This window comes from Patiria miniata, unplaced genomic scaffold, assembly GCF_015706575.1.
Source record: "Patiria miniata isolate m_02_andy unplaced genomic scaffold, ASM1570657v1 HiC_scaffold_16, whole genome shotgun sequence".
NCBI lineage: Eukaryota > Metazoa > Echinodermata > Asteroidea > Valvatida > Asterinidae > Patiria > Patiria miniata.
Window position 1 is genome coordinate 3,850,961 of NW_024037054.1, and position 105,462 is coordinate 3,956,422.

General features: G+C 41.6%; 6 protein-coding genes and 1 long non-coding RNA gene across 10 annotated transcripts; 5 read left to right on the forward strand and 2 right to left on the reverse strand.

Moving 5' to 3' along the window:
* Positions 1-1,054: 1,054 nt before the first annotated feature.
* LOC119722697 (YEATS domain-containing protein 2-like) lies at positions 1,055-18,672 on the reverse strand. The gene is made up of 16 exons (XM_038192949.1): positions 18,544-18,672; positions 18,025-18,132; positions 15,629-15,726; positions 14,686-14,787; positions 13,334-13,645; positions 12,766-12,884; positions 11,700-11,861; positions 10,333-10,444; positions 9,380-9,424; positions 6,302-9,206; positions 5,586-5,804; positions 4,908-5,027; positions 3,769-4,007; positions 2,641-2,715; positions 2,185-2,258; positions 1,055-1,567 (listed from the first exon to the last, which is right to left on the reverse strand). Exons 1-16 carry the CDS (start codon positions 18,560-18,562, stop codon positions 1,435-1,437), a joined length of 4,842 nt encoding a protein of 1,613 aa, XP_038048877.1. The 5' UTR covers positions 18,563-18,672; the 3' UTR covers positions 1,055-1,434.
* Positions 18,673-18,722: 50 nt separating this feature from the next.
* Positions 18,723-25,364, forward strand: LOC119722698. Of its 2 annotated transcripts, none has more exons than XR_005270472.1 (3): positions 18,723-18,763; positions 22,514-22,639; positions 23,500-25,364. It is a non-coding gene; the product is annotated as an uncharacterized LOC119722698 (long non-coding RNA). The 2 variants fall into 2 exon arrangements; XR_005270471.1 differs by lacking the exon at positions 18,723-18,763 and adding an exon at positions 18,818-18,896.
* Positions 25,365-27,332: 1,968 nt separating this feature from the next.
* LOC119722699 (uncharacterized PE-PGRS family protein PE_PGRS54-like) lies at positions 27,333-48,734 on the forward strand. 3 transcript variants are annotated; one of them, XM_038192953.1, is made up of 10 exons: positions 27,333-27,636; positions 30,028-30,287; positions 38,795-38,960; positions 40,225-40,325; positions 42,247-42,365; positions 42,926-43,068; positions 43,289-43,533; positions 45,449-45,508; positions 46,352-46,616; positions 46,968-48,734. In XM_038192953.1, exons 2-10 carry the CDS (start codon positions 30,123-30,125, stop codon positions 48,524-48,526), a joined length of 2,823 nt encoding a protein of 940 aa, XP_038048881.1. In that variant the 5' UTR covers positions 27,333-27,636; positions 30,028-30,122; the 3' UTR covers positions 48,527-48,734. The 3 variants fall into 3 exon arrangements, with proteins under 3 accessions (XP_038048881.1, XP_038048880.1, XP_038048879.1); XM_038192952.1 differs by lacking the exon at positions 27,333-27,636 and adding an exon at positions 27,759-28,272 and having other exon boundaries at positions 46,355-46,616; XM_038192951.1 differs by lacking the exon at positions 27,333-27,636 and adding an exon at positions 27,761-28,272.
* A 2,805-nt stretch (positions 48,735-51,539) lies between these two features.
* Positions 51,540-54,394, reverse strand: LOC119722701 (pre-miRNA 5'-monophosphate methyltransferase-like). Its single transcript, XM_038192955.1, has 2 exons — positions 53,998-54,394; positions 51,540-52,931 (listed from the first exon to the last, which is right to left on the reverse strand). The coding sequence occupies exons 1-2, from the start codon at positions 54,178-54,180 to the stop codon at positions 52,254-52,256; spliced, it is 861 nt and encodes a 286-aa protein (XP_038048883.1). The 5' UTR covers positions 54,181-54,394; the 3' UTR covers positions 51,540-52,253.
* A 100-nt stretch (positions 54,395-54,494) lies between these two features.
* Positions 54,495-87,170, forward strand: LOC119722700 (TPR and ankyrin repeat-containing protein 1-like). Its single transcript, XM_038192954.1, has 9 exons — positions 54,495-54,765; positions 57,696-57,955; positions 59,587-59,752; positions 62,325-62,425; positions 63,335-63,453; positions 81,973-82,115; positions 83,360-83,712; positions 84,694-84,849; positions 86,984-87,170. The coding sequence occupies exons 1-9, from the start codon at positions 54,660-54,662 to the stop codon at positions 87,116-87,118; spliced, it is 1,539 nt and encodes a 512-aa protein (XP_038048882.1). The 5' UTR covers positions 54,495-54,659; the 3' UTR covers positions 87,119-87,170.
* Positions 87,171-89,351: 2,181 nt separating this feature from the next.
* On the forward strand, positions 89,352-91,135 carry LOC119723194 (kappa-type opioid receptor-like). Its single transcript, XM_038193754.1, has one exon. The coding sequence runs from the start codon at positions 89,783-89,785 to the stop codon at positions 91,133-91,135; it is 1,353 nt and encodes a 450-aa protein (XP_038049682.1). The 5' UTR covers positions 89,352-89,782.
* A 12,336-nt stretch (positions 91,136-103,471) lies between these two features.
* Positions 103,472-104,824, forward strand: LOC119723195 (lysophosphatidic acid receptor 6-like). The gene has a single exon (XM_038193756.1). It carries the CDS (start codon positions 103,472-103,474, stop codon positions 104,822-104,824), a length of 1,353 nt encoding a protein of 450 aa, XP_038049684.1.
* The last annotated feature ends 638 nt before the right edge of the window (positions 104,825-105,462 follow it).

Genomic DNA, 105,462 nt, shown 5'->3' on the forward strand with positions numbered 1-105,462 from the left:
TAAACGCCCCAATAATGTGGCCCCTATCTAAGCACCTTGCCAGCCTTCTGTTCCCAAAGTCGACCTGTTTAATAGTGCAACCAGTGATCCAATCCCTCGCCACGTGTCTCTGCCCCCTTTTCTCTTCCAGTGTTCTGTGGAACAGTAGATGACATCGTGTGGCCTATTCATACAAGAGTCACTGTGAGGACATCGTACATGTACCTGTTCAATTTGTGTTCATGCAAATATGGGGCACAGTCAGCACAACTTATAACCCATGAACCTAAACGTGATCCCATGGCAGCAGTGGATTTTTTCCATCATCGTTCACCTAGCATTCCTTGCTAGGAATCCTCCTCAAACCTCTATGCAAGCATACATAATGTGCAAAGTTGTCCTTTCAGTCAAAATCAATCAAGTGACTGTTTTCATAAAGAGCTCCCTTCCTACATAAAGCAGGATTGACTGGCTGTGACTGTTTATGTAACTTAGTACAGCTGTACTTTGACTGTAGGTGATTGATAAGCCAGCTGTGCCTACCACTTGTCTGCTTTTGTCTGTTGACTGAATTTGACTAGTCACAGTGCTTGCATGACATTTGATCTGACTGCTGGTGAGACTAGCCTGTGTAAAAGGCATGGCAGGGAAGAGGATTTATTTTTGACTGTCAGCGACTGTTCAGACAGCAGGATGGTTAATAGTAATAATCCAAAACACTTTAAGTTAACCAACAGAACCTGTTTTGCATCGTAAAAAAAAGGGAAAAAGCGCCATGTACAGTAATGGTGGCTGAATAATCCTACTGCTTTACATCCAAATCATGTAATACCAAGTACATGTGTTGGAATTTATAGGGTCATAAGGGGTAAGGGCTAGCCTGACAATGTTCTGAAAAAACAAAGGCATGATTACCTAGAATAAAACCAAACTAGCCTAGCTTCATTTTCTTACATGCCAAATCTGACAATTATTCGCAAAGAGAATTTTACAGGTACACTGTAATTCTATGCAGTTTATTGTCTTGCACAAAACTGACACAATTGGAACTTGGAGTATTTATGTACATGTACATTCTAGATTGATATTGAAAAACAATTGTCAATTGAGCCAATTGTGAAGAATTAAAAAAGTGAATAATTCTATATTCATCTACTAAAGAACATTACAGTGATTGTGTGATTGGTTCAAACTCTTGGCCTTCGAATTCACTCATTTTTCTTGTCAAAAAGTTTCTCAAAGTTCTACAGGGTGACCCCAAAAAAGACGTGCAAGTAGACATCTTTAAATTTCTCAAAAAGTATCCAAGTTGATGGAGTATATTGTTTGTACTCTTGTGTATAACCACAGCGAAAATTTGATGAAAATCCATTCATGGTATCCTTTCAGATAACCTTTGGAGGTTACTAGACCATAATGAGCAGAAAAAATATTAAGCATTTGTTCGTAGCCTATCTAGGTTGAAGCTTCCTGGTTTTCCTCCGTTGGCATGGCAAGGACCCCCAGGTGTTTGTTGCTAAGGAAGTCACATGACTCGGTACTTTCAATGGCCTGTAGAACGTGGGTTGGAAGAATCTCCTTTGGAAGGCTGGATCCAAAATGTTAAATACGAAAAAAAAAAAAAGTTCTTAATTAATAACAGTTCCATGTGTGGCCATTAGCCCCACACATTTCACATGTTGGACAAAATGGTACAGTGTGTGTGCTTACTTTACATGCACCCCGAGGACAGACAGACGAAGGGAGAACAACAGATTCTTTGCTGTCTTTGAACGTTCATCTTTTAATGAAAATAGTCCTTGATCGTGAATTTGTGTGCTTAGTCTACGGGAGCGTGTGATATTAAAGGGACAAAGGGAAAGACAATGCCTTGTCCCCGAGAGTTATGTAAAGTTTGACTGTGTGGTTCAGTAGTGTGTGACATGTAGAAGTGGGCCCGTGGTGGACATTTTATCGAGCTATGGTTACACAGTCACGCCCATCATGTTTGGTCAAAACTCCACGAGGCACCGCTTAACAAATCTGTCTACCCTGGAACCACCATCAACCTGAACATTCTGCACCCAGTTTTGTCAAAGCACACCTTGATAATCGATGTGTGTATGGAATGTTTCGCGATATAAAAACCATTGAGAACATTATATTTTAAATGGACTTGGCAATTTATGGAGCTAAACTGCAATGGCACATTGGATGTACCTGTACCTGTTATCTGTGCGTTTGTTGTAGGCTTTGGCCAAGGATTTTCGGAGGAGGGTGCTTAAGAATTGTGAAACGGCCTGGAACAAAAGAGGACAGAAATTGTAAAAAAGGCAAAAGAGGTAAAAGGTAGAAGACATTTAAAATAAAAATGATTCGATTCACAAGAATAAATGGTGCTCTCAATACAGCCAGTTTTTTCAGGACTGGGTTACCCATGCATGGTGCAGAATGGGCATGAAAAACTTTCATCTGAATGTGCAAGTGTTCTTCGTGATTCTCGCTTTCTTTTTCAGTGCAAGTGTTCTTCGTGATTCTCGCTTTATTTTTCAGCGAGTCTTGGAAAGCCAAGCTGACAAAATTCCTCCGTTGAAAATAGTTCCTTCTTAATGTACATGTAAGTGAATGAATAACCAAAACAAACTCAACTCCCCCCTAAAAAAAACAAAAAACTTGACTTACAGAAAACATGACCTCTTCTGCGACAGGCGCAAAAGTGTCGGAAGCAAGTTGAGTTGGCTTGAAGCAGACCCCAATCTGGAGGATTAAGGACACAAGAAAGAAAATGTATTTGCAAGTTTGCTTGTTCATTTCAGGTGGTGAAACCAGTGATTTTTCAAAAGCATTTATGGCACTTCAACCACAGAAGCCTGCAGAAAACTCTGCACAGGTGACAAGGACAGACATTTTCAGAGGTGTTAGGAAAACACTAAATCAAACATTCTCTGGAAAAAAAACCCTACCAAATAAGGCTGGCAACTAAATAAACGGAGATTTCCAAGGTCAACCTGTCACAAGATTACTTTCACAATTCAATCAAAAGGTAAACTTATGCCTTTTAAAAACAAACATTGTGATGTAAATCACAAGCCAATTTATCCCAAGTAACGGGGTGAAATATATAAAGGTATGCCTTTATCACAGTTCATTTGAATAGACTAAGGCCACCCTCGGGTCGACCTTGCGACGACACAAAACAGTCGGCGACTGGCTTTTCTGAATCAAGGTGCGCCAGAGCTACGACTGTCGGGAACAAATCAGTTGCCAATTTTGTTTGGTGACTGAGGGTAACTGCGACGATATTAAGATGATCGGCATCAGTCTGCGGTAAAAAATCAACAGTCGCAAGAGAAGAATTACATTTCAACTTATGCGCCGCGACGGAACATGTTCCCAACAAGTGGGGATCAATCGCAGCCAACCTGTGCGCAAATGGATCATCTTATTTCATTGTGTAGCCAATCAGCGCATGGCAATAATAGCCAAAGGACCAGATATGGCCATGTAAGATCGTTTGATTGTTATCAACACGCGCAACGCCATTTTCAATACGTCACATGATCACGGCGGTGCCGGGGAATCGTCGTTGGTGACATGAACATGGTTGCAATTATTTTTGTGTCGTGATGCCACTTGTTCCATGATAATCACACGATTTCTCAGTTTTGTGACCTGAGTATTACATTTCTGCATGATGTCGAGGGTTCCGTCATGGCGCCAGAAAATCGCAGGTCGACCTGAGGCCGCCCTTAGAGTTGACTTGGGACATGATGACTTGCAACAATTTAGGATTTGTTTTGTCCCAAATACCTCTTGTGAGACTTCCTGTATCATCTTAGCCCCATTGCTGTATGGCAGGTAACACCGTATCCCGTCTTGGGCTTCTGGCATCTCTCTCTTGATTCGCATGCGATTTCCCAGGTTCCACATCCCGATGATGTCAATCTCAGAGTCGCTGTCGGAGGAAACCCGGTCGATGCCGATCTGTTGGGTCTGCAGATTCCTGGTCAACTCGTCGGGAGTCGTGTAGGTTATTGGTTTCAACAGTCCTGAAAAAGAATTTTTCTAGTTGTAACTTTCAACCAATTACCTTTAATCCTGTATTTGTTTCCTGATAAAATTGACAAATTCCAAAGGAAGCGTAGTAGGGCCGCAGGCCAAGAAAAAAATATCCTAATTAGTATCTCGCTGCCGCAACTTACTATCTCACTGCACCACAGGTCAGGGAACAAGACCGTTCTGCAATAATAGCAGTTGAAAATTGCTTTACAGCTGCTGTAACAATAGCCTTTAGTCAAGTCCCACGCGCCTACCCGGACACGTTACGCACCCCGGATGCTGACACGTAAAAAGACTAGCACGAGCGGCAAAGCTGTGAGGGCCTTTATCATCTTGTGGAGAACGCTCATGTTAATCCTTACATTTGTCTACTGATTTGGTAGACATGCATTATGCATTACCCGTTGTGAATTGACTAATGAAAATGCAGAATTACTAACGTAAATCAGCCGTCATCTGGCGCCAGACAGCATGCCCGCCATGGCGCGCGTGCTGTTGCTGGTAACCGCAAACCACCATTAGATGATTGGTTTATATTGCTCGATTTATATTATGAGATTAAATCAATAAGTGATTAGTTCCATGAGATAGTAAAGGCCCTCGTGGCTTCGTCGCTCGTGCTAGTCTTTTTACGTGCCAGCATCAGGGATGCGTTATGTGTCCGGATGGTCCAGTATAGGAGCGGGGGACTTGACTAAAGGCTACCGTAATGATAGCCAGTGCACATTTTGAAATCTCCTACTTGAACCCCTTGCTCAACTTTCTTTAGACAACTAACCCCTTTGAAGTGCATGTGCAACTTTTTTTGTGCTATTTGTTTGCACAGGTTGACGGTTTTAACCGTCCCTGCTTGTGACACCATACCTCCCTTTGGTTTTGTGTTTTTGTACCTGCAGATGACAGCCAGTCATTGCTACAGTCGTGCCCAGCAGTTGTCGGTTGAATCCTCCGTCCCTTCTTGCTCAGGTCACCACAGACGTTACACCAGGATTCTCCATTGTCACTGGTATCTACGTAAAGGAATTGGCAATACTTTATTTCCTATAAAGTCGAACATTAGGCCCCCAAAACCGAGCTCCTACCCTACATAAAGCAGGATGGACCGGCTGTGACTGTTTATGCAACTTGATACACCTATGCTTTGGCTGAAGGTGATCGATAAGACAGCTTTGCCTTCTTCTTGCCTGGTTTTGTCTGTTGACTGAATTTGACTAGTCACAGTGGTTGCTTGCCTGGAGACTTGCCTGTGTAAAAGGCATGGCAGGGGAAGCGGATCAATTTTTTTCAGGCATGCAACTTTTCCTCGGATCAGCTGATTTCCTCTTTTTTCACTTCCAATATATGCCATTGAAAATAGAAAAACACTGTACAAAGTCTTGGAAAGATTTGAATTTCCTCTTTTTTTTGTGACTTTCCAGTTGCATGCCTGTTTTTTGTCTGTGACTGTTCAAACAGCAGGAAGGTGCAACATCACCACAAATCAATCACGAGTAAAAAAAAATCACCAATGGTCAATGCAGGGGCCACTTTGGACAAACAACTCATCTTTCTTTACACCCACATCCTACCTGGTTCTGGTGGGGTATAGCCCCGCTGTCGGCACCACACCATCACCTCCTTTGCAGTCCAAATTCTTTCAAAGCGTAACTTTTCCGATTTGACCTGGGCCTCTGTTGCGATCCGTCGGACCGAGACGGAACGGTGCCACTCAGCTGCACGCCGTTTGGCCCTGGACCAGGAATGATAATGCTGCAGGGATGTCGCAGCAAAGGGATGCTCACTCTGAACTGAGGTTCATTTAAAAACCAGAACGAAAAAAATAAAGAAAAAGCTGTTTAAATCAATAACTATTTAAATCAGTAGATTATAAGGTGACCCGATATAAGGAGTCATTTTCAAACCAGCTTCACATGCAATACTTAAGTTTACTTCATAATAGTTAAATAAATGAAAAGCTGCAAATTTATCAACAAAGATTGATAAAATTGTCTTCAATTAAAATAATCATTAAAAAAAAACACCGAGACTTAAAACGTGAGACAAAAAACAACAAATAAGAGTTCATTAACCCCCCCCCCCCTAAAGAAAAGATCATTCTCAGGGGTTTAAAAATTACAGAATCACAGTTATAGACTTATCCAAGTTCTGTAAAAGGAAGATAGAAAATAGTCCCTATAATAAACAGCAAAAAGCAACTGCCGGGGGCCAAAGCTGCCAGGAAGGTCAATACAGCCAAGTGCACTTTATCTATCATTTACTTTCTCTATGCCAATATATCCCTTACCCCTGTCCTTGTTGATCAAAGGCGTTTTCTTTACTACAGCTGCAATCAACTCCTCCATTGTCTGTAGTCCATACACACAAACTGGGCCCTCCAAGCAGCTCATTGTCAGCTCACGCATCATGACAGACACCTCAGACTCCGCCTCTTTTTCTTCAACCTCCATTTTGATCTGAACGTCACTCACGGTGGTGGCAGAAGTGGGATTCACAGGGGTGCGCTGAATTGTAGAAGATGGCGGGTAGTCCTGAGGGCTGGTGACTGGCTCCTGCTTGATGACGATTCTTGATGGATGCTGTACCAAAACAGTCTGAGGAGCCTTAGTTTTTACCTGTTGCATTGAGTGAACCAACTGAGTATCAGCAGCAGTTGCAGATGCACTTGCTCCTGAGGTAGGCTCTGTGGTAGTGACAGTCTTTGATGTAGCTTCTCTCATTAGGTCTTTGATGACCACTGGTTTTTGGCTGCTAGCCTCAGTTGATGCAGTTTGATTTTTAATGTGGTCTTCAGCTCCAGAACTGCTGCTTAACACGTTTTCTCTTTCACTTCCTCGACTAGGGATGGTCTCTTGTATCCCTGCTTCAGATGTGGCAGATGCTGATCTGTGTGCTGCCAAGCCTACAGCATCTGGTCCTTTGCCTTCACCTGAAACTTGTCCTGTCACAACAGCTTTTGATTCAGCACCTGCTGTGCTTACAGAAGTTGCAGCAATTGGCCTTGATGGGATCACACTTGTTGCAGGACCAGACAGTCGGACCTGAAGTTGACCAGGGGTAACAACCTTTGATCCTTGACCCTGAATAATGAACTTGGAGGCCTGACCCCCAGGGACTATTGGTTGTCGGATTGCCGTCACTGTCTGCAGAGATTTTCCTGGGACCTTTGGGACAGAGGACTGGGCGTGTAGGACCAGGGTTTGTCCCTGTTGGAGAGATTTTGGCACTGGATTCTGAATGATGTTGACAGAACTACCAGGCTTCAGAGACAGTGGTCCTTGCTGTGGAATTGGGACTGCACCAGGAGGGAGCTGAGCTGCAAGGGTTATCTTCTGCTGTAGGGCTAAACCTCCCTGGACAAGAGGTAGTCTTGTAAGGGTCTGCCCTGAGCTGATCTTCCCACCTGAAGGTGTACGCTGGACAAAAACAACCCCACCGGCTGCAGTTTTTGCTAGTTGACCCTTCTGTTCTGGAAGGATGGAGATTCCTGTTGCCTGAGAAGGACCCTGGATCCCTGAAACCTTGGCCACTGTTGTGCCAGTGGTCCTTTGGATCTGTATAACTCCTCCTGATGGAATCCCTGATATTTTGGGACCAGTCCCCTTCCCGGGAGCGGTGACTGCTTTCGACACAGCTGATGTGGTCTGAGATTTTGGCTGGCTAGAAGCTGTTGTCGACCGAACTGGGGATGGCACTTGTTGAATCTGGACAATACTACCAGGGGGGAGAGGAGGCACAATGGACCCTGCTGGTAGAATCAATACATTGCTGGGTGATAAGAATGGGGACTTGGAGGAAGCAGTGGCTACTTTAGAAGGGCCTGCTTTCCCCGGAGGGCTAGATGCTTTTCCTACACCAGGTTTCCCACCCGCCATGGCCTGTTGACTAGAGGCCTGCTGGAACACCTGCTGCGGGATGAGGATGACCTTCCCTTGCAGGTTTGGATCTGTGGACTTTGCTGTGATGTAGTATTGGGTTCCTGGAGGTGGAGTTGGTATACCTGAGGCAGTGGCTGGGGGCGAGTGCTTTGGGGATTCACCTGGCTTGGTCGCAACAACTGTGATACTTCCAGAGGAGGGGATTCTCTTGACGGCTGGAATGCTAGCACCAGTCGTTGACAAAGAGGTGCTCATGACTGGCTTGTTCAGCTGAGAGCTTGTTGGCTGGACTGCTATCCCTCCAGTCTGAGAACTTGCTCCCATGACACTGCCATCAACCACCTGGGAAGGTTTCTGGAGGGCAGTTGTGACCAAGACACCTTGTACACTCTGAACTCTGGAGGGTGCCGTGGTCTGAAGAACGGTAGTGCCTTTGATATGGGCCTCCTGCACTAGAGGTACTATTGTTTGGGCCATCGCTGCCACGCTAGTTGTTGCCTCTGTCTTGGACTGGGTTATGTCTTGTGTTGGAGAGGTGACCTCCTGAACAACCTTCCCTTCTTGTATGCGGACATCCAGGGTACCCTTTCCCGTAAAAGCAGCATCAGCAACATTGATGACACCAGGCTGGGTTGGAGAGACATTGGCTGACGAAGTCTGGCTTTGAGAAGGGGAGCCAACGATTGAACCACTTCTGTCATCTGTTGGAGTGATGACTTTGGTTGGGGATGAGGAGGGCCCTGGCACCTGCTGGGATAAACCAGCCAGTGAGGATGGAGCTATCACTGCACTCTTGGTTATGGGACCAAGGGGTGGCATGACACGTACAAATTGGCCACCCTGCCGTTGCTGCATGGCAATCTGGCCAGCAGAAGCAGTGCCAACGGGAGGCCCTTGCGACGAAGGCTGGATACCTGACGGGCCAATAATACCACTGAATGACTGACCCTGCTCAGCAGTCACTCTCACTTCCGAGGATGTCTGATCCGTTTGCAGTTCCACTTTCTGACTACTGTCATCCTTAAGTGCAGCGACTCTGGTGGGGCTTGCCTCAGCAGACTCGGATCTCTTAATGGCTGGCACGGGACCCATTCCAGGTTCTTCCGGGAGCCTGTCAATCGTTGAAATTCTACCGACAGATTCTTTGATTCTTGGAGAAGCACTCCTCCACCTTGCCTCATCCCAGGACGTTCCTGGACTCCCCGGCTTGATGCCCTCTTGATAGTTGACCTTTGTGATGGTCGGGGTCATAGGTCGAGACAAGGGCTGACCAAGCTCATCAAACAGGTAACGATCCAGCTCAACATCAACAATCTGAATATAAAAAGTTAACAAGGCTTAGTTGAAAAGTGGGCAATTCAAATCAATAATGTTCGTTTCACATTTTGTTCAGCTTCTCCAAAATTTTCACAAATAATGCACCACAGAAGAATCAACTTTCATGAGAAATAAAACACATAAGAAAAGAAGTTGACCAATATGTGTACCGTCTCAGCTCCAAGTGTCTGTAGTCCTGTGTATGTTCTATCCAGCTGTGAAACAAACAAGAAGCAGAGGCAGTGTGAGAAATATTCACTAATCAAAAAGTCCCCTTACACAGACCTATCACCCAACCACAATTAGATGCCATTTCCAACGTGGTACCTCACTCTCATGAAAGTCCCATGCATTTTGAAATTTTGGCAATCCCCAATGTCAAAGAAAGTTTTCAAGTTTTGCAAAGTTAATGATGTCATGTCTATAAGTAGTTGCCATGGTTAAAGGGCAACAGGAGGTCAAAAGTCTTAAACAGTGGCAAGACATTGTAGATTGATTTAGAATTCGTAGGACATAATTTTGTTTTTGGAGTATGTTTTTCAAGAGATCAGCACCCGGTGTCATGAAACATGAGTTACAATGTGTAACACGTCCCAACTTGCAACGTGTCCTATGATCCATTTCACAAAACTTACTGTATTGAACGCGATGTTAGTTCCGTGGCAATGGCCTAAAACATGTCGCAAGTTACGTTGTGTTTAGTGGTCATTGCAAAATAAGAAACATCTTTTTCTTTAATAGCCACTTGTATGCCATAACAATTACATGAACGAGACCATAATACTGAGACAACGTGTGTGAAGTTGTAAATGGAAAATGCATTGAAGGAAATATGAATTAGCCTAAGATATTTCAAACTAGCTATGCAGTCCACCACGAGCTTGTTTGCCTTTAAAACTGCATCATACGTCCGCCATGTTATATTCACGTTTTAAAAAACAGCCAGCAAAAAAAATTGCGCAGTCATTCGGCAAGTGTCAAAGCTTTGCATGTGGGAAACAAATTGTGTACAAGACTTTATAGTTCCACTTAATTGACTCAACATTGAAAACATTGTCTGCCGTTTGAATTCAAGAGGGCATGTATCTTACACTGACAGGGTTTCAACTCTCAACTACGATACCTTGAGAGGGTGAATGATGTCCACTTTCTTGTTCCTGGGGTCTAGGAAATGAAGCTGGATGCGGATGGGGAATTCCCCCCAGCCTCGGCGAGTCAGATGAAAAGGAGGCTCCCTGACAAGATAGCAAGAACTTTGTCAATGCCAAAGCCTGCTTAAATCATGTTAAAAGTTATGGGCACAGTTTGTGCCCAGTACTTTAATACTGTAATATAGCTTAAGCAAAAGATCTTGTACTTGTGGTCGGCATAATATCCATAATACCAAAGTCTTATATAGCGCACGTATCTACCAACAATTAGGTACTCAAGGCGCTAGAAATTATGTCTATTATTTAGAGACAGGTAAATGAAGTACATGAGAAATATAAAAACCATTATGTAGCACCTTAATAATGGTATACAAGGCGCTGCGGCGCATTAAGCAGCCACTGCCTGAAACACCGGGCAAACCCCTTCTCTTAGCGATAAGTGTTACTGGGTTCTTTAACGTGCATTACACAACACACGGGACCTACGGCTTTACGTCCCATCCGAAGGACGAAGCAATAATGGTATTAAGTGCCTTGCCCAGGAGCACAAGCACCATGTTCCCACGGTCAGGATTCGAACCCATGTACCACAGTACTAGAGTCGAACACCGTAACCATTGGACCACAGCACATCCATCGACTGCAAGTCCGAGTAAAAACAGACTGGGGACTTTATCTATTATCATACATGTATGTGCGGACAGGTAACGCCCCAAAAGCTTCGGAAATTATATTGGGTGATAAGCCCCTTCCCAAAGCTGCCCGCCCTTTTGTACAGGGTGAGTAAAATAAAACGAAACCCAAACTTTGGGACCATTGTTTTGGTGCAGTTCTGCATGTAGCACTTCCAAAATCTAGGATATGAAAGCCCAATTCATAAGTTCTGTCCACAGATCACAAAAAAGTGTGCGTTCTTTCAGCAAAACGAAAACAATTCACACATGTCCTTATGTGATTTGTTTTTGTTTGCTGAAAGAACGCACACTTTTTTCGTGATCCATGGACAGAACTTTAAAACGGCAGTTGTGTTTAAAACTCTATAACTTGGAAAGTACATGAGTGATTTGAATGAATCTTGTACTAAAAGAAAGCTTATGAATTGGGCTTTCATATCCTAGATTTTGAAAGTGCTACATGCAGAGCTTCACTAAAACAATTGTCCCGACATTTGGGTTTCGTTTTTTTTTACTCACTCTGTATAATCGCCCAAGTCTCAAGTATGCTGATATTTAAATGAGTTGACCTAACATCGAAGGTCATAATGGGCAGCAATTTACTAGTCCTTCTCAGACTCTATATCTGATTGAAAGTTACTGGGAGAACAAAAACCGGTACTCACTTGACCTCGACCAGGTCATTGGGTCTGTAGCTTGGGTGCAGGAAGAACCAGATGCGTTTGACGAAATGGTCAATTCTGGGCTCTTCTGGCGGCCCCCTGACGTAGACCATCCATTTGTGGGTAGATGGGTCGCTGTCCTCACGATTCTCGGGCGGGATGTATCTGTGACGAAAAGCAACACCATCTATAATATCTTGTACGAGTAAAGGAACGTCTGAAAAGTCGGAACGTTCCCATTCCGTATGCAAAGTTCCTTTGGAAACACTGAGTGTTCCCATCGGGAACGTGCTGTGTTCCCAGCATGTTTCCAACTGGAACAGGCCATTCCCATTCCGTATGCAAAGTTCCCATTCCTTATGCAAAGTTCCTTTGGAAACACTGAGTGTTCCCATCGGGAACGCGCCATGTTCCCGTTTGAATTCCGTATGCAAAGTTCCCATTCCTTATGCAAAGTTCTTTTGGAAACACTGAGTGTTCCCATCGGGAACGTGCCGTGTTCCCAGCATGTTCCCAACTGGAACAGGCCATTCCCATTCCGTATGCAAAGTTCCCATTCCGTATGCAAAGTTCCTTTGGAAACACTGTGTGTTCCCATCGGGAATGCGCCGTGTTCCCAGCATGTTCCCAACTGGAACAGGCCATTCCCAAGTAAGCGTGTACGCCCATACACCAACGTTTCCACGAGGCGTCCCCAGGCTGTTTTTCAGTGGGAACAACGCATGTTTCCAATTGGAACAGGCAATGTTCCCCGGTGTTCCACGGGGGAACGTTCCAAGCATTTTAACTTTTCGGACGTTCCCTAAACGTGATTTCCTGAACGTCAAAAACATTGCCAAGGGTTATATATCCACTACAGAATGAAAGTGTACCATCTTTGATCTTCATGAGGATCAATGCAAGGGGTGTTCCAACACCACACTTTCGCAATTGACATTCTGTATTATGACATTGAGGTCATGATAGAGATAGATTGATCCAGATTGTAAGTTCATAGGAGAATGTGAAATTAAACAGGCCGTAACTCGTGGTTCACTTTGCAGAAAGATTTTGTGTGTGTGCGACTTACTTTGAGACGTTTCCCACAATGATTCTCTTCTTGACGTGGAATCTGGACCCATCGCCCGGTTCCACTTGAGGAATTAGAGGCTTGGGGGTCAGGAGAGCGGGGCCAACACCAAATGTATCCTATCAAGAAAATAACCTTGACTCAGTTATTGCTTTCTAGGAGATAAAGGAGGCAAGCATGTCACTCAAAATATTAGGGCACGGCAAGGCCAGTATAGCTGAGCCTATATTTGGATCCAAATGCAGTCGATATCCACATGCAACAACCCAGAAGCTTTGGTATGTAGTTTCCACATGTCATGGGTCAATGCTTAAACTTATTTCCAGTTTTTTTTAAAAACAAACTGTGTACTGGTGACTGGTAGAAAGATGATAATAGCGGTCACAATACAGACGTGACGTTTTCATCACATTCATTGAAATTCACTGCAAAAAGTTAAAATCAGATTTTGCGGGGAAAATATCGTTAGAAAACAATTGGACCTTTGCAAGAAAGTTTGAAAAAGTCAGATTTCCGGTTAAAATGTTACAAATTTCATCTCTGTTCAAGGGTCAAATCATTGACTTACTGGTCCAGTGTGGCGTGGTCCTTTGGCCCCGCCCACTCCAAGGTCAGGCTCCTCCTCCACTTCGGCTAACTCCACCCTGCTCAGCTGCTCCGATTCTGGTGATGACCGCTCGCTCTGCTGACTGGACCACGGTCCACTGCTCGGGGTACCAGGAGTCTCTGCCATTGCCGGGGGGATCGGGGTGCCGTTTTGGGCGACATTTTCCGCCGAGGCTGGATCTGGTGTCTCGGACGGTGACTGAGTTTTCAGATTGCTTGCGAGAGCTTGTTGGATGGCCGGATGGTTCAAATTGGTTTTGATGGATCGGGTTTTCTGCATAGAGAAAAGAACGCAAATACACTATTCATAAGATGGAATTTGCGTTGGGGTCGTGGAAATCAGTGGTAGTATGTGTCCTTCACCGACGTACAACTTGTATACTCCGTGTGTTACCTCCCGAGTGAAAGTTGGGAAAAAACTCACTCGGGTGGGACTCGAACCCACAACCTCCTGCTATCTAGTGAAGAAGTCTTACCACTCGACCACAAGCTTGCGGGTGGTTGACTATTCTGAATCTGATATACATTAAGAAGCGTGTACCACAATTAAACTATACATAAGATGGAATTCACGTCGGGGTGATGTAAATCAATATTAGGTTTTGCCCTAAAAAAATACAGTTCAGGAAAAGTACTGGTACCAAGGTGTTGGCTTATGCTACTACCGCCATATGTAATACAGGGGAAAGTTATCCGAGGGACCAGTAACTCATTAAGCCCTTGAACATACTTTGCCCTTACCGTCCCAAATCCTCCAAAGTCCCCTTTTCAAAATCGAGAATTTCCAAGGATTGAGATAAACAGCTTAAAATCTTTCCGCAGTGCTCATGAACAATAGTTACACATTCAAAATATTCAATATTAGAGAGTTCTGAGAGCCATGGAATTGGGAATCAACAACATATGGCAGGTACTTCTGGCCTGGACTTGGGGCTTCCAATTCTGCGCATTTTGGATGCAATTGGATCCATTAGTGGCACTATTTGGCCTTGTTGTGGAGGGATTCTTTTTTTAAAATGGCTACTTTTCCAGATTGGGATATATCATTCGTTTTGAAGTGGTTGTCTTTGGCTGAGAATTTCTCCAAAAGTCATTGGTTATTGGTCAACCAACCAAAAATTGAAAGGGAATAAATTGATTTTTGATGTTAATCATCCTTTCTCTGTGCAGCCTGAACAGCTGTGAGAGTATTTTTAGTATTTTTAAAAGAATTTTGAAGTATGGGGATTCATCACTGGTGTCTATGGGAATTAATCTACTGAGTTGCACCCTTAGGGTTAACGAAGGCTAAAGGTTAAAGGTCACACTGCTCACCTCCCCTTTGGCGTTTGTCTGGCCAAGTCCAATGTTTCCGTAGTAGTTTGCCACGACGCATGCTCGCAGCTTGTCCAACATGGCTCTTACTTGGTGAATTCTCTGAAAAGGGAGAATATTGCAATGATATGAAAGAGTTGTAGTCAAGATCCAAACAAATATAGTTCTGCTCTGATTACTTAGATTAGGGTAGGGGCCATCAGAATAGGGTAGAGACCGTAAGCTTGATTTCTTTTTTTTTAACCTAATTACGCTTTTCAACAATAATTTTGTCAGCTACTTTTTGGACAGCCGCAAATAATCTACGGGGTACTTTACCTTTTTAAAGGGAATGTACAATATTTGCTTTTGCTGCAATTTTCAGAAATAAATGGATTTGGAGGATTAGTATGTTACATAAAATATTGTTAAACTGACTCGTTTCATGTTTTGGGCTTGTAGATGCTGGAAAAACCAAGAAAACCTATCATGTTCTTGTAGTCTGGTTCCCTGACCCCACTTCAGATGAAACGAAGCAATTAATACACTTTGGGGAATTGTAAAGTCAGAGAATCAGTTTAGCAGGTTTGTACCCCTTCACAGGTGTGTGATCAATTGCAAAGAAAAGTCAGAATAACTAAATACGAAAAATTATGAACAGTTTTTGAAAAACAAGCCAGTTTTCTCCAACGCTGATTGGCCGACCAGCGTTGGAAAAATACAGTTTTTCTTGAAAATGTCAGCCCACCAGGAGCCACGATTTTTAAACATGCATTTAGACCGTCAGTCCCTAACAATTCAGTAAGGTATTTTGTGATAATTAGATCATTTTGTTTTCTGATGTTTGCAAACGTTGTATTTTCCCTTTAACAATGATCACCAGTGAATGAAACGCATTTGTTAAAAGCACCACTGTGGTCCATGGGTATTTTGAGCCCCGCGGTAAATAAAAAAGGATTCCTACCTCATCAATATGTTCAACTTCCTTCTCTTTGTGCCGCATCTCAATGGCAAACTGACGCTTGATGATGCCTTCGATTTTCTTGACAGTGAGGTCCTTGGCTGAAAGCAAAAAAAGAAATGACTCCTTCTGTGACAATCACATTCCCAGAAGTCTAATAGCCTGATACTTTGACCCTAACCTTCCCAAATCCTCCAAAATCCTCTTTGCAAATGGAGGATTTTGCAGGATTGAGGGTATACAGGGTGAGTAAAAAATAAAATTCCCCTTTGGATAATTCCTCGTCTCCCACCAAAACGGGGAAAGGTTACCAGTTTTTCTCTTTAAATAACGTTCCATCTGCGTGTTGACCACAGTCAGAAACAAATTTCACTGATATTCATTCATGCATGCAAAGGATAAGCCTACTGGCCTTTTTTTGTGACTCACCCTGTATGGCAAAAATGTTAAACTAGTTTGGAGGATTCACTGTGTCACGGTCTTTGGCCAGACCTCATGTTGTTTATGCTCAGCCGTGCATAAATTTGGGCCTAAGTTATACTTGAAATCCCCTGCACTGCTCCAGGATGTCACTGTCCATGCCTCAACATACTGACAGTAATTGCTGGAGGATTTTGCAGGATTGAGGCAGTGGTCACCCCTCCAAGGACCACTTTCAAGAAATAACTGAGGATTTGGAAGATTGAGGCTGAAAGCGATTTCTACATGGATGCATTTGGAGGATTTTGCAGGATTGAGGTTGCATCCTAGCAAAAATGCCTAGGGAGTTAGAGTTAAAACTCCGTCGCAATTACAAAGTTAATAATGTCCAACATGATGGTACAAGAGTCCTACGAGCAAATAGCGTTGAATTCACACCAAATTGTTCAGCACTGAGATATCATTTTGGGTCATTAACTTTAAAAGAAAATTGTTGAGAGTGAAATCCCTTAAGGAGAGAGGTGGAGGGAGTGATTCTTTGTTTGCGGGGGGCATTTTAAGATGGAAATTTTTTTGGAGCCACCATCAAGCATTCTTCAATATTCCATGGGCCGAGGAGTTCAAAACCAATACATGTAAAACTCAGGAACTTGTATCGAAGAAATGCACGATTGGACATCTGATTAATTGCTTATTTTACTCTGATTAGTTGCTCATTTTACTTGCAGCAAGTATCTGTTATCTGCAGTCCAGCCCTCCCTAAAAGTTTGTGAACATGATAATATAAAATGAAAGACAAACAACTTTGGTGCAGAAACTGCGAAGTGCCTACTTTTTTCCATGTCAACAAAAAAATTTCACTTGCGAGTACCTTCTTCTACTCGTGCCAGGACGAGTTCTCGAGTAGAACGAGTAGCACAAACTACTCACAAGTGCTCAGGTTACTCGTCCAGTGGTAATGGTGATCATAATTACACAATTCTGTTACTAGTAGAGCTAAAAACTCTAGCTGTTACTCGCGAGTACCTACTTCTTCTCCTGCCAGGACAATTACTCGAGTAGAACGAGTAGCACAAACTACTCACGATTACTCACTAGTACTCGGGTTATTCTCCGCAGTAATGGTGATCATACTTACAGAATTCTGTTACTAGTAGAGCAAAAACTCCAGCTGTTACTTGCGAATACTTTCTGCTACTCGCGCCAGGACAAGTCCTCGAGTAGAACAAGTAGCACAAACTACTCACAAGTACTTGAGTTACTCGCTCATCGGTAATGATGATCATAATTACAGAATTCTGTTACTAGCAGAGCTAAAAACTATAGCTGTATGGTGGTGTTCCCTAACGTGGCGCACTTCAACGTTTACCCGACTTTCCTCATGTAGTGTTTCAAAACCTCTTTGTTGACAAACCTCAAATTCATGCAGTGAAATACTGGTACTTTTACCTTATTAATGCTTGCTTTTTAACTTATATGAAAAATGTCGGTATCGTGAAATTTAATCCGAAATTCAAAAACGGTGGCGTCCGGAAATTGGGCACAAATTGGTGGAGTGTTCCCTAACGTGGCACACTTGAATAAATCTCGGAAAATTACAAATTAACATTTAATAATTTCTGTAAAGTTGATAAATTCTGATAAATCATTATTATCTCTACTTGCATACCCAGCCAGAAGTTTGTCAGAAAATTATTTTCTTCTTTTTCGGGGCATTTTCAAAGTGTTCACGTTGCACTTCGAAAATCGAAAAATCACGCCAAAATAAATTTTTCTTCTAACTTTGTTTACGGGTATATAGATGAACTCGCGATTTATGAACGGGAGTGTTTAGAACTTGATGAAATTTCCCTTTCTGTGAGATTTCAGTTAAAGTTTTTGCTCTAGCTGGGCGCTACAGGCGAAAAATCAAAGTGCGCCACGTTAGGGGCCGCGTCACGTTAGGGTACATCAACAATATAGCAAATATGTCTTTGTACCATCTTTCTCGAACAGGCGCTGTCTTTTGCTGGCTGTCATGACAGAAACAGTCTCGTAGTCTGGATCCTGGTCACGGATTGGTTCACCTTTGCGTTTTGTAGCCATATCTGGAATAGAAACGAACAGAGAATTTAATTCTGCATTCTTCAATTTCAAACCAAACAGAACAATGAAATCAGAATAAAGGTCAGGAAAGGATGGGATCAGGGGTCAATCATATTACAATTATTAGTCTCAGGCGAATCAAGCAATCGAGGAACTTGCAAAAAATATTAAACAAAAATCCCCCCCCCCCCCCCCCCCCAAAAAAACACTTTGCCTATTGATGCAAGGGGGGCTCATAATATAAACTTCACAATCGCCCCCTTATTGAAACCATGCAGGCGTCTCCATATGACCGTACACAAAAAAAATTGTCCGTAAACTGGCTACCTACATGATGCATGACCTAACTGATCTGATCAGCAAAATCCCAAAACCTACAAAATTATGGGGAAAAGTAATAATGCACAATTTACTACACAATTCTTTCTGCATTGAAACGTAGCTGCAGCACTTCAGTTCATTAAATTAAAGGATATTTACTCGTATTCGTAAGGCTTTTTATTAAAGCCCGCTTCAATGCAATGCCGACGATGGTGTAAAACAAAAACTGGGATACCGTGAAATCGTTAGCGCGCCCTCTGTAGTTTTGCATATGCCGCATAGCATTAGCTTGAAGTTGAAGGTGAAGAGCAGGTGAACTTGGTTACGATACGAAGTAGCCCAGTAGCAGTCAGCCTGAGTCTCAGGAACCTTGAAGAGGAGTACTAGTACTACTACTAGGTTGTACTTCTGGTTTCTGGGTGACTTCTTTCGTTTTTGGAAAAGGGTAATTTTGCGGTTTCTTTTACCGCCTGGCCACAGTGATTTTTGCCTGATGAGCTGACGGGGTGCACTATCTACGTCAACTCGCCCCCTGGCCGACTCGCCCCTTACCGACTCGCCCCTTACCGACTCGCCCCTTACTGACTCCCCTCCTGACCGACTCGTCCCCTGACCGACCCGCCCCTTACCGACTCGCCCCCTGGCCGACTCCCTTCCTTGCCGTTGTTATGTCCTAGCCGACTCGCCCCCTGACCGACTCGCCCCCTGGAAAATTAAGCACCTTACAAGGACATCCTGAAAAAAATAATAATAACGACAATGGAGGGAACACATTGCCCGGTCGCAGCGTGAATCCCAATGGAGCCAAATTATTCAAAAGCCACTTTTGAAGGATTCCCAGTACAAATGCAAGAAACTATAGATCCTTTTATGAAGAATTTGTGATGGAAACACATTAGCACAGCTTTACCGATATTCGCGGAGTGCCCGTCCGTGGGGCCTATGCGCGCTGCGCCGGTCCATGGTGAGCTGCCTGCGCGTGGCAGGTACCCGCGTTCACCGTTCGTCAATGAAATTACTCTGGGTCCTCGGTTTCATTAAAAAGTATTTTAAGACTTGAGAATGTATATTCTTAAAATAAAAAAAGTTTGTTGTTTGGTTTAGTGGTGTTCTTATCAAACGTACCGTACCGAAGTGTTTTGAAAATGTTATAGGAGAAGCTCATCGATCAGTGGAACTTTCAGAATCAACTCAGATAACGGAGCTGATTTGAACGTGATTTGCTGACCCTCTTCTCTTGCTGAAAGGGATTGTCTTATTTTCATGTGTGACCTTTTTATTATTTATTATTGGTTATCATGCATGGTTATTATTACCATTTATTATGAATTTCACGACGCGATCCTGGCGGGCATGCACGTGTTCCCCTCCTCTGTCTTTTTTTTTCACGATGTCCTTGTAAGGTGCATAATTTTCCAGGGGGCGAGTCGGCCAGGGGGCGAGTCGGTCAGGGGGCGAGTCAGCTAGGAGGCGAGTCGGCCAGGGGGCGAGCCGGTCAGGGGGCGAGTCGGTAAGGGGCGAGTCGGTAAGGGGCGAGTCGGTCAGGGGGCGAGTCGGTCAGGGGGGCGAGTTGACCTGCAATCCTACTGGGCTGGGGCGCTAGATAAGAATTAACCCCTTTGACATTTGGGATGTGGTCTGTTGTAATAGCACGACAGACCACATCCCAAATGTCAAACAAAGGAGTTCTAGCGCCCCAGTTAGTGGGTCTAGTACTTGAGCATGCCATGGAGCTAGAAACACATGGCTTGATTAACTTAACCTCAGCTCCAACATTGTCCAAATGCTCAATATAAATACGTGTACAGTAGCTGGAGTTACCCAGCCCTAAATTTTACGAAGTGGCTATCGTTACGGCAGTTGTTGTTTAGCGCCCTCTACGATACTTTTTTGATACGCACGCAGGTATATAATTATTTGTTTCCCCACGTTTTAGCGAGCAGTGCGACAGCTCAGTCGATAGAGGGTAAGATTTTGCACCGCGAGGTTGTGGGTTCGAATCTCAGTTTTGCACTCGAATTTTTTTCCTTTTCTAACCTGAGGCTTTGGAGGATTTTTTTTTAAAAGTGAAATAAAGTCCGAATTTCATAACGTTCAAATTCACTTTTTTCCTTCTAATTTTATATTTTCTTCTCATGTTTTTATAAAAGTTGCAGTCTACCGTAACGATAGAAAATGGGAAATGCGTTACGGCTGCCGTAACAATAGCCACTGCGAAATTTTATCATTGGGTTGTCATGTAGGACAACCCAATGATTAAATTTAGGGCTGGGTAACTCCAGCTACATGTGCAGTCATTTTCCTAGTTCCGGATTTTTCCTAGATCCGGATCGCTTCAAATAAAAACCAACTTCTTTTGGGTTAGTTTCCAATAAAAAAAATTCTGACGAAGTGCATTTTGAAAAGGAAAATGTAAGCTTCTTGATACTCAAAGATCTTTTCGATAAAATCTTTAGAAGAGGAATTTTGGCCAGATTTCCGACTCGCAGTTTGACATGTTTTGATGGTTTGTAGAAAATCGCGGGAGCTGAAATCGACAATCAATTTTCTCCTCGGAACATCACTTGCACCGTGTGATTTCAAACATTTTGTTCATACATGTACACTTCATAAACTCTTCCATCGAATGTTTGTTGAATAAAAGAGTCTCAATTTTTTGTCGTGCCGTTGCGCTGCAGACAGAAGTTTCAAAATCATTTACGTTTTTCTCTTTTTAAAATTTGCCCGAATTCTCTTGAATGAACTATTTTTGGTAAATTAAATATTACTTTATCAGAAATGTGCTTGATTTTTTTTTTTTCTGGCTGAAAAGGTGATTTTCTCGCGTGATTTTTTTTTCGCGCGAAGCATTGTTTGATCGATTTGGAACTGATTGAACCGATCCGGAACTAGGAAAAAAGACTTCGTTACATTTGACGTCGTAAAGTTGGAAAGATTTCCATCTATACGAAGTTCACTCAACACCCTGTGTACAAACCCTATGAGATTGGACTGAAAAATTCTAAGTGTTTTCTAAGAAAATGCTTGTATTTTCTCACTGCTCAAATTGACTTTGATGACATGAAATTGCTATCTGGGGGCTTGTTAGTCAATACAGAGGAAAATTAGTGAACTTCGCATATGGTAATCTTGCCGTAAAGTTAAATCTAAAGGAGCTTAAGTTTGGACAATTATTGTGTACCGGTAGTTTCTCCATCACTCAATGTAAACTTTTGAATCAATGTCATTTGAATTCGTGGAGTAGTTGAGCTGAAAGCTGCCTGAATGATGTTTGCTATCCGGAACTAGGAAAACGACTGTAATTTTACACATGCGCCGAATATAGAAATAAATAAATAAATAATAATTGCATAAATATGTACGAGATGAAGGCATGGAGGCACTTTCAGAATGACTAATAGTAATACTGTGCCTCCCCCCCCCCCCCCACAGTCTGAATAAGGGAGGTTTTAATCACTCTGTTTAAGACTGCTTAGAGTCTGGGTGCTGATAATTACCCGAGCCGGAGGCAAGGGTAATTATCAGCACCCAGACTCTAAGCAGTCTTAAACAGAGTGATTAATACCGACCGAGCACATTTATTCCCATTCATAAATACCTTTTCGGTAAAAAAAATCAAGGAATTCGTTCAAAAAATCCCGATTTTGATCAACAAGTTCACTCCAGCTTTTTGAAACATCCCTCTAGCAAAATAATGGAGTGTTCAGCTGGCGAGTAAGATGTAAACAACCCTTTTATGGAGATTGACGTAGCACGTTCTGCACGATGTCGCGCAGAACGCACCTGGGGCGTTGCGTTTTGAATTTAGAACTATACAATTCTGACTCACTTGTAGTGTTGCACATGCCTACGTGAGGATTGTGAACGTTCAACCAATGAAACGGTAAGAGGCACTGGATTTTTAGGAGTCCGCATTTTATGTGACACTGGAAAAGTGTTTAAGACCAGCTAGCCATGTCTTTATCATCCGTTTAAGACCGGCCACGTGACGGGCTCTTGACCAATAGGAATGGCTAAACTGTCTGAGGTATTTATGAATTATGATTATAAATTTTATTATAGTTGACCAGATTGAGGGCAGTTGCGCCTTGAGTTGAGCACACAGGCAGCAAAATCTGGAAGAATTGAGATGGGTATCAACTTCAACGTGAGACAGTGGGGTAAAGGGACAAAGATAATGGTCAGTTGGTAAGTATAAAGCCATAGATCCGTATATTGTCATCACAACCATTTTCCATGTGCATGTACTTTCTTTTCATCAGTACTAGCATTAGTCCCTTTCGCAATATCCTCATCTTCAGCAATGTTATCGTCATGGTCAATTTTCTTCATTGTCAGGCATCATCGTTGTTGCCATTGTATCCTCATCTTCACGAGTTCCCCTAGTGTGTCATTTTTCCAGGTTACACCAACAATAGTTGGCACAGGCGCCAATCGATAGGGGGTGGGGGACATGTGGTAAGGGGAAAAAGAAATTTCCAAAAATGTGTCCAGTGACACATTTTTGGAAATTTCTCTTTATAGTTGGTTTGTAATTGGGCGCATTGGATAATGGGTGCAAGCGTTGAATCGATGCACACAATAAATGGTTCCACCTCTATGTTCCGACACCCCTATATTCCGACTGCACATATTCCTATTCCTAACCCTAACCCTAACCGGGAGTAACACAATCTAGGTTGTCGGAACATAGGGGTGTCGGAACATAGAGCAGTCACCCAATAAATAAGTATACCTTTAGACTTCAAATAAAAGTGATTTTTTGGGTCCACTTGAGATTTCCACTGTCCGGCCGCCATATTTGTCCTGTGAGTGAACAACGCATACGTGTGACTCATTTCCAACATTGACTCTGCTCCACGAGCAGGGTCTGTGGTGGCTGACCCGGGTGAGACCCGAGAATGATGTCTGAGCTAATCGAACGGCACGGGCCTGACTCGTGTCGACCTGGTTGAGCTAAACGAACGAACCCATTATATGTAGGTAGAGTTCGTTCTTGTTACTAGAAATCTTGAGTAAAACTTTTTTCCTCATTGTCCAAAACACAGGGCTGGTATTCTGTTCCTGGGTGTGTCGTCCTTCATTCTGACCAAACGCCAAGTGGACAGAAATCGCTACGACATCATGAAGAGCAAACAGAGGATGCTGAACGCCAATCTGTCAGTTGAGGACTCGGAGAACGTCAGATATAAATAGAACAACATCCCCCCTGCAGTGTTATTTTTGACTCTATGAATGCTGCCTTCCATGGATATTCAAACTCTATGGATATTCAATGCTGCGGCCAGCCTTCATGCACATGTGCATCGTGGAATGAGGATATAGTTCTGCGTCACCAGAGCAAAAATGCGTCATTCTTGGTGTGTTTTCCCATAAAAAGGACCCCAGCTCCACCGATTCACCAAATTGACAGTGATCATTCATTCGTTACATACATGTACATGTGCAATCCTTGTTCTTTGAGTATATATGGAACCATCTAATATGCCAGTACCCCCCGCCCTGCAAACAGGGCGCTGGGAAGGGCTGATGAGCTTCACAGAATCTTGTGAAGGAAGTGAGGATGGCATTCTGGGTAACTTATCATGACCTATATAAAGACATCTGGCTGCATCTTTTTAAGACCGCAGTTAGCCAACGTGCGCAAATGCTATCTGGAAACTTTCTCGTAGAAATGCATTTATTCCATACCGGATGTGATTTCATTTTGCATTGCGGACCATGTGGACAAATTTGAGTGTCACATAAAATGCAATTTGACCCATCGTAAAGTCAAAATGGAGCCTGAGCAAGTGGCGGGAATTGAAAATTTGCAAAACAGATAAGTTTTACAGTTTATCCTACATTATTATGTTTTTTCAACGAAAAAAAAGAAGCATTTATGAGTAGGGACTGGGTCTTAACGGCCTTTAAAACCTGACAGGGTCGTTGGCCTTGATGGTTTGCAGGTGACAGGTCACGCAAAGTCTATCCAATCAGAGCGTAAATTCATCAGCCCTTCCCAGCATACTTTTCCAGAGCGGGGGTTACGAGCGAAATAGAAAATTGGATGTAACCTCATTCAGCAAAGACTTCAATTTGAAAGACTTGGAGGCTACTGATTCATTAATCAGAGGATAACATGTGGCTTATCACCTGTGTAGTAATGTACATGCAGTAGCCATAGGGTATTTTTTTTAAGTTAAAGATTAATGGAGGATGTGGCGAAGCAAGGGTTAAAATGAGTTGATCATTTTGTTGGCACCCTAAAAATTGAAAATGGTGACGGCTTGATTTCACAATCTAGGGAGTGTGTGGGATTAAAAAAGAAAAGAAAAAGGAGGCTAGATTTTCTGTTTGTTTTACATCAGCTTGCATCTCCATCCACTGTGTAGTTGTCTGAAGGATTATTTTGATGTTGTCGTTGATTGTTGAAGTTGTCTCTTAACCCTTACCTTCCCAAATCCTATTGCAAAATGTAGGATTTTACAAGATTGAGGCTAAATGGCAAAAGTGTGTGGCTGATTTTGGAGGATGCACTGTGTTAAGGTCTTGGGCCAGACCTCGTCTTTGTGCTCGGCCGTGCATGAATTGTATAGGCCTACATTGTACTTGAAATCCTCCGCACTGCTCCAGGATGTCACTGGCTCTGCCTCGACATATTGACGGTGATTGCTGAAGGATTGTGCAGGATTGAGGCAATGGTCACCCCTCCAAGGACCACATTCAAGAAACAACGGATGAATTTGGAGGATTGAAGCTGTGTGCAATTTTTACATGGAGGCAGTTGGAGGATTTTGCAGGATTGAGGTTGCAGCCTAGCAAAAATATCTTGGGAGTTAGGTTTAAAGATTCCTTTTTCGCTGACATCAGTGCTAGCAATAAAATCATGAACTAATAAGGGAATAAATGTGTGCTCCGGAGGTTTTTATCACTCGTTTAATACCGCTTAGAGTCTGGGTGCTGATAATTACCTGAGCCGGAGGCGAGGGTAATTATCAGCACCCAGACTCTAAGCGGTATTAAACAGAGTGATAAATACCGACCGAGCACATATTTATTCCCATTCATAAATACCTTATCCGTAAAAAAATATCAAATAATTCGTTCAAAAAATCCCGATTTTGTTCAACAAGTTCACTTCATGATTTTTGAAACATCCCTCTAGCAAAATAATGGAGTGTTCAGCTGGCGAGTAAGATGTAAACAACCCTCTTATGGAGATTGACGCGCGCGTAACATGTTCTGCGCGATGTCACGCAGAACGCACCTGGGGCGTTGCGTTTTGAATTTAGAACTATAAAATTCTGACTCGCTTGTAGTGTTGCGCATGCCTACGTGAGGATTGTGAACGTTCAACCAATGAAACGGTAAGAGGCACTGGATTTTTAGGAGTCCACATTTTATTGTGACACTGGAAAAGTGTTTAAGACCAGCTAGCCATGTCTTTATCAGCTAGCCATGTCTTTATCATCCGTTTAAGACCGGCCACGTGACGGGCTCTCGACCAATAGGAATAGCTAAACTGTCTGAGGTATTTATGAATAAGAGAATAAATGTGTGCTCCAGAGGTTTTTATCACTCTGTTTAAGACCACTTAGAGTCTGGGTGCTGATAATTACCCGAGCCGGAGGCGAGGGTAATTATCAGCACCCAGACTCTAAGTGGTCTTAAACAGAGTGATAAATACCGACGGAGCACATATTTATTCCCATTCATAACTTCCCCTTTTCGGTAAAAAAAATCATATTATTCGTTCAAAACATCCCGATTTTGTTCAACAAATTCACTTTATGCTTTTTGAAACATCCCTCTTGCAAAATAATGGAATGTTCAGCTGGCGAGTAAGATGTAAACAACCCTTTTATGGAGATTGACGCGCGCGTATCATGTTCTGCGCGATGTCGCGCAGAACGCACCTGGCTCGTTGCGTTTTGAATTTAGAACTATAAAATTCTGACTCCCTGGTAGTGTTGCGCATGCCTACGTGAGGATTGTGAAAGTTCAACCAATGAAACGATAAGAGGCACTGGATTTTTAGGAGTCCACATTTTATTGTGACACTGGAAAAGTGTTTAAGACCAGCTAGCCATGTCTTTATCATCCGTTTAAGACCGGCCACGTGACGGGCTCTCGACCGATAGGAATGCGTAAACTGTCTTAGGTATTTATGAATGATCGGTAAAAACAAAAATTCTCTTCTATGAGTTGATAGGTGTGTAACATGAAGGCATGTACGTTTGACACAGCAGCAAACTGCAATACTTGCACATAAAAGCTATTGAGTAAGATGAACTTGTTTTTAGTTAAAAATTTGCCTCACTTTATTTTTCAATTCACACAAAATCTGGTTTAAACAAAGCTTGAGACTTCTGTTCAGAGTATAATTTTATTTACAAGTAAAAAGTGTACATAAAGATTTACATGTAAATGGAATTATGTGTTTGTTGATTTTCAATGTTAGTGGTATGTGTCTTAATGTACAATTATATGCGAGTTGAGCTTACTGCGAATTCCCAAAACATAATAATAATGGAGGTATTTAAGGCCAACAAAAAAAAGTCTCCGGTTTCTGGTATGGAGCTTGCCCAAAAAGTGGTGCGGCGACGCGGCTTTTTTTTTTTTTTACCTGATTTTTTTGCTTCAAATCATTGAAATGTCGGCTGATGACTGCAAATGGTGCCCGACTAAACTTGGTGCAAATAGATGGGAGTCCAGAGAGGCCACATAAAGCTTATTCTCGACCATAATCCAATCTAAAAACACGTTAAAATTGTGCAGCAGCAAGATTCCATTAAAACCAGTGAGTTTGGCGGTTTTGAGACATCATCTTTCATTGAAAAAAAAACTTTTTCATTTTGCCGACGCGCATGGCTACGGCGACGCATGCGCATACCAGAAACCAGAGACTTTTTTTTTTGGCCTAAACATGAGATTATTTTCCTGCTCTGTTGGTTTATATGCAATTGCCTCTCATTTGGGAGAAAAATATTAAAACTGTTTTCTTAAATCCATCAACCCTAACTCCCTAGTGTCTTTTAAAGTACTGGACCACGTCCGCCAAAATACATCACTGACCCTGCTTCACATAATGCTTCAGGACCAAATCCGCTGAAATCCACCACAAGACCACCACTTCTATAGGAATTTTGATGGACTTCGTATTCATGGCTTACCTACCAAAATGCGGTGATGAATTCGGGAAGGTTAGGGTGAAGTCCTTCATTTTAAGGTTGAATATATGAAATTGTTGAAACAAGATTGTGGGTGGATCAGGATGGAGTCTCCTGAACCTCCAGTGAAAATTGCATTTGTTTGTGCCTTTTCTTCCTACACAGTAATTTAATGCAAGGCATTTTTACAGGACCTATCATTATTGCATGTTCGCCTAACACATTTATGGACTTCTCACAATTGGCGTCTTTTATTGGGTTTGAACGCATAACGAAAATCTTTGACTGGAGACAAAGACGGAGCCGGAACGAAGCGGAGGTTTTGTAAACGCCTAAAAAGGCCCTCTAGTTAGCTCTGCGCATGCGATGCACGTGTCCCGCGTGCCGATTGATGACATCGTCGGGGGAAAACCCGTGCCTGATTGTGAAATCAATTCGCCAGTGAGTTTGTGATTGTGAAGAGTGCTACAGAATCGGCTGTGCTGACTTAAGCTTAAATTCACATTTCGAAAATATTGCCTGACACTGACAGAAACAGAAGAGACCAGTAAAACTGAAGCAAGATGGACGCTCGCGATGACGAGTGGCATCGAACACGGCGACGTGCTCGTGCCATGCATCATCCGATGGCGACTGAGCGCGACTTTCATGACTTCGCTAGGATGCCTGGTACGTGTAGTGTAGCGTGCGTTATTTCACTCACTTCCTTTCCTACTTAAATCCTAGCCCCATAAATGTAGCCAATTTACTGGACTACCTCTGTAAATAAAGGCCACACTTTCATCATGTACAAAAACATTGTCAAATTTTGATTTACGTTCACATTTAGGCTTAGTTTGTAGTTTATTTTTGCTTCAGAAGCATACTCACCCTCTTAAATTTTTGTGAAATTTCCAGATTCGTTTGCACACGTTTGCGAATCAAAATTTCAACATGAAATTTCACGAAAACTAGACATCTGAAAAAGGGCAAAACTTGGGTAAACTGGGGTAAAAACACCCATGGGGTAAAAACCGGGCGATCGTGAAGTGAAGGGCCCGGTTCCTATAAGCATGGGCGTCGCCAGGATTTTTTCTAGAGGGGGGCAACAATTTTTTTTGCCAAAAAATGCTTGTATTTCTCAACACATTCTCGATTTATCAGTTGGAGAGGGGGGCAGGGACATTCCCCCTAACTCATTAAATGTACACCACTTTGTCTTCGCGCCTCTTTTTCTTTTTGTTGTTGTTGTTGTTGTTGCTTTTCCGGGGGGGGGGGGGGGGGGGGGGGAGGGGGCAAGTGCCCCCCCCTTGCCCCCCCCCCCTCGCGACGCCCATGCCTATAAGGGAACAAAATCCACTTTAAAAATTATTAGACCTACCTAACTAGTTGGCGACATTCTCAATAAACAGGTATGTCATAGATAGAGGGCAGGGGTTTTGATTTTTTTTAGGGAAATTTGGGGGTAAAATGACGATGACAGCGCGGCGACAACACTCGACCCGAAAATAACGGCGCGCTAAATCGCAAGGCACATTAGGTGAGGGGGGGGGGGGAGGGGGGAGGGGGGGGGGGCTCATGCCATATTTTCAAATCATTCACACTATATTAACTAATGCACCCTTGTCACGGCTATTTCTTCTTTAGGGGCAGACCGTTCGCATGTCAACAAAATCCTTCTTTTTGCTAATGCAATTTTTTTTTTACGGAAATTATTTTGGGGGGGCTAGACAAAATTTTTGGGGGGCTACAGCCCCCCCCCTAGCCCCCCGTAGAACCGCGCCTGGACCCAACCAGGCATGACTCTAGTCATGCTTTTTTGTATGAGTTAACTGTATTAGCTATTATTAGAGTCCTACCACAATGTTTTGGTTTAAGTGGTGCCACCACAATGTAACGTTGACCAGAAGAGACAGAAGAAATCACAGAAGCAGTTCTCAGGTTCTCGAGGCTCTACTTAGGCCTACTACTTTATCACACTTAACCCTTTCATTGGCAAGAGTTGGTTTGCTGCGAAACAGATTGCATAATTTTGGTGTTCAAAAATTAAATGCCAGTGTTTCAGCAATGCTTTTGTTAGCTGCTTGAAGACTAGAGGCGGTTCTTTTGGTCGTGTTTCATTCGACAATGAAGTATTGCTCATGGTTTTCAAATGTTACGTCTTTTATGACTGGCAATTTCCTCTTTCTTGTTTTTTTTTGGTGTAGAAGTTTTAACACATTTGATATTCTGTCTATTGTCTAATGAAGAAATCTGTGTCGTTGTTACAGAGATGTGCGTATCTTAGTAGTTCTTCTTTGATAAAGCCTTCGGTTATCAGCTGTAGGCTAGAGACATTCATGTACCTTGTTTGGCCTTGGCGGAGGTTTGCCCTATCTGAGTGCTGTCTATCTTTGTTTGATATTCTATAAAATTGATTCTCCTTTCTCTCTTTTGGATTAACAGGTGGCATTTGGTGGTACGTGGAGGAACTGAAGCAACAGGGGAATGACATCGTCCACCACAAACCGAGAGAGGCCGTCGGTCTGTACACCAAAGCCATGGAGATTGATGAGAATCCAGAGCATCCGTTTGATCTACTGACGCCGCGAGAGAAGGCGATGTTGCGCAGCAATCGCTGCACGGCGCTGATGAAACTCCAACAGCTTGGCCCGGCCTTTGAAGATGCAATAGAGTGCATTAAAATCGACCCCTCATTCCAAAAGGTGAGGTCGTGGAGTTCACATGTTTGAGTGCGTATCATATTCAAATCTTTCAGTTAAGAAGGCCTAGAAGGTGACCTGATCCGAGCAAAATCTTTCTTTGCTTTTGAAATACAAGGCCTATAAGTTTATGATTATGTACAGATAAACGTTAATCAGTTATTCATAAATACCTTACCCATTTCCTTTGGTCAAGAGCCCGTCATGTGGCCAGTCTTAAATGGACGATAAAGACATGGCTGGCTGGTCTTAAACACTTTTCCAGTGTCACATCAAATTTGGAATCCTATGAAACTTGTGCCTAAATTTTACCATTTTATTGGTTGAATGTTCACAATCCTCAATCCCCACGTATGCGCAATACTACCAGTGATTCAGTATTAAGTCCTAAATTCACAACGCACTCACCACAGCTGCATCTGCGCGTCATCATGCAGTACGCGCAACATGCGTGCCAATCTCCCTAAAAGGAGTTGTTATACGTCTTACTCTCCATCTGGACACTCCTTTCAAAAAAGAGAAAGTAAAATTGTTGAACAAAATGATACTGGTTGGAGTCTGGAATGATAGGGGTATGGAGTCTGGATTGGTGATAATTACCATTCCAGACTCCAACCAGTCTGAAACATAGTGTTTAAGTACTCCCCAAGCACATAGTTATTTCCACCGAGATCAACCGGTTAGAGCGGTCATTTTTGGACAGCTGTCGAGCTACTCGTGGATCCTCATCCCGAGCCGGAAGACGGCAACACTACGTACCAGAGACACCAGGCTCCTTTTCCCAGGATGATAGCAGCAGGCGACGGAAACCACGAAGCTCGCAGAAGAAACTGGTGCAGGATCTTCGTGCACAGTGGCGGGCAGCGTGCAGCGAGTCTGACAGTGATGAGCACCGTTCTGGCTATCCCCAATCTCCAGCCCACCCAACTGAGGCATTCAGCGGTTGCAAACCTCGTCATGCGGGCAGGCACACGGCATTGCATACTGAAACCACTACTAGTGGATACAGTGCTGCAAATGCGGTAGGCCAGCACGCAAACGTGGAACGCACTGCAGCAGTACCGCAGGTAAAGGCTCGGGAGTACGACGGGTCGTCATGTATCGAGGACTACCTGGTGCACTTCGAACGAGTCAGCAAGATCAACTGCTGGAATCAAGAGCAGAGGGCAGACTATCTGATGGTTGCAATGAAAGGCCCAGCGCTGGAAGTTGCATGTTCCTTGCCCAAGGAGTCTCGATCCTCCTTCGACGAGTTAGTCAAGGCCCTTGATTGGCGATTTGGGACTGAAAAGCATCGCATTCGCCACCGCGCTGAACTGACTTCACGGAGAAGGCGTGCAGGGGAGACTGTTGCCGAGTTGGGCCAAGCCATCAGAAACTTGGTCCGCCGAGCCTACCCCGACAGCAGCTCAAAGTTTATGGAGGACTTTGAAATTGAACAGTTTAAGAACGCCCTGGACGACATCGACCTCAAACGGGCACTATTCCAAGGGAAGCCATCTACGCTTGACGAAGCTGTGGAGATTGTTGCAGAGGCTGAAGCATGGTTCAAGACGGAGAAAGCTGGACGATCAAGGGCAGTGATACCCGACGCCAACGCGGTGAAATCTGAGGAGCCTGCGCAGACTGATGAGGTGACAACAATGGTGCGTGAACTGTTGGAAAAACAGCGCCGTGGCCAAGGAACAAAGAAGGCCGACGACTGGAAGCCAGGATGCTGGAAGTGCGGTAGCCTGGACCTTTTCCGGGCCCAATGTCCCCTCCTAAATGACGACCAGCATCCATTAAACCAGGTAAGGCTGGTCTTGGGGGCCAAAAGCCCAGCCGTAGATGTCCAGAGGCCTAGTGTACCTAAAGTGCAGGAAGTCCCGCCCCCGGTGCAGGCAGCCCTGCCGCCGGCGCAGGCGCCGCCGCCGGCAGCTCCTCCGCCGGAGCGGGTAGCCCCGCCGCCGGCGCAGGCAGCCCCACCTCCGGTGATGAAAGTCCCACCACCGCCCGGTGTTGCAATACGACCGACATCCTCTCGTGAACAGGGACTCTATGTCAGAGGGGAGATTATGGACATGGCTGTGAGTTTCCTGATTGACACGGGTGCAACGGAGAGTTTCATCTCTACCCGGTTGTTTCAAAGGACAGACCCCAAGGTGAGGCCCACACTCATGCATGCAGATCGCAGATTTTGGCAGGCTGATGGAAGTGAACTGCGCATCGCTGGGCGAGTGAAACTGCCTATGGAGATAGGGGGGGAGTCAGATCCTACACTGCGTTTGGGTGGCAGACGTGAGTGACGATGCCATCCTGGGACTGGACTTCTTGCGGGAAAACAAATGCCAGCTAATCTGGGAGGAGGAGTGTCTCACCGTCGGTAACTATAGGGTCCCTCATCAGAAGTATCCACAGATGCCTGCAATCTGTCGGGTACGGATTACTGAGAATGTCGCTGTGCCCCCTTCTTCTGAAATGCTACTGGAGTGCCAAGTTGTCAGCGGTGGAGGCGAGCTGCCGACATTGGGTGTGCTGCAGAATAGAGAGACGGTTGTCGAGAATCGCGAGGTTCTCGTGGCCAGTGCCCTTGTGCATACCCAGGACAACCGTGTACCAGTGAGACTCTTAAACCTATCGCCTGAAGCACTCATGCTCAGAAAGGGGACTGCTGCCGCCATCCTGGGGCCAGTGGATAGTGTTGCAGTACTGGAACACAAAGAACAGGAAAAACAAGAGACAAGGGAGAGTGAAGAGCTGGGAGTACCTGAACACCTGTCTTCACTGTTTGAGTCCAGCTGCGGAGGGTTAACGGTTGATGAGCGAGCTAGACTTGCAGCCTTACTGAGACGGTTCAGTGACGTGTTCTCTACTGGGGATGGAGACATTGGCCGAACTAACCTGACCCAGCACCGCATCGAGACCGGGACAGCACCACCCATTCGACAACGACCGAGGAGAGTACCCTTAACCCAATGGGAGGTGGCGGACAAGGAAATAGCAAAAATGCTCTCGCAGGGTGTCATTGAGCCATCGGAGAGTCCATGGAGTTCACCGCTTGTCCTGGTGAGGAAGAAGGACGGGTCTGTCCGAGTGTGTATTGATTACCGAAGGCTGAACGAGGTTACAGTGAAGGACGCACACCCACTCCCGCGCATAGAGGACAACCTTGACTCACTGGCAGGGTCCCAATTCTTCTCGACCCTGGACCTTGCTTCTGGGTACTGGCAGGTAAAGGTAGCTGAGGAAGATAGGCCATAGACTGCATTTAGTACGGGGAGAGGCGGGCTTTACCAGTTTATTACCATGCCTTTCGGGTTGTGCAACGCGCCCTCCACTTTCGAGCGCTTGATGGAGCGTGCCCTCGCGGGATTGCAATGGCAAGTGGCTGTTTTGTACCTCGATGACGTCATCGTATTTGGACGGTCGTTTGATGAACAGGAACAAAGAATTTGCCTAGTTTTGCAGAGGCTTCATGCGGCCAACCTGAAGTTGAAACCCAAAAAGTGCAGGCTTCTTCAGAGGCAGGTGGAGTTCCTCGGTCATGTGGTATCACCTGTGGGGTTGCTACTGACCCTAAAAAGGTTCGTGCTGTGCGGGACTGGCCTCAGCCGGCCATTGTTGCTGATGTCCGAAGCTTCCTTTGACTGGTTTCCTACTACAGGCGGTTTATTGAGGGCTTCGCTCAGATTGCTCGACCCTTGCACCAAATCACCGAGAAGGGTAGGCCATTCCGGTGGACGGCGGAATGCCAGGAAGCGTTTGAAGCGCTGAAGCATCGCCTCCTGTCGTCTCCTATACTGGCCTGTCCAATCCCAGGAAAGGAGTTCATCCTCAACACTGATGCCAGCGGGTTAGCAATTGGTGCTGTGCTGTCACAGGTGCAGGAGGATGGGGAACGTGTCCTTGCCTACGGAAGCAGAGCTTTGACCAAGCAGGAAAGGAACTATTGCGTGACAAGAAAGGAACTCCTGGCCATTGTGCACTTTGTGAAGAAGTACCATCATTATCTCTATGGGACTCGCTTCAGGATTCGTACAGATCACCGGCCCCTGAAATGGATGTTTGGTGTTCGAGATCCCCAGGGACAGCTTGCCAGATGGCTGCAGAAGCTCAGCATCTATGACTTTGCCATTGAGCATCGGTCTGGTAGACGCCACGGAAACGCTGATGCATTGTCCAGGAAATGCTTCCCTAACTGTGACCACATATCGAAGGAGGAAATCAGCCCTGGCACCATGGTGAACATTGAAGACTTGCGGCAGCCCCAAATGAAACATGTAGGATGCAGCGTGGTGCAGGCAATTGCCCGGCCGGTACAGGATGCCCCACCATTGGAGCAGGCAACTGGGCCCATGGGTCTAGTAGCCTCTCCACAGGTGGAAACAGCCCAACCCCCGGAGACAGTAGCCTCACTGCCCAAACCAACACTGAAGGCAGTACATCACCCAGGGGAAGATGCAGAGCCAGGGGGTTCCAGATCACTTCCAAATGCCAACGCCACAGAGCTAAGTCATGAGCAGCTGACCAGGTCACAGCAATGCGATGATGACTTGAAGGAAGTGCTGCAGTGGGTGGCGCATGGTCGACGGCCATCCTGGGAGAGTGTAGCACCCTTGAGCAAAGAAATCAAATTCTGGTGGGCTTGCTTTGAACAGTTGGTGGTGGAGCAGGAAGCCCTGTGTATCCGGTGGGAGCCAAGTCGACCGACTGATAAGCCCCGACTGAGAATTTTGGTACCCCGGGAACGGCAACCTGCCATACTGAGGCAGTATCATGACGAAAAAACCGGAGGACATTTCGGTGTTGCAAAAACCTTTGCTAAACTGTGTAGAAGCAACTTCTACTGGTCTTCTATGCGTCAGTCCGCTCGTCGCTGGGTCCAGCGGTGCCAACAGTGTCAGAGACGGAAACCACCAGCTAGGGCCAAGAGAGCAGAGATGAAGCACTACCATGTGGGCGCACCTATGGAAAGAATAGCGGTTGACGTCATGGGTCCCCTCCCTCCCACTGACAGAGGTAACCAGTACATCATTGTGGTGGGAGACTATTTCACCAAGTGGACCGAATGTTATGCAATCCCAGATCACACTGCCAAGACCGTCGCAACCAAACTCGTGGACGAGTTCGTCGCCCGGTTCGGTGTTCCCCTGGAAGTCCACTCTGACCAAGGAAGGGAGTTTGAGTCTGAGGTCTTCACAAGAATGTGCTCAATCCTCGGCCTCAGAAAGACCCGCACCACTCTGTATCACCCCAGGTCCGACGGAATGATCGAGCGGTTCAACCGGACGATTGAAGCCATGCTAACCCTGTGGGTGAACAAATCCCAAACTGACTGGGACGAGCATTTAGCCCTCCTTGCCATGGCATACCGGTTGGCAGAGCATGACACTACAAAGGAGACGCCAAACGCAATGATGTTGGGCCGCGAGGTGAGGATGCCGGTTGACCCACTGTTGGCTGCCACCCCAGAGGAGGCGCGTATCAACCCATGTGAGTACGCCCAAAATCTTCAAAAGAAGTTGAAGTTGGCCCACGAGGTTGCCAGGAAGGCTAGCAGTACACAAATGAGGGCCCAGAAGAAGCATTATGACAGGAACGCAGTGCAGGTGGTCTACAACAGGAGAGATGTGGTGTGGCTCCATTGCAAGGCAAGGAAGAAGGGAGTTTGCCCGAAGCTGAGCCTGAGCTGGACTGGTCCCTTTGTCGTACTGGAAAGACTGTCTGATGTGGTGTACAGGATTCGGAAAACCCCTCGCTCTAGCCCGCTGGTGGTTCACGCAGACAGGTTGAAAATTTGCAAAGGAGTTAGTGCAGAGGACTGTGGATTCAAGGAGTTTGAGCTGGTATTGTCTTCAGGCCAACCAAGCAGCCCCGTCGCCGGCGCGAACGGCTCCCCCGCCGGAGCGGGTAGCCCAGTTCCCTGCGCGGGTAGCCCCGCCACCGGCACGGGCAGCCCCGCCGCCGGAGCGGGCGGCCCCGCCGCCGGAGCGGGCAATCAACAGCATACAACGGCTTGCTCAGAACCAAAGACAAGCACACCACGAACACGCCGGGGCAGAGCAGTTCGCAAGCCCCCGCGATACTTGCAGCAAGTCTACCCTTATCCTAACACTAGCGAGCCTGCAGAGGGCGCTAACGACCATCGCCATACGCATAGCGAGCTGGGACAGGAACAGACAGTGATGGAGGAATGTACAACGTACAACTGCAGAGAGTGCGGACAACAGTATGCATCGTCTTACAATAGACGCAGGCACGAGAAGGCGGCGCATGAAGGGCGGTCTTTTCGTTGTGGACAATGCCCCCAGACCTACCGGCGGGCCGACTACCTGGCTCGACATGCCAGATCCCATGAGGCAGCAACCGGTGGAGGGATGGCGGGCGAGGGAGCAGCTGTTGGGGGCGTTGCCGCGCCGGCCCCGGTGAGGAGAATTTCTCCGATGAATCACTCGTCCGAGGCAAGGCTGTATCTTCAAGGGTGATGGTACCAGGCAGACCGGGTGGAGACAGCAGGCTTGAGTAGGTGCTCACCACCAAGAGAGTTACAGCGTGCAGAGGTGAAGACTTCGGAAGCCGCCGCCCAGACAGAGCCGGTGCTGATGACGGAGGAGTTCTCAACTTCCACCAGGGAGACAAAGACGGAACCAGACGGCACCCAGGTATACAGAGAAACTGAGGCCGTTGGATTCCGGGAACCGGGGGACATCTGGTGGCGGACATGGCACCGTGACGGCCTGGGAGAGGGACCATGGTAGATGGCCCACGTAGAAACGTCAAGCTGAAATGGACTTACTGTGGGTAGTCTCCGATGATTGTTGTGTATTTGCTTGAATTAGGAACCAAATTGCGGCCTAAATCAACATTAACCAACATTCTCGCGGACACCCTAGCTAAGCTAATGGACACTAATTTAGACAAACTTGCGAACAGTGATTTGTAGATTTTTGTAATTCGATTTCGTCTCTTCTGATCATGCTCATCTAACATTATTTGAATAATTTGTTTTGAAAAAAAAATTATTAACAAAGAAAAAAAACAAAAACAAAAAACCCCCGTATTTTACCCCCTATTCAGGAGAATAGGCCATTTTTGGGAGGGGGCAGTGTAGCGGACAGTTTGTTTTCCGTAGTTACCAGTAGTAGACGGCGCTACCGCCGCCGGCCGAGTGCCTCCGGCGGCGCGCACCTGGCCTGGTTTTGGGTCTGGGCCGGCGCGCGCTCCGGAAATAGGTTGTTGTAAATAGATCTCTTCAATTGGGTTCTTTTGTTTGGGTACGCGGGAAGGGTTTGGATAAGTTCCAGGGCTGGGTTAAGTTGTTACAAATGTATACTTTTTCAGACAGTATGTATGCTGAGAATGTTCAGTTGTGTTTTTGGAAGCATTGCGGCAGGTAGCCGGTCTTTAGAGAATTAAAACGAAACAAGTTGAGTTTTGCTTCAAGCCTTGAGTCAATTGCGTCCCCTTTTGGCATTTTGCTAAATTGGGGGACAAGAACCCAACTAGGTCTACGCTACAATATATTTATACCTTTTCGGTCAAAAATCAAAATGTTTCGAAACCAAAAGTCAAAACAAGTCAACTTGCCTTGGGTAATTATCACCATTCCAGACTCCAACCAGTCTTAAACATAGTGTTTAAACAATCCCAAGCACACATTTATTCCCTTGTTTAATAATATATCATATTTTATGGTTTGACAGACTTTCATTAAATAGTGTTCACCACAAGAGGTCTTGGGGGAGTGGGCTGTCCCGCAAAACAATTAAAGTTTTGCCGCCCCTGCTGAATATTTTGATCCCCTGCTATTTCTTGCATCACCCACTTCACATTTCAGCTAACAACGAAGAAACATACACGACTTTATAGATTCCTGATCACTGAAATTGTGAAAAAACTTTAACATACCAGTAGAAGCATGGTTAATATCTACATGTATATAACAACCTGTCCCTTCTTCCTTAATTGTGATTTGAGATAGGCACTTTGTGAAATTGACTGGAGTACAGTGTAGATGAATTTGTGACGACATTTGATTATCATAAGTGTACTTTGCTTTAAAGTGCACTTGATGCAAGGTACATGTACTGGTACTTCATAAATCTACCGCTCATGAACCAATGAAGGGTCCTTGACAGCAGAGGCGGACCCAGGATTTGGCTGGGGGGGGGGGGGGAAGCTTACACGTTTTTTTTGGGGGGGGGGGGGAGGGGGGTTGACGTTGTTGGTGCCACTTACACCCCTATTATACTACTCGAAAATAGGCTACATACATATCACCAGGGTCAAATCGTGGGATTAAAAAACAAAAATTACAACCTCTTGGGGGGGGGGGGGGGCTGCTCAAGCCCCACGAGCCCCCTCCCATGTAGCAGCCATCCTAGAGGGCAGTGCTTTGGTTTTGATGGGATATGCAGAGTGAGCCTTTTGTACATTTTTTGTACTTGGAATTAAAATATCAACAGATCTGATGCCCTCTTAGATGGCTGGTATGCATAAGGTCTGTTGCACTTGCTCCTTATTATCAGGGTTACTGGCGTGCTGCTACTGTCATGAAGCAGATGGGCAAGGAGGATGAAGCACTGGAGGCCCTCATCGACGGCTATCCCAAGATTCTAGGTGACGGCAAGGAGGCTGATGACTTCCGCTCCAACTTTGTCTATGAGATCACAATTCTGACTGTTCAACTGTGGGGTGAGTTTTTGCTCTGGTAGCGCCACAGATCCTAATATTGACTTACACATTTTTAACTGAAACTTTTTGTGCAATCCAATGATTTACATGGCTTTGGAACGCACGTTGCACATTTACATTAAGGATAGTAGTGGCAAGATTTGTTTTATGGGCAATTCCAGGCAAAAGTGGACGTACATCGTTCCGTTACTGACCTCAGTATTCATGATTTGTTAATGAACAGAAGTTTTTCACAATACGAAAGCAGAAATAAAGGTCTTAACTTCTTTTTAATTTACTAATTACAAATAATAATGAAGTGAGGTCAATATTCGGAAGGATGCATGTGAACTTTTGCATGGAATTGCCCATACATGTAGTTTCTAAGATTCTCTTATATGTTAATTTTGATATTTGGCTTTTGACCTTTGTTCTTTGTATATATGTGTACTTGTACTTATTTTATGCGACCTTAATTGTGATTTGACCTGAAATAGTGATTTGCATATGAAGCGTGCTATCTTAAGGGCTTGACCATGCTTGGGCTCCATAAGACAAGCATGCTGACAGGGAGCCCAGGGGTACGATGGCAGTACCTGGCAAATTCGAGTTATCTTGCCTGGATCTTCTGGCTTATCTTAGATAGTCTTGTGTAGGTTGTGTTAAAGCTATAGTCCATCATTTGTAATCAGTGCATTTTGTTCGTTTGAAGCAACAAAAGTGTTCAAAATCTGATGAAGGATACTGAGCAACTAACCTGATCAAGTTTCAGCTAAGCTTCAGCTGTACATTCCGAGAAAAGCAGCATTCTAAGATCTCAATTTCAAATCAAAAGTTACTGAATCATGTTTTGAATTGTTTTGAATTGCAGCTATACGCGGCGTCGCGCACTGATCCGACGAATTATAACAACCGCGCGCGTGTGCATCGTTCCAATACTTGTGCGCGCTGCGCTGAATAACAAAACGAACTACTAATTTTAATTTTCCTACGGTGCTTCTTAAGAATCACCGTTGGAAATGCCTTCTTTCGTTGATTACTTCAAACTGACAGCTTCCCAGAAAGAATAATTTCACAGGGAGTTTAGTTCCCTTACTATCTTTCAACCAAGTTTGTTTTTCAACAGTAATTACGCCAGTTACTTTTCGGATGGCTGCAAATGATGGACTATAGCTTGAATTGAAACTTATACAAATGTAGTTTGTTTGATAAGGTTAACTTCCAAGTTCCACACACCTGCAGTAGCCTGTTGCAACTGTTTTTTGTTGTTGTTTTTTTCGTGCAGATAAGTGGCAGAAATCACAGTTCCTCTTCAGACTTCTGGACGTCTCTACATCCGTGTGGACTGAAGTTGTGCAACGCCTGGCCAGGAACAAAGAGTATCAGGTATAAAACAACCCTTCATTCAAGTTCTGTTCCAGTGTTAGGAGGGCAAGGTGTCAGCAATTGCTATCAACCTTTCTGCAAGTGAAGGAGTACTCACAATGTACGTCTTAGTAGCGGGATATCCAAAAGCAGGCAGGCAGAAGACAAATGTGAGGCGTTGTGGCAAATTGAGACAGAACTGGGGAGAGGTCAAAATGAGGGATTGGGGGTATTAGGAAGAGAACAAATTCTCCTTACAATACTCTTTGTTGCAATTTAATCAGACATTTCATTGACAAGTTGTGGCTGTTGTTTACAGTTTGCATTTATCGACATGTCATAAAAATAAAATATACTGAGAAAAAGGGCCCTAAAGTGTCAAATTTTGAAGTCGTTAAAATGAAGATGCCAATTTTTTTTCCTTCAAAAAACTTCCATGATTTTTATACTTTTTCTTTAAAAAATGTGTAGTAGATGTATCAAAGATTACATATATTAATAAATCCAAAAATCAAAATCACCCTCACTCATTTTTTTGTGCATATTTTTCTCCGCTATGGCCCCTGCCCAGTTCTGTCTCATTTTGCCAGAACGCCTCACAAAAATATCAGAAAGTTGTGGGTAGGGGAAAATGAACCCCTCCCCCACTTTTGGTACCAATGTGGGTGTCAGTCTTTGAAAAACAAGTCCTGCATTGGTGTGTTTCATAATCATGAGATAAGCTGACCCTAAAAACTGACCCTAAGACCACAGTTCAGAGGAGTTCCGCCACGTTGCTGAGGAGTGCATTTTAACTTTAGCAAAATCGATCCGTCATAAGATGCATCTTAGCGTTTTGTGACATCGGCCCAAGAACGGGTTCTAAAAAAGTCTAAAAAGTCTTCATATATATCCCCTCTCGACAAACAGGTGGATTGTGCTTGCAGTCCCTGCCTGATTCCAAGGTCCCTGGAGTATTCTCAATCCAGAGATGATACTTTTCCAGTTTCAATCGGAAATCTGAGTTTTTCAAATTAACTTCCAAAACTCCAATTTTTCTGACGATTTTTAGCCACAAAGTCCGATACATTGTATTTAAAATTAAATTTCAAATTTTTTATGAAAACGGCACTGTGACATCTGTATTGCGAGGGCAATTTTAATCATTCTGTACTGCCAGTCGTCAGTGCACACATTGCATGGTAAACGCAAACCAAAATTTGGAGTAGTTTACAGCTGGTAATAAGCATTAACATATGACATGATTGAATACATACAGAGAGCTTTAAGGTTGTGCACGTGGAGGTCAACTGCAATAAAATCCACATGCTGCGTGGTTATTTCGTACATTTCAGATTTAGTTGTTTAAAACGCAATGCTTTAAAAATCACAATGATGATCTTAAAGATGGGAAAGAGAGCATAAGTTATACATTTCACGGGCAGTTGTTGGAAGGAAAAGACGATAATTAATGCCCAATTTTTCAACGTAATAGTCGGTTGAATCATGAAAATGATTGAGTGGTGCCATGAATGGTGAACTTAACTTAAGTAAGAAGTGAACATCTTTGTTGATGAGTCCGTTGCTCTATAACCGTGATTCCGGCTTTTTAATTTTATGAAAACACTGAACATTTTTCTCATCGTAACACTTTGTTTGGATCTAAAATAAAACAGGTGACAGTGTCCGGAAATTGGGCATGAAGTGTATTGTACATGAAACTGCAGCGCGGCCTAGATTTCGGACAAGGATTTTTGTTCAGCCTATTTTCCGATTTTTTTTCCCCCTTAGGCCAGTTTCATCTCTGCCTCTAAAACTTAAACTTTATTTTCCCCCTAGGTTTATTCAAGCACTTGATCTGCAGTGCTCGTACACTTTAAAAGAATCCTTGGTTTTTATATCCAGAAAGAAATAAAATAAAAAATGAACTAAACCAAATGCCTCCATTCTCCCTTTTTAACAGGGTCTTCATCTGGTGTTCCTCCGCGGTGGTACTCAGTCGGGCAAGACATTTGAGATTGGGCAAGGCGGTGCAGCCAAAGGCTGTGACACATCTGGTATTGACCTCCGACCCTTAGTCCGGTAAGTTCCTATTTAGGCCGCAAAATATGAAACTGACTTTTGTAAGTGGTGCAGTTTAGATCTTGAAATGAGATTTGGTGGTCAATAATTAAATTTTCCAACAAGCGATATATCCATTTGAAAAAGTGAAAGATTTTCACAGTTATCAAACTCTAAACAGGATTCGCCCTGAACTTTTTTTTTTACTAGCCAGCTGGACTAGTGAGCCAGACTTTTATGTAGACCACGAGCATTTTCACTAGTCGGCAATAGAATTTTTCAATTTTTGCACCAGAATGTCATAAACATGTTATTTACAATAATTTATACTCGCCAGGCAGGCTACTTTGAATGGTTTTGACTAGTCTGCTGCTGTTTTTACTCGCTATTGGTAAGTAGACTACCGCTAAGGTCGAACCCTGCTTTAAAGAATAAAAACGGTGTTATAAAGCTGTTTCTAAACCTTCATATTTTTTTTTGGCAGCCAGGAGAGAATGAGATTTTCTGAAGGAAAGAAATGGCGTATATCACGTTTTGAAAATAAACTCTTCACACATTCACACAGTTCAGTTCTTTTGCAGTGACCTGTCCAGCAGGGAATACGACAGTTGGAGCATGCAGTTGGTAGTGGAGCTGCTCAAACATGGCTCCAAGGTGGTAGGGCTTAGCCAGAAGGAAGGGGACACCCCCTTGCACTGTGCTGTGGAGAATGCCCTGAGAACTGGTACGTACACGTACGAGGTCTGTTAAAGCACTACTCAAAATAAAAACCGTCATTGAGCTTGTTTTTGAAAAGATAATCGATCAGCTAAAAACTAAAACCATCTTTATCTTAGTAATGATCTCGAGAGCAATTCCATGGTCACTCATGTTGTGCCCTTACAACATTAGGTTATATCTCACATGTTAGACTGTTGCAAAATCTCTACTGGATTTTTCCTCAGGATGGGTGGGCCTGTTGGAGTACCTCTTCATTCACCTTTACACAACGAGCGGAGGGAGGAACCAGCCGGACATATCTGGGGATTCGGTCTTCCACCTGGTTGCCAAGAAATCTGGCCCAGCTGCCCACACCAAATTAGTCGTGGACGTCCTCCAGAAGTACGGGGTCCTGGCTTGGGACCAACATGTTAAAGTGCAGCAGAAGCAGCAGCAGCAACAACAACAGTTCCAGCAACAGTCAAGGAATGTAAGAAGTGCTGGGACAAATATTTGAATTAGGATTGATGATTTTTTAGTTTGTGTGCCTCCAGTAACTCATGAGTCAGTGTTTTTGCCTTAACCCTAAAGGGGCCGGGGGGGGGGGGGGTGATAGCCTCTAAAAAAATTTTTTTCGCGACCCGAGCTGTTATGACTTTTTAGCCTCGAGCTTTGCGCATCTTTTGGTACCAAAAACATAAAAATCAGACCACGGGTTGGCTCGAATTTTCGCATATACGTCGTGTACACAGAGCAGAATTGCCATTCGTACATACAGTGACATATGAATAATTAATTAGCCATAATTCCAAAACCCTTTGACCTATAGTCATGAAATTTCTTGGGTATGTTTAGGAAGAGTTGCTCTATGCATGTGGCGAGTTTCAAAATTTTTCGTCACTCGATGGCCGAGATCTTAGGGGGGGCGGAATCCCCCCCCCCCCGGCTGAGAGATGGTCAAAATAACCCGGCCCCTTTAGGGTTAAACCACCCAGCCTAGTTTTAATGGTAGGGTAGATCATTTGTCATTTGTACATTCGTTTTCGTTTGAAGCAACAAAAGTGCTTAAAGTCTAAAGATGGGTACTTAACAACTAATCTGATGAAGTTTTAGCTCAGTGAATGCTGTACTTTCAAAGAAAACAATATTCTAGAATATTGTTTTTTCCTCAGAATATACAGCATTCACAGAGCTAAACTTCATCAGCTTAGTTGTTAAGCTCCCTTCTTTAGATTTTGAACATTTTTGTTGCTTCAAACGAAACAAAATGCACAAATGACAAATAATATACTCAACCTTAAAAAAGATTGCCTTTTTTTGTCTTCCTGGAGATGGCTCTAGACTGATGACTTCATTGTCAGTCTTTAAAAACTTTTTTTACACAAAGAGGTTTATCCAAGTATTTAGTTCTGATAATCGTATGATAAATCACAGGTACATCATGAGTCTGGTCACAAGCAAATCACAAATCAATTCACAAGACATGCGCCACCAACGTTGGAATCTATCTCATTTGAGTTTGCGTTGCGATGCACGCAGAGGTACAGCGTGATTATCGATCAACGGTCCACCACACACACTGACATGTGATCACGACGCATTAGCCCATTAACGACGAATTAAACAACTGCTGAGTAAAGATGAGACCTATGATGATCCTTTAAAGGAATAAAAACGACATGTTATAAAGATCATTTTTACAAAAAAGATCATTTTGTGCAGGAATAGGGGCGTCCATGAAGGTGCTACTACACGGTAAGTGCATTCGAGGACGTGGTCATGTGTAGGATTCACTGCGTGATAGAACAAAGCGAACACAGATTATTTTCTGGAAGTTGTCTTTAGATACTGGACTAATACACTAATGTTTGGTCTAGAAAAAAGCCAGAATAATGTCTGTAGAAACCAGAGAGTGTTAAATTTGTGACTTTAAAAGGGATATTTCTTGTATTGATATTTAGCACACTCGGTTTTTGTTAAGAATGGAAGAGGCACACAGACCACCATACGCATTCGGCTCTCACCCCCATTCGTCCACCCCTGGTGTGACAACTCACAAGGGCTATGGGCTCTATGCGCCAACAAGTGAGGGCGCTTTCTGACCATTTTCGAGAGCCCAGTGGACAGGACACACTGTATGCCTGTACTGGTTTGTGTGCATATGGCGTAAGGTACCCACGACTGATCTGATTTTCTGAATGTGCACAAAGCCATAGCTAATCTTCGCTTGAGTGTCATGTGTCGATGGCGGCCTGTTAGAATGTCATTCCAATGCCCTCCCGAACTCTCCATTTATAGGAGGTACTTTGCACAGAATCCATACTGTAAGATTCTGTTTATTGTGAGAGTAACATATTAGCCAACAACTAAGCACTTACCCTGATTGAAATCTTCTTTTCTTTCAGCCAAGGCCAAGTGACTCGACTCCGTTCTTTGATCACTCCCAACTATTTGTAGGCCCTCAGGTAAGCATTGCATTTTTTTCCATAGCAAGGAAACTGTTCCACATGGGAACAGACAAACTCTCACAGGAATATCAGGAAAAGTTTTTTGGCGAGAAATAAAAAAAAGAATCTTCAGCTGGACAAAGATTCAATATGACGACCTCAATAAGTAGCCGTTAATGTCTACGTGGAAGTGCATTTTGTTTTTGTCGTGGTTCGACACAGTTGTTTGTGCAACCTCAGCCTAATTATATTTAGTGGGAGACTTTATGGGCACATGCAATGATCATACATCCATTAATTAAAGTCTAACTGTAGTCAAATAATATACATGTAGGTCTTCAGTTTTCATTGTTTGATCTTGGTCTCTGTGTTGGTCTTTAGGATTTCAAGGTGTTGGACTTTGAAGTAAAATTTGTAGCCTTGGAAGTACAAATCTTTGTCCATCTTCATGACTTAGGGTTAGATAATTAATACTGTTGCGAGATTTGTAGAATGACAAGAGAGTGGTCCGATAGTTTTCTTCAGCCCAAAGTTTTCCTTTAATGACTTTTCAATCACACTTTTGATTGTTCAAATTTTTTTTTTTTAGTTTTGTTGGCTATTTAAATTTTTGTTGGTTGGTTTTTCACATGTTGATTTTCCTAATAAAATCCTGGCCAACATAATGTCATAATATTTTTCTACCGTGAGGGAAAATGTACACATCCATTTTACATGCAATCATAAAGTAACTGACTACTGATGGCTGGCCAAAAATGGTTAATACTGTTGAGAATACCACGTCCTTACAGTGCTTGTTGTTGGTTGCACACAACTGAAGTTTCAAGTACCTTTCCAGATTATCAGTCATGACATTTTCAGCAGGAAAAGTGCCGGCAGGAGGAAGAGCAGAGAAAACAGGAGGAGCAGAGAAAACGGGAGGAGGTCCAGCGACAAGCCGAAGCCTACGTGATGAAACTGGAGGAGGAGCAGCGCCAGATGGAAGCAGAGGAGGAACACTGGAGGCACGAAGAGAAGATACAAAAGGAGAAAGAACGACAGGAGCGACTACGCTTACAGCGGGAAGAGAAGAAGAGGAAAGAAAACCTGAAGAGGAAGGAAAGGAGAAGGATGCAGAAAAAAAAGGGTGAGGCAGTATTATTATTATAGTGAAACCAAAAGTTCCTCAAAAGTGCCCTAGGCACTGTAGCTCGCCTGTTGATTTTCCCCAAAATAGTGGCCAGCAATCACAACATCGTAATTTTGTTCCACTGTACGGTACATGTACACATCCATACAATCATAGTAACTGATTACTGGCCAAAAATGGTAAATACTGCTGAGAATGCCGGATCTTTACAGTGCTTGTTGTTGGTTGCCGACAGCTAAAGCTTCAGGTACCTTACCAGATCGTCAGTCATGACATTGTTTTCCAGTAACTAATTAATGTCAGTAACTAATTAATCTTAGTGGCCCCAATTTCCCCCCATCCCCCTAGAAACCGACATGGCAACAGGAAGAGATGATGAAGTAAAAGCAGATGGAGGAGCAGCAGTGGCAGGAACAGCAATTGTTGGAACAACAGAGGGAAGAGCGGTGAAAACAGGAACAGCGCCGGAAGGAGGAAGAGCAGAAATAACAGGAGGAAGAGAGGAAACGGCAAGAGGACAGAAAATGGGAGGAGCAAAGAAAGGGGGAAGAGCAGAGAAAACGGGAGGAGCAAAGAACGGGGGAGGAGCAGAGAAAATGGGAGGAGCAGAGGCAAAGGGAGGAGCAAAGAAAACAGGTGGAGCAGAGAAAACGGGAGGAGTAGAGGAAATTGGAGGAGCAAAGGAAACGAGAGGAGCAGAGAAAACAGGAGGGGCAGAGGACACAGGAGGAGCAAAGAAAGGGGGAGGGGCAGAGAAGGGGGAGGGAGCAAAGGAAACAGGAGGAGCAGAGAAAACGGGAGGAGCAGAGGCAAGGGGAGGAGCAGGGAAAACAGTGGGAGCAGAGAAAGTGGGAGGAGCAGAGAAAACTGGAGAAGCAAAGAAAACGGGAGGAGCAGGGAAAATGAGAGAAGCAGAGAAAAAGGGACAAGCAGAGAAAATGGGAGGAACAGAGAAAACAGGAGGAGTAGAGGAAACAGGAGAAGCAGAGAAAAAGAGAAAAGCAGAGACAAAGGGAGGAGCAGAGAAAACGATAAGAGCAAAGAAAGTGGGAGGAGCAGAGAAGGGGGAGGGAGCAAAGGAAATAGGAGGAGCAGAGAAAACGGGAGGAGCAGAGGCAAAGGGAGGAGCAGGGAAAACAGGAGGAGCAGAGAAACAGGGAGGAGCAGAGAAAACTGGAGGAGCAAAGGAAACGGGAGGAGCAGGGAAAATGAAAGGAGCAGAGAAAAAGGGACAAGCAGAGAAAACGGGAGGAGCAGAGAAAACAGGAGGAGTAGAGGAAACAGGAGAGGCAGAGAAAAAGAGAAGAGCAGAGACAAAGGGAGGAACAAAGGACACAGGAGGAGTAAAGAAAGGGGGAGGAGCAGAGAAGGGGGGAGGAGCAAAGGAAACAGGAGGAGCAGAGAAAACGGGAAGAGCAAAGAAAGGGGGAGGAGCAGAGAAGGGGGAGGGAGCAAAGGAAACAGGAGGAGGGGAGAAAACGGGAGGAGCAGAGGCAAAGGGAGGAGCAGGGAAAACAGGAGGAGCAGAGAAAAAGGGAGGAGCAGAGAAAACTGGAGGAGCAAAGAAGGGGGGAGGAGCAGAGAAAATGGGAGGAGCAAAGGAAACGGGAGGAGCAGGGAAAACAGGAGGAGCAGAGAAAAAGGGAGGAGCAGAGAAGGGAGAAGGAGCAAAGGAAACAGAAGGAGCAAAGGAAACAGGAGGAGCAAAGGAAACAGGAGGAGCAGAGGAAGTGGGAGGAGGAGAGGCAAAGGAAGGAGCAGAGGAAATGGGAGGAGGTCCAGCGACAAGCCAAAGCCTAAGTGATGAAACTGGAGGACCAGCGCCAGACGGAAGCAGGAGAGTGGGCGAGGAGGCGGCTGCAGCAACTGGCCAGGGCCGAACTGAAGAAGAACGAGGAGGATCATAGCAGCAATGGCGGCGCCAGACTCACAAATTGAGGGGGGGGGGGGGCAAATGCCCCCCCCCCCCCTTCGACTGCGTTTTCAGCGGGAAGAGAAAAAGAGGAAGGAAAAGAGAGAGATTCAGAAAAAAAGGGTGAGAGACGGTATTATTATTATAGTGAAACCAAGCATTCCTCAAAAGCGCCCAAGGAAACCTGTAGAGAGTAGACAATAAGAAGAAATTACAGTTTTAGGGGTGGGAGGAAAACCCCAGAAGATTCTGGGGAAAACCCCCGGAATCAGGCAGGGACTTAAAAACCAATCCACATGTTGGCCCGGGCGGGATTCCAACCCGGGCACAGCGGTGGAAGGTGAGGAAAGTACGTCTACGTCAACCTTGACTATTCATCAATCACCATCAAGTGCAGATCCAGGATTTTTTTAGACGGGGGCACATCGTTGGGGCATTTGCTATGAGAACCAGTGCAAGCGCGGAGTGCGAAGCCCTTTTGCTGTGGATTATTTTAATGTATGTATAGGTGCTGTTTCTTTTTTCAGTACTTTTTTCGGTGTTTGTCTAATGTTTGTCTTTATTTGCTGGTCCAGGTTTATTTCCATATATTTTAATGTGTTTTCATGTACCCCCGCATTTTACTGTTTACATGTACTACTTTTTTTTGTACTGTAATTTCTGGGCACCTCTGGAAAACAGTGTTCCACGGAGAGGTTCCCCAGGGTAAATAAATAAGAAATAAATAAGAAGTAAATAAGAAATAAATAAATAAAATATATATGAGTATTATCAACTTGTTTTCAGTTAAAACTGACATCACTTATATTTTCAATTCTCATAAAGTCTGTTAACGTAGGATTATTTATGATTGTATTTACAAGTAAAATGCGTATATAATAATTCACTGATTAAGTTAAGTAATTCTTTGTTGAATATTTTTGTGTGTTGGTAGGCGTCTTTTGTTTTTATAAGGCTATAAACTTCAGTTTTACAGCAATACAACGTACGTTGCGACACGTCAGACGGACAGACGATTTCCGTGGCAGAAAATGTTGATTTATTCGGTTCAGTACCCGGAACGAATTAGAATAAACGTACTTTAGCATTGATATGTAAATGAGACATGGTACAGTGGTTCAGGGTGGGTCATTTGAATAGGGAGTGGCACATGCAAATAAGAGCCTGCTCATGTTTAGGACACTGAACAGATTGGGGTTTGATGCCAATGAGCTGAGAATTGTATACTCTGGCTATGTTAGACCCACCCTCGAATATGCAGACACTATTTGGCATTCTAGTATTACTATGGAATTAGAGGCAATCCAAAAATGTAGAATCGTACTGGGTGATAGGTCTGAGAATTATAAAGATGACTCGTAATCAGGATTCCCTATCTGACAGGAGATTGCAGCATAGCTATTAATTTGCTAAAGGGCTCAAAATCAATTTCCACACTAGCCTTCAGTCAAGTCCCACGCGCCTATACCCGGACCATCTGGACACGTAACGTACCCTGGATGCTGGCACGTAAAAAGACAAGCACGAGCGGCAAAGCCGCGAGGGCCTTTACTATCTCGTGGAACTATAATAACTTATTCATTTATTCACGTAATTAAATCAAGCAATATAAACCAATCATCTAACGGTGGTCTGCGGTTACCAGCAACAGCACGCGCGCCATGGCTGTCTGGCACCAGACGACGGCTGCATGATATACGTTAGTAATTCTGCATTTTTATTGGTCAATTCACAACGGGTAATGCATTATGCATGTCTACCAAATCGGTAGACAAATGTAAAGAAAAACATAAGCGTTCTCCACGAGATGGTAAAGGCCCTCGCGGCTACGCCGCTCGTGCTAGTCTTTTTACGTGTCAGCATCCGGGGTGCATCACGTGTCCGGATAAACGTGTGGGACTTGACTAAAGGCTATTTCCACACTAGCATCCTTGTTCCCCCAACACGGTTAGAGTCATGACAGATGTCCAAGGTAAAAAAATAAAATTAAAAAAAAAGTTTAAAAAAAACCCAGTTCCCTCTTTTATCGATGTTTTAAATAATTATGTTATCTCCCACTTATCCAAATGTATCCACAACTATTTTTACTTCTTCAGTGTGTGTATTAAGGCGTTCATCGTTCTTATTGTTTTTGTCTTAAATGTTTTAATATCCACTGTTTTATTTCATATATTCGTATTTTTATTTACTACCAATGTTAATTGTAGTTTCTTTGTTTGCATATGTACCACACTTTTAATTTGGCCTCATGGCCATAATTAGTCTGGATATAAATGATTATATAACCGACATACAGATCCTTGTCATTTGATTGGTGGAACTCACATCACGTGATATTCGTTATTGCTCCCATTCATGCCGAGCCTCAAAAAGTACTATCCGCCCATGGGGAATGGGAAATACTATTCAACAGTTGGGGTCACGACGCGCCATTTGTGTGCAAATGCATGCAGCTGGTGTGCGCGTTTAGCATTGCGCGTAGCGCGTATTGTTCCAAAGAGCCAGCGATACAGCGTTGAGTTCAAACATTTTCGTGAAGGGGTGGTTTGGAAGAGAGAAATGCATTTTCTTCTAGTTTTGTATTGGAAAAAAATTGTTCAAATATATCAAATGACAAGGATCTATATGTCAGTTATATAAATCAAATATTGAGTGGCTTTAAATTGTGAAATGGGAGGAATATTATTGCTCGGTAAAATCTGGACTTTTCCAGTTCACTCGGCTTCGCCTCGTGAAATGGAAAAGTCCAGATTTTACCTTGCGATAATATTCCTCCCATTCCACGTGTTTGAAGCTAGACCACTTCATGCTTGCGAGCAGCAACGACAACCCACAATTTTAACACCAGTATATTTGTCAAGTTTTGTTATTAAATTGCTACCCTAGCCTGAAGGATTTGTCTTGCATAGCTCAGGTGTACGTTTCCACTTTTCCAAAAAATGGTTTTTGTGTTTTTTTGTATCTTGCAGTCATTACAGCAATGGGATTAAACAAAACATGAAACGTTGTACGAAGATTCAACAGCTATAACAACTGTGAAGGAGAGTGATATCTCATGGTTTAATACTCTGTATAACAAAATGCTTATAATGAATCTAATAATCTGAATAGCGAATTGTTTTAAATAGGACCATTGGAAAGGCTCTTATGCCTAAACGATACTTCTGTAATGTATGCTTACATCAAGTCTGTAAGGTTGAAAATATTGAACGATTGTAAATAAAACACTGGGCCATCATGCCCAGTTGCTGCTGTACACAGAAATACCAAAATCAAGTTGATTTGTTTGTTTATTGTGTATAATGCTGTTGAAATGATAAGGGGTTTGAGTTTGAGTTTGAGCTTTACTGCAAATTTTCCAGCTTGATTAATATTTCCCTGCTCATTTGATTTAGTTGCGAAAACCTGTCTTGCTTTGGATGGAACAAAAAGTGTTTTTTTAACCACTGAATCCGACATTTTTAGGTGAACCTTACACGTTTAAATACGAGATTGTCTTTGAATCTTCAGTGTTTATTGCATTATTACAATATTTTTTCAGCGCATTTTTCTATAAGCGACCAAAGTTAAATGTTCTCCTGAAGTCTTCACGGACTTCTCAGTTTATAAAATAATAAAAATAAAACCATGAGGGAAACCGACTTAGTGTATTATAATAATTTAAAGGTTTAAAAAAAAATATAAAGGATATCAATAAGACCATTCAGTGTGGTTACAAGATGCTAGGAATCTGTGTCACTCGTGTTCCTGAACAAGAGTAATTTTCTCTCCCAGTGTGTCTCCCCTAGGGTCCTGACTAATTCCATCTGACAGGCAGACGTCAGGTAGTCTCGGATGTTTTCGTCGACATTCTCTCGCATAGTGAGCTCTGTGAATCGCCACGAATTCTCGATACCGACTTTCCGCACCCGACGCAGGGCCGACTTGTAACACTTCCAGGGCTGGGGCTCCACGAGTAGGTACCTGGACAAGCGTGCGGCCTCCGTCAGGAATTTGCGCAGTCCGGCATCGCCGTGTTGAAGGTGGATCCACATGGTGATGGAGAAGCAGCACACCAGGTCAAATCTGTCGATCGTCTCCGAGTCTCTTGATGACAAGAATTCCGTCAGGTTGGATTGTCTCGAGGCATCGCACATGAAGTCCACTGTGCGATAGGCAATGTTTTTGGGGAAAGAATTGGACTCGTGTGCACGGAAGATGAGTGTTTCGTCAATGTCGCATCCCAGAACATTGACTGATACACTGAGCGAATCTCTTGAAAGATGAGACATTTCAGCAGTGTTTGAAATGTCATCATTAGCTTCATCAGTTGATGCTGCATGTGTGAGACTGTCCTCTGTTTCTTCTGCTTGACTGAGATTTGGCTTAGTCAGGTGCAGGTATAATGCCTCGGTCAGATTCTGTAAAACCACATAAATGTTATTAGAATATTATTGGACTTTTGTTTAATACGTACTCGACACAAGTTAGTAATATCTTAGTGATATGGCAAGTTAATATTTATATGGTGTTGGCCTAGTACAGGTACGTGCATGATGAGGGCGCTACACGATCTGCCAGCTTAAGAACGGAATAACTTTGGACTGGATCATGGCTAATTAAAAACTTTGCTATTTTGCTATTTAACAAATGACATTAGGCCCTATATGAAATTCATAAAAAAGTTACTCATAAAAGAATGCTCTCGTGAGGTTGCAGAGGTCATTTTAAAAGCATTAATAACTGAAAACGTTATCGTAACTGAAACGAAACCAGTATTATTGGAATTTCTATTGTGTTCCAACCCATCAAAAGTTTTTCGTTCGGCAAGTTCGACAACAACATTACAATGGACAACTAACAGTGTTGGCCTGCTGCACTGACATGGGCGTCGCCAGGATTTATTCGGGGGGGGGGAGCAAAGCATATTTTCTGCCCAAAATTCCTTAAGTTTTTCAACATATTCTCAATTTGTCATTTTTCCGAGAATGGGCAGGGGAACGTCTGCCCTAACCCCCCCCCCCCCCCCCAATCAAGTTAACGGTAATCCTTACTTTTAGGACACCTCTATTTTTTACGAGTTCTGTTCAAAACTGACTTTTGCAGATGTCCGTCCAGTACCAAAGTGACTTTTGCAGGCTAAAGCAGTCTTTAGAAGTCAAGAAGGTGTCATTGCCAATTGTTCAGATGTGCCAAGAAGTATCAGAATGTCAATTTTGAGTGTCATTTAGTCAACTGTTTTGGTGAGTCTTTCCCTTCCTATATAGGAACGGGGTCCTAAAAGTAAGGATTACCAAGTTAACAGCAATATGGCTTCACACCCCCCCCAGAAATGGGGGGGGGGGGGGGGGGGGGAGGGAAAGAAAGGAGGGGAGCGCTCCCCCCCCCCCCCCGCGACGCCCATGTGCACTAGTCTAGTATCTGCGGCGCGGATTGCCAGACAACACTGTCAATCAACAATGACAATGTGACAACCAAATAATTTACCCCTGCATTGCATCCAACATCCAGTACTGCAACGTTCCTCTTTCTCCCTACATTACTTATGACTCTCAAAAGGTCATCTGGTAGGAACCGTATTCGCTTCTCTGGTGGATTAAAGGAATAGTAATTGATGAAATTTCCGAATGGAGCCGCGCCAGGATGAAAAGTGCCCACGGGCGCAGCCATTTTAATTTTTTAGACTGGATATCTGCCACAACAAATGGGGTATTCGAATGTTTTTTGCTTTATCTCCGAACTTCGGCGTCAGCTGTAGCTAGCTCCATATTTTTTATATCCCTGACTTGAAAGATTTCAGTTGAGCATTTCACAATTTTCTGATATGGAGACACCAGATTATTTCACAACAGGCCAACGGTTGGCGTCTTTTATTGGGGTTTAACGCATAACGATTCTTATAAATCTTTGACTGGAGACAAAGACTAAGCCGGAACGAAACAGGCGTTTCGTAAACTAAAAATGATCTGCACGTGTCACATGCACATCCGTACCGTGCAGATTTGATCGTGTAGGGGAAAACCCGCGTGTGAAATTAATTCGCTAATTAATTTAAAGCTGTCGATTCGGCGGTGCTGACTGCAGTAGCTCAAATTCCTAAGATGTTGCCTGGCAGAAATAGAAGAAGAGGCCAGTAAAACTGAAGCAAGATGGACACTCGCGATGACGAGTGGCATCGAACACGGCGACGTGCTCGTGCCATGCATCATCCGATGGCGACAGAACGCGACTTTCATGACTTTGCTAGGATGCCCGGTACGTGTAGCGTTATTTTACTCGCTTCCTTCAGTTTCCCAAAAATATTATTCTGCCTTGAACTTATTTAGTCATGCATTGGTACCGTGACCTTAGTAAAACTTTATCTGGAAGTCATGTGACATATTTTTTTATTGAAGTGGAGGCCGGTGACGGGCGGGAAGTCATAAAAAGATGGTGTCCGGAAATTGGGCACAAATTTGTGCCGAAACTTTATTTAATATTTTAAGTCCTTCAGTCCTTGCATCACAATAGGCTCTTGATTTTGTTTTTTGCTCATATTGAACCTGTGTTTACTTTCAAGATGTCAGCCTGGCTTTCAGAAATTGAAAACTAATGAAATTTTTTAAATCAGATGATAAGTGGAGGGATATGGAGTAATTGCAGAATACCCCACCTGTTTGTTTGTGGTATGCCTAATCCCACGTAAAGCACTGTCTTCCCAACCAATTCCAACAAACCCTGGTGTTGGAGTTTTGCTGGTTGGGGATCGTTAGGGTTAAAAGGCGCGATTGTTGTCTTTAACAAGGTGAAATATCTCCAATTTTTCATCCGTTGTAAAAAATTCAAAAGGTTTTCAATTTCTGAAAGCCAGCCTGAAGTCACTTTATGTTTATGGAATCTTTAACCCTAACTCCCTAGGGGGTGTGTAAAATTATATTGAAATTGGAGGATTCAGGACTGTTAGGAAATGGTACACAATACATGAAGACACCATGTTGAATATCAACATGTTGAATATCAATAAGGCAGGGTTTTGTTTTATGAGGGAAATTATGGGGTAAACTTTCACAGGCAGAGAATGGTCTGAACTGCTGCTGTAAACTAGCACGACTCTAACCGCTAAAACAGGTAAGAAAGTTGCAGCAAAATATATAATTCAAAATTACAACCTAAATAAACTCTTGCCTTTGCCTCCGTCCATAGCCAGTTTCAAACACTTTTTTTTATAAACCCCAACGTACCTGGATCCATCAAAATCCATCCCCCTGTTTCGGGGGATTTTGGCGGATTCAGGATACCTCCATATTGCACAAAATGGGGGATTTTGATGGATTCAGGATTGTAAGCCAGAACTGCAGGATTTTGATGGATTCAGGATACCTCCATATTGAGCTGTTGGGGGACTTTGGTGGATTCAGGATCTCAACAGATTAACTCTTTGGCTATGTTTGTGGTCAAGTAAATACTGCTTGTAGCCCTGCCAGGTCTGTCACATGCTGTACAAAAATGTATGTACTGGGTGGTTGGGAGCTTGTGACTGCGGCTTATTAGGCCTCAGCATATACAATGGATTATGTACATAACCCATCCAGACAAAGCAATGCTGGGGTCGGACAATGGCTCATTGAAATAGCCCTTCCAGACATTAATGCAAACATCATAGTATACATAATTACCCACAGCTCAAGTTGAAAGGAGAAACAACCCACATCGTATCCACCAGCAGTTGAACCATGCATTGGTGTATTTTGATGGATCCTATGCAACAACACACATCACAATCTTCATGCAAGCGTGGTATCCTGAATCCGTCAAAATCCACCAGAAATTTAGGTGATCAATGGATTTTGAAGACTCTATGGAAAAACATGCAGTAATTTGTTTTATGCCACCATGGTATCCTGAATCCGCCAGAATCCATCGAGACTTTTGCTGGTGGACTTTGGCGGATTCAGGACGCCTCCAGTATCTACACTGGGGGATTCTGATGGACTCAGGATACCAGCATTTTTTGCGGGATTCAGGATTTCGGCGGATTCAGGATACTTTCTAGTAAAAGAGCCCCAGGAGTTAGAGTTAATACCAGCCGAGCACAAATTGGGTCAAAAAGTCCAAACAAATCAAAATAATATAAAATCCAATGATTTTGTTAAACAATTTTACTGCACGTTTTGTGAAACACCACTCTAGCTATGTTTATGGTATGTACCTAGCACGAGTAGTACTGAGAATCTCCTTATGGAGCTTGCATGCCTGTGGGAGGCAGTTGGAGGATTTGCAGGATTGAGATTGCATCCTAGCAAAAATGCCTAGGGAGTAAGGGTCAAAGGAAAAGTAAAATGTCTGAAAAATACATTCAAGTGACACTACTTTCCTTTAGACCCCTCTCACACCAATACGTGAAGCCATTTCGTGGCCACTTCGAGGTGTCAGTGGGCGCAAAAGTTTAAAAATCTAAGTAACCACAAAATGGAATCAGATCTCACGGGTTGCCACGAACTAACCACAAATTAAGGACGTGTCGATTCCTTCCGTGGGCCGATTCTCATGGATGCTCCACGGATTACCCTAAAAGTTTTTGGATATGTTGAAAAACTGAAATGTGTGCACTTCAGAAATTAATTGCCGAATTGAAAACGTGTTCAATACGGCTTATTTGAAGTACTCACGTAGTGTTCTCGAGGTTGGGCTGAAGTTACATCGGATTTTACGGGATTGATTGTTGGCCTGTTTTACGGCCATTTTCATTACGTGGTACTCGATAGTACTATGAAGTGTCCACGAGTTGGCCACGAAGTGTTCCCGGACTACACGTAGTGCTCTCAAGCTGGCGCCAAATTCATCACGGGACGGGATGCAATCGGGATGGCCGCGAGATGTCTCCGGCATGCAGTCCGTGAATTCCAGGAAACGGATACGAGCACCGGTTGGTCCTGCGGTGTTTCCGAGGTGGCCACGGATTATTCACGAAGTAAAAATGGGTACCACAAAATAAAAACGTGCTGGCCTCAAAAAAAAAACGACCAAAAAACGGAGACCTCAGATACTGTTGAAGAAATTGCATTTTCGAAGTGACCTCGCACTGGTCTTGGATTGGTGTGGGAAAAATGCACAGCTTAAGCCATATTTTACCTTTTTATTTCTTTCCGTTCTTTTTTTGTTTGGTATTCTAAAGCGTTTCTCCCTTCCCTGATTTGGATTAACAGGTGGCATCTGGTGGTACGTGGAAGAACTGAAGCAACAGGGTAATGACATCATCCACCACAATCCGAGAGAGGCCGTCGGTCTGTACACCAAAGCCATGGAGATTGATGAGAATCCAGAGCATCCGTTTGATCTACTGACGCCGCGAGAGAAGGCGATGTTGCGCAGCAATCGCTGCACAGCGCTGATGAAACTCCAACAGCTTGGCCCGGCCTTTGAAGATGCAATAGAGTGCATTAGAATCGACCCAACATTCCAAAAGGTGAGGCCATGGAATATACATGTCGATGTGCATATTCGAATTTTCAAATTTAGAGGGCCTGCCAATTTGATCCAAGCACAATTTTTCATTTTTGAAAGGCCGGGCCAATGTTTATAATTATAATCATGTATAAAGGTTATTACAGTAGGTAAGCAGTTCTAATAACTAATATTGCATGGCTTTGAGGGGGATACAAGAAATATTGCATGAGCTATAACAATGTTGCATGAGTCGAAATATGTATTGTTATAACGAGCGCAATATATTCTTGCATCCCCGAAAAAAAGCCATCCATTATTATTGTTTCTATTAGGCTGACTTGATCCACAAGAAATACATTTCTGGACCGTTTTATTTCTTAAATTTCTTCGAATTAGTCTTTGCTTACCGAAGTAAATTTTGCGTCGCTCGAAGCTGCTATTGTAGTTGTTGACAACAACAGCCTGCTGTGCACTTCGTCCGCATGCAGGTGCGACAGTACCACGCACTACACTCTGTTGACCAGAGGTGGCAGCAAGTCATTTTTTGCAAGTCCAAGTCAAGTCACAAGTCATTGTTTGCAAGTCCAAGTCAAGTCACAAGTCATTAGGGCCAGTCACAAGTCAAGTCACAAGTCATTAAGTCCAGTCACAAGTCAAGTCACAAGTCATTTGGTCTAAACACAAGTCAAGTCACAAGTATCTTTGTCCAAGAACACGTCAAGTTGCACATTATTTTGTCCAGCTGTAATAAGCTAAAAGAACCTAACGTCAACTTACGAGTTATTTTGAACATGCCTCCTTAATTCCCCTTTTTCAATGTGTTGCTATTACTATTCTTGTAGTTTATTACATATCTGTCGGATATTAGCCCTTTGTAATAAATTTACTTTACATTGTAGAAATAAATGTTGAGATGACATGAAAAAAAGACTTCACTCACTCGATTACATGTAGTATACTAACACTTTATTGTTCAATTTTCATGTATACTAAACGCCTACCAATGGGTTATGCTATCCGGTATTTTACATGCAATTGACAAAGGCCTGCTTTCTTTTCATGAAAGGTTCCTTTCAAAGTTTGTTCAACCATTACATTACGCAAGAGACTTGGTCATTGAAAACTGTGTAGTTTGTTGTGACAGTCGTATTGAAAACTTTTGAAACTAGTGGGAACTATTCATTTCACTGGATTTAGCGTCTGACTTGGGTTTGTAACAAGTCATTTTTTGCAATCCCAAGTCAAGTCACAAATCATTGTTTGCAAGTCCAAGTCAAGTCACAAGTCAAAGCTGGTATTTACAAGTCAAGTCACAAGTCACAAAAATAGCGACTCGAGTCCGACTCGAGTCCAAGTCACATGACTCGAGTCAGCAACTCTGCTGTTGACTGGTTGACAACTGTCAATTTCTACACTCTAGGTTGTGCTAGATAAAGTTTCTTCTGTTACAGAAGAAAGTTTATTTAGTTTCGATCAATGCGCATGCGCCTTTATTTTGCATATGAAGTGAGACATTCCCATACCTCAAGGTAACCTTTGTTTAATTTGCATTCTTCCCTTATAAGTGCTCAGACGCAAGGTACTTGTATGTCATAAATCCACTACTCATGAACCAAAGGTCAATTGGTTGGACTTGCTCCTCATTATCAGGGTTACTGGCGTGCTGCCACTGTCATGAAGCAGATGGGCAAGGAGGATGAAGCTTTGGAGGCCCTCATCGACGGCTATCCCAAGATTCTAGGTGACAACAAGGAGGCTGTTGACTTCCGCTTCAACTTTGTCTATGAGATCACATTTCTGACTGTTCAACTGTGGGGTGAGTTTTTGCTCTGGTTGCGCCACAGATCTCTATTCGTGAATTGTCATGAATTTCTTAACTGGAAGTTTTTATGTGCAATGATTTACATGTAGGCTTTCAAATGTAAATGTACATTGCACATTTAAAGGTAAGGCACAACATTTGCTTTTGCTGTCATTTTCAGAAATGGACGGATTTGGGGGTTAGCATTGTATACCACATTAGCATTCCAGTGAGCATTTTAAAGTTTTGCATTCATCTAGACAGCCCTGTGGTTGCGAAGGGCGATTTCTAAAGGTTATGTAACACTTTATTTTGAATGAAACTACATGTACACACACATGTTTACGTTGGCGGGCAAAATCTTGGAAAATTAATTTCTTCCGTTTTGAAGACCGTATCTGCATGCAACTTTCAGGGTTTATTTCCCTTATAATGATCCAAGTGTGTGCTAAAAATCGTTGTGACATGTTCTTTACTTTTCGTTGAAATTGGAAAAATAGGCCTGTCTACGTGCATATTTGAAAGCTGTAACGCTGGTGTTAGCAATGTCTTTTAATCTTTTTAAGCCTCACAAATATTAATAAGGTTCCTACCCATTATGGTGTGCAGTAAAAATTTGCATAAAAGCCTCCTTCACAAGTTATTAATTGATAAATATCAGCCTTTTTGCCGGCTTCCATTGGTCGATACCGAGACCCACGCCAAGTCACTCCTGGTGACGTTAATGAATATGCAAATATACCCGTCATTATTGTGCTGTGCCAGGCGAAAATTGGTCAACCGTAGCGCCTATGGTGCTATGAAAACCATGCAAGTGGGTTGGGTCGAAAAACTACTTGTCAAGATTTTCCTTAGAGATATTTTGAGCTGTTACACAAGCATTAACACCAACAGATTAAGCTGAAATGCGGAATATACTTAGATGATATAAGTGTTCAACTATTCGTGAAATAACAACTTTCGTAAATTCCTAGAAATTGATATAAATACATAGATTTGGGGACATTTTCGAACGATTTCTTCCAGACTTGAAGGTCTGCTTTACCAGTAACCAGTATTGAGGTTTAGGCATGGATGACGGCGATTTTTTCACTGACATGAAGTTTAGAATTACTCTTTCCGTTATAATGTAACATTTCAATCATACTGAGCATATTTTTTGAGAAATACAATGTTCAAATGGCCATGTTTTGGGGGGTTCACGAATTTCACTGCTGTGTTACAGCGTCTAAGTAAGTAATCAGATTAGCATTACTTGACAACCAGCCAAGCTTCACCCGCGCAACCATATATGGCTGTAGATACCAGGAAAACCCCCCCCAAGAAAACAGGCTGTTCTCGTGATCTGGTTCCCTGACCTGACACTTCAGATGAAACAGAACAATTTATAGACATCTGGGAATTGTCAGGCAAGGCAACTAGACTAGCCAGCTTGCCCCGTCCTGTTCACAGATATGTTATCGATTGCAAACAAAATGGGGACTAACTAAATTTGGTCCATTTGGGGCAGTATTTTTTCCCAATGATGGTTGGTAAAATTGATACAAAATTCCACTTTTCTTGCAAATGACAACATATTCCCAGGGTGCAACACTTTCACAGGGTGCTTGAGGCTATTATTTACCTACTTTCAAATAAGGTATTTTCCAATAACTTGGCAGTTTGGTCATCCAGGGGTCATTTGAGGTCGTCGTATAAAAATGCACAAAATTTGAATTATCTTATGCACACAAAACATAGGGATAGACCACGGAAAAAAGCGACACACGCGATTTGCAGATGACTTGTTTTTGTCTATTGCATTCATAAATGGCACAAAGTCTGTTGAACAGATTCAGTCAAAGGATGACCTTGGAAGCTCTATACGGAAATTGTTATAATTTGCATGACTAGGGCTGTGTTGTTTGAGTTTCAGTTGGGAAACCGACCTAACAATTTACTTTCGAGAACGGTTTTATAATCCTTCCTAAGCGGATTACGTTGACGGTGCTCGTTGACGTTAGGATTAATTTTTCCGTGGTCTTGATTCATTAACCGTGAGCAGGACTGTAACCTGATGAAGTTTTAGCACTGTGAATGCTGTATTTTCTGAGAAAACAATATTCTAGGATCTTGATTTCAATTCGAAAAGTTGCCGAGTCGTGTTTTGAATTGCGGCCAAAATCAGCATCGGGGCCACGTTCTCATGCAGCCGATTGCAGCTACGTGATGTAATGCACTGAACCGATGAACAATAGCAAACGGGCACACCCATTCACGGATTCGCCGAATTACAAACCAGCTAAATTTCCAAATGTGTCAATTGATGCATCTTTGGAAATGGCCTTCTTTTATTGTTTTCTTCAAAATGACAACATGCCAAAAAGAATAATTTACAGGGAGTTTCTTGCCATCACCATTTTTGAACTACATGTACGGTATAATTAAGTTTTTCAACAATAATTTTGTCAGTTACTTTTTGCATAGCTGCAAATGATCTACTCTATCTTTAAAAGAAAGCCATCTTGGGTTCAATAATTAACTGCCACACACCTGCAGTGTCCCGTTGCAACTATTTTGGTTTTTCTTCTTCTTTTTTTTCGTGCAGATAAGTGGAAGAAGTCACAGTTCCTCTTCAGACTTCTGGACGTCGCTACATCCGTGTGGACTGAAGTTGTGCAACGCCTGGCCAAGAACAAGGAGTATCAGGTATAAAACCAACCCTTCATTCATTTTGATCAGTGGATTCAAGCTGCGTTGCTAAGGAAGTTCAGACGTGCTGAATGCATTTTAAAGATATAGTTTATCATTTGTAATTTGTGCATTTTGTTCGTTTGAAGCAACAAAAGTGTTCAAAATCTAATGAAGGATACCGAACAACTAACCCGATGAAGTTTCAGCTAAGCTTCAGCTGTATATTCCGAGAAAAACAGCATTTTAGGATCTCAATTTCAAATCAAAAGTTACTGAATCATGTTTTGAATTGTTTTGAATTGCAGCTATACGCGACGTCGCGCACTGATCTGACGAATTATAGCAACCGCACGCGCGTGTGCGTCGTGCCAGTGCTTGCGCACGCTTCGCCGAATAACAAAACTAACTACTAATTTAAATTTTCCTACGGTGCGTCTTAAGACAAACCGTTGGAAAGGCCTTCTTTCGTTGATTACTTCAAAATGGCAGCTTGCCAGAAAGAATAATTTCACAGGGAGTTTAGTTCCTATCTTTCAATCAAGTTTGTTTTTCAACAATAATTAAGCCAGTTACTTTTCAGATGGCTGCAAATGATGGACTATAGCTTCAAGTTTAGTGAAATCGAACCTACTGGTACATGTAGAACGACTTTCCAGTGAAGACGAGTTTCCTTTCCTAGTCTTCGTTACCCATCTCGGCAGACATGTGGGTTGGGTTTTCAGTCCCTACATTGTACCTGATGCCATGGCTTTTCCCTGGAATATCCTCTCACCTCTAAAACTTAAGATATCTTTGTCTTCTCCCGATTTCTTCAGGAATTTGATCTAGAGTGCTTGCACACTTTAGAAGAATCCGTGGTTTCATTTCTCCCAATAAATAATGTAAATTGCAGAACAAAAATTCTCTACCCTCCTTTTTTAACAGGGTCTGCATCTGGTGTTCCTCCGCGGTGGTACTCAGTCGGGCAAGACATTTGAGATTGGGCAAGGCGGTGCAGCCAAGGGCTGTGACACATCCGGTATAGACCTCCGACCCTTAGTCCGGTAAGTTCCTTTTTGGGCCACAGAATATGAAACTGACGTTTTGTAGGCAGTTTACGTTAGATCTTGAAACAACAGTTTGGGAGATTTGATATTAACCATTTGAGAAAAGTGAAAAATTTTCATGGTTATGAAACTTTAAAGAATAAGACACCAAGATCAACCGATTTGGTCCAGTATTTTTTGTTCTAGAACCTATTTTGTGAAACAAAGTCAAGAGTCATTTTGTACCGATGCATGACTAAACCGCAGCCTAGAATTGACTTATTTGGATGGTGGGATCATTGTAGTAATACCCACATGCAAGATGTGTGCTTCACAAAATAGTTTCTGAAGCAAAAACTGCTGGACTGAATCGGTAGGTCTTGGTATCATATTTCTTCTAAACGGAATTTCTGTCCATTGGTAGAGGTGGTTTGAGTCTCCAGGTAGTGGAGGTACCGTATGCCGCTCCGTTTCCGTTGTTGCTGGTGCTGCTGCTGTTCCTGTTGTTCTTGTTAGCTGTTCCCAATTTCAATTGGGAACAGCTATTGTTTTCGTTAAAGTTTTTTTTTTTCCTTTTTTTTTTTTTGGCTTTTCCGCAAAGTTGCGGAAAAGCCTTTGTTTTTGTTCTCATTTTTTTTTTTTTTTTGGCTTCTTCTTTTTGTCGCCTAAACCCCATAGACTTTGTGCACGTTTTTTCTCAACGCCACTTTTGGCATTAATCTTTGTCATACATCATTCAAAGTTAGCATAAGCATAGTCCCTATAGCAAAGATGTGTCCCGAAGATTGACGTCATGGTGACGTCATCGACTAATTTATTATAGATTTTTGAATATTTAATTTTTCCCATAGACTTTGTACACAGAAATTTAAAAAAAATTGTTGATTTGCAAAGGGCATTTTTGACTCTTTGCCAGTAGTTCGTTTACACCAATCTTTGTCCAAGCAACGACCCTAATTTAAACAACATTGTGTAATGATGACGTCATGATGACGTCATCAGGTGTGTATTTATAGGCAATTAAATTGTGACACTTTTAATATTCAAGAATGCATAAGAAATCAACCGTACGCGTCCGCAGCATTTTGTTGCTGGCAAGTGGTAGAATAGGTTGAGGTCTTTATTTCATTCAGTGTGCGTGAAATCACGTGACCCTTGCTTCCGGTCGAAAAAGGCCCAAACCGGAAGTGGCTTATCATTTAAAAGTGGTAATAGATATGAACTTGCTTTTAACGGTGTTAGTTTCTTGGCTGACAGTATTCTTCAAATCATCTACCGATGACGTCATGCAATTTTCGAGCGCCCTCTAGCGACAGGTTGAAAATTAGCAAAAATGTATTTTGAATAGATGTCTGTGGCGAAGTTTGTCGTAATCGCCTAAATATTGGTGTATATGATGACCTTGACCCACTTAAGACGTGTGCGAAGTTTTAGGCAAATGACGTCATCAGACCGGAAGTTACAATAAAAAGACCCGTTTTCATTTGAAAAATCAACCATGGCAGTTTTTATATTTGTTTTTACTTTAATTGTCGATTGAAGAGTAGGTCTAAAACATTTCAATGTTTCGAGGCGATAAGCAAACTCGAACATACCCTGCGCACGCTTAAAACTTCAGGTTGACAATACCTCTGCTTCAAAACATGCACAGGACAGGACGTCCACAATGTACATGTATATGTTCATGCACGTACGTTGTACATAGGCACATACATCGTATGTCAGTCAGCCTGCAGCGCACGTGTTGCTAAGGTCAAATCCTGTCCACAGTGACCGTTTTAGCCGATTTTCGGCTAAATTTGACAGATTTTATGTTCATGCATGCGCATAGACAGGGACGTATTATAGCACTCTTGGCATTAATCTTTTTCAGATATCATTGAAAGTTTGCATAAGCATAGTCCCTATAGCCAAGACGTGTCCCGAAGAGTGACGTCATGGTGACGCCATCAAGTGATTTATTATGGATTTATGAATAATTAATTTTTCTCATAGACTTTGTACACAGCTTTCTCCACAAGTCTTTCCCTATACATGTACAACACTGATATATCTTACTGAGTAGTTCTGAACTTCGGCTGAGAATTACTATGAGAAGGAAAAAGAAATTATATTTTTTTTACGCCTTTCATTTGATTGAAAATATTCCCAAGAGTTAGAATAGCAAGTAATATGTTATAAAAATGTTTCAGTTTAAAGGAAAATCACGCATTTAAAGGTGCAGTTTTTCTGCTGTGGGATTTTTAACCTATTGACTTTGTACACGTTTTCAAGCCACCATTTTCATATTTTGGCGATCTGGAATCGTCATCAAAGTTACAGCCAAGAAAGACCCTCATACAAAAATTATGCCAAGACTATGACATCATGATGACGTCGTCATCAAATGATTTATTATGGATTCATGAATAATTAATTTTTCTCATAGACTTTGTACACAGCTTTCTCCACAAGTCTTTTCCTATACAACACTGATATATCTTACTGAGTAGTTCTGAACTTCGGCTGAGAATTACTATGAGAAGGAAAAAGAAATCGTATTTTTTTACGCCTGTCATTTGATTGAAAATATTCCCAAGAGTCAGAATATCAAGTAATATTTGATAAAAATGTTTCAGTTTAAAGGCAAATCACGTATTTAAAGGTGCAGTTTTTCTGCTGTTGGATTTTTAACCCATTGACTTTGTACACGTTTTCAAGGCACCATTTTTATAACTTGGCGATCTGGAATCGTCATCAAAGTTACAGCCAAGGAAGACCCTCATACAAAAATTCTGCCTATACTATGACGTCACGATGACGTCATCACCTAATTATTTATTGATTTTTGAAAATTTACGTACATATTGTGAAGTCTTATATCTACAGAAATGTAAGTCCGATTGGGTTGAAACTTGGTATGTGGCTATACCAGGATGTGTTATAGATTAAAAATGAGGTGACGTGATGATGACGTCATCCTGAGATTTTATATGAATATTTATTTGTTCGGACCTTTTAGCCATATCTCCCGAACGCAACATGCAAAATGCAAAATTCTTTTGACAGATTTTATGTTCATGAATGTTCAGGGCATATTATTGATTAAAAAAAATCATAATGCGGAAAAGCCCTATGTTCTGTTGCAAACAGACATAGACCTCTAGTTTTTTTTTCTTTTCTTTTTCCACTTTTCCCCATAGGTTTTGTACACGTTTTTATTCTACAAGCCACTTTGGCAATTATTTTAAATCCGATCAACTTTAAACTCAGCATAGTTATTAATCATCATCTGAGGATGTGTGCCGAAACTTTTCGTCATGCTGACGTCATCACGTGATTTATTATAGAATTTTGAATATTTAATTTTTCCCATAGACTTTGTACACAGAATTGTTTTTAAAAATGTCAATTTTCAGAGGGCATTTTCGACTCTTTGCCAGTAATTCATTTACACCAATCTTTGTCCAAGCAAAGACCCTAATTCAAACAACATTGTGTAATGATGACGTCATGATGACGTCATCCGGTGTTTATTTATAGGCAATTAAATTGTGACACTTTTAATATTTAAAAATGCATAAGAAATCAACCGTACGCGTCCGCAGCATTTTGTTGCCGGCAAGTGGTAGAGTAGGTTGAGGTCTTTATTTCATTCAGTGTGCGTGAAATCACGTGACCCTTGCTTCCAGTCGAAAAAGGCCAAAACCGGAAGTGGCTTTTTATTTAAAAGTGGTAATACATATGAACTTGCTTTTAACGGTGTTAGTCTCTTGGCTGATAGTATTCTTCAAATCATTTACCGATGACGTCATGCAATCTTCGAGCGCCCTCTAGCGACAGGTTGAAAATTTGCAAAAATGTATTTTGAATAGATGTCTGTAGCGAAGTTTGTCGGAATTGCCTAAATATTGGTGTATATGATGACCTTGACCCACTTAAGACGTGTGCGAAGTTTTAGGTGTATGACGTCATCAGACCGGAAGTTATAATGAAAAGACCCTTTCTCCCTAGAAAATTCCTGAAAAATCAACCATGGCAGTTTTTATATTAGTTTTTACTTTAATTGTCTATTGAAGGGTAGGTCTAAAACAGTTCAAAGCTTCGAGGCAATAAGCAAACTCGGACATGCCCTGCGCACGCTTCAAACTTCAGGTTGACAATACCTCTGCTTGAAAACATGCACAGGACGTCCACAATGTACATGTACATGTACATGCACGTACGTTGTACATATCGTATGTCAGTCAGCCCGCGCGCAGCGCACGTGTTGCTGAGGTCAAATCCTGTCCACAGTGACCGTTTTAGCTGATTTCTGGCTAGCTTTGACAGATTTTATGTTCATGCATAGTCAGGGACGTATTATTGATAAAAACCAATCATAATGCGGAAAAGCCCTATCTTTTGTTGCAAACAGACATAGATCTCTACTTCTATGTCTATATCTCGTACAAACAGACCTGTTCCCAAAAATATATTTCCAATTTTATGTTTTCAGAACCCAACCAGCTTCTCTTCGGAAAATGTGTCCCGAACAAGACCATCACCGATTCATATTATAATTTCAATTTAATAGTAAATTTTTTTTAGAACAAATCATTGAATCATTGTGTACTGTGCAATAGACAATCAAAAACATGTTGGGAACAGCTCTGTGGTTGTTCACTCACAACCACATAGTTTTAGTTTTTTCCTTTTTTTTTTAGCTGTTTCGGTGTACACACCGAAACAGCTCTTGTTTTTGTTATTTTTTTTTTTCTCTTTTTTTTTTTTCTTCCACTTTTTTTCCCATAGGATAACACGTGTTTTCGTTCTACAACGCACTTTTGGACCTTTTTCAAATCCGATCGACTTCAAACCTGGCACACACTAAGACCACCATCTAAAGATGTGTGCCGAAACTTTTCGTCATGCTGACGTCATCACGTGTCACGTGACGTCATCCTAAAAGAGCATACTTTAAGGCCCTATATCTACAGAACCAGAAGTCCGATTGGGTTCAAACTTGGTATGCAAGTATTCCGGGACGTGTTATAGACGAAAATTGCAGTAACGTCATGATGACGTCATCGTGTGATTTTATTTAAATTATTCAATTTTTGGACCTTTTACTCATATCTCATACAAGGAATGTGGTAAATTCGAAATTCTTTTCGTAACAGGTTTGTTAGGTCATAGATAGATGCACAAAATTTCGTAAAATGTGTGACGTCATGATGACGTCATCAAAAACGTGATTTTTTGTTTCACATATAAGGGTATGTCCGATCGTTATGAATCTTGGTGGGTAGGTAGGTATAGATAACAGCATTCCAAATCTGAAATGACGTCATCATGACGTCATCACCTGATTTTTTATGAATTTTTTCAAATTTTAATATTTTCTTCAAATTTTGCAAAAATTATATAAAATACGGTCCGATCGACTTCAAACCCGGCACACACTTATACAACCATCTGAAGATGTATGCCGAATCATGACGTCATCATGACGTCATCACGTGTCACATGACGTCATCCTAAAACTGCATAGTTTAAGTCACTATATCCAGAGAACCTGTGGTCCGATTGGGTTCAATCTCGATATACAGATATTCCAGGAGGCGTTATAGACAAAGATTGCAGTGACGTCACGATGACGTCATCATGTGATTTTATATGAATTATTCAATTTTTGGACCTTTTACTCATATCTCATCAATGGAACGTGGTTAATTCGAAATTCTTTTTTGCAAAAGGTTTGTTAGGTCGTAGATAGGTACTGGTCGTAGATAGTTTTTTTTTTTTTTTTTTTACATAGGATGGACACTTTTTGTATAGAATATGCATGTACATGTTCATTCGACCTGGATGAAACTAATACGGCAGTCATTAATAAAACGTTCGAAACAGCTCAGTGTTTGTCCACAAACACATTTCTAGTTTTTTTTTTTGGCTTTTCCGCATTGTTGCGGAAAAGCCTTTCTTTTTGTTCTGATTTTTTTTCTTTCTTCTTCTTCTTCTTCTTCTTCTTTTTTTCCCAAAACCCCATAGACTTTGTACACGTTTATTCTACACACCACTTTTGGCATTAATCTTTGTCATACATCATTCTAAGTTAGCATAAGCATAGCCCCTATAGCAAAGATGTGTCCCGAAGATTGACGTCATGGTGACGTCATCGACTAATTTATTATAGATTTTTGAATATTTAATTTTTCCCATAGACTTTGTACACAGAAATTAAAAAATAATTGTCGATTTCCAAAGGGCATTTTTGACTCTTTGCCAGTAATTCATTTACACCAATCTTTGTCCAAGCAAAGACCCTAATTCAAACAACATTGTGGAATGATGACGTCATGATGACGTCATCCTGTGTTTATTTATAGGCAATTAAATTGTGACACTTTTAATATTTGAAAATGCATAAGAAATCAACCGTACGCGTCCGCAGCATTCTGTTGCCGGCAAGTGGTAGAGCAGGTTAAGGTCTTCATTTTATTCAGTGTGCGTGCAATCACGTGACCCTTGCTTCCGGTCGAAAAAGGCCCAAACCGGAAGTGGCTTATTATTTGAAAATGGTAATAGAAATGAACTTGCTTTTAACGGTGTTAGTCTCTTGGCCGATAGAATTCTTCAAATCATCTACCGATGACGTCATGCAATCTTCGAGCGCCCTCTAGCGACAGGTTGAAAATTAGCAAAAATGTATTTTGAATAGATGTCTGTGGCGAAGTTTGTCGGAATCGCCTAAATATTGGTGTATATAATGACCTTGACCCACTTAAGACGTTTGCGAAGTTTTAGGCAAATGACGTCATCAGACCGGAAGTTATAATAAAAAGAGTCTTTTTCATTTGAAAATTCCTGAAAAATCAACCATGGCAGTTTTTATATTTGTTTTTACTTTAATTGTCGATTGAAGGGTAGGTCTAAAACATTTGAAAGTTTCGAGGCGATAAGCGAACTCGAACATACCCTGCGCACGCTTAAAACTTCACGTTGACAATACCTCTGCTTCAAAACATGCACAGGACAGGACGTCCACAATGTACATGTACATGTACATGCACGTACGTTGTACATAGGCACATACATCGTATGTCAGTCAGCCTGCAGCGCACGTGTTGCTGAGGTCAAATCCTGTCCACAGTGACCGTTTTAGCCGATTTTCGGCTAACTTTGACAGATTTTATGTTCATGCATGCGCATAGACAGGGACGTATTATATCACTTTTGGCATTAATCTTTGTCAGACATCATTGAAAGTTGGCATAAGCATAGTCCCTATAGCCAAGATGTGTCCCGAAGAGTGACGTCATGATGACGTCATCAAGTGATTTATTATGGATTTATGAATAATTAATTTTTCTCATAGACTTTGTACCCAGCTTTCATCACAAGTCTTTCCCTATACAACACTGATATATCTTACTGAGTAGTTCTGAACTTCGGCTGAGAATTACTATGAGAAGGAAAAAGAAATCGTATTTTTTTACGCCTGTCATTTGATTGAAAATATTCCCAAGAGTTAGAATAGCAAGTAATATTTTATAAAAATGTTTCAGTTTAAAGGAAAATCACTAATTTAAATGTGCAGTTTTTCTGCTGTGGGATTTTTAACCTATTGACTTTGTACACGTTTTCAAGCCACCATTTTCATAACTTGGCGATCTGGAATCGTCATCAAAAATACAGCCAAGAAAGACTCTCATACAAAAATTATGCCAAGACTATGACATCATGATGACGTCATCATCAAATGATTTATTATGGATTCATGAATAATTAATTTTGCTCATAGACTTTGTACACAGCTTTCTCCACAAGTCTTTTCCTATACAACACTGATATATCTTACTGAGTAGTTCTGAACTTCGGCTGAGAATTACTATGAGAAGGAAAAAGAAATCGTATTTTTTTAAGCCTGTCATTTGATTGAAAATATTCCCAAGAGTCAGAATATCAAGTAATATTTGATAAAATCTTTCAGTTTAAAGGCAAATCACGTATTTAAAGGTGCAGTTTTTCTGCTGTTGGATTTTTAAATTTGTACACGTTTTCAAGCCACCATTTTTATAACTTGGCGATCTGGAATCGTCATCAAAGTTACAGCCAAGGAAAACCCTCATACAAAAATTCTGCCTAGACTATGACGTCACGATGACGTCATCACCTAATTTTTTTATTGATTTTTGAAAATTTACGTACATATTGTGAAGTCTTATATCTACAGAAATGTAAGTCTGATTGGGTTGAATCTTGGTATGTGGCTATACCAGGATGTGTTATAGATTAAAAATGAGGTGTCGTCATCATGACGTCATCCTGAGATTTTATATGAATATTTATTTGTTTTGACCTTTTAGCCATATCTCCCGAACGCAACATGCAAAATGCAAAATTCTTTTGACAGATTTTATGTTCATGAATATTCAGGGCATATTATTGATTAAAAAAAATCATAATGCGGAAAAGCCCTATGTTCTGTTGCAAACAGACATAGACCTCTAGTTTTTTTTTCTTTTTCCACTTTTCCCCATAGGTTTTGTACACGTTTTATTCTACAAGCCACTTTGGCAATTATTTTAAATCCGATCAACTTTAAACTCAGCATAGTTATTAACCATCATCTGAGGATGTGTGCCGAAACTTTTCGTCATGCTGATGTCATCACGTGATTTATTATAGAATTTTGAATATTTAATTTTTCCCATAGACTTTGTACACAGAAATTTAAAAAAAAATGTCAATTTTCAGAGGGCATTTTCGACTCTTTGCCAGTAATTCATTTACACCAATCTTTGTCGAAGCAAAGACCCTAGTTCAAACAACATTGTGTAATGATGACGTCATGATGACGTCATCCGGTTTTTATTTATAGGCAATTTAATTGTGACACTTTTAATATTAAAAAATGCATAAGAAATCAACCGTACGCGTCCGCAGCATTCTGTTGCCGGCAAGTGGTAGAGTAGGTTGAGGTCTTTATTTCATTCAGTGTGCGTGAAATCACGTGACCCTTGCTTCCGGTCGAAAAAGGCCAAAACCGGAAGTGGCTTATTATTTGAAAGTGGTAATAGATATGAACTTGCTTTCAACGGTGTTAGTCTCTTGGTTGATAGTATTCTTCAAATCATCTACCGATGACGTCATGCAATCTTCGAGCGCCCTCTAGCGACAGGTTGAAAATTTTCAAAAATGTATTTTGAATAGATGTCTGTGGCGAAGTTTGTCGGAATCGCCTAAATATTGGTGTATATGATGACCTTGACCCACTTAAGACGTGTGCGAAGTTTAAGGTGTATGACGTCATCAGACCGGAAGTTATAATGAAAAGACCCTTTTTCCTTAGAAAATTCCTGAAAAATCAACCATGGCAGTTTTTATATTAGTTTTTACTTTAGTTGTCGATTGAAGGGTAGGTCTAAAACATTTGAAAGCTCTGAGGCAATAAGCAAACTCGGAAATGCCCTGCGCACGCTTAAAACTTCAGGTTGATAATACCTCTGCTTTGAAACATGCACAGGACGTCCACAATGTACAGTACATGTACATGTACATGCACGTACGTTGTACATATCGTATATCAGTCAGCCCGCGCACAGCGCACGTGTTGCTTAGGTCAAATCCTGTCCACAGTGACCGTTTTAGCCGATTTGCGGCTAACTTTGACAGATTTTATGTTCATGCATAGTCAGGGACGTATTATTGATAAAAACAAATCATAATTCAGAAAAGCCCTATCTTTTGTTGCAAACAGACATAGATCTCTACTTATATGTATATGGGTCCAACAGATAATCAATATTGGGAACAGCTCTGTGGTTGTTCACAACCACAATTTCTAGTTTTTTTCCTTTTTTTCTTTTTTTTTTTAGCTGTTTCGGTGTACACACCGAAACAGCTCTTGTTTTTGTTATTTTTTTTTTTCTCTTTAGCTGTTTCGGTGTACACACCGAAACAGCTCTTGTTAGCTGTTCCCAATTTCAATTGGGAACAGCTATTGTTTTCGTTAAAGTTTTTTTTTTTCCTTTTTTTTTGGCTTTTCCGCAAAAAAGCGGAAAAGCCTTTCTTTTTGTTCTCATTTTTTTTCTTTCTTCTTCTTCTTCTTTTTGTCGCCTAAATCCCATAGACTTTGTACACGTTTTTTCTCAGTGCCACTTTTGACATTTATCTTTGTCATACATCATTCAAAGTTAGCATAGTCATAGTCCTTATAGCAGAGATGTGCCCCGAAGAGTGACGTCATCGTGACGTCATCGACTAATTTATTATAGATTTTTGAATATTTAATTTTTCCCATAGACTTTGTACACAAACATTTAAACAAAATTGTCGATTTTCAAAGGGCATTTTCGACTCTTTGCCAGTATTACATTTACACCACTCTTTGTCCAAGCAATGACCCTAATTCAAACAACATTGTGGAATGATGACGTCATGATGACGTCATCCTGTGCTAACTTATAGGCAACTAAATTGTGACACTTTTAATATTTAAAAATGCATAAGAAATCAACCGTACGCGTCCGCAGCATTCTGTTGCCAGCAAGTGGTAGAGTAGGTTAAGGTCTTCATTTCATTCAGTGTGCGTGCAATCACGTGACCCTTGCTTCCGGTCGAAAAAGGCCTAAACCGGAAGTGGCTTATTATTTGAAAGTGGTAATAGAAATGAACTTGCTTTCAACGGTGTTAGTCTCTTGGCCAATAGTATTCTTCAAATCATCTACCGATGACGTCATGCAATCTTCGAGCGCCCTCTAGCGACAGGTTGAAAATTAGCAAAAATGTATTTTGAATAGATGTCTGTGGCGAAGTTTGTCGGAATCGCCTACATATTGGTGTATATAATGACCTTTACCACCTTAAGACATGTGCGAAGTTTTAGGTGAATGACGTCATCAGACCGGAAGTTATAATGAAAAGACCCTTTTTCATTTGAATATTCCTGACAAATCAACCATGGCAGTTTTTATATTTGTTTTTACTTTAATTGTTGATTGAAGGGTAGGTCTAAAACATTTCATAGTTTCGAGGCGATAAGCGAACTCGAACATACCGTGCGCACGCTTAAAACTTCAGGTTGACAATACCTCTGCTTCAAAACATGCACAGGACAGGACGTCCACAATGTACATGTACATGTACATGCACGTACGTTGTACATAGGCACATATGTACATCGTATGTCAGTCAGCCTGCAGCGCACGTGTTGCTGAGGTCAAATCCTGTCCACAGTGACCGTTTTAGCCGATTTTCGGCTAACTTTGACAGATTTTATGTTCATGCATGCGCATAGACTGACGTATTATAGCACTTTTGGCATTAATCTTTGTCAGATATCATTGAAAGTTGGCATAAGCATAGTCCCTATAGCCAAGATGTGTCCCGAAGAGTGACGTCATGGTGACGTCATCCAGTGATTTATTATAGATTTATGAATAATTAATTTTTCTCATAGACTTTGTACACAGCTTTCTCCACAAGTCTTTCCCTATACACACTGATTTATCTTACTGAGTAGTTCTGAACTTCGGCTGAGAATTACTATGAGAAGCAAAACTCGGAAATCATATTTTTTTATGCCTGCCATTTGATTGAAAATATTCCCAAGAGTCAGAATATCAAGTAATATTTTATAAAAACGTTTCAGTTTAAAGGCAAATCACGTATTTAAAGGTGCAGTTTTTCTGCTGTGGGATTTTTAACCCATTGACTTTGTACACGTTTTCAAGCCACCATTTTTATAACTTGGCGATCTGGAATCGTCATCAAAGTTACAGCCAAGGAAGACCCTCATACAAAAATTATACCAAGTCTATGACGTCACGATGACGTCATCACCTAATTTTTTTTATTGATTTTTGAAAATGTACGTACATATTGTGAAGTGTTATATCTACAGAAATGTAAGTCCGATTGGGTTGAAACTTGGTATGTGGCTATACCAGGAAGTGTTATAGATTAAAAATGTGGTGACGTCATGAGGACGTCATTCTGAGATTTTATATGAATATTTATTTTTTTTGACCTTTTAGCCATATCTCCCGAACGCAACATGCAAAATGCAAAATTCTTTTTTGTTTTGGTCTGTTATGTAATAGCTATTCGCACAAAACTTGAAAAATGTGTGACGTCATCATGACGTCATCAAAATGCGATTTTTCAAAACTCCTATAAGGAAAGGTCCAATTGTCATGAAACTTGGAGGGTAGGTTGTTAATCATACTAGTATGCAAAGTTTGAAATGACGTCACGATGACGTCATCAAAAATTTAAAAATAATTGTCGATTTTCAAAGTGCGTTTTCGACTCTTTGCCAGTAATTTATTTAGATCACTCTTTGTCCAAGCAAAGACCTTGTACACACGCACATACATCGTATCGCCGAGGTCAAATCCTGTCCAAAGTGACCGTTTTAGCCGATGTTTCGGCTAACTTTGACAGATTTTATGTTCATGCATATTCAGGGCATATTATTGATTAAAAAAAATCATAATGTGGAAAAGCCCTATGTTCTGTTGCAAACAGACATAGACCTCTAGTTTTTTTTTTCTTTTTCCACTTTTCCCATAGGTTTTGTACACGTTTTTATTCTACAAGCCACTTTGGCAATTATTTTAAATCCGATCAACTTTAAACTCAGCATAGTTATTAATCATCATCTGAGGATGTGTGCCGAAACTTTTCGTCATGCTGACGTCATCACGTGATTTATTATAGAATTTTGAATATTTAATTTTTCCCATAGACTTTGTACACAGATTTTTTTTTTAAAATGTCAATTTTCAGAGGGCATTTTCGACTCTTTGCCAGTAATTCATTTACACCAATCTTTGTCCAAGCAAAGACCCCCTATCAAACAACATTGTGTAATGATGACGTCATGATGACGTCATCCAGTGTTTATTTATAGGCAATTAAATTGTGACACTTTTAATATTTAAAAATGCATAAGAAATCAACCGTACGCGTCCGCAGCATTTTGTTGCTGGCAAGTGGTAGAGTAGGTTGAGGTCTTTATTTCATTCAGTGTGCGTGAAATCACGTGACCCTTGCTTCCGGTCGAAAAAGGCCAAAACCGGAAGTGGCTTATTATTTGAAAGTGGTCATAGATATGAACTTGCTTTTAACGGTGTTAGTCTCTTGGCTGATAGTATTCTTCAAATCATTTACCGTTGACGTCATGCAATCTTCGAGCGCCCTCTAGCGACAGGTTGACAATTTTCAAAAATGTATTTTGAATAGATGTCTGTGGCGAAGTTTGTCGGAATCACCTAAATATTGGTGTATATGATGACCTTGACCCACTTAAGACGTGTGCGAAGTTTTAGGTGTATGACGTCATCAGACCGGAAGTTATAATGAAAAGACCCTTTTTCCTTAGAAAATTCCTGAAAAATCAACCATGGCAGTTTTTATATTAGTTTTTACTCTAATTGTCTATTGAAGGGTAGGTCTAAAACATTTCAAAGCTTCGAGGCAATAAGCAAACTCAGACATGCCCTGCGCACGCTTAAAACTTCAAGTTGACAATACCTCTGCTTGAAAACATGCACAGGACGTCCACAATGTACATGTACATGTACATGCACGTACGTTGTACATATCGTATGTCAGTCAGCCCGCGCGCAGCGCACGAGTTGCTGAGGTCAAATCCTGTCTACAGTGACCGTTTTAGCCGATTTCCGGCTAGCTTTGACAGATTTTATGTTCATGCATAGTCAGGGACGTATTATTGATGATAACATATCATAATACGGAAAAGCCCTATCGTCTGTTGCAAACAGACACAGATCTCTACTTATATGTCTATATTTTGTACAAACAGACCTGTTCCCAAAGATATATTTTCAATTTTATGTTTTCAGAACCCAACCAGCTTCTCTTCGGAAAATGTGTCCCGAACAAGACCATCACCGATTCATATTATAATTTCAATTTAATAGTAAAATTTGTTTAGAACAAATCATTGAATCATTTTGTACTCTGCAATAGACAATCAAAAACATGTTAGGAAAAGCTCTGTGGTTGTTCACTCACAACCACATAGTTCTAGTTTCTGTTATTTTTTTTTTTCTCTTTTATTTTTCAGACTTTTTTCTTATAGGATAACACGTGTTTTCGTTCTACAAGTCACTTTTGGCTTTTTTTCAAATCCGATCGACTTCAAACCTGGCACACACTTAGACCACCATCTGAAGATGTGTGCCGAAACTTTTCGTCATGCTGACGTCATCACGTGATTTATTATAGAATTTTGAATATTTAATTTTTCCCATAGACTTTGTACACAGAAATTTAAAAAAAAAAGTCAATTTTCAGAGGGCATTTTCCACACTTTGCCAGTAATTCATTTACACCAATCTTTGTCCAAGCAAAGACTCTAATTCAAACAACATTGTGTAATGATGACGTCATGATGACGTCATCCGGTGTTTATTTATAGGCAATTAAATTGTGACAATTTTAATATTTATAAATGCACAAGAAATCAACCGTACGCGTCTGCAGCATTCTGTTGCCGGCAAGTGGTAGAGTAGGTTGAGATCTTTATTTCATCTAGTGTGCGTAAAATCATGTGACCCTTGCTTCCGGTCGAAAAAGGCCAAAACCGGAAGTGGCTTATTATTTAAAAGTGGTAATAGATATGAACTTGCTTTTAACTGTGTTAGTCTCTTGGCTGATAGTATTCTTCAAATCATTTACCGATGACGTCATGCAATCTTCGAGCGCCCTCTAGCGACAGGTTGAAAATTTTCAAAAATGTATTTTGAATAGATGTCTGTGGCGAAGTTTGTCGGAATCGCCTAAATATTGGTGTATATGATGACCTTGACCCACTTAAGACGTGTGCGAAGTTTAAGGTGTATGACGTCATCAGATTGGAAGTTATAATGAAAAGACCCTTTTTTCCTTAAAAAATTCCTGAAAAATCAACCATGGCAGTTTTTATATTAGTTTTTACTTTAATTGTCTATTTAAGGGTAGGTCTAAAATATTTCAAAGCTTCGAGGCAATAAACAAACTCGGACATGCCCTGCGCACGCTTAAAACTTCAGGTTGACAATAACTCTGCTTTCAAACATGCACAGTCCACAATGTACATGTACATGCACGTACGTTGTACATATCGTATGTCAGTCAGCCCGCGCGCAGGGCGAGTGTTGCTGAGGTCAAATCCTGTCCACAGTGACCGTTTTAGCTGATTTCCGGCTAACTTTGACAGATTTTATGTTCATGCATAGTCAGGGCGTAGGATAGATACTTTTTGTACAGAAAACGCATGTACATGTTCATTCGACCTGGATGAAACTCCTTTACGGCAGTCATTAATAAAACTGTCGAAACAGCTCAGTGTTTGTCCACAAACACATTTCTAGTTTTTTTTTTTTTCTTCCACTTTTTTTCCCATAGGATAACACGTGTTTTCGTTCTACAAGGCACTTTTGGACTTTTTTCAAATCCGATCGACTTCAAACCTGGCACACACTTAGAACAACATCTGAAGATGTATGCCGAAACTTTTCGTCATCATGACGTCATCACGTGTCACGTGACGTCATCCTTAAGGAGCATACTTTAAGGCCCTATATCTACAGAACCGGAAGTCCGATTTGGTTCAAACTTGGTATGCAAGTGTTCCGGGACATGTTATAGACGAAAATTGCAGTGACGTCATGATGACGTCATCGTGTGATTTTATATAAATTATTTAATTTTTGGACCTTTTACTCATATCTCATGAACGGAATGTGGTAAATTCGAAATTCTTTTTGTAACAGGTTTGTTAGGTCATAGATAGATGCACAAAATTTCGTAAAATGTGTGACGTCATCATGACGTCATCAAAAACGTGATTTTTTGATTCACATATAAGGGTATGTCCGATCGTTATGAAACTTGGTGGGTAGGTAGGTATAGATAACAGCATTCAAAATCTGAAGTGACATCATCATGACGTCATCATCTGATTTTTTATGAATTTTTCAAATTTTAATATTTAATCAAATTTTGCAAAAAATGTATAAAATACGGTCCGATCGACTTCAAACCTGGCACACACTTAGACCACCATCTGAAGATTCAGGTCGAATCATGACGTCATCATGACGTCATCACGTGTCACTTGACATCATCCTAAATCTGCATAGTTTAAGTCACTATATCTAGAGAACCTGAGGTCCGATTGGGTTCAATCTCGGTATGCAGATATTCCAGGAAGTGTTATAGACAAAAATTGCAGTGACGTCACGATGACGTCATCATGTGATTTCATATGAATTATTCAATTTTTGGACCTTTTACTCATATCTCACCAATGGAACGTGGTTAATTCGAAAAAAAATGTTTGCAAAAAAGTTTGTTAGGTCGTAGATAGTTACAGAAAAGTTTTTAAAATGTGTGCCGTCATCCTGACGTCATGAAAAATATTATAATTTTACATAGGATGGACACTTTTTGTATAGAATACGCTTGTACATGTTCATTCGACCTGGATGAAACTCCTTTACGGCAGTCATTAATAAAACGGTCGAAACAGCTCAGTGTTTGTCCACAAACACATTTCTAGTTTTTTTTTTTTTTCTTTTTCCGCTTTTCCCCATAGGTTTTGTACACGTTTTTATTCTACAAGCCACTTTGGCAATTATTTTAAATCCGATCAACTTTAAACTCAGCATAGTTATTAATCATCATCTGAGGATGTGTGCCGAAACTTTTCGTCATGCTGACGTCATCACGTGATTTATTATAGAATTTTGAATATTTAATTTTTCCCATAGACTTTGTACACAGAATTGTTTTTAAAAATGTCAATTTTCAGAGGGCATTTTCGACTCTTTGCCAGTAATTCATTTACACCAATCTTTGTCCAAGCAAAGACCCTAATTCAAACAACATTGTGTAATGATGACGTCATGATGACGTCATCCGGTGTTTATTTATAGGCAATTAAATTGTGACACTTTTAATATTTAAAAATGCATAAGAAATCAACCGTACGCGTCCGCAGCATTTTGTTGCCGGCAAGTGGTAGAGTAGGTTGAGGTCTTTATTTCATTCAGTGTGCGTGAAATCACGTGACCCTTGCTTCCGGTCGAAAAAGGCCAAAACCGGAAGTGGCTTTTTATTTAAAAGTGGTAATACATATGAACTTGCTTTTAACGGTGTTAGTCTCTTGGCTGATAGTATTCTTCAAATCATTTACCGATGACGTCATGCAATCTTCGAGCGCCCTCTAGCGACAGGTTGAAAATTTGCAAAAATGTATTTTGAATAGATGTCTGTAGCGAAGTTTGTCGGAATTGCCTAAATATTGGTGTATATGATGACCTTGACCCACTTAAGACGTGTGCGAAGTTTTAGGTGTATGACGTCATCAGACCGGAAGTTATAATGAAAAGACCCTTTCTCCCTAGAAAATTCCTGAAAAATCAACCATGGCAGTTTTTATATTAGTTTTTACTTTAATTGTCTATTGAAGGGTAGGTCTAAAACAGTTCAAAGCTTCGAGGCAATAAGCAAACTCGGACATGCCCTGCGCACGCTTCAAACTTCAGGTTGACAATACCTCTGCTTGAAAACATGCACAGGACGTCCACAATGTACCTGTACATGTACATGCACGTACGTTGTACATATCGTATGTCAGTCAGCCCGCGCGCAGCGTACGTGTTGCTGAGGTCAAATCCTGTCCACAGTGACCGTTTTAGCTGATTTCTGGCTAGCTTTGACAGATTTTATGTTCATGCATAGTCAGGGACGTATTATTGATAAAAACCAATCATAATGCGGAAAAGCCCTATCTTTTGTTGCAAACAGACATAGATCTCTACTTCTATGTCTATATCTCGTACAAACAGACCTGTTCCCAAAAATATATTTCCAATTTTATGTTTTCAGAACCCAACCAGCTTCTCTTCGGAAAATGTGTCCCGAACAAGACCATCACCGATTCATATTATAATTTCAATTTAATAGTAAAATTTGTTTAGAACAAATCATTGAATCATTTTGTACTGTGCAATAGACAATCAAAAACATGTTAGGAACAGCTCTGTGGTTGTTCACTCACAACCACATAGTTCTAGTTGTTCTTGTTCTTGTTCTTGTTGTTCTTGTTGTTCTTGTTCTTGTTCTTGTTCTTGTTCTTCTTGTTCTTGTTGTTCTTGTTCTTGTTCTTGTTGTTCTTGTTCTTGTTGTTCTTGTTGTTCTTGTTCTTGTTCTTGTTGTTTTTGTTGTTCTTGTTGTTCTTGTTCTTGTTGTTCTTGTTCTTGTTCTTGTTGTTGTTGTTCTTGTTCTTGTTCTTGTTGTTCTTGTGGTCCTTGTTGTCCTTGTTTTCCTTGTTGTTCTTGTTGTTCTTGTTGTTTTTTGTTGTTTTTTGTTCTTGTTCTTGTTGTTCTTGTTCTTGTTGTTGTTGTTTTTGTTGTTTTTTCTTTTTTTGGACACCCTGTTTAGCAGACGCGGAAATTGACTTTGGACAACCAGCAGAGAGTGCAATTCTAAAAAGGAAACAAAATGGCTTATACCGCGTTTGGGAAATGAACTCTTCGTACATTCGCATATTTGCAGTGATCTGTCCGGCAGGGAATACGACAGTTGGAGCATGCAGTTGGTAGTGGAGCTGCTCAAACATGGCTCCAAGGTGGTAGGGCTTAGCCAGAAGGAAGGGGACACCCCCTTGCACTGTGCTGTGGAGAATGCCCTGAGAACTGGTACGTACACGTAGGAGGCCTGTTAAAAACAGTACCCCAAAAATAAAGATGAAAACTGTCAATGGGCGTGTTTCTGAAATGATGGTTGATCATCTTGAGGGCAATTCCATGGTAACTCTTCTGTCAACTCTGTGCTCTTATTCTGTATATAGTCCAAGTATTGTGGGTGGATTTTTCCTCACAGAAGATCCCTTGAAATTAAGTAACCAAACTGCAATAAGAAAGGGGCAACAAAATTAACTTCTGATAAAAACTTTTTTGTTTGTAACTCATGTTGCACAAAAATAACATGGACATTATTGAAATACCTTAGATTTGAAATTTTCCCTCATACTGTGCATTGATGGAAAAATAGATTTGAATTTTGGGGGTTGAGTTTCTTCTTTGAGTACCCCGGTACCCGTATTTTACTTTAATAGGGTACCTGGTTCCTGTACTGTGTGTAAATGCACACCACTCCAGTTCTCAAATCTAGACTTGAAAGCAGCTTTTGCTTAAGTTAGATATGAAGCCGGGGTTTCAATAAAGCCTTAGCCTCTTCCATTGGTGGTGCAAAAGTCCCTCATGAACGCAACGCTTCAAAATTACATCCATATCTCTCATGTTAGACTCAGTTGTATCAAAAGATTTCTTGATTTCAGTGCCTGCCACAATGCAGTCCGTGCTCTGATTCTGTCCAAGCTTGACTACAGGTGCTGTTTGCTGAATGGTGTATCCACGGAATACATATCTCGCCTCCAAAGACTCCAGAACAGATGTGCTAGGCTAATCTTTCAGATGTCAAAACACTCCCACACCTCACCACTTCTCGGACAACTTCACTGGCTCCCAGTGGCTCAATGCATTGAATTCCGCACACTAGTCCATGCTTACAATTCACTAAATCACAGTGCTCCTGATTATCTATCTTCTCTCCTTACAATCCATGAATGTTCATACTCCCTTCGTAGTTTTGATGCCATATCCCTGGTGGTTGACATGTCTCGCAAAAAGTCTGGTGACAGGGCATTTTCTAGTGCTGCCTCCCGTTTATGGAATGCTCTGCCTGTCTCCATCAGAAACACTGATTCTGTTTTATCCTTCAAGAAAGGACTCAAGACCCACCTCTTCTCCAAACAGTAGCTGGTTTTCCTTATTCATTTATTGTTCCCTTCAAGCACCTTGCATCCTTTGGTAATTTGGCGCTATATAAATCTAGTTATTATTCGACTGTTGCTAAATCTCGTGTGGATTTTTTTGCTCAGGATGGGTGGGCCTGTTGGAGTACCTCTTCATTCACCTTTACAAAACGAGCGAACGAAGGAACCTGCCCGACAGATTTGGGGACTCGCTCTTCCATCTGGTTGCCAAGAAATCCGGCCCCGCTGCCCACGCCAAATCGGTCGTGGACGTCCTCCGGAAGTACGGGGTCGACCCGACCAGAAAGGACCGGCGGGGAAGCAGGCCGGTGGAGCTGGTGCCGCTGACCAATCAGCAGATGGCTGAGAAACGAGGCTTGCTGAGCGACGTAGCCCTTGCTTGGGAACAACATGTTAAAGTGCAGCAGAAGCAGCAGCAACAGCAGCAGCAACAACAGTTCCAGCAACAGGCAAGGAATGTAAGAAGTGCTGGACCAAAATTTGAATAAGAAATGATGAATTCTTTTTGGATGAAACATCTTAAGTCTTTAAAGATATAGTCCATCATTTGTAATTTGTGCATTTTGTTCGTTTGAAGGATACTGAACAACTATCTGATGAAGTTTCAGCTCAGCTTCAGCTGTATATTCCGAGAAAAACAGCATTCTAGGATCTCAGTTTCAAATCAAAAGTTGCTGAATCATGTTTGAATTGTTTTGAATTGCAGCTATACTCGATGTCGCGCACTAGTCCGAAGAATTATAGTAACCGCGCACGCCTGTGCGTTGTAACAAAACAAACTACTAATTTAAATTTTCCTACGGTGCGTCTTCTTTCGTTGATAACTTCAAAATGACAGCTTGCCAGAAAGAATAATTTCACAGGGAGTTAAGTCTTCTTACTATCTTTCAACCAAGTATGTTTTTCAACAAAAATTACGCCTGTTACTTTTTGGATGGCTGCAAATGATGGACTATAGCTTTAAATAATGTCAGTTTCACCCATTAGATTGTGTGCCCTTTTAAACCCATGAGTCAATTTATCGCCTTGAACCACCAAGCCCATTAATACCTGTAGCCTGAAACTGCCCGAGCTCTCAATAGTTTCAATCTATTGATCAACAAACAAACGCAATGTGTTATTGATGTACCCTTACTTGGCGCGGCCCCCAACGTGGCAGACTTTGATTTTTCACCTGTAGCGCCTACCTATAGCAAAAGTTTTAACTAAAATTTCACAGAAAGTGAAAATTTCATCAAGTTCTAAATACTTCCATTCATTAATCACCAGTTCATCTTCCTGTTACAAAGAAGAAAAAATTATTTCGGCGTGATTTTCCAATTATATTGCAGTACCCCCTGCTACATCAGACTCGGCTGAGTATACAGTGTTTGTAAAATACGTCGACAAAGGGCAATACCTTATAGACCAGATTCCTATTTATTATCTTTGTTATGCAGATGCCGAGCCAACGCTTTCCTGGTCCCCACTTTGCATCTGGTAACCAGACTCAGGCGCGATACTTCCCCACAAGACCTCAGGCCAGGCCCCAGCCTCAACCCCAGCCTCAGCCCCGGGCCCAGTTCTTTGATCCTAGCAGGATATTCAGCGCCTCGGTAAGTGGTAGTACTCGACACGGGCCCTGCGCAGGAGCAGTCAATTGCCAACCTCGTTTCCATGGGTACCATGATGGTTTCCCATCATGCCTTGCGCGATCTTGACCCCTGGAATTATGTAATATAAATGTGCCACATAGTGGCACGCTTAAATTAGGACTGCAGTCAATGTATCTAACTTGCAGCGTGGTGCTTAAAATTGTGAAAGTTTTTTTTTGGTAGAATCAATCCTTCCAAACATGAGATTTGGATGACGGGGTATTAAGCAAGGATTTATCTTTTACCTCGTATTTATCTCGTACCTCTGTCGTCTGTTTACAACACAAGTTACAGGGTTTTTTTTGGGGGGGGGGGGGGGTTTGGGAAATGATGCATCCAAAATCCATATCGTTCAGTCATCTTGCAGTTTTGAAATAAAATGTTCGTACGTGACGTGACACGCAGGAGATAATGCGTGAGCGCCTTAGGGAGTGCAGTCTTCGAAATGCGTACGCTCTGAATAGCCGGTCAGCGTGGTTTACGTATTCCTCACGGCCAGTCAATCGAGGCCGGTCAATTGCACTTTCTGCGGGAACAAGTGACCGCTTTTTGACCACTTCCGAGAGCCCAATGGACAGGACTCACCGCCATACGGCGTGAAATACGCACGACTGATCTTATGTTGTGAATGTGCGCAAAGCCAATGTTTCTTGGCTTGGGTGTCGTGTGCCAACGGTGATGCAATAGAATTTCATTCCAATCACGGATCCTACACAAAAGGAAGAACGACTGTTCTGAGCTCTAAGGCGACCAAAAAAAGTCTCCGGTTTCTGGTATGCACGCACGTTGCCTTAGCCATGCACGTCGGCAACATGAAAAAGGTTTTTTCAATGAAAGATGATGTCTCAAAACCGCGAAACTCACTGGTTTCACTGGAATCCTGCTGCTGCACAATTTTAACGTGTTTCTAGATGGGGTTACGATCGAGAATAAGCTTTATGTGGCCTCTCTGTACTCCCATATATTTGCACTAAGTTTAGTTGGGCACCATTTGCAGTCATCAGCCAACATTTGACACAAAAAAAGTAAAAAAAATTCAAAAGCCGCGACGCCGCACCACTTTTTGGGCAAGCTCCATACCAGAAGCCAGAGACTTTTTTTTTGGCCTAAGTACAAACTTAGGCCAAAAAAAATAGGTTGGACTCGTGATAACAGGCATTAATACCCGTTCGCATGTTAATGGCAAATGTTCTGGGTGTGCCATTTTGTCCTGTTTTTTTTTTTTTTTTGCATGACATCTTAAACGGAAATATTCATTAAACTGTAAGCAAAACCACTCCTTATGTAAGATATGCTTGTTCCAAAATTGTTAAAAAAATAAATATGTCAGGATATAACAGATGGTATTGTGCAGTTTTTGTTTCATAGATGAATTGTTTACCCATCAAATGTGACACCTTTTCCCGAGAACACCGTTAACCCAAATTTCGTTTTGAATTAGGCTTTCATTAAAAAGTTTTAGAGAGATAGGGGTCCAAACGGATAAAACAAATACAACATTTCATAGTTCATTTTAAAGGTAAAGATATTGTGCTCGGTTTTAACCATGTTAACATGGTTATGTAGTTATCACGTATCAGAATTCAATAATGAAGGCCAAAAACTTTGGATCATGAATATTCAAAAATATAATTAGCTGGCTTGACAGACTTCGACATCAGATCATGCGCAGAGCCCTGCAAATCTGAAAGCCGCCACGCGCAGGGGTCTTTGTTGACAAGTTTCCATGGTATTTGCCACCAGTACGGGCTGTTATCACGCAGAGTTGGGGCAAGTCGTTAATCCTTATGTGTAGGATCCGTGCTCCAATGGTCCCCCAAACTCTCCGTTTGCAACCGTTGAGGGGGTACTGTGAACAGAATCCATACGATAAAATTCTGTATATTGTGAGAGTAACAAGCCAACTAGGCACCTCCCCTGATCAGGCATGCAACTTTTCCTCGGATTAGCTGATTTCCTCTTTTTTTTTACTTCCAATGTGTGCCATTGAAAATAGAAAAACACTGTACAAAGTCTGGGAAAGATTTGAATTTCCTCTTTTTTTGTGACTTCCCGGCTGCATGCCTGCCTGATTGAAAATCTTCTTTTATTTCAGCCAAGGCCAAGTGACTCGACTCCGTTCTTTGATCACTCCAAACTATTCGGAGGCCCTCAGGTAAGCCTTTCATTCTTTTCCATAGCAAGGAAAATGGTCCACATGGGAACAAACAAACTCCCGCAGGAATATTAGTTTTACACTTATGCAAAGGAGCCATCTTTTTTGTACCCCGCCAGCGAAGCCGAAGGGACACACTGTTTCCGTCTTGTCAGTCCTGTGGGCGTACACTACATACACCTGTAGAACAGACAGACAGAGGGAGAACAACAGATTCTTTATTGACCACGATCGTTCATCTTTTGTTTAAAACGGTCCTTGATCGTGCGTTTATGTGCCTATTCTATGGGAGAGCGTTATATTACAGGGACAAAGAAAAAGACAATGGCTTGTCCTCGGGAGTTATGGAAAACACAACTACATGTGCGTGTTTATGGTGTAAATTGAGGACACATCATCGATGAATTGAGGACAGGAACCAAATTGAGGACGACCTTGATTAGAAAATGTGTACAAAACCAATGAGAGCTGTTGCAAAAAAGTTAAAGAGTATAAACAAAGGAAAAGGGAAGAGGAACAACAGAAAAAATCCATGGTTTACACCATAAACAAACGTGCATGCATTTGTGGGCGTGTTCAGGCTCAAACCATGGACGAAAAATGCTGGAGAACAAAAGAGAACAATATCGTCCGCGATTCCAAGCATACGTCTGCGATTGGGGTCATGTACAAAATATATGGGAGTCATCCTAAAAAGTTAAAGTACAAACAAAAGAGGGTCAATTGGAAGTCCACGATCAACGGTGTGAATACCACTGCATGTGTGCGTGCTTGCATCTTTATTTTTGGTTGGACTTAATGTATGTCATGAACCTTGATAGCGAGCTGCAATCGGCTGAATGAGAAAGTGTCCCGGATGCTGATTTCGGGCACAATTCAAAACTTGACTCGGCAACTTTTGAATTGAAATCAAGATCCTAGAATATTGTTTTAGAATACGGAACATACAGCATTCGTTGAACTGAAACTTCATCAGGTTAGTTGTTAAGCACCCTTCTTTAGATTTTGAGCACTTTTGTTGCTTCGAACAAAAAAAATTGCACAAAGGACAATGATGTACTCTACCTAAAAGAACTTCACCTCCCTCCAAAAGCTTACATGTATGTTCTTTAAATGCAGGCCCATGGCCAGGGGGTCGGGGGTTGAACGACCCCCTCCCCCCACAAAAAACTGCCGGAGGTCCACCGTTTCTTCGCAATTGTGTATTTCCATGCCAATCTATATTTGTTACACATGAATAGGTCCACTTTATGGTGAAAAACGACACTCCCCTTCCTGTAGGAGCGCCTGCGCGATCGCGCTCCTTCAAAATGAAGGACTGCTTCTTTCACTGATTTCTTCAAAATGACAGCATGCCAGAAGGAATAATTTCACAGGGAGTTTAGTCCCCTTACTATTTAAACCAATTATGTTTTTCAACAATAATTACGTCAGTTACGTTTTGGGTAGCTGCAAATGATGGACTGTAGCTTTAACCCCTACATGGGTTGGCTACGGCCCTGAAATGCAAAGCACCAAATTTGTCATAATGTGCATGTAACTTGGGATAGGAACCGATCTTTTGCTGCCTTTACCATGGTTTTCACAGAATGAAAAACATACTCCCTTTCAATTCAGCAGGCTTTGCCCTTGGTGTACCTTCAATACTTTCTTATATTTAAGAAGACTTGTATTTTGTGTAAGTGTCGTGTTCTATTGGCTTTGGAAGAAAGGAACAAAACAAGGAAGCTGCGAGCTTGAATACCAAAAATAGGATACAACCCATCATGTGATTTTGAGAGTTGCGTTTTCAGTTTTGATGTGGTGTTTCGTAGTTTGAAGTTTTTAACCAGAGCACTGTATCTTCAAGGTCATTTTGTCAGGGTGAAAGTGGCCACAAGCGTGTCAGTTTCGATGTGATCCATTTATGAAAGTATTTAAGTAGAACACCTGCTCTTGAAGATCATTTTGCGTTCTCGTGAAGATCATTTTGCATTGTCTTAGCAGCCACATCACAGTAAGTCGCCATTAACAAAGTATCATGTGTACAATCGACATTGAGCCTCAAACACTGATGCTTATACACTTTCTCAATTTCAACTAAACCAGCAATCAAACTTGGTAACACGTGCTGCCACTTGACTTATGAGGACACACGGGACAGATAGTTGAGTGCAGAGTCAAATCTTCTTTTCCTATTAAAGTTGAAGTGGTGAAATACAGAGAACACTGGCTTCAAACAGCTGTTGGTTGGAAACTGTACCCAAGTGGAACAGCAACTGCTATTTCAGATTGTCCTTCGTGAACTTGTTCAAATCTTTGTTTCCTGTGTACTATTTGAGAGGCAGACTTTCAACGAGTGCCCAATCAGAAAACTGGAAGGTGGCATCGTACGTCTGGCCAGCTGTGACCCAATCACGACACGGTGGCTGTCGTACATGGACCTTGACGTTTGATTCAGCTACATGTACCTTGACTTTTGATTCAGCGCTGCATACGAGAGAGGGAGAGTTTGTTATTTTTGCAACTGCGTTGCTGCTGAACAGACCTGCAGTTATTCTCACCAGTCAAACTTGTCTTGCTTGATTTTGTCATCATCTGGGAATCACGCTTTTCTTCAGCCCTCCATTCAGTGTGAGCAAATTTCTGCTGTGTTTCTCTACCCATCATACCATTATCTGTACAGGACACAGAACAATCACATCTACTGTTGTTGACACTGCGTAAAATATACATCAGCAGGAAGACTCTGTGTCAATCATGTGGTCGTACCCTGCAAATGTCACCGTCTATGCCCAAGCTACAACATCCCTTGCACAGCTGGACATTCTGGTCTGTACCTTCTTCACCTGTGTCTTCCAGAACCACAGCGACAACTGCTCCGTGGCCTATTCCCTACCCCAGATGGATCATCTTCTGATCTGGGATGAAACGGGACCATCTCCCTGGGCACCGATGAACGAATCCTTTGATGTACCAAACAATGAAAGATACGAACTGTTCAACCACTCATTGCAAATCGTTGCTTTTGAGAATCTGGCAGAGGCTGACCAGTTTGTGTATTTCAGTACTCGGACTGTGTTGTATGGTTTTGTCCTGCCTGTCCTCAAACTATTAGGGATCCTATCCATTCTGTCTTTTTTCTTTACCCTTTGCAGAGTTCCCTCCATGCGGAATATCACTAATTTCTATCTGACTAATTTGGCTGTTGCAGATTTGATGGTCTTGATTTCAGAGACCACCCATGAGCAATGTGTGGCTTTGACAACACAAACTAAATTGGATATATCATATTTGGGGAACTCAGCCCAAGCAGTTTTTACTCTCTTATCGTTCACATGCTATGTGGGTGTTATTTCATCTATCGCCTTTGTAACACTGCTGTCTTATGATAGATATTTTGCCATTTGTTACCCTTTCCAACACCGTAATCTCAATCTGAAGCGACGGTCAATACGAGCAGCAGTTTGCATATGGGTACTGTCTTTTTCCATGAATTTGAGTGATTTCTTTTATCGGATTCTGGCCTTAAATGCACCACCAATCAAATGTCTTGTTTGGCCAACTGAAGAAAAGTATAAACATCTATCAAGTAATGTGCAGATGCTTGTGACTTATGATGTAACTTTGCTTCCTTTGAATCTGATTTTAAGGTACGTGATTTGCTGTGTATTCATGTTGAGTTTGATCCTCACAGTCACTTTCAATATGCTCCTTATTAAGGGACTGCATGCACCAAATCCAACTGGTGATCAGATCCGAGGTCCGTCAAAACATCTACGAAGAGTTACTCTGATACTTGGCATCAACACAGCCGTGGTATTTGTCTGTTTTCTGCCCCAAGCTATAGCTGGCTTAGTTGGAATTTTAAGGCAAAGCAGCGAAGAAGTGAATGTAAATGAAGATGTGAAATGGAAGTTGGATCTGATAATTGCTTGCCTCAGAGTCTTGAACTCTTCCATTAATTCAGTCCTGTTCAATGCTGGTAGTGGAAGGTACAGGAAGGCCTTTAAGCAAGCCTTCTGCTGCAGAAAAAGGCAGCAAGTACCAACGAACAATATCCCTCTGCAGACATTACCAAGAGCAGATCCTGCTGATCGGATCAGATTATAGGATCCAAAGGCTAAACTCCCCTCCTAGAGAGAAAAGAAAAAAAAATAAAGTTATCCTCATAGTGCTGCAGTCAAACCTCAAATCGAACTAAAAAAAGCCAAACATGGCATTCCGAATCGAACTGAACTGAACCGAAATTGTCGGTTTAGAAGTTTGGGAAATTTCTATTTTCTGAAAGTGCTAGAAATGCTAAAATTGAAATGCATGGATGATTGAATTCTCAGTGTTAACAAGTCACTATATTCATCTTCATTGTTTGGTGGGCTAAACTTCGCGATTGTCCGTCTTCGGTGTGCATAATCGGTACAATGTAGCATTGCTATAGTGTAGACCATGTGTACATAATGCATGCCTGTCGCGTGTGGTAAAGTAACATCACTGCGTCCTTTGATAAGCGACCCCCAAAATAGACAGAGCACATTCGTGCAGGCAAGAGGGGTTACTGGTGTTACTCACAATGCAGTATTATTGCTAGTATTCGGGAAACCTCTTTTTGATAACACGCGCTGTTGTGGCACATGTTCATGTATTTTGTTACCGCAACCGTATTGCAAGAAGTCGATGCCAGTGCGTGATTTTCTAAATGCCGATTTACACAAAGGATTTCGTTGCGCTTTTTGTAAAGTACCGAGAGTAACATGCCGACTTGAGCGAAATAGTGACTTGTCAAAAGCCAACTTACAGCTCGATCGGGCAAACGTACATGTACATATGTATGTATATATGATTTTCAATGTACATTGTACATGTACTTCCGATCCGAACCGATGTTCGAGGAAAAAAAATCCGATATGAACCGAACCGAACCAAACCTGGAGGATTAGTTTCAGCACTGAATCCTCCTTCCAAAAGTTTCTTGAAATTCCAAAAGCTGAATAGAAATTTATTTATCATTGAGAAACACAAATGAGAATCACTGGTATTCGCTGATGTCAGTTTTGTATTGGGGGAGGCATGGCTTACTTTGTTTTAAAGAAATAACTGAACTCCTTCTACCACTGCATTTTTGATTTCCACAAATCAACAGATTTCCAATGTAAATAAATTAAGTCTAAACACTCTTTTGATTGTCACATGTCTGTAAATGACACTGTACATAGAACTACCAGCATAGACAGATATTACTGACTGTTGTTTCCATGTAAATTGAAAACAATTGTATTACATTTGTACAAAGATTGTAATGCTATTAAACTTACTGTAACTTCTATGCCGTTTCCTTTGTCATTCCACTTTGGGACTTGTTCTTGTTTTATACAATCCTTGTTTTCTATGGGTTCCCCCTGAATTAATTGCATTTGTAATGCCATGAATGCTAGTAATATAATTAGATCTCCATGAAAGTCTTTCTGTGACATTTTCATTAATTAAAAGATTTTTGTTGGCCGGTTTTAAATACTCCAGACCAGTTGGAGTCTGGATGTTGGCATTCGGGTCATTATCAGCCTACAGACTCCAATTGGTCTTATAGTGTTTAATACCGGTCAAGTACATATTTATTCCCATTCATAAATACCTTTGCGGTCAATAATCAAAATTTTTGGTTCAGTCACAGGAGAGTTTAATGACTTGAAATGATACATGTACAACCAATTAAAGGGAAAATACAACATTTGCAAACATCAAAAAATAAAACTACCAAATCATTTTGAAATACCTTGCTGGACTGTTAGTGAATGACAGTGTAAAGCATCCTGTAAAATCATGGCACCTGGTATACTGTCATTTTCAAGAAAAGTGGTATTTTTGTATCAATTTTCAACGCTGATCGGCCGATCAGCGTTGGAAAAAAACTGGCTTTTCTTCAAATACTGGCCCCATTTGACCATCACACTTGTTTGCAATCGATTACACACCTATGAACGGGTACAAGCCAGCTAGACTGGTTCCCTGACCTTACAATTCCCCAATATATGTAAACTACTCTGTTTCTTCTTAAATGGAGTTAGTCAGGGAACCAGACTACAGGAAAATGATTGTTTTTCTGGGTTTTTATAGCATTTTCGAGCCCCAAAACCTAAAAAAATCAGTGTAACTACATTTGCTATATATTTCCAAACCCCCAAATCCATTCATTTCTGAAAATTACAGCAAAAGCAAATGATGTATATTCCCTTTAAAGTCAATCAACTTTCACACCATACGAAAGTGAAGCACTCCTTTAGCAGGCCCAGCTGCATTGACAAGTTCCCCTTGTTTAGGAGATCGAGTAACTATTTTTAATAGTGAAAGTTTTTTTCCCAACATGCTATCGGTTTTAAAAGCAAATTTTGTGAGAAAACCAACTTTAAGAGCTCCCAATAAAGAAGCTTCTGGTTCCTGGTTTAGAAATCAAACGGGACGTCCCCATCATCTTTTGATTGAAAAAAACATCTTTCCGGGTTTTGATTATTCAAAAATTCTTATTTTGATGTAGGCCTTATGATTCCAAAAAATTCTGATGCCTCGTAGACAAAAACGTAAATCGGGTACCGCAGTAAAAAGGTTCACCAAAGGCATAAGGTAAATGCGATTAACTTCATTTTTCCACAAATGGTTACTAATGAACATGTCATTCTTACTAGGTTAAAAAAGTTCAAAACTTCAAGTTAGTTTCACTTTGGAAAAAAAACATTGGCTCTTTTGCATTATTGCAGTTGTTTTTACTCGCCCTGTAGGAGAATTTGGAAGCTTCAGCTGGATAAAAACTAATGTGATGACCTCAATAAGTAGCCATTAATTTCACATGGTAATGCATTTTGTATTAGTCATACATTGTAGTTCGACACAGTTGCTAGTGCAACTGCAGTCTAATTGTATTCATTGTGATACTTTATGCGCGATGATCATACATCCATTAACCCTCCTGCTGTCTAAATAGTCACAAGCAGTCAACAAAAATGAATCCACTTCTCCTGTGCCTTTTACACAGGCTAGCCACCTACAGTCATATCGTATTTCAAGCAAGCACTGTGCCAGTCAAATTCAGACAGTAGACAAAAGCAGACAAGTGGTAGGCACAACTGGCTTATCAATTAGCTACAATCAAAGCATAGCTGTACCATGTTATATAAGCAGTCACAGCCAGTCAATCCTGCTTTGTTTAGGCTGCGAGCTCTTGACTGTTGTAAACAGTCACTTGATTGATTTTGACTGAAAGGACAACTTGGCACAGAATGTATGTTTGCATAAGAGGGTTAATGTGATACTTTATGGGCTTGAGCAACAATCGTACATCCATGAACCCTTACCTCAACTAAAGCTACAAAATACTACTGAGTAGTAACCTGTAGTATGCATTTCTTTCCATACAAGTGTGTTCAACTCATATAGTATTCTGTGGTATTTTTGGTCCTTGACCCCCGAAAGAGCCCTTGGGACATTAGGGTTAATTAAAGTCTAACTGCAATCAGTTAATATACATGTAGGTCTTCATTTTTTGGTTTTGGTCTCTGTGTTGGTGTAAAGGATTTCAAGGTATCCGTCTAAAAAGTAAAATTCTTGGCCTTGGAAGTACAGCTCTTGGTCTTGGATGCAGAGTTGGCAGTCTTCATGACTTGGGGTTAAATAATTACAACTGTTGCGAGATTTGTAGAATGCCTTGAAAGTGGTCCAATATTTTTCTAGGGCCCGAAGTTTTTCTTCAATGTCTTTTTAGTCACACTTTTGGGAAGAGGAACATAAGAAAAGTCTCGATTTACACCAATACACAAACATGTATGTCTGTGTGTGTGTTATGTTTTGGTTAGGTTAACTCTTGTCAGCACGATAACTTGAGAAATACTTTACTTAGGAACTTGAAATTTGGAGAAATTGTGAAGTGGGAGGAATATCATCGCTCGGTAAAATCTGGACTTTTCCATTTCACGCAGCTTTGCCTCCTGAAACAGAAAAGTCCAGATATTACCTTGTGATAATATTCCTCCCATTCCACGCTGAGCCACTCAATATTTGTATAATAATACCCCCATGAAAGATGTGTGCTTCACAGTTTTGGATCTGCAGCAAAAACTACTGGACCGAATCAGGAGATCATTGTATCATATTTCGTCTAAGAAGATTCTCCATCCATTGGTACAGGTGGTTTGAGTCTCAAGGTAGTGGAAGTATGCCATTGGGGGCCACCCTTATAGTAGACTGTGGACTGGCAATTCTCAAGAGTCAGTTTGTGGTCTGTGGTGGGTGTGTCTAACTAGAATCAATGAATGGAGGCTTAGCTGGTGACCTGAGCTGTTAATCAAAAATTGTTGCATAAGGCTACCTCCACAAGGGGCCACGAACAGAGGGGTTCTACAATATTTAATGAAAACAGACTTTATTGATCAGTGATCCCAATTTGGTTAAATTGTTGACCAACTTATTTCATGAACTTGCACAATACAGAAGTGCAAAGTGAAAGGCCTACCGGAAGCTGTACTTTAAATATTTATCTGAATGCTAACATGTGAATTTATCTATGTAAATAACAAGGTATCAGTTTTGAGGCAACTTTATTGATAAAATAATCAAATTTCGAGAGAAAACAAATAAAACCCCAAAAAAGCCACATGTTTAAAAATCAAAAGGGATCACAATCATCATGTGATTAGTTTCATGTTATATAAAACATAATCAGGTTGAAAGTTTACTTTGTCAGTTTTGATTTGGCATTACGTCAATTAAAATATTTCAGTTTTAGCACTCTATGTTCAAGTTAACTTTGTACAGGGAATTTGACCAAAAGTATGTCAGTTTCGATGTGATGTGCCAATGAAAGTATTTAAATGGAAAATTTGATTGTCAAGATCATTTTGCATTTTCTCACCAGCCTCATCGCAGTACATCACTGTTCCAAAGTCTGAACTCAACAATGCATGGTGTTCACTGCAGCTTGAGCCTGTAACGCTTATGCACTCTCTCCATTTCAAGTCAACCAGCAATCAAACTTTACGTCAGTACTCATCTCAGGCCGTCCAGTTCACCAGAGCCATCAGATCTCTAAGTAAAATTGGCCGCACGTATTATGGACGGCCCTTGCTGTTGTCTACTCCAAACACATGAATGGGTGACAACTTTGCTTCACATTGGCTGTCAATAAATTGACTTAAGAGGACAAATAGTTCTTGTACAGACTCCAATTCTTTTTCCTATTGAATTGGAAGCAGTGAAATACACAGAACACTGGCTACAAAAGTCTTTGGTGAGAAACTATCTGAAACTGTATTGCGGAACAGCAACTTCTATTTTAGATGTTACTTCATGTACTTGTACAAAGTTTAGTTTTCGGTGTACTTTTTGAGAAGCAAACCCCTTGCTGCTGAACAAACCTGCAGGTATCCTGCAGTCAAACTTGTCTTGCTTGATTTCGTCGTCATCTGCAAACCAATCTGTTGTTCAGCTATCCATCCAGCGAGCAAATTTCTGCTGTGTTTCTCCACCCCACGTTATTTGTACAAGACACTGAACAATCACATACTAGACACTGCAAGAGGCTGCACACAAGCAGCAAGACTCTGTGTCAATCATGTCGTCGTACTACGTAAATGTCACCGTCTACGCCCAAGCTGCAACGTCCCTTGCTCAGCTGGACATGCTGGTCTGTACCTTCGTCACCTGTTTCTTCCAGAACCACAGCGACAACTGCTCCATGGCCTATTCCTTTCCCCAGATGGATCATCTTCTGATCTGGGATGAAACGGGACCATCTCCCTGGGCAGCGATGAACGAATCCCTTGATGTACCAAGCAATGAAAGATACAAACTGTTGAACCACTCGTTGCGAATCCTTGCTTTTAAGAATCCAGCAGAGGCTGACCAGTTAGTGTATTCCAGTACTCGGACTGTGTTGTATGGTTTTGTCTTGCCTGTCCTTAAACTATTAGGGATCCTATCCATTCTGTCTTTTTTCTTTACCCTTTGCAGAGTTCTCTCCATGCGGAATATCACTAATTTCTATCTGACTAATTTGGCTGTTGCAGATTTGATGGTCTTGATTTCACTTGGCACTCATCAGCAATATGTGGCTTTGACAACACAGAATGTATTGGATGCATCATATTTGGGGAACTCAGCCCAAGCAGTTCTTACTCTCTTATCGTACACATGCAATGTGGGTGTTAATTCATCTATAGCCTTTGTAACACTGCTGTCTTATAATAGATATTTTGCCATTTGTTACCCTTTCCAACACCGTAATATCAATCTGAAACGACGGGCAATACGAGCAGCAGTTTGCATATGGTTTTTGTCTTTTTCCATCAATTTGATTGATTTCTTTTTTCAGTTTCTGGTCTTGAATGTACCACCAATCAAATGTGTTGTTTGGCCAACTGAAGAAAAGTATAAACATCTATCAGGTAATGTGCAGGTGTTTATGAATAATGATGCAACTGTTATCACTTTGAAGCTGGTTACACATTGCTTTCTTTTCTGTGTATTCATGTTGAGTTTGATCCTCACGGTCACTTTCAATATGCTCCTTATTAAGGGACTGCATGCACCAAATCCAACTGGTGATCAGATCCGAGGTCCGTCAAAACATCTACGAAGAGTTACTCTGATACTTGGCATCAACACAGCCGTGGTATTTGTCTGTTTTCTGCCCCTAGCTATATATAGCCTAATTGCAATTTTAGTGCAAAGCAGGGTAGAAGTGAATGTAAATAGTGATGTGGCATGGAAGTTGAATTTGATGAATGTTTCCCTCAGCATCATGAACTCTTCCATTAATTCAGTCATATTCAATGCTGGTAGTGGAAGGTACAGGAAGGCCTTTAAGCAAGCCTTCTGCTGCAGAAAGAGGCAGCAAGTACCAACGAACAATATCCCTCTGCAGACATTACCAAGAGCAGATCCTGCAGATAGGATCAGATCATAGGATCCAAAGGCAAACGTCCCCCCCCCCCCCCCCCACCACAAAAAAAAAATAGTAGTCTATATAATATACTATGGCATGGTCTATGATATGTGAGCAGATTCGCTGATTAATTAGGCAAGACCCTGCCATTTGACATCCAAGATTTTGACCAATCAGCAGGCGCTTTCTAATATCGGGTCTTCAGTCATTCGCCCCTTGCGCATCATAGACAATTGATAAAAAAAAACTTGTCACATGCTCAGTATCATGTTATGTGATATGCGTCCGGCTGTTGTTGCATTACAAAACACTGCATTTGAATTGACCAATCAACCCATTTAGTCCTGATTTGGGAATGAAATGACGTCTAGATTTAGTAAAGTTGAGTCCAATTGGCTGGCGCACGGCTTGCATATATCTGCATGTCAAGACATATCAGACGTTATACAGGAGACTTGCTCCATGGATAACGGGTGATACTCGGACTAATTCCATAGCAACTTCCAAAACTTCCATGATAATATATGGTTCTGTCATTTTTCGGCTTTTCTACAACTTAAAAATAGTGCTATTGCAGCACTTCAGTTTTGAAAGGGGAGCATGGTTCACTTTGTTTTTAAGAAATAATTCAACTTTTACCATCGCATTTTTTATTTATTATTCACACAAGTGAACAGCCTTGCAGATTAAACTTGATTTAAGCCTTTACACTCTGTTGTGTGTTATCTGTAAAGTACACTGTACATAGAACTGAGAATTGTCTCAATGTAAAAAGAAAGGAAACATGTCCTATTTGTTCACAGATTGTAATGGTATTTAAACAGTTTGTATCTTGCATGATGTCATTTTGTGTTTCGTTTGCCAGTATGCCAACAATTTTTGCATGCTATTGGTTCCCTCTGGTTATTAGAGATTTTGTAATTTGACAAACTGACGAAAACATTTACAATCAAATAAAAAATATTGCACAACTTCTCTGATTAAATAAGTTACCTGATGGATACTACGTTTTCTATTTTGCTTTCGAATATACACCAAAAGGGTTATTATCGTAACATTAAGAGTGAAATACGACGCCCAGAAAAATGTCCAACTTAAAATGCAAATTACTCGAAACAAGGTTTTCACTTAAATTCGTCGGTATGTCAGCTGTGGGACGAGTTGTTTCCATGTAAAAATGAAAAGAAATGTATTTTACATTTGTACAAAGATTGTAATGGTATTAAACTTACTGTATCTTCTATGCTGTTATTATGTGTGTTTCCTTTGTCGTTTCAACTGGGGCTTGTTCTTGTTTTATGCAATCCTTGTTTTCTATTGGTTCCCCCTGAATTAATTGCATTTGTAATGCCATGAATGCTAGTAATATAATTAGATCTCCAAGAAAGTCTTTCTGTGACATTTTCATTAGTTAAAAGATTTTTGTTGGCCGGTTTTAAACACTCCACACCAGTTGGAGTCTGGATGTTGATATGCGAGTCATTATCAGCCTACAGACTCCAATTGGTTTGATAGTGTTTAATACCGGTCAAGTACATATTTATTTCCATTCATAAATACCTTTTCGGTCAAAAAATCAAAACTTTTTGTTCAAATGTCAAAACAGCACATCAAATTGTTTTCTCTTTGGCCTCAACAACCTTGCTAACCCAAATCTTTAAGGCTAAAATATCCCAACATTGATAAAACACTTTAACAATTCATCCCACTCAATTTTCTGACCTAATGTCCAGTAGTGTTTGGTGTATTGAATAATAGGTGGCTCATGGGGGGAGGGGCTTGCATAACCACCTCCTCATATAGTTACACGTACATGTAGGTGAGGGAAAATGAGCATTATTCTGCACAAACCCTGCCTTCCCTGGTGTTTAGTCATTCTTAAATGTAACAGAATAAGTGTGAAATGGGAACCATTGAAATAGAGGAACCATCATATTTTTGTGGTGTAGCTGGGGGGGGGGTACTTTCTGTAATTAGCGCCCTCTTTTGTTCATGCACACAGGAGTTTAATGAGTTGACAGAGCTACAGGCTATGATGAACTGGTTACAACCAACTGAAGTCAATCAACTTTCACATTACGAAAGTGAAGTATTCCTTTCAACTGAAGTCAATCAACTTTCACAATATGAAAGTGAAGCATTCCATTGGCAGGCCCAGCTGCACTTCCAATAGTTTCCCTTATTTAGGAGACTTAAGATTTTTAATAGTGAAAGATTTTTTTTTCCAACATGTTATCGGTTTTCAAAGTGAAAAAAATCAGCTTTAAGAGCTCCCAAAAGAAGACACAAAGAAACTTCTGGTTCCTGGTTTAGAAATCAAACGGGACGTCCCCATCATCGTGTGATTCAAATAACCATCATTCAAGGTCTTGATTATTAAAAAAAAATTTTTTCATGCAGGCCCTATGCAAAATTCTGATGCCTCGCAGACAAAAACGTAAGTCGAGTACTGCAGTAAAAAGGTTCACAAAAGGCAAATGGTAAATGCGATTAACTTCATTTTTTCACACAAGGTTTCTGATGAATATATGTCATTCTTACAAGGTTTAAATAAAAAGTTCAAAACTTCATCTTGGTTTTGAAACAAATATGGCTCCTTGGCATTATTGCAGGTTTTTTTACTCGCCTTGTAGGAGAACTTTGAAGCTTCAGCTGGATAAAAACTAATTTGATGATCTCAATAAGTAGCCATTAATTTTACGTGGTGATGCATTTTGTATTAGTCATACATTGTAGTTTGACACAGTTGCTAGTGCAACTGCGGTCTAATTGTATTCATTGTGATACTTTATGAGCGACAATCATACATTTATTAACCCTCCTGCTGTCTAAACAGTCACAGACAGTCAACAAAAATAAATCTACATCCCCTGTGCCTTTTACACGAGCAAGGCACCAACAGTCATATCGTATTTCAAGCAAGCACTGTGCCAGTCAAATTCAGACAGTAGACAAAAACAGACAAGTGGTAGGCACAACAGGCTTATCAATTAGCTACAATCAAAGCATAGCTGTACCATGTTATATAAGCAGTCACAGCCAGTCAATCCTGCTTTGTTTAGGCTGCGAGCTCTTGACTGTTGTAAACAGTCACTTGATTGATTTTGACTGAAAGGACAACTTGGCACAGAATGTATGTTTGCATAAGAGGGTTAATGTGATACTTTATGGGCTTGAGCAACAATCGTACATGTACATCCATGAACCCTTACCTCAACTAAAGCTACAAAATACTACTGAGTAGTAACCTGTAGTATGCATTTCTTTCCATACAAGTGTGTTCAACTCATATAGTATTCTGTGGTATTTTTGGTCCTTGACCCCCGAAAGAGCCCTTGGGACATTAGGGTTAATTAAAGTCTAACTGCAATCAGTTAATATACATGTAGGTCTTCATTTTTTGGTTTTGGTCTCTGTGTTGGTGTAAAGGATTTCAACGTATCCGTCTAAAAAGTAAAATTCTTGGCCTTGGAAGTACAGCTCTTGGTCTTGGATGCAGAGTTGGCAGTCTTCATGACTTGGGGTTAAATAATTACAACTGTTGTGAGATTTGTAGAATGCCTGAAAGTGGTCCAATATTTTTCTAGGGCCCGAAGTTTTTCTTCAATGTCTTTTTAGTCACACTTTTGGGAAGAGGAACAAAAGAAAAGTCTCGATTTACACCAATACACAAACATGTATGTCTGTGTGTGTTATGTTTTGGTTAGGTTAACTCTTGTCAGCACGATAACTTGAGAAATACTTTACTTAGGAACTTGAAATTTGGAGAAATTGTGAAGTGGGAGGAATATCATCGCTCGGTAAAATCTGGACTTTTCCATTTCACGCAGCTTTGCCTCCTGAAACAGAAAAGTCCAGATATTACCTTGTGATAATATTCCTCCCATTCCACGCTGAGCCACTCAATATTTGTATAATAATACCCCCATGAAAGATGTGTGCTTCACAGTATTGGATCTGCAGCAAAAACTACTGGACCGAATCAGGAGATCATTGTATCATATTTCGTCTAAGAAGATTCTCCATCCATTGGTACAGGTGGTTTGAGTCTCAAGGTAGTGGAAGTATGCCATTGGGGGCCACCCTTATAGTAGACTGTGGACTGGCAATTCTCAAGAGTCAGTTTGTGGTCTGTGGTGGGCGTGTTTAACTAGAATCAATGAATGGAGGCTGGTGACCTGAGCTGTTAATCAAAACTTGTTGCATAAGGCTACCTCCACAAGGGGCCACGAACAGAGGGTTCTACAATATTTAATGAAAACAGACTTTATTGATTAGTGATCCCAATTTGGTTAAATTGTTGACAACTTATTTAATGAATTTGCACAATACAGAAGTGCAAAGTGAAAGGCCTAGCTGTACTTTAAATATTTATCTGAATGCTAACATGTGAATTAATATGTAAACAACAAGGTATCGGTTTGACACAACTTTTTTGATTAAAAAAAAAAATCAATTCCTAGAGCACACAAATACAAAACCAAGAAAAGCCACATGTTTGCAAACGTGAATTTATATGTAAATAACAAGGTATCGGTTTTGAGGCAACTTTCTTGATCAAAACAAAAAATCTATTCTAAGAGCAAACAAATACAAAGCCAAGAAAAGCCACATGTTTGAATTTTTTATATACAACATAATCAGATGAAAGTTGCTTTGTCAGTTTTGATTTGGCATTTGGTCATTTTAAGTTAAGCACTCTATGTTCAAGTTAACTTCGTAGAGGGAAAGTGACCGCAATTATGTCAGTTTCGATGTGATGCGCCAATGAGAGTATTTAAATGGAAAATTTGATCGTCAAGATCATTTTTGTATCTTCTCACCAGCCTCATCACAGTACATCACTGTTCCAAATTCTGAACCCAACAATGCATGGTGTTCACTGCACCTTGAGCCTGTAACGCTTATGCACTCTCTCCATTTCAAGTCAACCAGCAATCAAACTTGACATCAGTTCTCATCTCAGGCTGTCCAGTTAACTGGAGCGATCAGATCTCTAAGCAAAATTGGCCGCATGTATTATGGACAGCCCTTGCTGTTGCCAACTCCATAACATGATCGGGTGACAACTTTGCATCACATTAGCTGTCAATAAATTGACTTAAAAGGACAAATAATTCTTGTACAGACTCCAGTTCTTTTCCCTGTTAAATTGGAAGCAGTGAAATACACAGAACAGTGGCTACAAAAGTCTTTGGTGGGAAACTTTCTGAAACTGTACTGTGGAACAACAACTTCTATTTTAGATGTTACTTCATGTACTTGTACAAAGTTCAATTTTCAGCGTACTTTTTGAGAGGCAAACTGCCTTGCTGCTGAGCAAACCTGTAGGTATCCTGCAGTCAAACTTGTCTTGCTTGATTTCGTCGTCATCTGCAAACCAATCTGTTGTTCAGCTATCCATCCAGCGAGCAAATTTCTGCTGTGTTTCTCCACCCCACGTTATCTGTACAAGACACTGAACAATCACATACTAGACACTCCAAAAGGCTACACACAAGCAGGAAGACTCTGTGTCAATCATGTGGTTGTACAATGAAAATGTCACCGTCTATGCCCAAGGTACAACATCCCTTGCTCAGCTGGACATTCTGGTCTGTACCTTCTTCACCTGTGTTTTCCAGAACCACAGCGACAACTGCTCTGTGGCCTATTCCGTACCCCAGATGGATCATCCACTGATCTGGGATGAAACTGGACCATCTCCATGGGCACCGATGAACGAGTCCTTTGATGTACCATGCAGTGAAAGATACAAACTGTTGAACCACTCGTTGCGAATCCTTGCATTTAAGAATCCGGCAGAGGCTAACAAATATGTGTATTCCAATGCTCAGACTGTATTGTATGGTTTTGTCCTTCCTGTCCTCGAACTATTAGGGATCCTATCCATTCTGTCTTTTTTCTTTACCCTTTGCAGAGTTCCCTCCATGCGGAATATCACTAATTTCTATCTGACTAATTTGGCTGTTGCAGATTTGATGGTCTTGATTTCAGAGGCCACTCAACAGCAATGTGTGGCTTTTACAACACAAACTGAATTGGATGTATCATATTTTGGGAACTCAGCCCAAGCAGTTCATACTCTCTTATCGTACACATGCATTGTTGGTGTTATTTCATCTATAGCCTTTGTAACACTGCTGTCTTATGATAGATATTTTGCCATTTGTCACCCTTTCCAACACCGTAATCTCAATCTGAAGCGACGGGCAATAGGAGCAGCAGTTTGCATATGGATACTGTCTTTTTCCATGAATTTGATTGTTTTCTTTAAACAGTTTCTGGCCTTTAATGTACCACCAATCAAATGTCTTGTTTGGCCAACTGAAGAAAAGTATAAACATCTATCAGGTAATGTGCATATGTTTTTTAATAATGATGAAACTTTGCTCACATTAAATCTGGTTTATTTTTGCCTTTTTTTCTGTGTATTCATGTTGAGTTTGATCCTCACGGTCACTTTCAATATCCTCCTAATTAAGGGACTGCATGCACCAAATCCAACTGGTGATCAGATCCGAGGTCCGTCAAAACATCTACGAAGAGTTACTCTGATACTTGGCATCAACACAACCGTGGTATTTTTTTGTTTTCTGCCCCAAGCTATAACTGCTCTAATTGGAATTATAATGTATAGCAGGGAAGACGTTCATGTAAATGAAGATGTGAAATGGAAGTTGGATGTGACGACTGCTTGCCTCAGAGTCATCAACTCTTCCATTAATTCAGTCATATTCAATGCTGGTAGTGGAAGGTACAGGAAGGCCTTTAAGCAAGCCTTCTGCTGCAGAAAGAGGCAGCAAGTACCAATGAACAATATCCCTCTGCAGACATTACCAAGAGCAGATCCTGCAGATAGGATCAGATCTTAGGAATCAAAGGCAAAACTCCCCCTCAACCCCCCCTCCCTCCTTCAAAAAAGAAAAAGGAAAACGATATAATTTTTTTAAAAAATTCAATCCTCTCTTCCGAAAGTTTTATAAGTTCCATAGCAACTTCCAAAACTTCCATAGTTATTGATCGTTTTGTCATTGTTCAGCTTCTCTACAAATTGAGCACTTCAGTTGTTTTTTTTTTGGGGGGGGCGTGGTTCACTTTTTTAAGGAATAATTCAGCTTCTTCTACAATTTCATTTTTGATTTGCACAAGTGAACAGCCTTTCAGATTTAACTTTGTTAACTCTTGTTTAATTTCATTCACTACACTCTGCTGTGTGTTATCTGCAAAGTACACACCGTACATAGAACTGAGAATTGTCTCAATGTAAAAAAGAAAGGAAACATGTCACATTTGTTGGAAGATTGTAATGGTATTAAACAGTTTGTATCTTGCATGATGTCATTTTGTGTTTGGTTTGTCAGTGTGCCAACACTCTTTGCATGCTATTGGTTCTCTCTGATTCAATGTGAAGCTGGCAATAGAATGTAACAACAAAGGGTCTCCAAGAAAGCCTTGCTGTGAAATTGTTATCTGTTAAAGAATGGTCGTTATTATAATACTTTTATGATGG

Coding starts and splice junctions, on each gene's coding strand:
- LOC119722700 (XM_038192954.1), top strand. CDS start 54,660: ATGGACACTCGCGATGACGAGTGGCATCGAACACGGCGACGTGCTCGT. Junction 54,766..57,695: donor TGACTTTGCTAGGATGCCCG/GTACGTGTAGCG, acceptor TTGGATTAACAG/GTGGCATCTGGTGGTACGTG. Junction 84,850..86,983: donor GCAGGATATTCAGCGCCTCG/GTAAGTGGTAGT, acceptor CTTTTATTTCAG/CCAAGGCCAAGTGACTCGAC.
- LOC119723195 (XM_038193756.1), top strand. CDS start 103,472: ATGTGGTTGTACAATGAAAATGTCACCGTCTATGCCCAAGGTACAACA.
- LOC119723194 (XM_038193754.1), top strand. CDS start 89,783: ATGTGGTCGTACCCTGCAAATGTCACCGTCTATGCCCAAGCTACAACA.
- LOC119722699 (XM_038192951.1), top strand. CDS start 28,167: ATGGACGCTCGCGATGACGAGTGGCATCGAACACGGCGACGTGCTCGT. Junction 38,961..40,224: donor TCTGACTGTTCAACTGTGGG/GTGAGTTTTTGC, acceptor TTTTTCGTGCAG/ATAAGTGGCAGAAATCACAG. Junction 43,534..45,448: donor TCCAGCAACAGTCAAGGAAT/GTAAGAAGTGCT, acceptor CTTTTCTTTCAG/CCAAGGCCAAGTGACTCGAC.
- LOC119722701 (XM_038192955.1), bottom strand. CDS start 54,180: ATGGCTGCGCCCGTGGGCACTTTTCATCCTGGCGCGGCTCCATTCGGA. Junction 52,932..53,997: donor ATGTTGGATGCAATGCAGGG/GTAAATTATTTG, acceptor GTGGTTTTACAG/AATCTGACCGAGGCATTATA.
- LOC119722697 (XM_038192949.1), bottom strand. Junction 11,862..12,765: donor ATTGTGGGAAACGTCTCAAA/GTAAGTCGCACA, acceptor TTTTCGTCACAG/ATACATCCCGCCCGAGAATC. Junction 5,805..6,301: donor TTTGATCAACAAGGACAGGG/GTAAGGGATATA, acceptor AATGAACCTCAG/TTCAGAGTGAGCATCCCTTT.